The sequence below is a fragment of the Ambystoma mexicanum genome, chromosome 4q (genome assembly GCF_040938575.1).
Source record: "Ambystoma mexicanum isolate Mex_15411 chromosome 4q, UKY_AmexF1_1, whole genome shotgun sequence".
Lineage (NCBI taxonomy): Eukaryota > Metazoa > Chordata > Amphibia > Caudata > Ambystomatidae > Ambystoma > Ambystoma mexicanum.
The window spans coordinates 367,505,422-367,649,600 of NC_090928.1; the positions used below are offsets into that span (position 1 = coordinate 367,505,422).

At 46.2% G+C, this 144,179-nt stretch overlaps 1 protein-coding gene across 2 annotated transcripts; it reads left to right on the forward strand.

Moving 5' to 3' along the window:
• Positions 1-22,790: 22,790 nt before the first annotated feature.
• Positions 22,791-108,845, forward strand: LOC138467731 (cdc42 effector protein 3-like). 2 transcript variants are annotated; one of them, XM_069607936.1, is made up of 2 exons: positions 22,791-22,934; positions 104,246-108,845. In XM_069607936.1, the coding sequence occupies exon 2, from the start codon at positions 104,485-104,487 to the stop codon at positions 105,253-105,255; it is 771 nt and encodes a 256-aa protein (XP_069464037.1). In that variant the 5' UTR covers positions 22,791-22,934; positions 104,246-104,484; the 3' UTR covers positions 105,256-108,845. The 2 variants fall into 2 exon arrangements, with proteins under 2 accessions (XP_069464037.1, XP_069464036.1); XM_069607935.1 differs by lacking the exon at positions 22,791-22,934 and adding an exon at positions 66,929-67,331.
• The last annotated feature ends 35,334 nt before the right edge of the window (positions 108,846-144,179 follow it).

Sequence of the window (144,179 nt, forward strand, 5' to 3'; positions counted from 1 at the left end):
TCACATTTGATTGCATTTCTGAGAACTGTGTGTTTTCCTTCCATTTCCTTGCCTTGCATCAAGGGGGGGAGGGGAGTAGCCAGAGAAAAGTGATTACATTGTTTGGTTGAAATCATATTGCGTATTTTCTGTACTGCATTCATTGAATATTGCATCCATCTGAGCTTACATAAAGCATCCTCTACCACATTATACTTTTGTTCCTATTTACCAGTATGCTACCTTATCCATTTCATGTCAACTCATTACTGATTATAAGAAGTGTGCTAGTGCCAGACTCTCGTTGTTAATATTTACCATATCAGATTAAGTGTGATATTCAATTATTAATTTATTAAAAAGTGTGATATATATTTTAATTTATCAAATAAACCTTTTAAACTTGCAAAACAGAATTACTTCTTGGCTCAGTGGGGTCAGGGGGATTCCAAGAGAGGGGTGTTATACAAGGGTAGTCATCCAGAACGCATGAACTGGACCTAAAGATATATCAAGAAGGGTTTTCATTCAGTATTCTAGACTAGGCGTTAACTTGGCTGTAGTGCTGAATTGAATCCTCTTACAAATTGGGGGCTCGTCCGGGATGTTGGGTTAGATTTACCATTTGTGCAGATTAATACAGTGTGCTAACTGACGGGATACATACATCCAGTCGGATCACCACGCTGCATTACGCTGTGAAGCATTCCTCAAAAGGGACACTCCAAGAAAAGTTCTGTTCTGCAAAAATAAAATACAAACTTCTGTAAGTCAGGACAGAGACCAATCTCTAGAATGACGACCTTAGTAGACATGAAAATAGCCAGAGAGCACCTCTTGCATAAGCTATTTGTGAGAGGTGAATGGACCGAACAGGGCCAGGATGTGTGGTTGCAGGCCATCACACAACAGGTCACTGAAACAGGGTCAGATATATATAGAGATCAGGGTCCCTTACATGTGGCCCTGAGTGAACTATATATGGCTCCTAAAGCCAAAGAGGAACACAATAAGATTGCCAGGATAGCAGCATACCTGTACCTATATATGGGAGACATGCAGGATAGATGTGCTGAAAGCCAAAATCTGGCAAATAGGCAACAGATGGCATTACAGAAGGTCCAATCTGATCTGGACTCTTCTGAGCAGAGGCTGCAGAGGAGCCAGGAGTCAGAAAATGACAGCAGACTGTACATCACTAAAATGAAGGAGGATATGGATGTGCTGCAAAAGGAAAAGTCAGAACAGGATACCAGATTTCTGGCCTTGCAGAAGGAACACCAAGAAGGTTTGGACTCCCTACTGCAAAGCCAGAAAAAGCTGGAGCAACAGTTAGACTTTAACAGGGCATGCACGGAGCAGGTAGCCACCCTGCAAAGTCATCTAGATAGAGTGAAGGTAGAGAGCAACAAGCTGATCTTGAAAGACCTGGATACCCAGGCAGAGTTTGATGAGGAGCGCCAGAAAGCTGGTGCCTTCCAAAGGCAAAGGGACGACCTGGCGGCACAAATGCAGGCTCTTAGTCAGGAAAGAGACGCCTTAGGCCAGGAAGTCTGCCATTTAAAAAGAAAAATGGAAGAAAATCACCTGGCCCACCAGGGGCTGGGTGATCTCCAAAAAGAAAACCAGAACTTGGTAGAGCACACCAGAAGGGTGGAAGATGCTCTAGCAAGAAAGGAGCAGGCCAATAGGGACATTGCCCAGGAGGTAAACCTCCTGCAGCAAAGACTGGCCCAGTTCTCCAGGACCAACCAGGAAGCACAGAGGGAGAATGAGGCCCTCTGTCAACACAATGATAGGCTCCAGCAACAGGTAGCGATGCAGGAGAAACTGATAGAGTCGAGTAAGGCCTTAACAGAGGAACTGAAGGCACAAATGCAGGCTCTTGCATTGCAACAGGGAGCAGGGGCGGATAGAGATGAGGTTCGCTGGGAAATGGAAACTCCGGAGCATAACCTCAGGAGCCCTAGTACCAGAGGCCCTCATACCTCTCAGTCCCTGGACTCTGCCACCCCCATGTCCCCTGGCGCACATGAGCACAGGGCCACAGGGATGGCAGATCACTATCCAGCTAAGAGTATGGGGCTCATAGGCCAGTACCACTCAGGAATGGAGGGGTGGGCATCCGGGTATGGGCACCCAAGTACAGTACAGTTCAATGGGGAACCCCAGGAGAGTAGGCCCATTAAGGGCATCCTGAAAACCTCTGCCCAGTTAGGTCAGTGGAGGGGGTACCCATCAAATCCTGGCAGCAAGGAGGAATCTGAAGACTCCTCTGAACTGCGCAGGACACAGGAGACCAGGTCCCCACATTCTGCCAGCCATTCCCAGGCTCGCAGAATCCGGGAAAACCTGGAAGAACAGACGGGAACCTCTGGGAGCAGTGCCTCTGAGTCCGAGGAAGAATGGACCAGGGTTACCCGAACCAAAAAGGCCAATAAGGCAAAAAGGGCCTTGCTTAAGGACCCCTTAAAGCAGATTAAGGCGATCAGGAGCGTCATCACGCCTTACCATAAGAACGCTAAGTATTCTGTTTGGGAGCACTTAGAGTTGTTTGAACAAATGATGGAGACTTTCCATTTGAAGGACAGCCAAAGCTGTATTCAATATGTAAAGTGGACATTCTCCCCGGAATACTCCAGTTTCTTTGCGGGGCTGGAGGACCAAAATCATTTAAGATGGTCCACATATAAGGCGGCCATCCTGAAACATTTTTCTGTTCACAGAAATCCTCAAGAGGCTCGCAAGGCGGCCTACAATTTGCAATGTGGGGAGGATCAGGCCCCACGAGAATTTTTGCAGGAGTTAAAGCGTGCTTTTGCGCAAACCACCAGAAGGGTGCGCACAGATAGTAGAGAGTTTGTCAATACATTTTTCCATGCCTTGCCCAAATATATCATGACCCAGCTTGTGAGGGATTTTCATGAGAAAAGATCTTTAGACTGGGTCATTGAACAGGCTACCCGGATCTATGAGGTGCAGAAGCCCATAGAAAATAAAAGCAATGCCCAGAAAAACCCCAAAGCCAACAGCACCCCTGCTGCTGTCAAGGTGGCAGAGGTAAAGGTCACCCCCGTTTTGGATTTGGAGATGGGGGGGCCTAAAAACCTACCTGCACCTAATAATGCTAGGCCCAGAAGGTCCTCGGGCCAGTCACAGACAGGGAGCCAGGGAGGCAGCCCCACAAATGGGGTCCCTCGCTCTCCTGATTATGTAAGTCCCCGTTACAAGGGAAATCGACCCATCCTGGGTTATGTGTGGACTCCTCCAGCCCAAGGGGGGGGATCCAGACAAGCACCTAACCCAGGGAACTTCCCTCCAAACTTCCCACAGGAGGGCAGAAATTTACCAAACCCTGGGCAGAACTTTTTCCCCAGATATCCACCCGACTTTCAGCCCCAAAACCATCCATCCTTCTTTCCCCAATTCCCTGAGCCCAGACCACTGAATCCGGGAGAGGGGAGGCCAAGGGTGGAGGGGTACCCAAATCTTCCCAACCCGGGGTATTACCAGAGGAGGGACAGCTACCCTTCCCGGGATCAGCCCAGGGGAGAAAACAGGGCCCCGTATCAGCCTGAGCGGGTTTCCCAGTTAGAGCGCCAGGTTCAAAACATAGCGCGGGATCTGGGTCACATACTGAGGGCTCAGCAGAACCCTCAGATGGGCGTGCCGGCGCAGAACGCACCCAACTCTGGACCTGGTGCTCCAGAACAATGACGGGGGCAGCACCCCGATAACTCACCGGTTCCAGGGAGGAGGCACAAAGGGGAGGGGGGTGTAAAGCCTTGGAGGAAGCTTCCTTCCTCACTTGTAAACAGCCCCTGGAAACCCAGGAACAGGAAACAAAATCTCTTGCCCCTGAAAGTCTGCCTCCTAAGGAGCAGAGGGGGGGTAGGAGAAACAAAAGACCCAAACAGACTCAGTTTGAGGAGGAGGTACAGATCTTCCAATTTGAGGGAGAGGGATCCTCAGAGGATCCTGGGAAAAGGATCTTCTCCTTCAGAGAGGGGGGAACTCCTCCCAAAGAAAAATGGGTCCCTAGGGATGCAAATCCAGACTGGGGAGATGTGGAGACTGAGCTACCGCCGCCCACCATCTCATCCCAGAACCAACAGCAAGAAAATCCCCTGGTTCAAACCCATCCTGGTGACTGCCTCCAAAAAGGGGGGGGCGGCCCAGAACCGGAACCAGGGGAACCCACAATGGCTCTGATCTCCAGTTGCCAACTTTTTCTTTCAGATTCCCAAGGCTCTCCACAGAATTCTGCCCAAAATTCTTCTCTCGCGATGTCCAAAACCAGAAAGTTAGCCCACCAGTTGTCCAAAAATGTGCATTATCTGTGCCCCCTTGAGGAGAAGGAGGGAAGATATTATGCCCCGGTACAAGTACAGGGGCAGGGTACAATCTCGGCACTGGTGGACACTGGATCTCAAGCTACCCTTCTGTCCAGAAGGGCCTTTGATGAACTGAATTCAGGAAGGGGAGAGAATTACCAAATTCCTCTCACCTCTCTTCCTGGACAACTGCAGAACTTTGACGGGAAGGAAATTCCCGTCGAGGGGACGGCAGACTTGGACATTAAGATCGGGCGACATAAGTTGAAACACCCGGTCATAGTTGTGACCCCAGAGGGCACCCCTTGTTTACTAGGGAATGACCTCCTGAGAAGGTTGTCACCCCTAATAGATTGCGTAAACAAGGTCCTCTGGACTCAGACTAGCCGACCCATAAAATTAAAACAGAGTGTCAACCATGTTCGTTTAAACGGCACCTGCCACATGGTTGAACAAAAATCTGACCAAGTAGAATTTCACTTCCAGAACAACCAGATTCCAGACGTGACAGTAATAGCAGTAGGACAACAGACTGGTGATGGGGGGTCCTCTCTATTTCTGAAAATCAACCTTCCTTCCAGTCTAAAGTGGTATTCCACGCTGGAAGGAAACACTCTGAAATTCTATACTAATCCACAATCTGAAACTCCCACTCCTATAGTCCAGAAAGATGTGAAATCAGCTCAAAGCCTGGCTGATATTCAGCAAATTGGAGAGCAGTTGTTCATCCCTGTTCAGTTAAATGATGGGAAGGACTCTGTTCTCGCTCGAGTGTGCGTGAACAATGGTAAGAGCTTCATCAGCGAAGCCATGTTTCGCCAACTCCCAAAAGATCCAGCCATTCCCACCTTCAAACTGATAGACAAATGGGAAATGGACCTGGAAGCACCTAATTCCAAACATCTCCTGCCGAGCAGGTGTATGCTCAAAATCTCCATTGGCAACAAGAGCATAGTCCACAATTGTTGGGTCGTGCGAGACGTCCCTGCCGCCTTTTACTTAGGCAGTGACATTCTCAATCGCTTTGCCATTAGTTTGGACCTAATAAACTTCAAAGCTTGGTCCCGATTAGCGGATAATCCCATGGGCTTTGATGATCCAGAAAAAGCATTTAGGTCAGCTCAATTGCTACCTTATGCAGTTGAAATTCAGATTAAAGAGGAAGTCACCATCCCAGAAAGGACCCGACAATTCTCCCTGGAAGTGAAAGTTAAAAGGGGACAAGAGTTGAAAAACCCTGATGCTTACATACATCTAAATGCTTCTCTCCAACAGCAAGGGTTGGGGGTAAACCCAACACCATTAGTCAACATAGAACATGACACCATTCTAATAGAGGTGGATAACAGCGACTTAAAGAGTATTACTCTAGCCGCAGGCACCGTTATTGGAATGGCGGTTGATGACCGACATTTCTCCATTGATCTTGTAAATGAACTGTTAGGACCAATCCCCAAGGACTGTTTTGACAGTGACAGGGAGGACCATACAACACCAGACAGGATTTTTACCCGGCATGGGGGGAACTTCCTGGTGTACACTTCCTGCCCCTATGGTAAGGAAGATGTGACCTGTGACTTCAGGAGGGATGAGGTGATTTTCCAGGTCCATGAGGGCTGCCTTGCCCACCTGAAGCCTCCGGTCCAAATCAGCACTCTGACCAGGGACTTCTCCACCCAGCTGGAGGAGGCCGCTGAAATAGCCAAACCAGAAGTCTTTCCAGGCTTCAGGCAGATGGTGGAAGAGAGAGTCAACCTAGCTGATGCCTGTGTGACTCTGGAACAAAAGCAAAAGTTGAAACAAGTTTTCTTGGATTTCCAAGATCTCTTTGCGGTAGACTCATATGACTGTGGTCGCACTGACATCCACACAACGACAATCCCCACGGACCCTGGCATGACTCCAGTGTTTGTGAAGCAATATCGCTTGCCTCTCGCATCAATGGAGTCCCTTACTGAAATAATTAAGAACCTTGAGTCCCGGGGAATAATCCGTCCAGTCCACAGCACCTTCAATAATCCGGTGCTGGGAATATTGAAGCCAAACGGCCAGTGGAGACTCTGCGCTGACCTCAGGGAGCTCAACAAACGGGTCCACACTTCCCGATGGCCTCTTCCCTACATTGACCAAGGGCTGGCCCAGATTCAGGGGTCACAGGTATTCACTGCAATAGACCTGACCAATGGATACTGGACCGTGCCTGTCAGTAGGGAGGACCAATACAAGCTGGCTTTTACCTTTGGGGGCCAGCAGTACACATGGACCCGGACTCCCTTCGGATACCTTAACTCCGGTAATGAGTTCAATATTTTCCTACATAAGGCCATGCCCGACTTGGGTGCAAGGGGTAACCTGGCTTATGTAGATGATGTCCTCATCAAAAGTTCATCTGTGGAGGAACACATAGCAGAGATCCGTTATGTTCTGACACAGTTGAGGGCCGCCGGAGCAAAACTTTCCTTTCAGAAAGCACAGTGGTGTAGAACCCGTGTTAATTTCTTGGGGCATGAGATTACTCCTCAGGGTCTCTGTCCCCAGGAAAAGAAAGTGGAAGCACTTCAGAAACTGAAAGACCCCACAACTCTGCGGGAACTAAGGAGCCTCCTTGGACTGACTAATTACAGCAGAAAGTTCATTGAGGGCTACGCAGAGATCACCAGACCCCTGATTCATCTCCTAAAGGGGGGGGTCAAGTGGGAATGGGGTCCAGAACAATCCGAGGCAGTAAGACAACTCAAGAGAAACCTCTCACAAGCGCCTTGTCTAGCTTACCCGGTCAGAAACAAGGAGTTCTTCCTGGAGACAGGGTTCTCTAATACGTGCTTGACGGCAGTATTATATCAAAAGCATGACAAGGTCAATAAAGTAATCTCCTATGCGAGCAAAACTTTATCCTCTGTGGAGGAAAAATTCAACGATTGTGAGAAGGCACTCCTGGCAACGGTGTGGGCATTGAAGAATTACCGCCCGTTTATCCAGGGGGAACACATCATAGTGGAGACTCCACACCAGCCTCTGCAATATCTCCAAAGTGACAGAATCCGGGCCGGAAATGTGAGTAATTCCCGAATTACTTCCTGGATTCTGTCAATGCAAGGCTTTCCTGTGGAGGTCCGATATGGCCAAAACAAGAAGAGTCCCCTCGCGCAAGGTCTGGCTGACTTGCATGATTGTGCCAGAGAAAACTGTCTCGAGGACGAAAGTCTAAAAATAAAGGACAACATGGAGGCATACCTTAATTCCCCACACAAAGTCTTTGAAGAAGACAAGTGTGAGGGAATGCCCACTGTCTATGTGGATGGATGCTCTTACCATGTTGACAACAACGGGGAGAAAGAACTGGTGGCCGGCGTAGGGAATGCATGGGTGAATGAGTCCCCAGAACCCTCCGCTGGATACAAAATTGGTCCCCGAAGTAGTCAGGTGGCAGAATTGATGGCTGTGCATCAGGCCATCCTCACTGCTGTCCAGCATCAACTCCACGAACTGGTCATAATCACAGATTCGGATTATGTACGGAACGGGTTCGTGGAGCACCTGGTTAATTGGAAAACCAGAGGCATGTTATGTGCTAACAACAAACCCTTGAAACATGGGAAGTTGATCCAAAACATTGATGATCTGGTCACATCGAATGGGATGACCATCTACTGGAAAAAGATCAAGGGTCATTCCAAAGTAGAGGGACCAGACAAAACTGGAAATGACTTAGCTGATCAGCTGGCCAAAACCGGGGCCATCCAAGGGGATCTAATTGAGATTGAGTCCCTGTTGGGGGAAATCCAGGTCACCGCTATCACTAGGTCCCAGACAAATGCTCACAACGACCTCTCAATTGCACAATGGAGTAAGGAGACCCCTGATGCTGATTTGATTACTGCTCAGAAGGGGGATCCAATAATTGGTAAATTTTACCAGCACCTTGAGGACCCTGAGAACTTTCCCCTGACGGATACCGATTACATTGGGAAAGAGGACCTAAGAGTGTTGATGAAATGTCCAAAAATGTTCCGGATCCAAGACGGTTTGCTGGTAAGGAAATCCAAAGCTGGCCACGATCAGTGGGTGGTTCCTACCTCATTCCGAAGCCTGATGTTAAGTCACGCCCATGATGCGGCCACCGCCGGTCATAGGGGGTTTCACACAACACTGGAAATCTTAAGAGAGGTTGCATACTGGCCACACATGGGCCAGGACCTCAACCAATATTTGAAGGGTTGTCTTGTGTGTGCACAATTTCAGCCGACATCCCTCACACACCGGGCACCTTTACAAAAGCGGGGAATGACACTGCCATGGTCAGATTTACAAATCGACTTTGTAGGCCCTGTGATTCGCTCGGCTAGGGGGAATAAGTACATGTTGACTGTGACATGCTTGTTTACCAAGTGGGTGGAATGTCTCCCAGCCCCAAATTGCAAGGCAGAAACTGCAGCTGCCTTGATGATTAACCACATCTTTTCCCGTTTTGGTCTACCTCAAAGGATTGAGTCAGACAGAGGTAGCCACTTCACCAGTGAAGTAATGACAAAGATGTGGGAGATACTGGGGGTCAAGAGAAAGTTGCATATTGCTTATCGGCCAGCTTCTTCTGGGGCAGTAGAGAGATATAACCGGACAATTGTGAGCATATTAAAGAAGTTTGTGGCAGATTCTGGGCCAAGTTGGGATATCCGATTACCTCTGGTCCTAATGGCCATCAGATCTACCCCTTCATCTGCAACCAAAATGTCACCATTTGAGTTGATGACTGGGCGCAAGATGGTGCTTCCGCAGCATTTGCTCTACAGGACCCAAGAGCAGACACTGATAAATGCCTCCACTACTCATGAGTATGTAGAGAATTTAAGGAAACACCTCCAACATGCTTTTGCTTATGCTCAGCGGAATCTAGAAAGATCGACTGATAGCATGAAGACCCATTATGACCTGAAAACTTCCAGGAAGGAATATCAGGTGGGAGACCGGGTCTATCTATACAACTTCCAAAGGAACCAGGCCAAGCAGCGCAAATTTTTGCCTACATGGAAGGGACCCTTTGAGATCGTCGATAAGATCTCCCCTGTGGCCTACAAGATCCGCATCCCCAAAGGTGGTTCGGCAGAGGGGGAAGACAAGTGGGTCCACATAAACCAGTTGAAATGTTGCCATCCCAGGCACACTCTGCAACAACTGGAGGAATCCTCTGGAATCCTAGCGGGTACTGTATCAGACTAATTCAGTTCCAATCATAAAACATACCACATCTAGTCTCTAACATACTGTGATTGTATGAAACTGTCTCTTAGTCATACTGTTTTTATTAAAATAAGAATGTAATGTTTCGTTATGATAAAATGCATATGCTGCCCCACTATCTCAACAGTGGTGGAAAAAATCGCCTATGAGTAGATATTGCCGCTTTTGCTTTATCATCCTAGGAGAGATGAAACCATGAAGGATGACCAAGAAGGACGATCCGGAGACCGGGAACGGAGATCCAATGGGCCCAGTGGACCGCCCAATACTCCCATCAGGACCGGCGAGGAGAACCGATCGATCAGTACCGGATGGAGAAGAAGATGCTGAACTGTGCCATCTACAGAAGAGGAAGAAGATTATGCGGACAGACCGGTGCATGGGTCAAAACCCTTGTGCACGCGACTCCCCATCAACTCAAATTCAAAGTGCAGTCGCGTGGGGGGGACTTGTTGGGTGTCCTGACCCATGTTTAAGCTACCCTGCTACAACATTTGGTGCTGTGGGCTTAGGAAATTCAAGATGGCGGAAAACCCACATGTGCGCCGAAATCCAGGAAAGCTGCGCAGTTTGTGCGCCCACCAAAATGGTTGCCTCACTTGCCACCCACCAGTGCGAGAATGAAAGGCCGGGTTGCCATGAGGGAAATGGGTTGCCAAAGGAAAAACAGTAGCGCCGGTTAGCTTCAAAGCGCTTTAAAACCACCATTGGACTACCCGCACAGTAGTCTGAAACCATTGGGAATGGCAATGCTGATTGCCAAATGCAACCTAGAAGTGTGGGGAATTCATTTCTTAAATCCCAAAAATGAGTGCAGTACCAGTACTCACCACTATCCAAAAGCCGGCGTTTTAAAACCACTCTGTGTGTTTCTGAAGGCAAGTCAAAATGCCTATTTCTAACAGTGCAACATGTGCAAAATATTTACTGAACACCAGCAGACATTGGCAGAATGGAGTTTTGTGTGCCTACAGAATCTGGGAAATGAAGATCATAAGACAAGGTTTATAACAAGACTGGCTGAGCTGTGGATTGCAGCAGTTTAAGTTGCACTGGATTTAAAGACACTAAAATCGAAAATGTTTAGATTAAATGAGTGACCTATGTTTGGTGTCACATGCCTTTGTAACTGTTGAAATGTCATAGTTTTGCACTTAGAATCAGCATTCTAGCTGCATGTGTAAAATTGCAAGTTAAGTTAAAAAGCAACAAAAAAACCTGCCAGTTAGCTGAAGGTCTGGCTTAAGGAACTTGATTTTGCCTAGCAACTACCCATCAGGAGTGAAACTTGAGTCACCACTGTGTTCCCAGGCCAACCTTCCTTTTGCTGCCCAAGCTAAGGATATGCCATCTATCTGATAATCGAATTATCTGTGCTCTGCAAGAGAGTGAACAAAGCCCTCTTCACTCAGGCAAAGGTTTTTATTACCGCAGTCGTAAATTGTAGCTTCCTCTTGGCAGGAGCTGGGAGGAGCACTGCCTGTGAGAGCAAGCTGGCTTGGCAGAACTGGAAAGAACCAGAAATTCAACCTTGTGCTGAGGGTAAACCACACCCCTTTGGAGCCAGAACATAACTTTAAAAAGATGAATAACTCATAGAGCGGACATGGGAAAATTTTATAAATGATACCATAATTCTTGTGATTTTTCTGCCCACAGTTTAAGACGTGGTAGGAACCGGTGGTATGTTCAGGGGGGTTTTAGCGGAAAAGTGGATATTACTCTAAATGTGTGCATGTTAAAAATCTGAAACTTCATCAGTTAATGTCCCTACCCCCTGCACACATGTATGTAAAGTTGGGTCCATGTCGGAAATTGAAAAAGCAGTTAAAAAGTCAATTATGTACACTCTTTGAATGCAAGCTCCGAGAATGAGCAGATTTGGACATAGACATGGCTAAATTCAGCCACACCATGTATATGTAATTTCAAACAACTGTGTAACTCTGAAGTATGGATTTTGATCATATATATATTTGGGTGCACAGATGACAAGGGAGGTTGTTTCAAGAGATCATAAAATGACATCAATCTGACTCACAGTTCAGTTTGCCAATCAAGCGGAGGAATGGAAGCCTGACCAATGACGAATGAGAGGGGCCAGTCTAGTGATGCAACACACACACCCATTCTCAAGAAACAGATAAAAGCAGAGAGTCAGGACACATAGAGACATTCAATTTCATCTGCCGCTGGAAGCCCTGCCGGAAAAATCCATACTTACCTCCATCAAACTCCAGAAAGCCAAACTAGAGACTTCAATCTATCCAGAGCAGAGACCAGACCAGAGAGAAAGCAGTGCTGTGCCTAGCAGAGACCAGACCAGAGAGAAAGCAGTGCTGTGCCTAGCAGAGACCAGACCAGAGAGAAAGCAGTGCTGTGCCTAGCCGAGACCAGACCAGGCGCTGTGAGCAGAATCCGGAAAGACCTGACCAGACTGAAGATCGTGACCAAGTCGCTTTCCTGTTCAAAATCTCTTGTGAGTACTTAGCAAAACTCAGAACACATCTCTTAGTTTAAATTCATCTAATTCAATCTATTTAACCTAAGTAGAACTGCCTCCTAGCTGTCACCTGTCAATTCTAGTAAAATTTGTCACTTGTCAAAGTGTGCGTTTAAAATTGGCAAAACCAAAAACGACCTTTACTAAATTACTCATATCTCCGCAACCGTTTGGGCTAGAGACTTGCAATAACTTTCATTTGGAACCTGAGATCCTAGGCTTTCCTAGGACCCCAAAACGGTAGAGATAGTCCTTGCGGTTCCTCTGTAATAGCGCTCGGCGCATCCGCGAATTTTGCCGCGATTTGCAATTTCTTCACATGTAAAAAAACTGCTGCTGCCTGATTTCATTTGCCAGAAATTCGTTTAACCTGCTAACTATCCCTGCATCATTGCTAGTGTGAGCCTGGACTAATATTAACTAGATACCACTCATCCTGAACCTCTAAAAGGGAATTAAGAGCGTTTCCAGCATATTTCTCATTCATTGCTAGCACCTATCAAAGCATTTGCCTGTGTTTTCAAAACTCCTATCTGTTTTCTGTAAGCTTGCTGGGATTGAACTGAATCACATTTGATTGCATTTCTGAGAACTGTGTGTTTTCCTTCCATTTCCTTGCCTTGCATCAAGGGGGGGAGGGGAGTAGCCAGAGAAAAGTGATTACATTGTTTGGTTGAAATCATATTGCGTATTTTCTGTACTGCATTCATTGAATATTGCATCCATCTGAGCTTACATAAAGCATCCTCTACCACATTATACTTTTGTTCCTATTTACCAGTGTGCTACCTTATCCATTTCATGTCAACTCATTACTGATTATAAGAAGTGTGCTAGTGCCAGACTCTCCGTTGTTAATATTTACCATATCAGATTAAGTGTGATATTCAATTATTAATTTATTAAAAAGTGTGATATATATTTTAATTTATCAAATAAACCTTTTAAACTTGCAAAACAGAATTACTTCTTGGCTCAGTGGGGTCAGGGGGATTCCAAGAGAGGGGTGTTATACAAGGGTAGTCATCCAGAACGCATGAACTGGACCTAAAGATATATCAAGAAGGGTTTTCATTCAGTATTCTAGACTAGGCGTTAACTTGGCTGTAGTGCTGAATTGAATCCTCTTACACCACTCCTCCAGGTGCTCTGGTTTCCCTCTTGGGTTCACGCTTGATCCTCTGTCACTCTCGGGGAGCTTTGGCGAGCAGTGCTCGCTCTCTCCTGACCTTCCTGCAGCAGACAGCGGCATCTCTTTGTTCCCCACTCCCAGTGGGGAACACACAGCAATGGGCGCTGCTCGTCTCCAGCCCCTCTTATGGCACGCTCCGGCCTTGGCATTTGTCTGGCTGCTCTGCAGTGGGTGTCCTTTTCACTGGCCCATATTCTGTCTGTTCCCCCGTGGATTGCCATGCTCTCCTGCCCAGCTGTTTCTTCTCTCTGCTGCTTCTTTCTCCTTTTATACAACCTCAACCAGTTAACAGGTTGCTGGTGTGAGTTCTTAACTCTCATTACCTGACCATAGTTATTGGGACATTCCTAACACTCATATCTGTCCTCAGGCCTCTTCCTCGTCTCAGTAACTGTGTGGGTAAATGTCATGTCAGTGTGCACTACTCTTAGTCGCCTAAGGTTGGTTCTCATCAGAAAAGGTGGGATACCATGTCTCGCCTGTGCACCTCCTCTTCTTCGCCCTCTTCTTAGTGTTCCTGTATTGATGATGGCTCCTGATGTTATCCCTGGAAGAGGAGAAAGGGTAGCAATATCCCAAAAATGTGTCTGGGACTGAGGGTTCCTCAGGGAATGCAAATGGGGGATACCGCGTCTCACCCAAGGACATCCCCCTACCATTCCTCAAGTCTCCCCTACCCAGGTGATCCTCCCTCGCATCCCTACCCCCAGGGATGGGATCCAAGAGTGATGGCCCTTTCCTGGCCACCTGAGCAGAGGATGATGGGGAGAAAGAAGTGACGACGTCCTCAGGTTGCTCACACTCCATAAATGCATTTAAGGTAGAGATCCAAGAATTCTCTTCAGCAAACTGATTCGAGTTCTCCCTACCTGTCCCCATCATACTTCTATATTAATGCTATTCATTCCTACCAGATTTAAGCTAAGCTCAGCCAATGGAAGAAGTTTTTATGGTCCATGGCTCAAGGATGAGGAATAAATTGCATGTGTACCATAGAACTAAATCCAACTTGCGCAAATTCAGGAAACCTCTCAAAATGCATCTTTTGCCAATCCCTCTTAGACTACCCAAGTGGCTACGCCCTACTTCCACTGTTCCTATTAACTTTCTAATGCCTTCAGGTTTGAGTGCTCTATAAATGACCAATACCAACCTTGTATGGCCCATTGGGGATTTAGGCTGATGAACTGCAAGTCTGAATATGTGCTTATGCGCTTCCCAGCACATTAAAAGCGTTTTTGGGGTGTTCAACAGAGAGCGCTCCAGCTCCTCTGTGCATGTTGTGATGAATCCAATGGTGTCATCACTCCTTTTCCAGCATTGACCTCTCCCCATGTGGCCAGTGCATGGCAGCTGCTGCCTGATCCTGACCCTGGGGGCGGCTCTATGAGGGAGGATCACATGGGGGGAGGAAACACGCATGGGAGTCACACAACATCATCGGACAAGGCATGGTATCCCCCTTGTAGTTTTAGGGATACTCCCTCCTTTCTCCATACCTTAATGGCATATTGTCATAACTCCCTTCGCCCACACATGGAAGTTACTAAGAATACTTTCCTGTGCACTGTCTATGAGTCACCAAGAACTGACTTCACTTTCCATGAATGTAAAAGTACAGTGACGAGAAAGCAGAGTGGAGTAATGAAGATCGATAAAGGCCAGAAGCACAAGCTGCGCTCTAGTGGTTGCAAACGCATAATTGATGCCGGGACATTTAAAACACTGACATAAAGGAGGCGCTTGCTGGCAGAATCTCATCCTCTCTGTATTGACCGACGGACCCCTGTGCTGCTGGGAAGACTGTGGAGCCAGCTAGCTCACAGAGAAGGCCAAGGAAAGAAGACTGCAGTAGTAGAATAAATGAAGCATATAAGACAGAATGTAAGACTCAATATTTCCAAAAGAGAAATAAAAGAATGAATAAACATAATGTCAATTTTGGAGGTGTGTGAAGTGAAGCACATGAGAAGGTCCTGGCAGGAGAGCATACCAGGGAAAGTGAAGTTGGTAAGTGTGTAAAGTAGATCACATGAGGAAGTCCTGATATGAGGAGACATCAGGTATAGCCAGAGACTGTATTGAAATTACATTAAAGAGGAGAAGAAACCTGGCAAGGGAATACAGCAGGTATCCTATAAATTAAGACTATAAGCCAAGTTGTTCAAAGTACAAACTATTTTTGCTGAACAGAGAAGTCTAAAGAAGGCTCCTATCCTTAGGAGCTTGGACATCTATAAGAGGAAACCCTGGGGAAGGAAACAATCCCCTGGAATTGTGAAAGACATCTAATTGGGAACTTTTCGTGTTAGAACTGCCTCTTTCCTTTTAAACTCAAACATTTTTGTACCCTTTTCACCTTAGAAATTATTTGTAGAATGTGAGGGCCAGATAGAACTTTGGACACAGAACATCTTGCTTTGGACATCTTGACAACGGACAGACACTTAGTTTTGGTTTAGGTAGGAAAAATACCTCTAAGAGTAGGGTCAGTGAGGCCTTTTCCTACCCCCTTTTTGTTTGAAATAAAAGTATATACCCAAAACTATAAACTCTCTGTGCCTGTGTCTCATTCCTGGTTCCTCACAATGTGCTGGAACCAGGAAGTTATCCCCGCTTCTTGGTTCTTGTTTCATGCTGCACAGGACCCAGAGGGCCTTCATGTGAGGCAGCGTGAGAAACAAAGGGCCTGATTCATGGACGTGTTTTATGATGGCACAATCCCATAGGAAAACGTTCCATGAATCTGGCCCAAAGTCCAGACCACGGCTGAAGGTAAAAAGAGTATGATTGTATTTGTCCATGTATGTGTGTACACTCGTGTGAATGTGATTTTGTATGGTGCATAGTTGCACGTGTGAATGAGGGAGTGTTTGGCATATGGGTAAGCATGTGAATGAGCACATTTTTGGGTCATGGGTTTCTGTATGAATGTGCAAGGGTATGTTGTGTAGATGTACATGCGAATGAGTGAGTGAATGCTGTGTGAATGTGTGTATGCTTGTCTTTGTGCCGGGCCCAGGGGCTGCTGATTTACAGTAATTTTCCTTGCTTTAGCATATTATACAAAAAACCTCACATGACAAAACATGACTAAAAATATTTAAACGGTTCATCTATGTGCTTGATTTTTCTTTCATCTAGTCACAATTTTTCAAAAGATATCTTGTCACAAAGTATGTTAGGTGCGAGCAGGTTGTTTCTCAAAGTGATATATCTTTGGGATGTTGTGTCAACGCTTTTCGTCCTATATCCGTAGAATAAACCCCAACATAGAGAAGGTTTTTCCGTAGGCCTTCATCAGGACAGATGATGATCTTTCATTCTGATCATAGATGAGTTTTCTAACCTTTAATTTCTTCCTATTTTAAAAAATATAATCAGACGAGAACACTGAGTCAATAGGGTAAGTAGCATTGGTTAAAAACTGCTATTGTTGGGGTGGGGCTATTCTACTAACCTTTCTTTTAGTAGAATTGGAACAGGTACATCTTTTTATGGGTTCCTTTTCCTGGAGCCTTACAGTTTGTATCTGTTGGATAAGCATACAGAATGTCTGTTATAGAGATTGCCACTTCTTTATAAGAGGTCATTTAATGCCATAAAATGGGTAAGGCTGATGAATAAAACACCTACCTGGCAGAACTACAACGGTGTTAGTTCATATCTCGTGGTGTATCACAGGCTTGTCTCCCGTGTGGTTCCTACAAGTGAGATAAAGAGGGGGGAACCCTATATTATAGTCACACATTGTGGCATGTCTGTGAGACAAAATGTTTGTTATATATAATGCTGGCGAAAAGGCTGCTATATGGCCTTGTGACTAGGTCTCTTATTATGCATACGTTTGGTGTTTGCCTCTGTCTTTGTTTCATGATAGTGCTTAATTGAGAGACTTATTAGTGCATTAATGTAATTGTAGCATCAACTGTTTACTAATTCACTAAGGACAAGCCAAACTGGTTTTATTATGTGTAGCTGAGAGGCTCCCCATCTGGAGGTTAAAAAGCAAGGCGAAGAACTTGATGCCCTAGAAAAGAAAATAGCCTAAGACCTTGTGAATAAAGATGTGAAACATATTTTGGAAAAAATAAATGAAGAAACTGAGAAGTGTCGTCAGTTTAATTTAGACAAAAAAGTTTGGAAACTAAAGAAAGACTTTGAATGGTACAAAGAAGAATGCACATATCCTTACCTCAAGGACAGTTACTACCAAGACCAAAATAAAGGAACATATGCAAAAATTCCCATATAATCACATGAAACAATGTGTGAAGTTCTCCAATACTTCCAATACAACTAGCGGAAGCGAGTCGGAGTTAGGAGGAGATGAAGATCCATCCACCTCCGGAGCTACGAATGCATAGCCTCAGCAGTCTTTTCGGTCACGAGGGGGGCGCTTATGCAGACCAAGAAGAAGCAGACCAACCCAGGAGTATGGAGTCCGTACACGTCAGTGGATAGACCGCCAGGAAGAGATGTGGTAACTCCAAAATTCTATTTAATCGACCATGAGATAACATCAATTGAGGAACAAGTCCTGTCCAGGGGTCTGAGGTTTGTACCTATGAAAAAAATCAGATCGTTTCCAAACAGAGGCAGAACTAAGAAGGTTTTTGTGAACAGTCGGATTAAAATATTTTTTTAGAAATTCGGACAAAACCAATAATGATAGAGACAAAAAAGAAAGTACCACAGGGCTCAAATTACCACTGTCATTCATGCCTCCCCCAGCTACCATCTGCGCAGAAATGAATGCCTTGAAAAACAAGGTGCTCAATGAAGTTAAAAATGCCATTAAGTGCAAAAATTACACCAGAGACAACATGAATAAGGACGAACGAGATACAATCAAAAATCTAGATGCATCTCCTGATTTCTTAATAAAACCAGCCAATAAAGGCAGTGGAATGGTGATCTGGGAAAAGACGATTATTGGAAAGAAGCTATGAAGCTTTTAAACAACGTGAAACACCATAAACAACTTGACGTGAACCCTACCCAAAGACTGCAGGAAGAAATCAATAGTCTTACTCTGCATGCTGCAAGAGAAGGGTGGACAGATGAAGATGAAAGGCATTTTCTAAACAAACCTCATCCTACCCTGGCAGCATTTTACATCCTGCCAAAAATGCATAAAGACGGCAAGCATCCACCTGGGAGACCAATTGTCTCAGCAATCGGGTCAATTCTGGAACCATTGTCCCAGTATGTTGACTTTTTCCTACATCCTTTTGTGGAAATAATGAAATCATACGTCAGAGATAGTACGGTGATTATTAATATACTTAACAATCTCAAGATAGAAGAAAATGACATTCTAGTGACCTTCCACATCAAAGCCCTCTAAACAAGTATACCACATATTGAAAGCTTAAAGGTACTAAAGGAATATCTAGATCAAAGACCGGACCGAGGAGGCTGAGTTCCATCAGCATTCATCTTAGAATGCACGAAGGGGCCTTGACTGTAAACTTCTTCATGTTTGAAACTAAAATATACCAACAGATCCATGGAACCAGCATGGGGGCAACTTTCGCACCTGATATCGTAAATCTGTATATGGAAACTTTTGAAACAACTTTTGTCCTCACCAATCAGAATGTCATGAATCACAGAGTGCGCCCCTTTTGGGCTTCTTGGTCCCTGTCACAGCGGGCTTACACTCAATACTCCCAACATGGCCGTCCAGCGTAATCCCTTCTCGCTCCATGCGCTGGACGTAGCCTTTTCTACTAATAGACCACGGCTTCCGCGGCTCCGTGCATCTGAATGCTATTGCGAAGTAGCGACCAGACTTGTGCTCTGTAGCTCACGGTTCTTCTCCTTTTTCTAAACCCGCTATCCCTTGCTAGTCCTCCCCCTTCTACTTACCTCCGGGATTCCTGGCTATCGTGCTTCCACTGCCATCATATCGGATCGTGGACCTCAATACATCTCACAATTCTGGCAAAGTCTCTGTCAATGCTTAGGAATCCAACGTGCCCTTTCTTCAGGATATCACCCTCAAACCAATCGAGCCACAGAACGTGTCAATCAAACCCTGGAACAGTATCTTCGATGCTTTGCCACTAAGGTTCAGGATGACTGATCCCTCCTGATACCCGTGGCTGAATTTGCCTACAACAATTCCGACCATTCGGCACTTAAGACCAGCCCCTTTTATTGCAGTCAAGGTTTCCATCCATCGGTCCTGCCTTCTGTTCTTCCTCAACCTACACCAGTAACTACAGTTGACTCCTGGATCAAAACCCTTGTCAATATACATAAGGAGGCCAAGGAATTCTTGGAGAAGGCCAGAACACAGACCAAGAAATATGCAAACGGTGACCAGGTCTGGTTGTCCTCAAAATTACTACCCCGACATCTACGGCCGAGTAAATTGGCCCCTCGATACTATGGACCATTTCCCATCAAAAAAGTTATAAATCCCGTTTCTTATCGGATCAAATTGCCAGACTCCTGGAAGAAAATACACCCAGTCTTTCACACATCTTTGCTGAAACCCTACTATCCATCTTCCCGGAAACCCTGCAAACCTCCTCCTATACTGGTCGACAACCAATTGGAATACGAGGTGTCCCGGATATGTGATTACAGGTATAGAAGGGGCCAGCTTCAATATCTGGTTGAATGGAAAGAATATCCACCTAGTGAAAGAACCTGGGAGCCTATGTCAAACATCAAGGCCCCTCGACTGCTCAGAAGATTTCATCTCATTCACCCGGGCAAACCTGGAGGGAAAGGTCTTCGGAGGAGGCATGCTGTCATGAATCACAGAGTGCCCCCCTTTTGGGCTTCTTGGTCCCTGTCACAGCGGGCTTAAACTCATTAATACTCCCAACATGGCTGTCCAGCGTAATCCCTTCTCGCTCCATGTGCTGGACGTAGCCTTTTATACTAATAGACCACGCCTTCCACGGCTCCGCGCGTCTCAATGCTATTGCGAAGTAGCGACCAGACGTGTGCTCCGTAGCTCGCAGTTCTTCTCCTTTTTCTAATCCCGCTATCCCTTCCTAGTCCTCCCCTTTCTACTTACCTCTGAGATTCCTAGCTAGCGTGCTTCCACTGCCTCCTGGATTCCTGGATTCGGCGTCCCGGAAACTGAACGCATTCTGGATTCGGAAGAGAATCGGGCAGCCTTCTTCAAGACCCGGTCCATCCGCAAGAAGGCATCGACCAAGGACACCAGTAAAGAACGGACTCAGGTGAGAAGGGGGGAACTCCTTGACACAGAATCCTTTTCAACATCACATAGAAAATTGGAATTGTTACATTGACGATATTTTCAGAATTTTGACTGGTACAAGACATGAACTAGATCTCTTTAAAGAATGGGTGAACACTCAGGACCCCTTCCTTAAATTTACTATGGTGGCAGACAAACATATGCTTCCTTTCCTTAAGTTAATAATTTAAAAAACAGGGGGAGGCAAGTTAGAAACTACGCTTTTTCGGAAACCAATGGATAAGAATACACTACTTCATTTCGTTAGCTATCACCCAAACATTTTAAAACTCCACTTACTGTTCGGTCAGTTTCTCCGAATAAGAAGGAATTGCTCTGACATCCGACAATTCGATGAACATGCACTCGATCTAACAAATCAATTGAAACAACGAGGTTACCCAAGTAAATGCATAGTGAACCCAAAAAGGAGAGTCAGAAACATCAGACGGGAAACATGCTTGATGAAACAGACAGGAAATATGGAAGAAAGAATTACCTGTGTGACGACATACAGTCCGATAAGCTCAGCGATCAAAAAGAGTGTTTTGAAATACTGTCCGCTGGTAAATACTCCTGATTTCCATCCGTCAAAACCCAGATTTGCCTTTAAAAAACCAACAACCTAAAGCAGATGTTGGTTCATACACACAAAGAGGAACAAAAATAGAAAACAGATCAAACCACACTGTGGGCCTTACCGCCCGTAACGGGCCACCACAAGTGTGGTCAATACTCGGTATGCGATTTAACAACTACCACAAAAACCATCAACCTATACCATATCGAGTGGAAACTAAATGAATTTACAAATTGTAAAACAGCATGGGCCATTTATGGTATAAGATGCCCATGCAATTTATGGTACACAGGCAAAACGAAGCGACCAGTATGGGAACGCATTTGCGAGCATCGTTCCTGTTTGAAAAACAGTGTCCCAGACAAACCTCTTGTAGACCACTACCTACAAAAAAAGCATAAATATACAGAGTTCAGATGGTATGTGATCCAAATTATAAAAGCCAAAGCAAGAGGAGGAGACCGAGGCCTAGAATTAAAGAGACTTGAACAGAAATGGATCCAGAAATTGGATAGTGTGAAGAATGGTTTAAACTCAGCCATAGCATGGAACTTATTCCTTTAGCAGTATCATCAGTGACTAGAAACACCTGCAGATATAAGTATCCTTTCCCATATCCAATACTAAAGAGGCATGTGAAACATGTGATGAAATACAGGTGAAAGAACAAATATTGTAACCCTTGAGGGCATATTGATATGCAATAAACATGAATCATTAATTATATGCATGTAATTAACAACATTTTGGATAGAAAACAAGATGTCATCCTGCCTACGAGAAATACTGTCAATGAACAATAATAACTATTCATGTCGTTTTAGGCACACATCAGAGAATGAATGGTGATAATTTGTATTTGTATTTGTATTTTTATTTATAACGCGCAAACCAACAGGCCCGGAGGCATCAGGGCGCAATTTGTACAAGGTTACAGATATGCAGGTATAACAGATAATCATTAAACATTTACACATGGGATCAGATATGCAGGTATAAAAAAGAAACATTATATACATTTACAAGAGGATCTTATATACATATGTACAGTAGTTTCAGTGCCGATAGGTGATAGTAGCGGTCGGCAAGTCAGGGTAGGTCAGGAAGAAGCGCGAAGCCGGCCTTAAAGCTGGTTGAAAAGCCAAGATCTAGTATTGGCTTTGAAGGTATTGAAAGAGTCTTCCGCTCTAATTGTAACAGGGAGGGAGTTCCATAACTTGGACGCTATGATTAAACATAATATGGTCACATGGCAATAATCATCCTACACGTTTCAACATATGATATATGTAATGGACATAAGCAGGCTGTAAACTGTATGTGGCAGAGATGGTTTTCCAAACTGACATATCAGGGGCAAATATATTGTTTTCCGGTTAACACCTTTATATGAGTGGGTTTCAACAATTGTTGGAACACAATCTTTGTGAAGCACAAAATGTTTTTCATATGCAGAGTCTTTTCTCTATTTTTATTAGCAACCCAGCGCTAGATAATGAGTTTGGCGTTTCAAAATTTTTCTAACATATGTCTTAAACACTCATTAGTCCACACTCGATGGATTATAACTACCCAACAATGAAAAAATGTAAAAATCAACAGGAAACTTTGACAACGTCAGGAGCCTTGGGTCCTCTCTCTACCTCCATGCGCACAGCATCACAATCAGTAATTGACTCTGTAACGCGGCCCCGTGCTAACAGGGCGCAAGTTGGAATCCACTTGGTGAACGCCAGGAGACTATGTCCCCTTTCTATGCCCACAACAGCGCGTCCAGTAATCGAAAAAATAAGATTGAGTGAAAATCCATTCGGCTTTTGAATTGGTCCGAGACACCACGTGTGGACGGGAAAGATACAACCTTTTGAATCAAAAAGAAGGTAAGATGACATTTTGCCTGCGTAAGTCTGTGAGGGAAGGGGTTTCTACCTCAGTACCGGCAGGCTGCGCGACATTGCAAACAAAATTATGTAAAAATAAGATAAAGTCTAAAGCCAAATAAGACAGCAATATATTTGGTGATTTTCTCCAGATAGGGAGCCTCTCAGCTCCACATAATAAAACCCGTTTGCCTTGTCCTTAGTGAATTAGTAAACAGTTGATGCCACAATTACATCAATGCACTAATAAGTTTCTCAATTAAGCGCTATCATGAAACAGAGACAGAGGCAAACGCCAAACGTATGCATAATAAGAGAACCTAATCAGAAGGTCATATAGCAGCATTTTCCTGAGCAATATATATAACAAACGTTTTGTCTCACAGACAGGCCACAATGTGTGACTATAATATGGGGTCCCCCTCCTCTTTATCTCACTTGTAGGAACCACACGGGAGTCAAGCCTGTGATACACCACGAGATATGAACTAACACCGTTGTAGTTCTGCCAGGTATGTGTTTTATTCATCAGCCTTACCCATTTTATGGCATTAAATGACCTCTTATAAAGAAGTGTCAATCTCTATAACAGACATTCTGTATGCTTATCCAACAGATACAAACTGTAAGGCTCCAGGAAAATGAACCCATAAAAAGATGTACCTGTTCCAATTCTACTAAAAGAAAGGTTAGTAGAATAGCCCCACCCCCCACAATAGCAGTTTTTAACCAATGCTACTCACCCTATTGACTCAGTGTTCTCGTCTGATTATATTTTTTTAAAATGGGAAGAAATTAAGGGTTAGAAATCTCATCTATGATCAGAAGAGAAGATCATCATCTGTCCTGATGAAGACCTCTGGAAAAACCTTCTCTAGGATGGGGTTCATTCTACGGATATACGCCAAAACGCATTGACACTACATCCCAAAGATATATCAGTTTGAGAAACAACCTGCTCGCACCTAACAAACTTTGTGACGAGATATTTTTTGAAAACAATGAATACATTTGAACACAATGAAAAAATTGTGACTAGATGAAAGAAAAATGAAGTCCATTGAAATATTTTTTGTCATGTTTTGTCATGTGATGTTTTTTGTACAATATGCTAAAGCAAGGAAAATTACTGTGATGAAATAAATCATGCAATATGTTTATTTGATATTAGTATAAGAATCTTGAGTCGGAGTGTTTATATAAGCAATTTGATATGACCATCTATATGTCATGGAGTGTGTGGCTTGCATATTGCTAGATGAACAGGAGACAGGGGTATTCTATGTTTCATTCTCTGGTCCACCGCGAGTATCCAGATACATATTCCTACTGTGGCATGTTCTTTCTTACTGGCATCACTGGTGAAGCAAACATTATAAGTGTAATTACGTGACTAGACTGGCATAGTTTTGTGTAGCCAGTCTGCATATTTTTTCTTACTGTGGCATGGCATGTATTTTTTACTGTTATAATTGTTCTTTCGTAACGCGCTTAATACCAGCGTGTGGTTTCTAAGTGTGGGGTCAGGATAAGAACCTGTGTTGCTGTGTTGTCTTGTTTCCAAGACAAATGCATTGCCCCTGAGCTATACTTCCTCCCTGTGGGCATCAATCGTACAGCAAACATGGTAAGTATTATTACATGGTTAGACTGCCACACTTCAATTCATTCAGGCTGGTTATATTTTCTCACTGTGGCATGGTATTTTTAACTGGGCATTAATGGTCAAGCAAACATGATAAGCAATATTACCTGGCTAGACCGGAATACTTTGGTGCAGCCAGTCTGGGTATCTTTTATTACTGTGGCATGACATTTATTACTGACCATCTATGGTAAAGCAATCACGATATGTGTATCATGTGGCTAGACTGGCCTACATTGATGCAGACAGTCTGGCTATATTTTCTTACTGTGACACAGCATTTTTACTGGCAATGCCAAAAGGAGTGTTTTTACGTGGGGAAACTGGCATAAGTTGGCAGAGCCAGCATTGACATGTTTTCTTATAGTTTTATAACTGCCATTATGCACATGTTCTTATTTGGGACTAATGGCATATGTTGGTGCAGGCAGAATGGAAATGTATGGGTGCAGCCAGAGTCAAAATGTGTTGGAAAAAGAACTTGTGCACTGTTGGTGACTTGCATTAGTTGGATTTTTTAATGAGTTACCCGACAAAACCAAATGCAAAGTGTGTGGCTTTTTACCTACTTTTACCCAATTTCTCACAGAAAATGTTCTGTAATTCTATCACTTTAACTCTTTATTTTAAAAACAATTCTACAGTGAGGAAGCCCCCCGTTCACTCAAACCAACCTCGGTTGTTTTGTGCTCCCTAGCTATGCCAGGTCACTCCTGCATATTTGTGGGAAACATTTACACCCCACCAAATAAAAAATTCACCAGTTGTAACTGCACTTGCCTTTCCCATCCTCTGGGGAGACCACAAAGCCCATCCTATCCTTCCAAGCCCTTGCCTGCACATCATCCTCTCCTCCTCTTGACCAATACTGCCCATGCAATCCCAACACTGAAAGAAAAGCAAGATTACTGCATTATAAGCAAGGTTTGTAATGCTGCTTCCTTCTCCTCTTCTTTGTTCAACCCCACGTCTCATGGATTGGAAACCTGGTTATCCACATCCTTTGGCATAATAGCTCAATTCAAATGTTAACCCTGTCTGGGAAGAAGAGAAATGCTTAGTGTCTAATTGCTTTCTTTTCTTCTCCTCCTGTATCATTACATCCTGAATACTTCGTTGAAACCAGGGAACCTATCAGTGAATTATGTAAAACCATTTTGGGACAAACCATCCTTGGATCAGATGGGTCCCATCTCTAACAGAGGCATCACTGACAGACACTTTATTGTCAAACTATTAGAAATGACCTCCTGCTTTTAACACCCACATGCCATTGAATGAAACATGTACTTCACTTAGCGGTTCTGGATTTCTGGAGTGGTAAAGGGGCTGCATTGGCCTTAGAATTGTGTCTGGGAGTACCTTAAGCCCCTGGTAGACTCATTCAGAGTGCTGCCTATTATCCCCTGAATATTTCTACTGAGTGCCACGCTCACTTGAGCACTATGGACTATCTCCTCCTAATAAATTGACTGTAACAATTGGGAGTGTAAGTCCTCACCCTGAATTTAATGTTATTTTTCCCCTCCAATAAATTTCAAATCGTTTCCCAACCTAGGTTCTACTCCCAAATCCATGTTTGTCCACCAGCATGCCAGGGGCTCTACTTGTTCTACTCTTCTGTACCATATCTCCTCATTCTCCTTGATCTGCTACTTCTATATCGCATGCTGCAATTAAGCAGATTACAAATAATCCTGAAAATCAACCACTACACCCATCTAAACTGAGATAATGGAGTAGATGTTATCAAGATAGATGGCATTAAAACATCTAATGTTAACCCAGTTTACCCCTGACAACACACAAATCTTGATTTGTGATGCTGACTTCCTCCTACTTATAATAATTCAATAGACACCAGTGAATTTTTCAGTGGAGGGGCATAAATATCTTCACCCGAAATAGCATGAAGTACTGAGCATATAGTGTAAGCCTGAACTAGACAAAAGAGGTTCGCTGGGTGGGGTCCTTGTCCAGAGGCGATTTTCAAAATAATAGGTTGGAATTGAGCATTTCACAGTATCATTTAGGTGAAAAACTGGGCAAAAAGATATACAATTGATAAACATTTCTGTATTTAGAGTAGTACATGGCTAAATCCAACAGATGCCAGTTTACCAACAGCACACAGGATCATTTTCCAACACATTTCCATGATACGTGTGTCCTCAATACATACCAGCACTGACAGTGTGAAACAAACTTTCATGATGCCTCTACTCATAACATATGCCAGCAGTGACACTGTAAAACTGTAAAACCTATGTTCATGATGCCTGCGCCCATAATATTTTTCAACACTGCCACTGTATAAAGTACATGTTCCTGATGATTGTGGCCACAACACATTCCAGCATTCCTTCTCTGAAACACATTCATGCTGCTGTGCCTACAATGTATGGTAACTTTACCAGTATAAAACAGTTTCATGATGTCGTACTCACAGTATATTGCAACAATATCTCTTTAAAAGGCATGTTCATGATGCCTTTGGTCACAGAATATGCCGGCAATGTTGCTGTAAAATGAACTTTGTGATGCTTGTGCCACGAATATATGCCAGCACTGCCATTGTAAAACATATTTATATGATGCAGGTGCCAATAATATAAGCCAGTGGTTCCCTTTTAAAGCACGGTTTTATGATTCATGTGCCCACAATATATGCTCCCTTTGCCGTTATAAAATACACATAATACTGTCCCTACTCACAATATATACCAGCACTGTCACTGCAAAAACACATGATGGCTCCTCTGTCCACAATACGTGCCAAAGCTTCAACTGTAAAGCATATGTTCATGATACATGTGCCCAAAATATATACATGCAATGCTACCATAAGGCACATATTTATCATGCATTTGTGCAATAAGATATGGCAGAAGTGGCCTATAAAACATACTTTCATGATGCCAGTGCCCAATGTATGCATATGTATAGGAGGATCTACGTGCCACTGCAGGAAATCCTGCCCCCCTACTACCTATATGTTGCAAGTCCGAGAGTGTACCATGCATGAAACCTACAGTTGTGTCAATTCCGCAGTGTATATTCGAAAGAGGATATCCATTGAGAAAACCCGATCAAATGTATCCCCGAAGAGATGACAATCTGAGGAAGGAACTACCTGAAGGAATATGAGAAAGAGAGAAAGAAAGAGGAACTAGTGACGTCACGAGAGACGAGTGTGACACCCTGAAGAATACTGGCTGAAGAGAATGCATGGACCTTATAGAAATTGATGATGTAGTAAAGAATCGAGTAAACCTTCATATGCGAATGGAAGATTGCACGTGTGAGAAGCATTACAGAAAATGCAAGCCGTTCAATAATTGTATAGATGCTTTAATGCAAGTAGATTAAGTAATCTTAGATACTGGCCACAAGTAGTGAATAGACTGCAGGCAGAGCCGCCATTGTATAAAAGCTGAATATCAGTGTCACATATTTTAGTAAGCCGGGACCCATGGAGAGAAAAGCTGAGAGCTGTGTCGCAGCAAGAAGTAGCTGAGATCATGAAAGGGTCTAGAAGGGCTGTCTGGCTTGGTGTCAAAGCTGAAGCCTCCAAGACTGGTTTTCTATTCTTAAAGGTGGTGAACAGGAGATGCTGAATCATCCCTTGTTAAGGTACACAGCAACAACACCAAGTGTGCTAACTTTTATTCATTTAAAAAATTTAAATGCTGCAAAATGGACCAGATCGTGGTCTCCTGTCACGTGAGCCAAGGATGGAAAGAGAGCTGAGCTTGGAGTTCGAGTATAACGATGGTGCATGCTCGTACTCCCTTATATTCCCAGAGACAAGGATACTTTGCAAGGCCAAGTTCAAAGACAATCTTCATGGCAGAAGGCATGGGTGGTGAGAGATGATGGGCTAATTGGGTGGCGAGGTACAGTCAAGTCCACCTGCTGCCACCTGGGTTTGAGCTCACGTGCTGTTAAGTGAGCCAAATGTTCCAGAAGGGCACGAGCGTGCCAACCAATTGTAGAGGGATGTATAATTAAGCGCCTTATAGTTTTGAAAGCCAATGATATACTGTGTACTTAATAGTGTTAAAGATGACATGTCTTTAGAGGTAGGCATAATTTGTCCACCTGATATTAGATAACCAATCACAATCCCTCCCTTATAGAAAGTATACTTAGATTTTCCCCTTGAACGTATCACAACCCCTCATAGGTTTTCTCATTTGCCACGTAGTATGATGTCACCTCTGATGAATTTCAAGTATAAAGTGCATGTTTTTTATGAAATGCATTGAGATGAGCTAAACTAAGCTGAGTTGAGCAGAGTTGAGTTGGAAAGAGCTCGAGCGAATGTCCGTTGATGTCGGCGGTAACTCCCTGTTTTAGATAATTGTTGATAAAATAGCACCTTTGCCATCTTCCTGAGTTGGTTCGATTATTTGGTGTCAGAGTTATTCTGCAAACCCATGCATTGCATGCACGGGACCCAAAGGGCCCTACCCTCACATATGTTGCCACAGTTAAAGTTTTTCATGCAAGCTGTGACCAATAGTCTCAGGTGGAGGCTGCATTTTGAAACCTCTCTGCAAATGTGTACACCACTGTTTACAACCATTAAGTCAGAACATTGAAACATATCTCAAAGACTCCCAACTTGCCATTAAAATCTTTGAAAACATGAAATTTGATGAGCACTCAGAATTACTTGTAACTGTGGACATCCAGGCTCAGTACATTAACATCCCTCGACAGGAGGTAACTGACTGCATTCGGGACATTTTGCATACCATGGCCCCAGACAGTAAAACTCCATATCATTTCATTAGTTAAATGATGATATTAGCATTGAGAATACAACTAATGTCAATTCAACAAACAGAATTTCCAAGAAATAAAGAGTACAGCTATGGGGGCAGTTTTTGCTCCCAGCCGTGCAATCCTATATATGTCCCACTATGAACATATGCATGTTCTAAAGCCGACTAATCAATTTTTCGGTCACATTAAATTGTGGGAGAGATATATAGATTATCTGATATTCATCTGGCAGGGCTTTTCAGAAACATATATTAGAAATGAATGGAACAGACTTACCTGTTGTCTATTAAGGAAAAATATGGCCTGCAATACCGTGTTGCTCTATGAGAGCTACCACCGAGGGCATTAAAAGACAATGGGCCTCATTACACGGATGGCGGTAAGGGTTTACCGGTACCAGTATTTTACCGGTACCGGTAAATCCTTACCGCCTTACTACGAGGTCCCTTTGCGGGTTGGGGAATTTAACGCCTGCTTTTTGCAGGCGTTAAAAACCAACCCGCAAAGGGACCAGGGAGCTAATTACGGTACCGCAATTTGCGGTACCATAATTAGCGCTTTCCCCATTCCCATAGAGCCCTATGGGGCAAAAATGGGAATGGGGAAGGGCAATGGTGGAAGGGGGAATTACCGCCCCGCCAACCTTGGAATAGGGCAGTAATTACCGTTTCCACCAAGGCGGTGCTGGTATTTTACCGGCATGAACCATGGCGCTAACAGCGCCATGGTTCACTGCCATCCGTGTAATGAGGCCCAATCTCCCTTAAGAGCAATATTTATGTATCCATAGCAATTGTAGCTCCATCAATCATTATTATGAGCAAGACTCCATATTAGACAAGTGTCTACGAGATTGTGGTTACCCCAAGAAATGTATAATTACATTTAATAAACGGGCCGATAAATACTCTGGGAGACTTTACTTACAACCACATCATGACTGTCAGACAATGAGAAGCTAGTGTGTGTCACAACACATAATCCTCACATCACAAGAATTAAGCAGATCATTGAACGACATTGACCAATAATCTAACTACATCTTGAAGGTGAACAGCCCCCCCCCCCATTCACATTTAGGCGCAACATAGATTTACAGGACCAATTGGTACATTCTAGTTATTCACTGCCCCAGACTCACAGCTGGCAGATGTTAATGTGGAATTTGGGCACACTTATAGGCCATTGCCCACGTGGCTCATACATTGTTTACAAATTAACCAAAAAAGTGGAAGGTTTTGCCATAGGAGATTACACGTGGAAACTCAAACAATTCACTAATTGTAAATCTTCATGAGTGCTACTCTGCATTGAATGCCCATGTGGCCCAGGATATATTTGCCATACCACAAGAACGGCTAACATTCAAATAGGTGAAAACAGATCCCGTATTAATCGTAAAAACCTGAACACACTGTTAGTTAAACACTTTGTAGAGTTTAATCATACAGCGGATGACTTTCTTTGGTGGATACTAGATTATTAATCACCAACACCAGACATGGTGAAACGTCTCCTTCAAAGAATACATGTCTGGATCCATAGGTTGGCTAGCCATCAACAGGATCTCAATGAGGATTTCAACTAGGTCACATTGTGTGATGATCTCTAAATGCCAACTGCCTCCATATTAAACTGTTGAAAATCTACCATTATGCTCTAGTTTGAGCGATCTACATTAAATATCCTGAAAGCTATGCTTCCCCATACCTTTGCACATTAACACATACAGGCTTTTTTAATACAAGTGTCACCATTATGTGACAATATTTCCCAATGTTATGTAATTGTGAGGACACCTGGGCGAGAGACGCCCTTGATCTAATAGTTAAGAGCAGGAAGGAAGAGGCAGGGCTAAGAAGGTGGGTGGTGCTTAGGCCAGGTGACCTAGATCCACTTCCACCTGCTCCCCATCTGCAAAGGAAAAGAGGCTGTAGGGCTCCTTAAGTAGGGAAAAAGTGCGGCAAGCAGGAAGGCACCAGGTGGGCGGGGCTTGCTAAGTGGTGAAAAAGAGCGGCAAGCAGGAAGGCACCAGGTGGGCGGGGCTTGCTAAGTGGTGAAAAAGAGCGGCAAGCAGGAAGGCACCAGGTGGGCAGGGCTTGCTAAGTGGTGAAAAACAGTGGCAGTCAGGAAGGCACCAGGTGGGCGGGACTTAGGCTAGGTGACCTAGATCCACTTGCACCTGCTCCCCATCTGCAAAGGAAAAGAGGCTGGAGGGCTCCTTAAGTAGGGAAAAAGAGCAACAAGCAGGAAGGCACCAGCTGGGCAGGGCTTGCTAAGTGGTGAAAAAGAGCGGCAAGCAGGAAGGCACCAGGTGGGCGGGGCTTGCTAAGTGGTGAAAAAGAGCGGCAGGCAGAAGGCACCAGGTGGGCGGGACTTAGGCCAGGTGACCTAGATCCACTTGCACCTGCTCCCCATCTGCAAAGGGAAAGAGGCTGGAGGGCTCCTTAAGTAGGGAAAAAGAGCAGCAAGCAGGAAGGCACCATGTGGGCGGGACTTGCTAAGTGGTCAAAAAGAGCGGCAAGCAGGAAGGCACCAGGTGGGTGGGGCTTGCTAAGTGGTGAAAAAGAGCGGCAGTCAGGAAGGCACCAGGTGGGCGGGACTTAAATCCACTTGCACCTGCTCCCCATCTGCAAAGGAAAAGAGGCTGGAGGGCTCCTTAAGTAGGGAAAAAGAGCGGCAAGCAGGAAGGCACCAGGTGGGCGGGGCTTGCTAAGTGGTGAAAAAGAGCGGCAAGCAGGAAGGCACCATGTGGGCGGGGCTTGCTAAGTGGTGAAAAAGAGCAGCAAGCAGGAAGGCACCAGATGGGCAGGGCTTGCTAAGTGGTGAAAAAGAGCGGCAAGCAGGAAGGCACCAGGTGGGCGGGGCTTAGGCCAGGTGACCTAGATGCACTTGCACCTGCTCCCCATCTGCAAAGGAAAAGGGGCTGGAGGGCTCCTTAAGTAGGGAAAAAGAGCAGCAAGCGGGAAGGCATCAGGTGGGCGGGGCTTGCTAAGTGGTGAAAAAGAGCGGCAAGCAGGAAGGCACTAGGTGGGCAGGGCTTGCTAAGTGGTGAAAAAGAGCGGCAAGCAGGAAGGCACCAGGTGGGCGGGGCTTGCTAAGTGGTGAAAAAGAGCGGCAAGCGGTAAGGCACCAGGTGGGCGGGGCTTAGGTCAGGTGACCTAGATCTACTTGCACCTGCTCTCCATATGCAAAGGAAAAGAGGCTGGAGGGATCCTCAAGTAGGGAAAAACAGCGTCAAGCAGGAAGGCACCAGATGGGCGGGGCTTGCTAAGTGGTGAAAAAGAGCGGCAAGCAGGGAGGCTCCAGGTGGGCGGGGCTTAGGCCAGGTGACCTAGATCCACTTGCACCTGTTCTCCATATGCAAAGGAAAAAAGGCTGGAGGGCTCCTTAAGTAGGGAAAAAGAGCGTCAAGCAAGAAGGCACCAGGTGGGCGGGGCTTGCTAAGTGGTGAAAAAGAGCGGCAAGCAGGAAGGCACCAGGTGGGCGGGGCTTGCTAAGTGGTGAAAAAGAGCGTACAAGTAATTAATACTGGATCCATATAATCCATAAAATCTATTTGTTTTTTCTAAATGCATCTTTTACCGCTTTACTTGTTTGTTCTACTTGTTTCCAGCATGGGATATATTCATGTGGATATGTTTATATGTTTCACTGAGATTTTGTTAAACCCATCTGAACTTTTGATAACTGTTCTTTAATACATTGTTTTTCTAATGTTTAATTGTTTCCTAACCACACTCCCTGTTTCTCTTTAAGTAAATTCTCTTTATGTAGGTGTGAGAGCAAGTGTATATTTGACTTTCGCTTCTGTCACATGACAGCATTGCCAGTAAATTGTATTATACAAATTATCATTGAAGTGCCTCCGAACAAACCCAGTGGGAGCAATTTCTTGTGTTACACAGCTGTGCCCAACATATGCAAGATTTGAAACCACTAAAATGTGTTTGTGCTGTATTTGCCTAATATATGCACGTTTTACCAATATAAGAACACTCTCATGCTTATGATACCTGTGAGAAACCTGAAGGTGTCTCCCTGACTAGTCCCCGGGGATCTGTCATCCAGGTGGCCAGGACACGGCCATCGTTATTGGATGCAGTTCCTGGGGGTGGACCAGTGAGGGAGGATCAACTGGATGAGGGGGCCTCAGGGAGTGGAAGCGGGACACCGACCAGTGAAACATGGTATCTCCCTTCTTATAACACCTTTTCCCCAGCCTACCACATAGGATACTGAGACACTCTATCCCCCCCTTTTCTGACATGAACACTTTCTTACGCTATGAAATACAACAGACTAACACTAGAGTCGTTTACCTGATATGTCCCAACACAAGGGTCAGGCAGAGTTAGGCAATTGACCAGAACCACACACACCTGATGGCCCTTTCCCTTCCCCACAGGGATAAAAGGTGGAGCACGAGAGCACACTATGAGCATTGCAGACCGCACGACGAGACAGCTATCCAAGCACGGCAGGTCAAGAGGAGGAGAAAGATTTCATGAACCGAAGGGGCGACAAGGAGAGAAGCAGCCTTGCCCTTTCCGACCCAGACCCACAAAGCCTCCATGAAAGGAATCGTAAGACTGCAAACAATAGCCAGCATGTGTTGCAACAGATGTACACTGTACAAGGAGCACGATCTACACTGACAATCAGAACAGAGAGAGATGCTTGCTACCATCATACCGGCCTTGCCACCAGAAACAAGAAAAGCCAAGCGGTTCATCACCGCCAGTGAGTCGAGGGGAGAGCCGATAAGAAACCGAACTGTGTTGATCGAAAGTCACAAAAGGCAAATTAAGGAAAGTTCAAAGAACTGTTAACATTAAGGGAAAACCAGCTGCAGATGGGTCCGGCACCATGTGGGTGCTCATTCGTGAGACTCTGGTTGATCCCACATTTATTGAAACTACTGATACCAGAAGGCCCTAGGAGAGCCGGAAGGAAAGGTCAAAGTGGTCCTACAGGGGTCTAGCAAAGTCTTTGATCTGCATGAAATTGAAAACTAAGGGAGATGAATCTAGCATAGTGAGAAAAGAGAAAGAACTGTGTGTTTGACATTATTTGGCAAGAGTGAACCCGATGTAGGGATGCCGATGGAAAGGGGCGTAGTCTGAAATCCCAATGAACAGTGTGTTTACAGGAGTGAGCCCGACAGAGATACGTCCACAGTGAACTGTTTAAAAAGACATTAAGGCTTGTGAATGCCACAGGTGAAATTGTTTTGAGAAAAGCCATAGTGAACCTAATGGAAGGAGGCTGATATTCGAGAGGGGTCCGAGCCTGGAAGAGGGGGACCCAGTGGTGAAAAGTCATCACCCAACGTACATTTAGAAAGGAACTTTTTGTTTGTTATTTCGAACTGAGAGGGAAGAAACTTTTTACAGAAAAGAAACTTAACCACCGAAGATCCTGATAGCTGAAAACAGAACTGTCATCTCTTGCTGGGAAAGCTCGAGAGTGTGCTGTGCTCAGGAGTCCCACCTTGTCCCGTGCTCAAAACGTGGGGAAGGGAGACCCCCGGCTACCACATCCTCACTTATCATTTGTGAACACTTCTTTCTTTCTTGTGAATCTTATCCCACACTCTTTTAGTATTTACTTGTAAGGATTGGCAATAGATTTATTTTAGTATAGGCCCTTTTTATTTGACAAGATGTCACTAGGACTGCCTTATTATTATTTGATTGTTGTAGCTTGCTCCCATCTTAGATTGAGGTTTAAATTAGGCATTTTTCCAACCTGCACATTCAGTTTAATAAACACCCTTGTACTATGCTCACTTGTGTCTGTCTTTACTGTTGCCACCATGAGTTCCTTACATACCCAAAATAAACATGCGCATGCACAGACACACACACGTCTTATCAGCTGATAAACCGAGGCTAAAACAGTGCCCCAGGTGAGGGCCTGTAGGGCCTCTGTCCCTGTGTACAATGGGAGAACTACATTGTCATGTCATGGAGAGCACTTCTGACTTGGAATGCTCTGTAAGACAGAGAATGTGTGATGGACTGCGAATAATGGGAGGTGCTGTCCCCTAACATCTATTATGCGCTGGCTCACATCAAGTATTTTATTAAAATTCAGATTTCTCCATTAGTGATAAACAACAATAAATATAATACACCCTAACATCATACCATTAAATCATACTCCATGTAAAATAGAAGGCCTGTAACAGTTTATTGAGAAGCCACCCTCAACACAGGGAGTTCCTTCCCTCGTTACTTAAGTGGTTATGCAACAAACTGTTTAACAGACTCCTTTTCTTTAGCCCTATCTTAGCCCCTTGGTTCCCTTTCCCCTGAGCTAACAATGAGCAAAGAACCAGGCCGGTGTACGGGAAATATATTGATATTTATTTAAATTTAAAGTAATAGAAATTAGCACAAAAGTGTCCAAACAACACAATATCCGTGGCACAACACAATCAACTTCTCTCAGTATAAATAAATCACAAAAGTTAGTTAAAACAGTTAGAACACAATCACAAGTCTTACTTTCTGCAAATTTCACTTCATGAAATAATTACACAAGGGCACTTATGTAATGCTGTGCGATTTTGATTTTCTTGCAGGCTTAAAAGGGTAGCAGTAGGATTTCAAGATTGGTACAAATGCATATGTCAATTATAATTTCGCCCACACTTTTGGTTTGAAGTAAACACAGGGTGATTTCTCGCTTTGTTTTTAAGAGCCCCCCCTCGCTTTGGTCTATGTTGGGAAGTCAAACAGAAAAATTGGAATGCTTTGGGTAATTCTAGATTTCAGACCCCCCTTACTGAAAGGCCTGTGTTGGGGAAGCTGGATAAAAAAGTTGGACTGATTTAAGAAAAAAGACACCCCTCTTCCTTAAAGAAGTCAAAGTCAGCTGGACAACAAGGATCACCCAATTAAATTATAGGCTATAGTTTTCAGCACACACTGGGAAGTGAGCTTTGTCCATTTCGAATTTTAACAAAATTCACCCCGTAGTGTTCTGCCAAATGTGGAATTAATTAAGTTCATATTTTTGGTTAAATAGGCTAAGGATCTACACAGTTCTGCCCCCCTGCCCACTATAAAGGGATGGGATTCAATGCAAGCAGACTCATCAACCTTTTCGTTTCCCAGGGCTCAGTTCTACTTACACTTCAGGAAAGCAAGCTGCATCTCAGGACACTCTGGAAAAATAGGGCAGGGTCTGGTCACTCCACTCTCAAAGAAGGCCTCCCGCTCTCCACCACAGGACCCAGTCAACTTTGAGACCTTCCTAGAAATAGACATCTCCACACAGAAGCACTCTCAGCAATCTCCTCTGGTGTCTCCTTACAGCTGTCAGATGGTACGTTTCAACAGCCTTCCTGATGGTCTGTCCCTTCTCTCTGTCCTCCTGTCTTTCTCCTTTTTCTGTCTCCCTGTTTTTTCTGTGTGTCCTCTGTCCTAGTGCAGTCCCCCTTATATAGCAGCGATGACACCACCATTTTTTCAATCTTGAGGAAGTACCCTGAAATAATGCCTGCCACTCCTCCCAAACCCTGCCTCCAAGTCAGGATTCATATAGGGGTCTGGAGCAGCATATTGCAATTCCCATTTGTCATCATCCTTTGTTTTCCTTTCAACTTTTTGGCAAAAACTAGTTATGCATGACAACTTCATAATTTTACTAGCAACTGCCATAATGAACATATTTTCTGTTTTAGCTAATCATTGGGAATTAGATAACCCGACCACCATTAATCTGTATCATGTAGCATGGCCATGTGGCACCTTTCTGCTGTTTCCATAAAAAGCACAATAGTTATGAATATGTAAGTTATTAAGCATATCCCTAATTTCATTTTCACCCACTCACCAACTCTCACATTTGGAACATGTTCAGATCATCCAGAAACCTAGTTTAACTGGCCCTTACAGTTCACAGAGTCGTAGGAAGATGAATTTTATATCCACAAAATCGCCTGGAAATTACAAACAAATGGTACATAGATGAAATCCATCTGCCTTATGATGGTCGTGAAAAAGGCCTAAATGATGATATTTCTATTAAATAAAATTGTTAATCTTCATGTAGGACAAATGGCCCTGCTTCTGACCGTTTGTTTTCATTGGGTCAGCCTATGCCTTTATCAGTCTCCTTTGTGTTGGAAGCTTGCTCTTTGAAGTGGGTGCCCCCCTTTTCACACATATTAGTCATGCTCCAGCCAAGGGTAACTTTTGCTTTCAGAGTCAGCAGGTCTAGAGAACACTGAATTTTGACGCCTTTAGCTGGAACATTGGAGATGTCCTTGTGAAATTTTGCTCACAGTCAGCAAAAGGGTCTGCCATGGGCTGACATTTTCTTCATGAAGACAAAGTGGCTCTTCAAATGTCACTGGAGTTTTGTGGGTGAAACATAATATACTTTGCTCTTTGTCAACCCACACATCATGTTTTGTTTTCCTGACATTTCTCTGTGAGCAATGATATTTTTTTCACTTTTTCTTTTCCAAACCGTTTTTATTTGCACTCACATGTGCAGGCCGTTTTTGTTTTCAATGTTTAAAAATCCTGTTTTCCATGTGACAGGAATCTTGGATTCCTCCTTCTTTTTAAATTAAACTGTTGCTAATCCATTGGTAATGACAGGTAGGCCCTTTTCCACATGGCTCTTTAAATTTAATTGAAAAACAAAAACAAAGGCCAGGCTGTTTTGTTTCAGTGTTTAAAATCCTGTCATTACTGTGCAAAGGACTTCTGTTTGGGGCCGTTAAATGCACCACACATGCCTCCTAATCTAATGCACGCTCGAGGAACATAGTTATGTAGATTTTTTACACATTCTTCATTACAAGACATTATCAAACAAATTGCATCACAATAAAATCGACAATTTATGGATTTAAAATAAGAATTTCAAAAATCTTTGCAAAGATCTAAATAACACGGATAAAGAAGTAGGAAATGCCCCAGGTCCTCTGCCCTGCCCCTATTAAAGTGGCAATTCCTAGATGTTACATTTGTGTCCCACCCCATTCTATCTTTCAATGGTAACAGATTCAGCCTGTTCATAAGCACCAAACTCCTACAGGCCCCAGATTGAATACGACATATATCACCACCCCACTGCGTGGGTTCACCAGAGGAAATAAACAAAGGCAAGCGAAGATAGAGAATGTGCCATCCTCAAATTCCACTCCAGTTCCCCCCACATTGCTTTCTGCTTCAACATAGTCACAATGTTACGCAATGAATAAAAAGAATGGGGCAATCCATGTATGGTAGACTCCATCTTGTCAACAATGTGCATCCCTCATTATACCAAGGATATTTTAACCTGGCAGGAGATCTGATTTCCCCAGCCACCTTCTCTACATTTGGATGCACACCTTTAAAAAGTAATTAACACATCTGATTTGTGCTTGGCCCTCGATTGTTGAGATCCTTAATTCTAAATGCAGGCTACTGTTTGGGGCGCCTTGGGGGAGACCCAATAGTTTCTACAGGATTCTATTCTGAATCGTTTCCTGCGCTGTTCAATCAGCATAGCCCCAAATGTCACTCTCATAAGTCATCAAAGTGTAATATGAATACCCCCAAACATTTGTCCAACATGCAGCCACCATACATATGATAAAATCTGAGGAGGCCACCCAGCCTTGCTGACTTGCTGAGGCCTTCTTACATGCCCTGACCATTTCCCGTTCATGGTGAAATGTAAGCCGACATAGCAATATTTGTTTACTACCTCGATTCTAGATACAACCGATTTGAGACCCTTTGCAAGCCTCAACAGACCATGTACAATCCGGGCCAAGGGTTCAGAGTGGTAAAAATGGCTTTATGTCTGCCCAATCAGAACCTCTGCTCAACATCTAACTCTGAATGGTAGCACCCACTTCACTGGGATGTGTCTAATGTGAAACTCTTTCTCAATGCACCATACAAATCTTCGAACTCATTCAAATTCACCTGCTGCACAGTGAAACACCTCCTTCATAAAAATCCAGTGGCATTGTGTTTCCCAGGAGCTCCCACGGTAGAAGACGGTAGTTTCATACCTACAGAGCCAGGACGCCTCGGGTACTGGAAGCATCACTGGGTTACACCTGGCCCCTGATCAATACCTGACAAACAAGACTGAGCATGCAAGACACCAGGTCTTTCATTGCATGAACTTAATTGCTGCAACCAACAGCACCCACTGTAATACATATACATTTAAAGTGCAATATGACACAATCCAGCAACACGATCCAAGGCCCACCTATGTTTCCTTATGGGAAACAATCTGGCACTACAACACTAATGGAAAGTTACAACTACTTCAGGCTTGCATGAAACCTACTGGTGCAAACAACATTGATCACCCTCTGCCATGGATGCACACTTAAATTATAGAGACATTTGGCCTCGTTCTGAGTCTGGCGAATTTACCAGCAGTAAATCCACCAAAACAGAATTTCTGTTACCGCCGGGATACCACCCGGGAACTGGAGGTAAATCGTCCATATTCCGAGGTGGTATTATTCGTCATTTTGAAATACCAAAGGGACTCCATTGGGGTTCAGTGAAATTACCGCCAGTGGTAATTCCGCCAGTGGTAATTATGTCATTTTTGGAGGTAAACAGCCAGAAATTCCTACAGCCAGCTGCTGGAAGTTTTTCCACCAAAGTCGTAATTTGGAGGTGTGGTAAATGTGACGATAATTCAGCTACTGACACTTTTTTGCCAAAGCACCAAACTCTGAATAACCCTTGTGCGCTCTAGGCCATTGCAGACCTTCACGAATAACACCTTGATATCCTCTGCTGTTGGCCACATTACAAAACACACGTTGAACCCTGACCCAGACTTATAGGGCCTGATTCATGGAATAATTTGTGCTGAAAATCAGGGACTTGCGTGCAAAATCGTGTGCAAGTCCCTGTTCGTCGATTCATGGAACACAATGTGCAGGGCTTACCTGGGACTTGCGAGGAATCTGTGCCGGTCCAACATGTCACTGCGACACCACGAACGCCTTGCACCAGACCCCAATCGAAGGGCCGGCCGGGCCAGCGCAGCCACCTAAAAAGGGGGCAGAACACGTGAAATGAGGAAGAACAAGCGAAAATGTGGGCGTTACGAGGGACATTTCACAGTAAAACAATCGCACCGCCCATACGTGTGCAAAACAGCCGTATTCATGTAATTGAACAGGGATCACCAGCGCATGAAAAAGTATGCACAAATCCCGAAACACCTATGCCATGCGATAGCAGGCATAAACGTCAACGCACACACAAACAAATGCATAAAAAGCACACAGATCAACAAACGCACGTATATAGCCACAATGAATTCACCATTGCAGCAATCATCCTGGGACACCGCAGGAGGAGGAGGATGGCCACGGCCCAGATCTTCCACCCAAGGACCAGCCTTTTTGGGATGCCTGATGACCAGGTCTATGGCAGGTATAGGTTACCCCCCATATCATCCTAGACCTGGTCACGGAGTGAGAAGATGACCTCACATCACCCACCCTGTGCTCCCAAGCACTGAGCACCTTGAAAAAGGTTCTCACTGTACTGCATTTTTTGGCCACTGGCTCATTCCAGTGGACCACCGCCAAAGTTGGTGGCATTTCACAGGCCACGCAGTAACGCTGCCTACACCAGGTGTTGGCAATAATAACTGCACGTCCTTATGTCCGCCGGCATATCTATATGCCCAGAGCACCTGCAGAAAGGCAAGCAGTGGTCTAGGATTTGTATGGGCTAGGTTCCATTGATTGCACCCATGTTGCTCTACGTCCACCTCGAGCAACAGAGCGCATCTACCGCAACCGTGAACACTGGCACTCCATCAATGTTCAGTTTGTCTGTGATGCCAAGGGCATCCTTACTGAAGTCTATGCCAACTATACTGGCAGCACCCATGGTAGTTACATCTTCAGGATGTCCCCCCTACATCGGGCCCTGGAAGCTGGGAAGCATGGCAACATATGGCTTATTTGTGTGTAGGAATGGCCATTCACATGCATGCTTGTTGCATACCGACAAATAGACACTGTCAACAAATGACAATGACAACCATCCTCACCTCTACAGGGGACAGTGCCTACCCTCTGAGCACATACATGATGATGCCAATACACAACCCCAACACACCTGTCAAGGTAAGATACAGCACTGTCCATATTGCAACTGAGGGCATAGTCACGTTTTCTGCTCCCTTGACCACTGTGGTGGTGTGTTGCTATATGCACCACCAGTAGTCTGCAGGATCATTGTTCCAGCATCATGTGTCTTGCACAATGTTGCAACATGGTGTTGTATCCCAGTGGACATGGTTGTGGCACCCCATTCACACCCACAGGCCCACCGCTTGCATATGGCTGGGTAAAGGGCACGTGGAGGGGCTGCACGTACCCAGCTTGTGCATTTGTATTTCACCTAAAATCCATCCCCTGTGGAGTGCACGCGATCCCGCTACATCCTAGGTGCCATTCAATGATGACAATGGGCCAATTCACTGTGCCCACAAAACCACCCTGAGAAAGAGCCCTTTGAAGTGCTAAATTGTGTGCATCCCTTAGAACTAAAAGACATTTCATCTTGTGTTTCCAAAAGAAACACATTGAAGAGGGAGTACGCCACTACCACCATGCCAACCAATCAATAAAATTACCTATGTGTCACCAAAACCATCCCATATGTAATGTAAAAGGATAATTATACTGTCCCCTTCTGCTGTGGTGGATCTGACTAACTAACATATCGATCAAATGTGTAAATCAATAAATCCAGAAACATCATGTCTAAGCTGCAAGCCATACATGGCCTCAGCTATTCACATGTACACAAACCTCAAAAAACACAATTGGAAATATATGCACACATGTCCCAGATTGTGCATGATGGGCACAAACAAGTCCCTATTGTGGGGTGTAGAAAAGAAGTGCAGTATTGACCCACAGGTTCCTCAACATTCCATAACGCTCAATATAAATGAACATCTTGCCTGTCCACTTGGCATGCAGTTGACAGTCAAATTTCATCCCATGAAATAACCATCATTCCCTGATGGCAGGATCTGCAGACAAAGAACACAATGAAACATAGTGCAGCTAACACATACATGCCCCAAAAAAACTGAAGACCCACAGGCACCACTCAGTGACATAGAACACATGCAAACAACAACTCACAAGACAACCATCAACATGTGTCCCAGCACACATGCACAAACACCTGCACAATGCATGCAAATCAAACACACACACTAACAAACAACAACCCCCACACTGCCTGTCCCCCTCAATGACATGCAGCAAATGTGCATGTCACATATCCCCATTCACTAGACAATGGCACAACAACATGCTGCATGAAAATGTGAAGACATCACATATGCAGATAATTGATCCCACAAAAAAGCTGGTACACCCCTGGAAGACTACCAATGACATGATAAGGCATGCCATCACCTGCGTAGCATCAGGACAGTGCACTGCACACAGTCATGGGAGCACATTATTAATAATCTTATGTATTGGTCATTTGATAGCACTTATACAATTACCCCAAATGTTTCTAAGTGCACACAGGGCAACAGAATGGGGACAGGGGAAGGTAGCCTATGAATTACTAACAGAGATAAATAATAGAATCAATATTACAAACAAATCATGACAATAACTGGGAGGAAGACAAACCCACTATGCCTTTTGAGTGTTCCAAATGTGCAAGTGTACAGGGGAGGGTGGTAAGGGGAAAGGTTTGGATTTGTTCATGGAGAACAGCTCAGGGTGAAGTGCTAAGAAAATAAAAGATAAACGTAAGTGCAACCTCCTGTGGTGAGGCTCAGCATGAGCAAGTGCAGTATATACACAGTTACTTCAATGATACATGTGGGGGGTCAGGGCCCGAAGGACACATAAGGGCCCTGCACATCAGGCACGCTACTGTATGATTAGCACGAAAGAGAAGGGAAGAAGGAAGAGCAGAAGAGAAAGGACTTGAGGATTATTGGGAATTTAAGGAGGTCCTGCTCAGGACACAGAGGGAGATGGAGGCTATTACACCGAAGGCAGCACACAGAGGAAATGGATCCACCAACTGCCCTTTCTATACTAAAGTGCTTCACATGCAGGCAGGTGTTGGTAGAGGAATGCAGGAGTCTAGAAGGGGAGTATTTGATCAGGAAGCGTTGAAGATAGGGTGGTACCCGGCCCCGCATAGCCCTGTGGATGATACACAAGGATTACAATGTAATCCATGCTGAGACTGTGAGCCACTGAAGGCTTTGTAGTGCAGGTGAGATGCGGTCCCTGGGCCTGAGGCCAATGATAAGTCTTGCTGCCCTAATCTGGGTAAACTGGAAGGGTGGCAGGGTGGACCAAGGAACAACAAGGAGGAGAATGTTGCAGTAGTGTAGCCTGGAGAGAACTAGAGCACGGGTAACATTGAGTCTCTGGGGGAAGGTGTGGAAGAGTACTGTTACTTTGAGAAGGAAGAGCTGAATGTTATGTCCAGAATATGAGGGATGAATGAAAGGGGGGAGTCGAAGATGACTCCAAGATTCCTGGCTTTGGATGAGGGGGGCAGAGGGTGAGCCCATGAAGGAAGGACAGAGTGAATGGAAGAAATAGGTTACAGGAGATCCAATAGGGAGACTCTCCGTTTGGATGGCCTACAAGCCGAGGTAATTTGCAGTACACCAGGCCAGGATGACAGAGAGGCAGTCAGAGTGAATGAAGGTGCAAGTGTGTCAGTAGGAACTTTGCTGAAGAGTTATGTGTCATCAGTATAGCACTGGAATTTGTGGGAGAATGAGGCAATGAAGCTTTGCAGCAGGGAAATGTATATGTTAAAGATGCATGGCAAAAGAATGGAGACCTGCGGGACGCCATAGGTGGAGGAGGAGGTAGGGTACAGAAAGGGCAGAGAATGGATTTGTAGGAATGGTTGGTTAGGAATGAGCTAAGCCAGTCCACTGCTCGCTCATGGAGCATTTTAATGAGGATGGAATGCTTCACTGTGTCAAATGCAGGTGAGATATCAAGGAGGATGAGCACAGCAGGGGATTAGGAATTGAGGGATACTCAACAGGGATTGTGGGTGTTCAGGAGAGCAGTGTTCATGGCTCAGAAGGTTGGAATCCACACCGGTGTACATGTACACCGCAAACAAGTACGTCATGGGCATCCATTTGGGGAAAGACAAACTTCAAGCAGTTTCCCCAGGAAGGTGGTGATTGAAGTGGGGCGGTAGTTGGCTGGGCAGGAAGGTCTGCAGATGGTATTGTGTTAAACCATAATTATATAGTGCCTCCTTATATTTAATGTTGGCCTAAGCCCAATCGCATTACACGGAAAACCACGTTGCAAAAAGCTCTGATTTTTGAGTTTCTACTTCGCCGCCATTTTAAGATTTGTCCGCCACTTTGATTTTCACTTGTGTTGCATATTCTAAAATGGTGGTCTGTGTTTTCGTCTTGCAAGTCAAGCCGACCGACCTTTGAGTTCTGTTAATATTTAGGTTGTCTGTGAGCCGACTGTTTAAGCAAAGCAAAGAAACCTTGTGCTTTATATGAATTGATATTCGAGTGTTGTCTGCGCTCACAAGCCTCATCCTTGTATAAACACTGAAACAATGAAGAGTAAACGACGATCGCATGTTTTAGCTGAACTACATTGTAAGAGATTCTTGAAACAAGGCTTACCGCAGATCCGAGAACCTATACCACCATTGTATTTTCATGGAAATGTAAATTCATGTAATCCTTTGCATAATATTGTAAAATCTGTCATATGAACTAGGCACGAACTCTAGACATGAATCATTAACATGAAGAGAGGCTGGACAATATTCTAGGAAATGTATAAAATGCCAGTGTTTAGATGTCCAGTACCTCACTCTCCTCACTGTGTCGGCTGGTACACACAGCGAGGTGTTGGGGCCAGATAGCTATCTGTTTTGCTTTGTAAACTGTACAGTAATAAAATATACTTGCATCTTTTCAGCCCGTGATTGATGTATTTCATTTGTGGTACTCAGCCTCGATATTTCTTTGTTCATTCAATTGTAAGGATAGGGCGCACAAGGGAGTGCTTGAGGGAGGATGGAAACGAAACAACAGCAAACGAGTGGTTGCAGAGATCAGCAAGAGCAGTGGCCAGAGAGGAGATGTTGCCCTTGGTGGTTCTGGATGAGCATGGGCCCACCTGTTTGGATGAGACCTTCATGGAGTTGACAACTCTGGTGACTTCTTCAGGGGAGACAGAAGCGAAGGAGGAGAAGGAGGAATGAGGAGGGTGAGTGGTAGGGGGCAGAGTGTTAGAATTCTCCTTCAGAATGTTGATCCCGTAGTGTAGAATAATTCTTCCCACCAATGGATCCCTCTGAATGATCAAATCTACATACAGAGGTGTCAATTAATTGAAAGATAGGATTCAACGAGACACCCAAGGCTGCAAAGGAAGGCAAAACACAATTTACGGTTTTGCAACAGAAAATGAACAACATCACGTCACAAGAACTAGATTAACCTGTGCTAAGTTTCGGTGGACATTATTGAAGGACAGGCGTTCAAGAAAGCACATAAAGGGTGTCATATAGCAGACTGAAAAATATACTTAGGCTTATTAGTGCCAAAAACAATAGGGAACTCAGGAATAAAACAGGGAATGAGTGTTCTTACCAGACGTAACGGATCCTTGAAAGTCCAAAGAATAGTTCTTGAATTAATATTAGTCTGTAACCAAAGCCTCTGCCGACGGCACGAGGATGCCTAATCGCCACATGCAACCTATCCCGACGGTATGCGGACGCCCAATGTTCAAGCACACCAAAGATAATCTCTAGTCTGTGTGCTAATGGTTTATTGAGAGCGTCCTGGATGAACCTGTGTTTCAGCTCGTGGAGATTTGATATAGCGTCTGATGTTATATTGCAAACTGGCTCCGGCAGCGTTTCTGCAGTTTTGGAGCGGGAGTGTTCTGTAGAAAACAATGTTTTTTGCAATGAGCAGCTGCCACGTGCGACGTGAAGAGCACCAGCAGAGGATCTGTGTGATTGCAAAGGAAATCCAATAAACGGTCCGGGCTGTCAGGTAGCGGGCAATGATGAAACAAAACATATACAAGGCAGTCCAGTAACAGTTCCGTTTTTCGGCAGGGATCAGGCGGCGGAGATAACAAAAATGGAAGCAAGGCAATCCAAGTAGCGGTCCAGGTCGTGAAAGGAGCATGAAGGATTCCTTGAGAACACAAAGAATATCGCCAAAGCAGACAAGGGCTAGACAATATGCAAGGTCAAAAACCGACATGAATAGCAACTGGAGAAGCAAAGTACAAAGATATCACGCTAATTCAGAAGCACCAGGATTTGCGTGGGCGGAGTTAATAAACGTTATGTTGCATGACCGTGTCTTCCGCATCACAGACATAACGTTCTACACAGGTGTAAAGGATGCCACCGTTTCCATGGTAGCCTCCAGCTACCACGGGCTTTCACCCTACTGGTTCTCTTACTAGAACAGAAGCCAGCCTTTGCCTAATATTGTAAAATCTGTCATATGAACTAGGCACGAACTCTAGACATGAATCATTAACATGAAGAGAGGCTGGACAATATTCTAGGAAATGTATAAAATGCCAGTGTTTAGATGTCCAGTACCTCACTCTCCTCACTGTGTCGGCTGGTACACACGGCGAGGTGTTGGGGCCAGATAGCTATCTGTTTTGCTTTGTAAACTGTACAGTAATAAAATATATTTGCATCTTTTCAGCCCGTGATTGATGTATTTCATTTGTGGTACTCAGCCTCGATATTTCTTTGTTCATTCAATTGTAAGGATAGGGCGCACAAGGGAGTGCTTGAGGGAGGATGGAAACGAAACAACAGCAAACGAGTGGTTGCAGAGATCAGCAAGAGCAGTGGCCAGAGAGGAGATGTTGCCCTTGGTGGTTCTGGATGAGCATGGGCCCACCTGTTTGGATGAGACCTTCATGGAGTTGACAACTCTGGTGACTTCTTCAGGGGAGACAGAAGCGAAGGAGGAGAAGGAGGAATGAGGAGGGTGAGTGGTAGGGGGCAGAGTGTTAGAATTCTCCTTCAGAATGTTGATCCCGTAGTGTAGAATAATTCTTCCCACCAATGGATCCCTCTGAATGATCAAATCTACATACAGAGGTGTCAATTAATTGAAAGATAGGATTCAACGAGACACCCAAGGCTGCAAAGGAAGGCAAAACACAATTTACGGTTTTGCAACAGAAAATGAACAACATCACGTCACAAGAACTAGATTAACCTGTGCTAAGTTTCGGTGGACATTATTGAAGGACAGGCGTTCAAGAAAGCACATAAAGGGTGTCATATAGCAGACTGAAAAATATACTTAGGCTTATTAGTGCCAAAAACAATAGGGAACTCAGGAATAAAACAGGGAATGAGTGTTCTTACCAGACGTAACGGATCCTTGAAAGTCCAAAGAATAGTTCTTGAATTAATATTAGTCTGTAACCAAAGCCTCTGCCGACGGCACGAGGATGCCTAATCGCCACATGCAACCTATCCCGACGGTATGCGGACGCCCAATGTTCAAGCACACCAAAGATAATCTCTAGTCTGTGTGCTAATGGTTTATTGAGAGCGTCCTGGATGAACCTGTGTTTCAGCTCGTGGAGATTTGATATAGCGTCTGATGTTATATTGCAAACTGGCTCCGGCAGTGTTTCTGCAGTTTTGGAGCGGGAGTGTTCTGTAGAAAACAATGTTTTTTGCAATGAGCAGCTGCCGCGTGCGACGTGAAGAGCACCAGCAGAGGATCTGTGTGATTGCAAAGGAAATCCAATAAACGGTCCGGGCTGTCAGGTAGCGGGCAATGATGAAACAAAACATATACAAGGCAGTCCAGTAACAGTTCCGTTTTTCGGCAGGGATCAGGCAGCGGAGATAACAAAAATGGAAGCAAGGCAATCCAAGTAGCGGTCCAGGTCGTGAAAGGAGCATGAAGGATTCCTTGAGAACACAAAGAATATCGCCAAAGCAGACAAGGGCTAGACAATATGCAAGGTCAAAAACCGACATGAATAGCAACTGGAGAAGCAAAGTACAAAGATATCACGCTAATTCAGAAGCACCAGGATTTGCGTGGGCGGAGTTAATAAACGTTATGTTGCATGACCGTGTCTTCCGCATCACAGACATAACGTTCTACACAGGTGTAAAGGATGCCACCGTTTCCATGGTAGCCTCCAGCTACCACGGGCTTTCACCCTACTGGTTCTCTTACTAGAACAGAAGCCAGTGAATGCTGGCTTGTATAACTTTTGTTGTCAATGACAGCCTGACGTGAGTAGATCAACCCCAGTATTTCTTCCCACGTTTAACACCGGGCAGTTTCTGCCTTGGATCCTGACACAGAGAGAGGGAGGTTGTGTTGGAAGAGCCTGTCACAAGGAGATTTAGTATGTCCTGGCTTTTTGAAAATAAATGAGGTTGAGTGCATTACAAAGGGACTGTGAAGGAGCAGTTGCAGTAGATACAGTGGATGGGTTGGCAAGTAGCAGCACATTTTGTAGAGTGCAGCCATGATGCAAACCATTAGAATGCAAGTACACAAATACTCACCTCTTGAACTCCCGACAGTACCATGCTTGACCCATAAATGCACAGAGGCCGATGTCAGAATGCAATGCTGGCCACCGAGGAACTGCTATGGAAGACAGACGCAAACACAAAGCAATGTGATACAGAAAGTGGGGATAAATACATGCTAAATGTAGGATGCAAACCAAAAGAGCATGGTCAATGCAGACTTCATTAGCAGTGAATTTGGAGCTGCAAACACAATGGTGCAGCATGCGTGGTACATGCATGTGAAAGCACCAACACCACTAACCCTAATTTACTGGTACAAAACATAACATCCCAAAAGAGTGCATAATTACCCACATGGTTGTGGCTTTCAGCTGGTGCTGCACACTGTAATGGTTGATCCATAATCAAGGCAGGCCAAATGTGCCGTCGAACCATAAACCCACAAACATTGCAAGGGATGTGAAGTGTCGCTCATTACACATGATCAAAGTGCCTTGAGACACACACCAGCACAACTAGCAACACCTGTCACAGCCCACAAACAGCCAGCCATGCAACCCACTCCCAAACACCCATGAAAGGCCCACACAGTTGAAAGCCCACAATTTAAAATGTGAAAACAGTGCCCCCCCAATCCATCAAAACGACACCATGCCCAGACCCATCATCAGAAGCACACCCTGTGAAACATGCACCCATAAAGAAGTACTGGTGGTCTACAAGACAAGTCAATCCCAAGTGAATACCCACAGTGCTAGATTTCCATGCAAACACCACACAAGTGTCTGCTAATGCCCTTCACTTACCTGTACATGGTACCCACCTGCCTTGCATACGATGCACACTATCGGGAGATGCTTCCCCTAAATGCAATCACATGCATAGTAACAACAGAAACAACATGCACATCCATGACAACACATGATTGCTACAGAACATATGCACAGCCACCCACTGCAGGAGCAACACAGGGCGCCAGAGGGTGACAGGAAATAGATTGTGAACAGCCCAGGAGTGCAGTGTACCACAACAGAGAGAGGGAGAGAGAGTGACACTGAGAGGGAAGCCCAAGGAAATGCCATATCAAGGAGTACACTGCCTGGATTGGAGATGGACAATGACATGCTCTATAGCACAGTAGGTGTGGCCATAGAGGAATTCACTAAGATAGGTAACACAGTGACATGAGAAGCACTTAAATAACCATACCTACTTGTCAGCATGCAAAGCACATAAACGTTAAGTAAGATATGCAGCAAACATTCCCAACAATGACGCATACTCAACATGCAAGGCAGTGCTCATGCTTACCCGCTAACTGCGCCAGAATGGTATGAATCCCACATCACCTTCACCCGGAACTGTGTCTCCTAATCAGGTACAGGAGGGACATTGTCTGGTGGAGGGCATGGGGAGCATGGACGTCAAAGGGTGCAGGGTGTCTCCCCCGGGACAGCAGTCACTGCCTGTCATGATGCCTACCCCCGGGCATCCGGATCGAGTCCATCAGCCCCGGGAGCAGGCAAGGATACTCATTAAAACCCCAACAGCCCCGGCTGGGGGCTGTTTGGATTCAGTCCTGGCGCCATAGGCGCCAGGCTCATAGACTTTACTTACCTTATGCAGACCATGCTGCAAATGAGTCCAAGCCAACGTGAGGCCTGGATGGGACTATTTTATGACAGGGACTATTTTTTATTCGGGTGTGGTTCTGGGGAACTTCTTACCTGGGACTACTTTGCAGGCTATTTAAACCACGCCCGAACAGCAGCCCATGCTTATCGTTATTCTGCATCCAGCAGCGTGACGCTCACTGTGTCTGCAAGTCAGCATCCAGTCTTCTGCCATGCCCGCCTCGAATTCGGAGCTCCTAGACAAAAGGAAAAGAAAGCAGAAGAGGTTAGATCACGGACATTATTTGATTCCTTACCTGATTCCGGACCCAGCACATCTCCGAGCCTGGAAAGGACATTATTTCAGCACGCGTCGCTTCGCCGAACTCCTCCAGTACCTTCAACCCAGTGAAGTAAGTGGTATCTACGCGCCCCTGCATGCCATGCAGGATGGAGAGCTCATCATTTAAAAACATAAGATGAGGTTACCAAGAGGGGATATCGGAGGTGATTAGTGGGGAGAACGAGAACTGTTGGGGGGCCATCACTAAAGTCCACAGGTGGCTAAATCCCTTTCTCCACTTGCAGGAGAATACTTCTACGAATCCAGCAGACAAGATTAGGCGGGCCAGTCCAGACTGTCATCTCTTCACTACGCATCATGTTGGTGGAGACCGCAGCTGTCCGGGTCCGATCGACGCCCCTGTGGGAACCAGGTGAGCGTAACAGAACGTAAAGCCTATCCACAAATCCCCACCCGGGCATAATGGAGACCTCAGAAACCGACCAACTAGCCCAATTGTTCGGAGAACTTAGGGCAGAAGTGCACTCTGCGCGCCAAGAAACTAATGCCCTCAGGAGAGAACTGATTGTGTCAAAGGAGCGCACTGATGATCTTGCCAGACAACTGCTGCAAAACCAAGCCAGGCAAACACCACTACCTGGACTTGGGTTGAATTCAACCCGGTTTCATCGAGCAGCCCTGTGCAAGTGGTTCTACCAGGGAGCATTCCTTTAGCTCCACCCGAACGCTTTTCTGGGGACCCGAAAAGGTTTGCCGTGTTCATGAAACAATGCCGCTTGCACTTTTTATGCAGACCAGGAGCTTTTCCAAACGACGAAGCCAAAGTAGCCTTTGTACTGTCATACCTTAGTGGCAGCGCAGCGGATTGCTCAATTCCATTAGTCAACCAGGATGACCCTCTTCTTCGGGATTTTAAGGGTTTTCAATTGAGCACGAAAAGATTTTTTGCCAGACATTCACAGGGACAGGCCCTGGATAACGAACTTCTATCCCTACGACAAGGAAACCAGGACCTGCTAACTTATATCGCAACCTTCAATAGGTTGGTGGTGGAAACCAGGTAAAGCGAATTACATTATTTCATCATGGACTTCGGGGTGAACCCACCTCAGGATTGCGCAGAATATATAGACTTAGTGGTCCAGCTAGACAACCGACTTCAGAATAGAAAAGCTGATCGAGCTAAGTTCGAGAATCAGGTATTGATTAAACCCAATGTTACTCCCAAAGGAACAGATGCATCAGAACCAATGCAGATCGGGGGGGGGTTAAGGGACCCTTAACTCAAAAAGAAAGAGAAAGGAGACGACAGATGCAGTTGTGTCTGTACTGTGGGGCCTCAGGACATTTTCTACGGGATTGCCCTATAAAACCATCCAAGAATGTAGTCGGAGTTGCTGACAGAAATCAAACAGAGCCTGATTCGGGAAATGACCACGCCCGACAAGCGTAGAGGTCTGCTTGCCGAGCTTAAAGAAGGACACTCAGACCTTGCACCTAATCGTACCAATGGTCCTTATTGATCCAAGGCAGCCATCACGTATGCACGCAGTTAGGGCATACATTGATAGCGGGCCGTAGGAAACTATGTGGACCACGAATTGGCTTCTAGGGCGAATCTACCTCTCTGCAAAAAGACCACTTCGGATGTTATTACCACAGTCGATGGAACTGAAATTGCCTCTGGGCCTGTAACTCATTCCACCACAGAGGTGACACTGTTGGGTCAAGAAGGGCATCGAGAGAATATTGTGTTTGACTTAATCAAAGCCCTGCAGTTCCAAATAATACTGGGGATACCTTGGTTGGAAACACATAATCCTTGTATTGATTGGCGAGAGAAGAGAGTAACCTTCCCGGATTGTGCACACACCTGTTACCCGGAAAAAACCTTGAAAAAAAAGCCTGACCACACTCGCTAATCCAGTCATGCATTTACCTCAGGAATATCAAGAATTCCAGAATGTTTTCCAAAAAGAACAGGCAAACACCTTACCACCTCATAGATCTTATGATTGTCAAATCGACCTCATACCCGTTGCACAACCTCCATGCAGTAGGATCTATGTCCTTGCGGAACCCGAAAACCGTCACCTACGACAATACTTGGACCAATACCTTGCTAATGGCTTCATTCGTCCATCTAAGTCCCCCGCATCTTCAGCTTTATTCTTCGTGCCCAAAAAGGAAGGTGACCTCAGAACGTGCATAGACTACCCCGCATTAAACCAGATCACGGTGAAGAACCGATATCCATTGCCTCTGATCCCCGAACTACCAGACCAAGTAAATGATGCTTACATCTACACTAAATTAGATCTCCGAGGGGCATATCATCTGGTACGTGTAAAGATGGGCGACAAATGGAAGACCACATTTCGCACCAAGTACGGATTATTCGAATATCAGGTGATTCCCTTCGGGTCGTGCAATGCACCAGCAGCCTTCCAGTATTTTATGAACGATGTCCTTCGTGAACTCATTGACATCTGTGTTGTCGTGTACATAAACACTCATGAACTCATTGACATCTGTGTTGTCTAGTGTACTCCTCCTCAGAATCAGACCATGTTAAGCACGTTCGTGCAGTCCTTGAGAAACTATGCCAGTACAAGTTATATGCAAAATTGGGAACATTTGTTTTTCATGCTACAGAAGTTGAATTCCTTGGATTTATCCTGACTCCAAAAGGAGTCCAAATGGACTCTCGAAAGGTGGACGCAATTCTCAAGTGGCCATCACCCAGTTCAGTTAAAGGGGTGCAAAGCATGCTTGGATTTGCTCATTTCTACCGCAGATTTATTCCTGACTTCTCATATTTTGTACACCCCTTCACAGCACTTTTGTGAAAAAACAAACGCTTCTTGTGGACCGAAGAGGCTGAAAAAGCCTTCCAAGAACTGAAATTGAAATTCACATCAGCACCTGTCTTAAGGCATCCACGCCCGAGCTCCCATACATATTTGAAACCGATGCATCCAGTTTAGCCATGGGGGCTGTCCTGTCCTAGAAGGATCCAGAAACCGGTCAACTTCATCCAGTAGCATTTTGGTCCAGAAAATTCTCTGCCCCCGAATTAAACTATGCGGTTACCGATAAAGAGTTGTTAGCCATCAAATCCGCCTTCAAGGCTTGGCGACATGATCTTCTCTGTGCAAGACATACCATTACTCTAATCACTGATCACAGGAACTTGCAGTATTTAAAAACAGCCAAGGCCCAATCATCATGTCAACTTCGATGGGCCTTATTCCTTGCCGAATTCGATTTCGTGATCACTTATAGACCAGGTTGTAAGAATAGTAAGGCAGACGCTTTATCCCGAATTGGGATCGGAAAAGCATATTCAAACCCAAACCGGTGCCTATAATTCCTGAACAAAGAATTCTTGGGATAACTACTCCACAGACCTTGGAAGATATTCATTTAAAGATCCAACAACTTTTCAATTCAGCAGCCCTGCAGGATTGGGTTAAAAAGGGCCAAGATTATTCAGTTGTCAATGACCTACCTTACTATCAAGGGCATCTATTTCTACCACACAAGGAACTACAAGAACAAGTAATCTCCATGAAGCTCTGACGGAAGGGCACCCAGGTATTGCAAAAACTGAAGCTAAAATGAAAAAAGACAATTCTGGTGGCCCACCTGGCGAAAAGATGTAAAGTCATTTGTACTGTCTTGTGGCATCTGCGCCCAGAACAAAAGTCAAAAGAAGAAACCAGCTGGTCTTTTACAACCTTTAGATATTCCACCCACACCATGGCACACTTTGTCTTTAGACTTTATTACAGATCTACCGCCATGTAATGGATTCAACACCATTGTAGTTATTGTGGATCTTTTTTCCAAGATGGCCCACTTTATTCCTTTAAAAGGATTACCTTCTGCTTCAATCTTGGCCAAGGAATTTCTCTAAAATATTGTTCGAATACATGGATTTCCTTCCGTATTGATCTCTGACCGAGGTATTCAGTTCATTTCGCAATTTTGGCAGAAGTGTTGTCAATTGGCACAAATCGACGTAAGGTTGTCAACCAGTCACCATCCCCAAACCGATGGTCAGATGGAGAGAACCAACCAGACTCTTGAACAATACCTACTTTGTATGCTCCACCAAACCGAAAGTAATTAGAAGGACCTTTTATGGATTTCTGAATACGCATACAACAACTCTGTACATTCAGGAACCGGACAAAGCCCCTTTTATACCATATACGGACATCATCCTCGAACCTCAGAACTCGATTTGCCCCAGCATTTAGAAATGCCGGCAGTAACTCATCTGCATTCTACTATTACACAAGCTTTTAAAGAGGCAATAAAACATTTGAAACAAGCAAATTAGAAATGCAAGAAAAATGCTCATCAACATAGAAGTGGGACCCCACCATATCGAATCGGAGACCAAGTTTGGCTGGCTACAAGACATATACCTCTGAAAGGAACTCAGACTTTTAATCCTATATATTTGGGACCTTACACCATTAAGGCCATTATCAGCCCGGTGGCTGTCAAATTAGAATTACCCTCTAATATGCGGATTCATCCTGTCTTTCATGTTTCACTTCTAAAACCAGTTCAACCTGGGACAAGATTAACCAAACCACCTGACCCCTTCCTAATAGATGGAGAACCTGAATTTGAGGTAAAATACATCCTGGACTTTAAAATGGTTAAATCAAGACTTTTTTATTTAATCGACTGGAAGGGTTACGGACCACAAGAAAGGTCATGGGAACCTAGTGACCACGTTCATGCTCCTCGATTGGTGAAAAAATTCCATCGGGACTTCCCAGACAAGCCAGGGCCAAGGGGAAGAACAACTTTAGGAGGGCCCTTCCTTGGGGAGGGGAGTGCTGTCATGATGTCTACCCCCGGGCATCCGGATCAAGTCCATCAGCCCCGGGAGCAGGCATCCAGATACTCATTTAAACCCCAACGGCCCCAGCTGGGGGCTGTTTGGATTCAGTCTTGGCGCCTTAGGCGCCAGGCTCATCATAGAAATCAGTCCTGGCGCCATAGGCGCCAGGCTCATAGACTTTACTTACCTTATGCAGACCATGCTGCAAATGAGTCCAAGCCAACGTGAGGCCTGGATGGGACTATTTTATTACAGGGTCTATTTTTTATTCGGCTGTGGTTCTCTGGAACTTCTTACCTGGGACTACTTTGCAGGCTATTTAAACCACACCTGAACAGCAGCCCATGCTTTGCGTTATTCTGCATCCAGCAGCGTGACGCTCACCGTGTCTGCAAGTCAGCATCCAGTCTTCTGCCACGCCCGCCTCGAATCCAGAGCTCCTAGACAAAAGGAAAAGAAAGGAGAATAGGTTAGATCACAGACATTATTTGATTCCTTACCTGATTCTGGACCCAGCACATCTCTGAGCCTGGAAAGGACATTATTTCAGCACGCGTCGCTTCGCCAGCAGCAGCGCCGCATTATACTCACCAGTCCACTGCATCTTTCGACTCGGCGCTACCTCCATCATTTTGTTCGTCGAAACCCAGCACCTGGGGGGAAAACAAAAGGAATAACAAGGTGAGCCGAGAAAACCGACAAAGACAATCTCTTTGCCACCATAGGCTTTCCTGCTTTACCACCGGAGGTATTATCCTTTAATTCGCCGCATCTTCCTATGCCGCACCCATAAAGGGAGAGAAAACAGCAAGTTAAGCTCATGCAACTTTTACCAGATAGTGTTTGGTAATACAGACTCTTACCTGAATGCCATCAGCTGCCTCCAGGCAATATTCTTTTGGACCCAGCTGCAACCTAACGAGAGAATGGAACAAGAGTGAACATCGGACATATTGAACTGTTTGAACTTTATAGACACTGGAGTCAATATTCCTCCGGAACTCCTCCAGTACCTTCAACCCAGTGAAGTAACTGGTATTTACGCGCCCCTGCATGCCATGCAGGATGGAGAGCTCATTATTTAAAAACATAAGGTGAGGTTACCAAGAGGGGATATCGGAGGTGATTAGTGGGGAGAACGAGAACTGTTGGGGGGCCATCACTAAAGTCCATGGGTGGCTAAATCCTTTTCTCCACTTGCAGGAGAATTCTTCTACGAGTCGAGCAGACAAGATTAGGCAGGCCAGTCCAGACTGTCATCTCTTCACTACGCATCACGTTGGTGGAGACCGCAGCTGTCAGGGTCCGATCGACGCCCCTCTTGGAACCAGGTGAGCGTAACACTGCCAGACCCCAGATTACTGAAACAACATTGGAGAAGACATTGCAACAGGCATAGTGAAGTACCATTCACACAACACACATGTGTGATGGAACACAGAAACCATTTTACCTGCACATGCCATGCTGTGCACCACCATGCAAGTATGCAAGTTGACCTCACTATGCATGCCTGCATGTCCACCACTGCAAAGGTCAGGACCTTGAGATGTTCACAGCACACTTAAAGGAAAAAATAAGTAAAATAATAAAAAATAAACCAGGAAAGGGCAACTCAAAAATAAATGCCAACATCCGAGCCTGCTGTGAACAAAAGTATCAAAAAAATATACATATATCAAAAATACAAAAATCAAAAATGTCCTTCATGGACCGGGGCAAGGGGCATCTAAGAGGTGTGGGGGGCAGGGTGCATGTCAACTTTCACATGGGTGGATATTTAAAAAAACATTATAAAAAAACCTTGATGGGCTAACGGACCGCATGGCTATGGTGGACCAGGAGGCATGTCTCTGCTGGCACCACCATCCTGGGCTGAATCAGAAGGTGGTAGTGGTGCTTGAGGCTGACCATGCATTGCCCTGGCTTGGTCCTCAGTGGTAGCGGCCGTGCTTTACACTGATGAATGCACCAGCACACTGAGGGCTTGGAGTTCACCATGCACAACATCACGGTATGCACGGAGTTCCGCCAAGATATCCTGCCTCAATGTTTGCATCTCCTATTGGAACAGTCTCCTGGGGGCTGCCTCTGCCTCACGGATTGCAGCTTGATGGGCCAACAACTCTTGCCTCAGGGCTTCCCTGTGTGCCCGCCCCTCTCCAGTTCAGCATCAGAGCTACTGAAGGCTTTGGCTTAAATCTAAATAAACACCTGATCATTCTTCCTAATTTTCCTACCATATTCTCTATGACAAATGCCTATTATCTGCTAAGCGTGCTTACTTCTCTGATCTCCTGCACACTCAATCCATCCACCCCAGGCGTCTCTTCCAAACCCTTGCACGACTTATCTCTCCACCTACCCATGACTATTCTCTCAACTCTACCTTGCCTGCCTCTGACTTCGCTAATTTCTTCTCCTCGAAAGTCCTCTCTCTTCGTCATGATATCGAAGCTTCTCTTCCATCAGGCACATCATCTTCTCCCACACCTGTTCCTCATGCCTACATCTCCCACTTTGCTCCAGTTTCCAATGCTGATGCTCTTCTCCTACTAGCTAAAGCTCACCCTATTGTCTCTCCCACTGACCCAATTCCTTCCACACTTATTCTATCCCAAACAACCCCAAAGCCAATCCCCTGATTGTTTTCAACTTCCATCCCATTTCTCTTCTATCATATCTTTCCAAACTTTTAGAACGTCTTGTTTATTCTCAAATGTCCTTATTTTTTATTGACTCTGCTCTTCTCCCTCAATTTCAATCTGGTTTTCGTCCTTTCCACATGACAGAAACTGCCCTGATCTCTGTCTTAAACACTCTTTTTTCAGCTTGTTACTCTAAGCACTCCTCTTTTCTTATTCTTTTGGATATGTCCACTGCTTTCGACACTGTGGTTCACCCTTTACTCCTGGCATCATTTTCTTCATTTGGCCTTAATGGTCCTGTCCTGGTTCAATTCCTATTTGTCCAACCAAACTTTCTCTGTTTCTTGGGTGGGCAAGACCTCTACGTCTTTCTCGCTTGATCATGGGGTGCCTCAAGGGTCAGTCTTAGGTACTTTTCTTTTCTTCCTATACACATCACAGTTTGCTGCTATTATCTCCTCTTTTGGTCTCTCACATCATTTCTACGCAGAAGACACTCAACTATTCCTATCTTCTTCTTCCTTGTCGCCGGATATTCATCACACTCTTTCAGACTGTCTTGTTGCTATTAAATCCTGGATGTCCTCTCTTTTTCTCACCCTCAATGTAGGGAAGACTGAGATACTGTTCTTCCCCCCAAACACTCTTCCCCCTCATCTTCCACCTCCTTTTATATCGTTCCCATATTTCAAGCTCCCTATTTCAACCCCAGCTCGTAATCTTGGTTTCCACTTTGACTAAAATCTTTCCTTCTCTCATCATATCTCCCTCACTTCTCGCTCCTGTCACTTTCATTTCCACACCATCCGTAAAGCTTGCCTATTTCACACTTTTGAAGTATCTAAACTTTTAATCTCCTCTCTGATCTTTTCTCGACTCTTTTACTGTTCTACCACTCAATTTGGCCTTCCCAGATCTCGTCTTGTGCCTTAAAGATCGGTCTTTAACTCTTCTATATGTCTATTGTGTCTTCTTCCCTATCGGGATTCTATTTCCTCTTCTCTTGTAACACTTGTTTGGCTCCCCTTTCACTCTCAAATTAAATGTAACTCTCTTTGTCTTGTTTTCAAATCTCTCTATGGTCTTCCTATATCTTTCTACATTCCTTCTTGCCCTCTCCGTTCTTCTCACTTTAAACTTTTGGTTCCTCGTCCTCCCTGCGCTCAGTCTCTTTTTTGATCTTTAGAACTCTTTGCTCTTCTCCACGGAATGCTCTGCCTCTTTCTCTTTGTTCTATTACTGTCTATTCCTTCTTTTGTAGTTCTCTAAAAACACATCTACTGCAACATCCCCAATGATTGCTATTTGGAGTGAACTGATTATTCATTTTACTGTATCGTGTTTTAATTTTAAAGTTCAGCGTTTTTGGTTTAAGGTGCTCTATAAAAGACAAATAAAATACAAATACAAATACTGGAGTCCAAACAGTTAGAATTGTGTGCAGAAATGGCCAGGGTGTCTGAAGCACCAGTGGATTCTCACGGCCTGCCACGCCAATTACTCCACTGGTGGTCTGGACCACCACAGACTCCTCTTCATCCTCTTCCTCCTCCTCCTCCTCCTCTGCATCTGGTGCTTCCTCATCTGCACAAGGACAGAAAAAGACATGAGGAGTCATGTGCAACGTGTCAGCAGTAAACCTGTCTATCATATTGCTGTCATGCAACAAACTACAGGGCATGTCACCATGAGAGAAACAGCATCCACACACTATGTACAAGAAGCCATCTGACCATGGCATATGCAGACTGGCAACAACATTCCCTGCTCAGGGCCATGCAGCAAGTGGACACATTGCCAACAAACATGGTTGTTAGCCAGCACATTGGGGCACATGGCACAGCAAACTATTGACTAATTCCAGTGAAATGGGCATGGTCATGTGGCTCTGTGACATGCTATTACATGACATGTCAACAGGTAGACACACAAATTCACATCCAAGTACGCATCCATCACATGCCACACCAGTGCTGACCTGGCACAGGGACTGCACACAATGGGAACATGTCCTAAGTGTGGAAAAAAGGAAACAGTCCCAGTTGAAGTATGACTGTAAGAGTAAAACCTAGCGAAGGTCTGTGAAGTGGAGAGAGTAAGTAAATGCAGTTGGAGATTGGGAGAAAGTACAGTTATCCACAAGACGGATAGGGGCGTGAACCCATGGAGTGTGTGGTGAGTGTAGGAGGGTAACAGGGATCAGTCCTCAGAACGATTTGACTCCAGAGTCATTGCCATAGCAGCAGCGGGGATGTGCACAGTCTAGAAATATGCACACTCACTCATGGCATGCCATGAGGCATGTAGGTAGTCTTCTTGGATGTTCTATGTAGCATGGAAGCACCTATGTACATGTGTGAAAAGAGAATCTACACCCTGCAATGCATGAGGTTTAACTTGTGCTTCAGACACAAGCACATGTCTAGCAGAACCACTGACATCACGGATGAAACTAACAAGATGGAACACTGTGGTAGCATGTTGCAGATGTTGGGTGGGTATGCTAGTGGGCGATGAGTACTGTCACACGGCCATGTGCAACTGATGTAGAACACATGGGTTGTATTCACTCTTGAGTCACTCAAATGCAGGCAGATGTGCAACACAATTATACATCTATGTTTCACTAGACGTACTCAGGATGCACAATCTTGGTCACTCACCGGACGTACCCTCATAATTTGGCCGGCCTCCCATGCATTGCACCTGCTCCATTAGAATGAATTGGCTCATAGTCTCTTCATGCGGGTTGAGCTCCTCCTCCTCTAGTGACCCCCCCTCCAGTTGCCATAGCAGAGGCGAGGTTGGCACCCAGCTTGGACTTGGTGCGACGAGTGATGTCATTCCAGCATTTCAATACCTGAGCAGCAGTGCACCTCTCAGACCCTAAGGCGTTGATCTGATCTGTAACATGCTGCCAATGCACCATACAATGACCAGGTGGATGTGTGCTCCCCGGTTGCAGGCAGATGTCACGGTGGTGCTTGGTCACGTAGTCCATGAGGATATGGTGTTCTTCATCATTGAGTTCCTCTTCCTCAATGTGACAGAGTCTGATGCCGTGCCATAGGGTTAAGCCTGTTCCTGCTGTGCATGCTTTGCCTTCTTGGCATATGGTGTTAGTGTTGACCCTGTGTGGCTGGGACCACTCTGGACTCCATATGCCAGACCACTAGTGGCATCACCCACTGGGGCTGGGACAGCTGCTTCCGCTGCACGTCCCTGCACCCTTGGGGCTGGGACAACTGCTTCTGCTGCACTTCCGTGGACCATTGGGGCTGGGACAGCTGCTTCCACTGCATGTTCCTGGACCCTTGGGGCTGGGACAGCTGCTTCCACTGCACGTCCCTGGAGCCTTGGGGCTGGGGCAGCTGCTTCCGCTGCATGTTCCTGGACCCTTGGGGCTGGGACAGCTCCTTCTGCTGAACGTCCCTGACCCCAGCCACCTCTGCCACCTTTCCCTCTTGGGGTCTTTCCACTCCTGTTCCAAGTGTAAGTGAACAATGGAAAGCACACCAAGCAATTGTCCGGGGCAATTAGAATGAGGGGGCAGTGTATGTGATGGAAAACGTACTTCTGTGGTCCAGCAAGGCGCAAAAGTACCCCAGGTGATGAAAATATGGGATGCTAACGCACAGGCACCCCAAAAAAAGAAAAATTGCATATGCGAGACCTGGATAGCTTCCATAAAAAGAAAAAGCGTTACGCGATATGCAGTGGCACCCAGCAACACTAAAAATGCGTATGCGAACCTCGGAAAGCTACAGTAAAGGTAAGAATATAAGTACATGATACATAGGGGCAGCAAGAGTAGTAAAAATGGTAACGCGACTCACCGGTAGCCTCTGCAAATACAAAAGTAGATGCGCTGATGCGCTGAGGCAAATCCCCCACCAAAATAAGAAGTGTGTACGATGCCTGAAGTGAATGAATTGCGTGGCACCCCAAAATATGCAGTATTCCATTCGTTCATCTACTTCCCTTTGCATGTACGGTCGGAGTTGCTTCTATGCGTACTTATGTATCCTGATTCTGGCATGCTCAATGCCAGCACGCAGCGCTTGTCACATAAATTACGTGCTGAGGGCCTTTCTTTGGATTTCATGTGTCCACGCTCATTTTTTACACGCAAAGTCCTGTCACTCTGTTTCCGGCTGCCACGGATTAATACACGGAAGACCCACGCTCCTGCCTGCAAGCCATTTTACCAGCCTCCTACTGCCCTGAGCTGCCTCCTACCTAGCCATCTGCTGCTGCCTGTCCAGTGTGTGCGCCTGCTGCCCACCTGCACTTCGTTTGGAGTGCCTGCTGTCCAGCTATTACCAGTGTTCCTGTCCTTGGCCCTGTGACCATCTCAGCTGTTTCACTGTGCCATACCACCACCATCGCCCCACAGCCCAGCTCCAGGAACACCTTGCCCACCCACACCTGCCTTGGGGATTGCCATGTCTGCACCGTCATCTTCAGACCAGAGTGGCAACCCCATGGTAGCAAGGCAGAGGGCTGTCAACTTCACTGCAAGGGAAGTTGACATCCTGGTAGAGAAGGTCCTGGAGAATGATGATGCCCTCTTCAACCCAGTGGTGCAACGCGTTAAGGAAGGACGTCAGCAGATCTGGGATGGGATGACGGATGCCATCAACGTGGAGGGGTGGCATCCCAGACCTTCAAGACCGTGCACAAGCACTGGGAGGACCTGAAATCCAGGACCCACAGTAAAGCCCTGTACTACATCCATGCAGGTGCCACCACAGAGGTGCACCATGCACGCAAGTGCCCGCTGTTCAATACCAACATGCGGGTTCTGGAGAAGTTTTACCCGGAGTGACACACCCAGGTCTGCGAGTTGCGTCAATGCCTGGTGTCGACTGTGAGTATCCATGTGTTGCTATGCTCTACGGTGCATGTGCATGTTTGTGTGTCGGTCTGTTTGCTAGTTATATTTTGAGCCAGTGCATCTCTCCATTGCAAGTCATGTGTCTTGTTGCATGCATGCTTGTGTATTGTTGTTGCTGGGATGGTTGCGGATTGCAGGATGCACATGTGCCTGACGTGTGGTGGTGTGTCCATCAGACAAATGGGTGTATATTTGGATTTGCATTGACCTGTGCTGCATCCCTCTGTGTTTGGCATCAGTGTGGTTGGGTTGGAGGGAGGTGGGCTCACTGTGGGAGTGTTGTTTGGTCACGTTCATAGCACATTACTTTGTTATTGCTGTGTAAAACACATGTCATGCATACGCCATCACCAGCATGTGCAGTCACACAAGGCCTTCTCTGATGTGTTGGTCAACCTCTACCACTGGAATGCAGTAATGGAACATATTTGATCTTCCTGAGTGGCTGCACAATTCACCAGTCTCTGTGAGTCATGCTCTCTCTGACTGCCCTACCATCACCCATGCATGGACCGGTCATGTGAAATGTTCCTGACAGGTATTTTGCCACCCAGCTCACTCATGCTCAGGCTGTGACACACCTGGCCACATCTTGCAACAACTTTTGGTATGTGTGCTGCTGTGGTGGGCACACATTCTGTCATTGTGCTTTGATGCCTTGGCAATGTGGCATGGGCAGCATGCACAGATTTGTGCACTCACTTGTCACATGTTGGGGGATGATTGGGGCCTGGAAGGGTGTGTGAGCAGATACTCCACTCATGGATTCCAGTTGTTCAGATTTGCAGGATACATGTTCATGTTGCAATTCATGGTGCTGTCACACCACGGAAATTCAGGTCAGCAACAGACATGTATTCCAGTGGTAATGTGTCAGACTGTCAGGGTGCTGCCTGTGGGGGGTGTCACAGGTGAGAGGGGCTGGCGGCGGTGTCCTGTCTGGAGGGGGCTGCCTGTAGGGGGAGTCCCATCTGGAGGGGGCTGCCAGTGGGGGGTGTCACAGGTAAGGGGAGCTTGGGGTGGTGTCCCGTCTAGAGGGGGCTGCCTTTGGGGGGTGTCACAGGAGAGGGGGGCAAGTGTCCAGTCTAGAGGGGGCTGCCTCTGGGGGGTGTCCCATCTGGAGGGGGCTGCTTGTGGGGGGTGTCACAGGTGAGGGGGCTGGGGGATGGTGTCCCATCTGGAGGAGGCTGCCTGTGGGGGGTATACCATCTGGAGGGGGCTGCCTGAGGGGTGTGTCACAGGTGAGGGGGTGGGGGTGCTGTCCAGTCTGGAGGGGGCTGCCTGTGGGGGTGTCCCATCTGGAGGGGGCTGCCTGTTGGTGGTGTCACAGGTGAGGGGTCTGGGAGGTGGTGTCCCATCTGGAGGGGGCTACCTGCGGGGGTTGTCCCATCAGGAGGGGGTAGTCTGTGGGGGTGTCACAGATGAGGGAACTGGGGGTGGTTTCCCATCTGGAGGAGACTGCCTGTGGGGGGTGTCCCGTCTGGAGGGGGCTGCCTGTGGGGGGTGTCACAGGTGAGGGGGTGGGGGTGGTGTCCAGTCTGGAGGGGGCTGCCTGTGGGGGGGAGTGCAGTCTGGAGGGAGCTGCCTGTGGGGGGTGTGCCTTCTGGAGGAGGCTGCCTGTGGGTGGTATCACAGGTGAGGGGGCTGGGAGGTGGTTTCCCATCGGGAGGGGGCTGCCTGTGGGGAATGTCCCATCTGGAGGGGGTAACCTGTGGGGGTGTGTCACAGGTGAGGGGGGCCAAGGGGTGGTGTATGGACTACAGTGGTTCATGTGCAGTAGGGAGGTATGTTGACAGGATGGGTGCAGAGGGTGTAGGTGGGAATTCATGTTTTTGTAAGGGGTGTAGCCTACACTTACAAGGGGGCGCTCCATTTCGCTGGGGTACGGGCTGGGTTTACGAGCGAGTGCATGCATTTTGTTTGGGGTGCGGCCTGGGATTGGGAGATGAGGCACACAATTTTGCTGCAGTGCGGCCTGGGCTTGTGAGGGATGTCTCTGGGGTACGGCCTCCGATTGCGAGGTGAGGCACGCGATTTCGCTGGGGTACGGGCTGGGCTTACGAGGGAGGGCACACGTTTTCTCTGGGGTGCAGCCTGGGATAGCGAGGTGAGGCATGCGATGTCGGTGAGGTACAGGCTGGGCATGCGAGGGAGGACATGCATTTTCCCTGGAGTGCAGCCTGGGATTGCGAGGTGAGGAGCGCGATTTCGCCTGGGTACTGGCTGGGCTTGCGAGGGAGGGCAAGCATTTTCTCTGGGGTGCAGCCTGGGATTGCGAGGTGAGGCACGCGATTTTACTGGCGTACGGGCTTGTCTTGCAATGGGAGGGCACGTGTTTTCGATGGGGTGCAGCCTGGGATTGCGAGGTGAGGTGCATGAGTTTGCTGGGGTACGGGCTGGGCTTGCGAGGGAGGGCATGAGTTTTCTCTGAAGTGCGCCCTGCGATTGCGAGGTGAGGCACGCAATTTCACTGGGGTACCGGCTGGGCTTGCGAGGTGGGGCACGCGTTTTCTCTGGGTTACAGCCTTAGATTGCGAGGTGAGGCGCGCAATTTCGCTGGGGTATGGGCTGGGCTTGCGAGGGAGGGCACGCGTTTTCTCTGAGGTGCGGACTGGCATTGCGAGGTGAGGCGCGATTTTCACTGGGGTACGGGCTGGTCTTGCGAGGGAAGGCACTTGTTTTCTCTTGGTTGTGGCTTGGGATTGTGAGGTGAGGCACGCAATTTCACTGGGTTACGGGCTGGGCTTGCGAGGGAGAGTACCCGTTTTCTCTGGGGTGCTGCCTGGATTGTGAGGTGAGATGTGCGATTTTGCTGGGGTACGGGCTGGGCTTGCGACGGAAGGCACGTGTTTTCTCAGGGGTCCGGCCTGGGATTGGGAGATGAGGCACGCGATTTTGCTGGGGTACTTGATGCTGGACCAGGGGTGGCGCTGAGGCTTGCGCCGTGTAAGTCCTTTGGCTTGCTTTTTGGTGTGCATGGGGGCGTGTTGTAGGCGTTCCTCGCGCAGCTTGTTGTGACTTGCACAACGGCTAGTAATGTGTCTTGGAAGCCATGAAAACGTGTCGCGCGCAATATTTTTTCTGCGCCACGGCTCACGCAGGGTCCTTCTCGGTGTGAAGCCCTTGCATCAATTCTGCGCCGGATTCCATGTATCCGGCCCATAGTATACTGGAAAACAGTGCAAGATGTGCAGGGCTGAGTTGCCAGGCTCAGGGATGGAACTTTCTGCCTGGCAATATTAATAACATAACATTTATTCAAACTAGAGACCTATTTTCCAGTGTTAAAATGTTCTTATATTTTATTGAGGTTCGGCTCGTGATTTTGCGGGGGGGTGGGGGAATTATTAACCCTTTATATTTCAGAGAGCCATTTCTGGTTAAATTGATAGCTCGTGTAACAGCAACACTGGCTGTAGGGATGGGAGTTGTAGCCAATGGGCTTCAAGTTTGCACCATTGACACCTCAGCCTGCACGCTGGCATGCGGCTGTACCTTGTATGTGCTGCATTTAGCGCACCGCTGGCAGCTCCCGAGCCCACAGCATTTGGCAGGATGATGGCATCAGCAGTACACACGCCGCTCGGTGCCTGCATCCTCCTTTAGAGACAGGGGAGAGACCAGCCGATGCGCACACACACACGTACCCGCGCACTTGAATGTATCTGACTGACGTGTGACCGGGGGTTGTCCTGTGCAGCAAATATAAACCGTATGTTATTTTTCAAAAAGGGAATGGAGCAGAGGACGTTTTCCGGGAGCTCAAGGGTACACACGCCAGAGTCGAATTAGGTGGGGTGTGAGGGATGCTGCGAGCCGGCGTGAGGAGAGAGTGGGAGGCGTCTTGACTGGAGTCACCCCCTCCATTTCCCCTCAGCGAGCTCTCCGCGGAAGGGACGGTCTCCCAGACTGAAGCAACCACCGGTGTGCGGAAGAGGGGGGTCGCCCAGTCTGCGCCACCGCCGGAAATCTCAAATACTCGGGTAGGAAGGTGAAAGGGACAGAGCGGGAGATAACAGCCGAGGGAGGACCGGGCAGCGCTGCGCGGCGCATATCGCACGCTAGAAACTGTAAGTATCCGCGAGGCGCATTGGAGGTGCTCTGCTCAGTGGCAACATGTCCCGTGGGACACCGTGAACAATATCGGGGGTTATTTTCGCCGGTGAGTGTTTGCTTCCTGGAACTCGTAGGTTCGCATTCCTAAGAACATGACCCCTCACGTTCCAGTTTGCAAAAGTAATAGTAGCTGCCGAGGCTAGCTGAAGTTGCCACCACGACAGGGGGTTATCCCCGCTGGGTACTTAATATTAACATGTGTGACACGCCACTGGAGGGCGCGGTGTCAACGCCATGGCCTTTTCACATTATTTAGCAGTCTCCTATGCCCCGCGTATTTCAGCCTAGAGCGGAACGCGCCCCCGTGCTTGATGTGCACCCCTCCTTTCGCTTGGAGGTGCACAGTTGGTGTGTGGGCTCTGCTGCTTCGCCGGTGCTTTTGTTGGAGTTGGATTAGCAATAACCTGCCCGCCCAAACCCCGGATGAATGCTGCGTGATCCCCGGCGTGCCCTGCGCTCGGGGGTGGGCATGGCAGCGCGCGGGCAGGGTTCAGGAAGGAATTGGCTAAAACTTGCGGGTGTGTGGCTGGGGCTTAAAGGTGACTTTGTGGCAGGGCTCATGTGCACGGAGTGGATTCAGGGCGGCGTGCCAAGGCTCCCTGAGCTGGGTGCTATTAACTGCAATACACTTTGATGTTAGGACACATCCCCACACACCGGACACGCTACATGTATTTCTGAGATGATCTGCCAGTCCTGGTTCTATCTTTGTTTTCCGGGACTTGTAGTTTTCTTTTTCCCATTATAAATCCAGGACTGTATGTCCCAGAATGCAAAGAAAATGTATATCATAATAGGATGTAAGATAGCCCTACATTTTACATTTGCCTCCTACACAGCTGGGGTCGTGTCCTTGAAGTCATTGACACAAAGTGTAGTGGCGGCGAATGTGTGACCTCTGTTCGGTATTTGCTGCAGTGTCATGCTTGTGGCTTTTCCTCTTTGTAAAAAAAAAGCTTTTTGCTGCGGTGCGATAGAAATACCACTCTGACAGGCACTTTGCACCTGAAACCTTCTACAAGTGCTTTAAATGTCCTGCACTTTCGCCCAAAGTCTCTTAGGGGGTGTGGCCTGGAAGGAGGCCTGTGCCGCAATTAGGAGGCAACACTTACCTCACCTGAATGCTGCCTGTTAGGCCACGCCCCAGTAAGAGCCCTGGCTCGATTTTGCAAAAGGGCAGGGGCCGTGCCATAACGGGCTCCATTCAGGCCAGATAAGTGTTTCATTGTCTTTTAATTGTGGCAGTGCCCCCCTGCCAGGCACCCCTTTCACTGGAGATGCAGGGAGCATCACCCGGTCACCAAAGAAACTTGAGGCACATCAGCACACTGCCTGTATGGCGCCCCGTCATATTGTGTCATGGCTGTGGGCTGCCCCCAGAAACCATTCCCTGTGGGAGGGGGGGGCGAAGTTCAGGCTTATGACCTTCCATAACACCTAGGTATGTTAGTGTGGTGCTGTGCAGAGTAATGTAGACAATGCTTATCTGAATGTGGCCGCTGCTTTGAGGTGAAGGTTGCGCTGAAACATTTTTCCAACCGGCTGAATTGTGTACAAGCCCCATGTGGGTTTTGAGTATTCTGCACGAGGTTTGTTATCGGGTGCCTTGATGCTTGGTTGCATGTGGTTTGGGTGTTATGTGGTAGGTGTGGCTGCATGCTTGATGGTTGGGTCATATGTGGAGGATTGAATGGGAATGAGGTCTGTAGGGGATTGTCCTGCACGAAAATGTTGGTGTGTGGGAGTGGATTTGAATGTAGGTGGTTTCTGCCAGAGCTGGCCTTGTGCCATTGTAGTGGGTTACACAAGCTCTTCTGGTGCTGATTCCGCTTTCGGATCATGAGGTATGTTGAGCTCACTGTCAGCTCGACATACCTCATGATGCGAAAGTGGAATCAGCACCAGGAGAGCTTATGTCTACTATGACCTCCAGTCAGCTCGACATACCTCATGATCCGAAAGTGGAATCAGCATCAGGAGAGCTTGTGTCTACTATGACATTCAGTCAGCACGACATACCTCATGATCCGAAAGCAGAATCAGCACCAGGAGAGCTTGTGTCTACTATGACCTCCAGTCCGCTCGACATACCTCATGATCCGAAAGCGGAATCAGCAGTAGGAGAGCTTATGTCTACTATGACCTCCAGTCAGCTCGACATACCTCATGATCTGAAAGCAGAATCAGCACCAGGAGAGCTTGTGTCCACTATGACATCCAGTCAGCACGACATACCTCATGATCCGCAAGAAGAATCAGCACCAGGAGAGCTTGTGTCTACTATGACATCCAGTCAGCACGACATACCTCATGATCCGAAAGCAGAATCAGCACCAGGAGAGCTTGTGTCTACTATGACATTCAGTCAGCACGACATACCTCATGATCCGAAAGCGAAATCAGCACCAGTAGAGCTTGTGTAACCCACTAGAATGGCACAAGGCCAGCTCTGCCAGAAACCACCTACATTCAAATCCACTCCCACACACCAACATTGGGTGGGTGCTTTACAATCAACGCTCATGAGCCTACTATAATAGTGGTCCCCAAAAAAGGGCTTTGGTGCTGTGTTCCTTCCCAGCATTCCTAGGCCCGCCACATGCTCCCCACCAGTTTCTATTCCTTCTTTAGGATTGTATCATCGTGACGTTTGTCAAGTGCGCTCCCTTGTTTATCAGGAAGTCACTCGAGGATATCCTTCAGGATGCAGGACAGCATCGTGTTTTTCTCTCACTCAAAAGCATTTCCTGCCCTGGCTCCAGCACAGGGGCGGGGGCCGTGGTGGCAAAGAAGAAGCCCACAACGTCAGATTGTCCAGGAAGGAGGCACAAACACCGCATTCTATTGTCAACACAATCTATTAAACACTGATGCCAGACAGAGGAACACGTGTGATTTTCAACATAAAGTCACCTCCTATAATTTGATCAAATCTACACCATCATTTTAATCTGTTGAGAAAGGCATATGGAATAACACTTCACAAACACTCGTGCCAAACGAAAATCAAGCTTGTTGTTGGATTACTTATATGCGTTTGAGATCCTAATTCTAAGAAGCCCACCTAGTCCTTGGTTTTGAGGGCTCTTTCCTGTGCTGGGAGAAAGCTAGCTTTTGTATCTCTACTGTCTAATGCAGCGCTTAGTTCAAGTGATGCTCGTGCAGCGAGTTATTGGATGTATATGAGTGGGATGGCCAGTGTCCTGGGTAGAATGGCTTGCCTTGTGTGCCTGAGTGGGGAGTTAGACATTCAGAGCAGAGGCTGCAGCCCCACTGCACCCTGTCAACGCAGGGGTGCAGTGGGTGTCGCTTTGGCTTCTGTGTGGTGGTGGAAGATGGCCAGTTGGTGACCAGGGGAAAGACTGACTGTCTTTCGAGGGTCCAGGGTGGTCGGAGTCAGTCCAGGATGTGAGGTGGGCATTCTAGTCAGCATTCTGAGTTTGCAGCATGCCCTTGCATCAGTCATTGGTACGGCTCGTTTTCTGTGTCACGTTTTTTGGGTTGTGGGCTCAAGGGGATGTTGACAGCATTCTAAAGCCTGGTTCATTCAACTCTATGGGACACATTCCAGTGCTTAAAGTCTTCTTGTTATAGTGAATTGCTTCAATGTTTCCATACTGAAGGTTGCCTCATGGTGCAGTTGGGAGGTCCGCCTCTGCGGGGACACTAGTCCAATACACCAGAAGGTCTTGCATAACCCAGGGGATGTTGAATTTAATCCTGGCTCCGCTGGGAGACATTGTGATGCTTTTAAAGCTAGTTGTGTTATTTGGCCAATATCTGGTTGGTAGGTTTAGAGAATGGCATGCCAATTTCAACGCCATGCTGCGAAATGCTGCAGCCGCCACCCAATAGCGTTCCCAGCTGCATTGAGGACGCACACGCTCACAGCAGTCACGGCTCCCCTTGCAGTTGACCAAATCGGTTATGGAACTGAGGAGTGATGTAGAGAGAGGAACCAGAGAATGAAACCATGGGGGAGTATGTACTGACAGAGGACAACGATGTGCAGGGGGCAGGTAGGAGTGGGGGTGGGGTGCGGGGCCTCTGGAGGACCCCCCAATAAAAGTAGCACCTCATGCTTTTTTAAACACTACTAGTCCATGAAAAAAGTTGTGGATGCAACGCGGATCATTTTGGGGGTTGATGAGCAAATGTATTGTGTTGAGCAATTGGTGACGGGCATTTTGCATGGGATGGTCTGATGCTAACGAGAATGACGTCAGGGGCAAACCATTTGAACCATTCGCCAAGGGGACGAAAACATGTTATTGAGAGGTCCTACTTCTGTTTTTGACGCCTTCATTCTGTCTATTAGTTGTGTAGCGAGGCTAGAGTACATTTCGCTTCGGTAGTCCCGGCATTCCCTGATGAAGGATTTCACTAGCCCCATGTGCTAGATGGCTTATATGAGTGGTGAGAGATTTCAGAACGGAATAGCCAGAAGCTGGCACCCATAACCACTGCATTTACTTGGCCTGGCATGATGAAGTGTGTGCAAAGGTTTACAAGCACGTTCTCTTCTTTTTAAATTGGGGCTGTAGGTGGGCCAGGACTTCTGGCCACACAGATAAGATCTTTCATCTACCCACTGTCATTACCAGTATTCCTGGGGCCGGATTATCGAACAGTTGCACCATGGCAAATTCAATGTGTGCATGCGCAATGACACTAACACTTGCAGAACCGCAAACTGCATTTGTGCAGTGCAAATGCACGGTACTCCGGCCACCGGTACAGTGACATTACGTCAGAGCTGCTCTAATGCAGGCAGTCCGTGATGTTGGCCTGGCTTCCATTTTGTTTTCCAGGCATAGATGAATCAGAGTGTTGTCGGTGCACATCTGGAATTTCAGATCTTACCTGTGCATGTGGGTGCATATTTCTGAGCAAGAGAGTGCATGTATATATGTCAGGTAGTACACGTGCAAAAGCGCATGTGGAGTTCTGCATGGAATCCTTAACCTGGACATTTGAGTCACATTCTTATTTGTGGGAGGCGGTTTTGGAGGGGTGATTGAGTGACCTTCGGGTGGGCCCTTCTGCTTTTGTGCAAAGGACCCCAGACCATCGATCCTACAAGAGGACACGGTTCCTTGAAATGCATTGAGATATTGCGTCTGGTTGTGGGGTGCATGCACTGCACTGTCTGCATATGATGGAGACTGCCAAGAATCTCCAAGGAAAGAAGTGCGGTTTATTGGCGTTTACATTATTTTGAATGGACTGCTTAAGATGCAATGGGCTATTTATTCTTGTCCCTTGGAGGGCAAAGCATCCTTACTTATCTCTGATTGGCTTCATGCACTTTTCCCCTTTCAGAACACATTTTCCCTGTCCGTCAAAGTGGACGACAAGTTCACCATGTCATCAAGACCCTGCACTTGTTGATTACCTCCTACTTGTCTGACCGATCGTTCGCTATCTCTTGTGATAGGAATACCTCCAATCGTACACCTCTCCCAGTAGTAGCCCGGGGGGCTCTGTGCAGGGCTGACTACTCTTTACCATCTATACCACCTTCCTTATCAAGCTTATCTTCTTCAATTTCTGCAATCCCTGTTTTGGGGACCACACTAAGTACGTCTTCTCCGTTCCTTCACTTACTCTTGAGTTATCCACGCACAGCTCTGACTGTCTCATTGCTATTCCCTACTGGGTGACACTCTGATATCTCATTCCCAACTCATTTAAGACAACTTCATCCACCACATTGTCTCTTAATGGCCAGCCCCCTTACCTATATCCTATCACCCTGGCCGCCGGAGACCAGCCACCCCATGTCACCTACAGCTCATCTAAAACTCTCATATCTACTCTTGTACTCAGACGGATGTACTATGGGTCCATCGTACTCAGGCGCCGCCCTGTCTACCCCTTCGCCCCCAAAATAACATTCTCATCTTTTTCCAACTCTTTATATCTTACTCGTGTTTCTCCCACCTCTTCCTGGCAGCTCCATGCTGGCTGGCTGTCTATGTACTCTCACCCCCTCTTCAAAGTTCTCATTTTAGTATTCACGTCTTCGAAATTCCCAATACTACCCATGTCTCCCCCCTTTACACCAACGCCGTCAGACATTTGCTCCTCCCCCCTCCTTGCTCCCTACCACGGACCTCCCTGTATATGAAGTTATGGTTTTCAAGAGGGAATTTGCTTGATGCAAGACTTGCTATGGCTTCCAAGGTGTGCTCCCCCTCAGCAGAACCACCTTCTGGAGAACTTTCCACATTGATCTTCATGGCTGCCCGGTGCCATTTCCTGGAAGCTATTATTCCAGGGATTAGGGAGCGCGCGGAGGATCAAGCACAAACCCACTGAAGATAGGACAGGGTATTTTCATTTAGCTAAAGTGAATAGGATGCCCTCTGGGCGAAATGACATTATGAGCAGACGCGGCAGATCCATCTCCACTTGCCACCACAAACCCGGCATTGTGTGTGCAATGTTTCCTTCTACACCCCAATTGGATTTTTTCTGACTTCCTAATCAGCGTGTAATGTATTTAGCAATGATCATTGGCCATAGCTGATAAAGGAAGCATGCAACTCATTGCAATGTTAATGCGATAAAGCTCCTGTTCTTTCTTTCCCCTCCAAATCATGCTTATTTGTTTGCTTGCTGCAAAACTACAATTTAAATGATAAAAGTGGCCCACAAGTGCTGTTACATCATGCTGACATCATCCGCATACTGCCACTCTCCATTGCCATTTTCCACACGCACAAGTACTGCGACATCCGCTCAGCCTTTGGCGTTTCTCCATCACAGCGTCGTTTTGCAGGTTTGCCTTCGTTTATGGGCTCCTCTTTCCGTCTCCATTGCCCCCTGGGCTGTTTGTGAATTAACTTTTCTCTATATCATAATTCGTATAGCTCTTCGATTTATGATCTGAGTGGTATTCTACGCTTTGCAAACACTTATATGGGGAGTTGACGTTTTCCTCTCAGTATCTATATTGAAGAATAGGAATTTTACCCTCCAAAGGGGCGGCTCAAAATGGACTCCTTTAACAAAACAACACATTCAGACTAGTGTGGAAGAGTATTGCAACTTAGCAATACCCATATACGGGCAACTTGGGTATTGCAGCAGTTTTTCCATTTGAAGTGACTTGGGAGGCAGTTGCTCTACTAACAGGAGCCCTACACAGCCGTAGACCCCTTGACCGGTAAGAAGTGGTGCCTTTGAATATTTTGAATTTTTTAAAACTTGAATGCATAGGGAGATTCTCACAATATTAAGTACTTTATTGGCATCTAACCTTTCATTACTTAGAACAGAAGAATTACCCGTTAGGGGCTGAAGATAAGGTTGAAGAGGCATAGGATTTTGCAGAGTTTTCCCTCTACAAGAGAGACATTTAGGTAAGCAGTGGTTACATGATTGGCACATATTTATATATTGCTGTTAGAGAGTGGGAACGGTGCTTATTGCTAAGCTCTGTAATGTGTTGTTTAGGTCAATTACACATGTGAGATATATTTCAAGGGAATCTGACCATGGTCTGGGGCATCTAAAATGTGAAAGCATCGCTGATTGAAGCAGTAGACTGCAAATTACAGAGGTTAGTCACTTCAGAAATATGGTTCTCATTACTTTACATTTCAAGTTAGATAATGTAGTGCTAAACATCACTTTTATTTGCTTTTTCTCTACTATCAGAATCTCATGACATCCAACATATATATATATATACATAGAATATGCTGCTAGGTTGTCTGAATTAGGGTGATATCTATACTTAGGTGGTTTATCGAACTTGAAACATTGTTTTAGAAATGTAATTTTTTTATACAATAGATTTTGTTAATATTGAATAATATTTGAATGTAACATTTCCAAAATTTAAATTCTGTTTGTTTAAATGTTTTGTTTTCAGTTGATGTACATATTAAATGTGTATTTTTTGTAAACACACATACATCCATTGAAGTGCTGTCTTTAATTTGTTAAGCGGTTGTTCTAAATGATTATAATAAACTTGTCCAGAGATTGGTGTTGTGTGTGCGGTAATGTTTACACTTATGGTTTAGTGCAACACAGTTATTAGTATTTGTTTTTGAATTTGTACCTGTATGTATAGAATTTATAAAGCACAAACATAGCTGGCAACCACCAGAGCATTGTGTAAAGGGGTTGCACCCAAGGGTTACAAGTAGGGTGCGGGGGTAGCAGAAGAGCTGGGCCGGGTAAGGGAGCAAAGGACCTAGGGAAAACTCCAGTGAGGGAGAATAGAGTTAAGTGAAGTGATCAGCAATTGGCAATATGTTCTTTGATTAGTAGGGTCTTCATGCCCATCCTGAAGAGTAGGATAGAGGGGGTCAGCCTGATCTTTATCGGTAACTTCATAGAGAGACAGGGTGCATAGCAGGAAAAGGCCTGGTTCATGTATCTTCCGGCTGGAAGTCCATCGTTTCCAGCCTGGAGGTGTTTTGGCTTCTGCCGGTGTGCTGGCCTCCAGAGATGGTGGGCTTCTCAGCCAAGTAGAGTGTTGTTTTGGTTGTGTTTACTTTGTAGGTGATGCAAGCAATATTGAACATGATGCATACTTGAAGGGGTGTGGTTTGGTCCCAGTTTCTTAGTTCTGTAATGAGGCGCGCTGCAGTGTGGTGGAAGGATAGCAGAGGGGCGAAGGTGACATCTGGGACTTCTGCAAGTAGTGCGTTGCCACCTTTCAGGTGAGAGATGACCACAGCTAGGACAAATGTTCTAAAACTTGAGGAAGGGATGAAAGGCTTGCATTTGGGGAGGAGTGCAAGTTGGTGCCATGCTGTTGGGTCTTACTGGTGATGTGTGTTTTGAATGCAAGGTAACAGTCAATCATATAGTCGAGAGCTATCGCGCTGTTGGAGAGTTTAGGCATGAATCTGTCAAGCTTCATGTCAGTCAGCCAATTCTGGACTGGAGCATGTTTGGTTGGGTTTCCCAGGAGAATAAATTCAGATTTTGTTGGGTTGAACTTCAGGTGGGTGCTTGACATCCAGCCTTCAATGAGGGACAGACAATGTTGAGTCGATGGTTGTAGGTGATGTAAATGATCTTGACATAAAGCTGTGTGACCGCTGCGTGTTAGTGTATCTTGATGTCAGTGTGGGCGAGGTGTTCCTCCAAAGGTTCCATATAGAGGCTGAAGATGACAAGGGACAGGATGGGGCCTTCTGGAACTTTGCAGGTTACTTGGTGGTACTAGGAAATCTTTTGGGCCCATCTGGACGAGTTGGTCACTGTTGGATAAGTGTGAGGTGAACCACTGCAGGACTGTTCCGTCATATTGATTCATGGTCAAAGTATCAAAGGCAACAGAAAGGACGAGGACACAGAGAACCCCTCTGTCCAGGATCTGTAGAATGTCATCAGTAACATGGATGGTGGCAGTCTGTGTGCTGTAACGTGATCAAAAAGTGGATTGGTAGTCTTTTGGTGGATTGAGCTGAGTGATCCTTTTATGCAACTTGTAACTGGTTGGCAGTGTTTTTCTCAATCACGTTGCAGAGGAAAGGTAGATCTGTGATGGGGTATAGTTGGCATGGTCAAATGGGTTGAGTGTGGATTTCTCCAGCAGGGAAAGAATTTGTCCATTTTCAGTGTATCTGGTAAAGTGCTTTGTGCGAGGGATGTTTTGATGTTAAGAAGTTGTGTGAGTGCTTCACCTTTGGGGACCTTCACAATGGATGAGAGGAATATGATATCTTAATAGTTGTTAGTTTCGAGAGTTGTGAGAATGCTTTTGTTGTGGCCTTTAGATTGCACATTAAACCAATGGCCGTATTAGACCATTCACTCAGTGAAAGTCTAGCAGAGCTTAAAGCTTACCTCTGATACATAGCAAACAAACATTTGAAGTATTATTCTAATATTTATGAGACCTTGTGCTGCAAAAGATGTTTAGTTCTCCATTGTGAAACTGACAATACAGTCAATTACATCACAAAAGTACTACATAAGAGACTTTTGAACAAAGAAATTACATAATTGAAGAGAATTCATGTGTCCATGTGTGAGTGACTCTGTTTGTGTCTTTATATATTTGTATTGTTGTGTCAATGTGTGCGCGTTTGTCTGGAAAAGTGGGTTATTTGCATGTGTTATTTTGGGTGGGGGACTGTGGGCGGTCATGAATGTCGTTTACAGTAGAATCGCTGGTATATATTGTAAACATAATAACAAAGTTATTTAAAATGGAAAAAGCTGTAATTGTGCGTACAGTATCATAAAAGTGATATACACAGGCAATATTGGCCTATATTGAGAGGTGAGATTCAAAAATAATGTACAGTCGCAACACTGGGATATATTATGGGTGCAATTTCATGAAAGTTCTTTTAAGAGGCTATGCTATCATATATTGGCACAGTTTCATGGAAGTAAATGAAAGTGCCATTGCTGTCTTATATTGTGGCTGCAGCTTCCTGAAGCTGATTTACAGTGGGAATGATGGCATATATTGTGGGTGCAGCTTCATGGACGTGGTATGCAGTTGCAATGCTGGCACACTTTGTGGAGAGATGCATTATGAAACTGTTGTGAAATGCACTTGTTTACTGACAGTGACAAGGCAACTATTGTATTATTTCCTGTGTTATTAGAGAATTAATTGTGAACTATACATCTTTTTGCCCCTCTTTTCCGCAGAAATTGCTTAATTTCAACCCATTCTTTTTTTAAAATTCTTGCAGGAGGAAACACCCTAAATTGCATAGGGCTTCCTTACTACTCTCAGTCACTTGTGCTAATTCGGGGGAGTTATTAGTGGCCTTTCACTGTAAATACTGTGGAAGAAACAGGGACCATGCATATATAAGAGTAGCAAGGAAAAGAGACAGTTTACCACGTTGCAATGAGAAACAAGTAAACAGCATTTCCCCTTCCAACTTTCCAGCATCAGCCTAGGACCCTCCCCAGGTCACACTCTTTTATATGAAAACTATGCAATGACGAAAAAGAAATTTAAGGAAGTTAAGTCCTGAGAAAGGCACCTTTCAGTCTCTTCCGGAATGATTTCTGCTTGCAAATCTCTATAGTCCGTCATTGTTCTCTGATGCACCTGCTTTACCGAAACACCTGACTTAGTCGTTCTGGAATTGCCCAGACTTGGCGATAACCTAGGTGCTATCTACGGCTCCCAATTCCTGCACAGTCCGTATTTTTCAGCTGCGTCACATCCTTAAGCAGTTCCCATTGTGTGTAAACCTGATTCTCATGCATCCTACCAACACCAAGGTCTTATTGCTTAGTCAGCTGTTTATCTTGCCTGCAGCCTAACTTTGCCTAGCCCTAGAGAAATGTACCATCGGCTTTATTAACTGTGGACTCTTGAAAATGTAACAACCATGATATTTTTTAATTAATGGCAGCATAATTCTATGTGTAATGTCCCTGCTGTAAAAGAATTACAAACCTTGGTTATGGAAAAAGAAACATAAAACAATGGAAGGTTTAGGCCTCATTTAGAGGAAACATAATCAAGCATTAGAATTATGCATCCTCAATAGTCACCATCTGTCGTAGACCTTGAATTCTTTACAATGTTGATGTCACCTCAGGGGACACCTGCCTACCCTGCCCCCACATCAAAAGCTGCCTTCGCAACTGAGGGTGCCAGTATATCGGCAGACACAACCCTACATTTCTTCCCCATGGGGAAGGTTGGAGAATACAACCATGATATGATATGATATGATATTTTATTTGTATCGCGCCCATACACAAGTTTTTCAGAGCGCGACGAGGCAAGTGGGGGGGGGAGAAAGGGAAGACAGATACAACGATCTTTCTAGGCCAGTTGACAGTGAGAATGTGCAAGTGCAGGGGAGAGGGAAGGGGGAAACTGCGAGGGGCATGGGGGGGCTGCTGAACACATGATAGAACAACAACAGATAGTGCAGCCAGCAGGTGGTAAGTGTGAGAATAAGGTGTAGCCCACGGGTGTCTGATAAGTGCTGGAAGGGACTATAGGGTTGCAGATACAGACCCAAGTGCAGGGGTTGCCAGCAGGCAGTGCGGGTGAGTGGCTGGGGGGGGGCAGGGATCTGGGTCCAAAATCAGAGGATAACCAGGGGCCCGGTGCCAAAGCAGACAGATTAGCAGGGTAGAGAAAGAGCAAAATGCAAGAGAGGATGAGCGAAAACCTTGCCTCAGATTTAGCAATAGTGCGACGACATAAAGGAACGGCCCATTCATCTTAACATTTTAGTCCCCCTTTGTTTTTTCACTTCAACAAAATAACTTTGTAGGGATGTACATCTATATATGTGTGTATTAAGGGGTAGGGGCACAGGGGGTGGGTATGGTCGGAGGGTGAAAGGTGAAAGGGGGGCATGGGGCATATATCTCATAAAAAAGAAAAAGAAGAAAACCCACAAAGTTATTTTGTTGAAGTGAAGTACCACGAAGTATTGCACTTAGATAAAACAATGCAGAACCTACATTTTCATGTACGCCAGTGACGCAAAGTATTTCTTTGGTAGAACAGATTGTTGAAACAATAGCCCCAGAGAGATGTCATGGGGGTAGCAAATGCTTTGAGTTTAAAAAAAAAGCTGGTCATACCGTCTCTGTGAGGCAAAGTGTTACTCGGGATTCAGAACCAGAACATACATGACAAACCTTCCTTTTGTATAAGAGAATTAAGCAATGTTCTATCCACTTTTCTTTTTTTTATCTCTTTCCCCTTTCTGAAACAGTTTTCATTTCAATGCAAGTTGACTGACCACATTCTCCCCTTTCTTTCATTGTGGATATGTGATGTAATATAGCCTGAGTGGCCGGTGAGGGGGGCGTGCATTGGCTAAAAGGGCACACTAGCCCAATCTGACAGGTCCAAGAATAAGAAGGGCCTTCACTAAAGCTTAGGCCCATTACCAGCCTCCCAAGCCCCCCGGCATGACCACTTTTAGCACCCCAGCATAAAGCACAGGGCGTGAACTGAGATTGTCTGAAAAAAGGTGTATAATTGAACAAAGGGCGTGCACGTTGCGTATCTGTTGATGAAAGTGAAGCTCTGCCCAACTGAATATGGCTGCCATGGAAACATGAGAGGTGCTTGGACCGAGTCCCTTCTTGATTTCATTACAGGGAAGCTGGAGGTGGCATGGTGGAGTCCTGAAATTGCAGAGGATAAGTAGTGGGGCTGTTGAGACTGTGCACAGGAGCAGAGATGGGGGGCAACAGCAGTGGCAAGACATCCGAGTGTGGGAGAGGACTGTAGTGGAGGAGACTACTCACCCAGGTTAATAAAGGGTGTATGTGCGTGGGAGTTACGGTTTGTAGAGTTAGTGTCTGAATTATGTTATGGTGTTCCATTCATTTCGTTATGAAAAAGGAGGAGTGTTGCATGTCACCCCCTGTAGGGAGACATGGTATCTCCCAGTGTGTGTGTGTGTGTGTCTTGGTCACATGGTTCCCCACGTGACCAAGCTAATAAAAAGTACGAGCTGTTTCCGGCTCGTCAGTCTGACCAGTAAAAGGCTCCGGTGTCGTTCTTTTAGCACCATGCTGGTGCCACACTGCATGCGCTGGGCCCAAGGATGGGGCCCAGCTTGAGGACGGTGCCCCTGCTGGGCAACACGGTCCCAGGGTGATCCCAATGCCATGTGACCATGGCTACTGGTGCGACCCCGGCCTGGGTGCCCCCAGAGCCGGGGCCGTTGTGTGCTGGGTGCCCCCAGCCACGTGTGTGCCTCCAGTCATCTGGGGCTAGTGGGGTGACCCCCACTACATTTGCCTGCGGCGTGATCGCTGCCTGGATGGCCCATGTCGGGTGTGCCCGACGGGTGTGCGGGGCCCACCCGGTGGTCCGGTGTGGGCCCCCAACAATGGCAACGAAGGGGAGGGGCCCCACATGCCCCAAAGAAGAAATGGTGAGGCGGGCCCAACTCCAACTGGGCCTGCAAAGGAAACAAGGATGGCGAGCTGCCCGCCCCGTCCCCCGCGGGAGATGGAACAAGTTGGCGGCTGCGCCACAATGAAGAAAGGATGTGGCCCGGCAGGAGGAGCTACTGCCCTCCCCCGTGTGAAGGAGGATCTGCGGCATCGGCCACGTGAGCTCGTGAGCTGCTGCCCCTCTCCGATCTGAGGAGGAGGAATGCTCGGCGGCGTCGGCCGCAGAGACCAGTCGGGTGCGGCGTCAGCCGCAATGAGGTGGAGGCGAACCCCCAGCCGCCCAACAAAAAAAAAAGAAGAAGGAAGAGGTGCTGCGTTCCCCCACCGGGAGATGCCCGGCGGCCAGTAGCCATAACAAGAGGAACGCAGGTCGGGGCCCACGATGCGTAGGGGAGGTGCGCCTCCCCAAGAAGACATGGGGGGGCGGCGGCCGCAATGAAGAGATGGGCCACAGAGAGGAGAAAATGAAGCAGGCCCAACTCCAACTGGTCCCGCAAGAAAATAAAAAGATTGAAAACTGGAGAAAATGGCCCGCGGCGGCCCGGGAACAAACAAAGGCATGGGTCTGGCTAGGCAGCACACCTGCACAAACAAAGCGGGCCGCGGCGGTGAAAAAAAAATGTTTTGCTTCCATGGCGCGAGGGCCTCTTCAAACACGCTGGGCCCCCTGCAGGTGGTGAAGGACTGCTCCGTGCTGGAGCAAGATGGAAGGAGATGCCCGGCGGCGGTCCCACAACTGCAACGAAAAGAACGCAGGACGTCGCCAGCAAAGGGGAAGAGCCCCAAGAGGACATGGAGCGGGTGCAGCCGCAAGGCGGAGGTGAGCTGCCCCTCCCCCACCCGCAGGCCGCAAAGGTGAAGAGCGGCGGCTGTTGCCGCATGTAAGAAACATGTGTGGGCGCGATCGATGCTGGCACCACCCACCTGCCCTGGGTGGTCCCCGTGCCCGGCGGCGAAGAGGCCTGCGGCGCTCCACGTGGGAGCCAAAAGAAATGAAGAGGGGAGCTGCCCCTCCCCACCCGCGGCCCGCACAGCTGAGGCGGCCCCCCTTTTTGTTCAATGGCAGGCCCAACTCCAACTGGGCCCGCAGATGGGAAAAAAAACATGGGGACAATGGGGGGATGCAGCCCCAGAGCAACAAAGAAAGGGGCATAACATAACGATCAACCGTCCTCGCAATAAGGCTGCAGGGACCCAGCCCCTAGTATAAAAGGGAGGGATGGCAGCTTTTTCTGGTGTTCTTTGTGCTCCTCCCCGCCTGGCAGCTCGGGCACCATGCCACTGTTCTCCTCCCATCTGCCCCACGACGGAGAGGGAGTGCAATAAGGGGTCTGCAGCCAGGGTGCCAGGATACCATCACAGGTGCCCCTGGACTATGGACTTGACCGATGTGGCCCCTGGGCCCTCCCAGGTGCGGCTTTGCCAGCCTCTCTTTGTGTGACTCTGTTGTGACGGTCCTAAGCGAACCGGGGAGGGTGCAACCTGGCTTTCCTGCCACTCCACAGGCGCGCAAGATGGACAACACAGAGAGCCCCAGTAAGATTGGGAGCCAGCAGACTTTGGACTTGCGTAAAATGGCCCAGTCAGTAGGAAATGTAACGCAGTGAACATCGGTATATGTCGAATGCTTCATGGGGTGCCAGGAGCCCTTTTTGGTGCTGTTTAGTGATATGAGACCCACTCACCCAGGTTAATAAAGGGTGTATGTGCGTGGGAGTTATGGTTTGTAGAGTTAGTGTCTGAATTATGTTATGGTGTTCCATTCATTTCGTTTTGAAAAAGGAGGAGTGTTGCATGTCACCCCCTGTAGGGAGACATGGTATCTCCCAGTGTGTGTGTGTGTGTGTGTGTGTGTGTGTGTGTGTGTGTGTGTGTGTCTTGGTCACATGGTTCCCCATGTGACCAAGCTAATAAAAAGTACGAGCTGTTTCCGGCTCGTCAGTCTGACCAGCAAAAGGCTCTGGTGTCGTTCTTTTAGCACCATGCTGGTGCCACACTGCATGCGCTGGGCCCAAGGATGGGGCCCAGCTCGATGACGGTGCCCCTGCTGGGCAACACGGCCCCAGGGTGATCCCAAGGCCATGTGACCATGGTTACTGGTGCGACCCCGGCCTGGGTGCCCCCAGAGCCGGGGCCGTTGTGTGCTGGGTGCCCCTAGCCACGTGTGTGCCTCCAGTGATCTGGGGCTAGTGGGGTGACCCCCACTACATTGTCTGCGGCGTGATCGCCGCCTGGATGGCCCATGTCGGGTGTGCCTGACGGGTGTGCGGGGCCCGCGCGGTGGTCTGGGGTATGCCCGCAACAGGGCCCAGCATTGGAGGGTTCTGATTGGTTGGTTCCCCTGCACTGGGTGCTAATCAGTGATGTCTTTTATGATGATTTAGGATTTAATCTGTGATACTATGTGTGGGGTCATGAGCAGCATATAAAAATAAATGTAACTTCACTGCCACATTTCTGCAACTTTTTCGGGTTTTGCTGTGTAACATTAAGGGGCGCCCCCCCCCCCTTTTTGTTCAATGGCAGGCCCAACTCCAACTGGGCCTGCAGATGGGAAAAAAAAACATGGGGACAATGGGGGGATGCAGCCCCAGAGCAACAAAGAAAGGGGCATAACATAACGATCAACCGTCCTCGCAATAAGGCTGCAGGGACCCAGCCCCTCCCTAGAATAAAAGGGAGGGATGGCAGCTTTTTCTGGTGTTCTTTGTGCTCCTCCCCACCTGGCAGCTCGGGCACCATGCCACTGTTCTCCTACCATCTGCCCCACGACGGAGAGGGAGTGCAATAAGGGGTCTGCAGCCAGGGTGCCAGGATACCATCACAGGTGCCCCTGGACTATGGACTTGGCCGATGTGGCCCCAGGGCCCTCCCAGGTGCGGCTTTGCCAGTCTCTCTTTGTGTGACTCTGTTGTGACGGTCCTAAGCGAACCGGGCGAGGGTGCAACCTGGCTTTCCTGCCACTCCACAGGCGCGCAAGATGGACACCACAGAGAGCCCCAGTAAGACTGGGAGCCGGCAGACTTTGGACTTGCGTAAAATGGCCCAGTCAGTAGGAAATGTAACGCGGTGAACATCGGTATATGTGGAATGCTTCATGGGGTGCCAGGAGCTCTTGTTGGTGCCGTTTAGTGGTATGAGACCCACTCACCCAGGTTAATAAAGGGTGTATGTGCGTGGGAGTTATGGTTTGTAGAGTTAGTGTTTGAATTATGTTATGGTGTTCCATTCATTTCGTTATGAAAAAGGAGGAGTGTTGCATGTCACCCCCTGTAGGGAGACATGGTATCTCCCAGTGTGTGTGTGTGTCTTGGTCACATGGTTCCCACGTGACCAAGCTAATAAAAAGTACGAGCTGTTTCCGGCTCGTCACTCTGACCAGTAAAAGGCTCCGGTGTCGTTCTTTTAGCACCATGCTGGTGCCGCACTGCATGCGCTGGGCCCAAGGATGGGGCCCAGCTCGATGACGGTGCCCCTGCTGGGCAACATGGTCCCAGGGTGATCCCAAGGCCATGTGACCATGGCTACTGGTGCGACCCCGGCCTGGGTGCCCCCAGAGCCGAGGCCGTTGTGTGCTGGGTGCCCCTAGCCACGTGTGTGCCTCCAGTGATCTGGGGCTAGTGGGGTGACCCCCACTACATTGTCTGCGGCGTGATCACTGCCTGGATGGCCCATGTCGGGTGTGCCTGACGGGTGTGCGGGGCCCGCACGGTGGTCCGGGGTATGCCCGCAACAGGGCCCAGCATTGGAGGGTTCTGATTGGTTGGTTCCCCTGCACTGGGTGCTAATCAGTGATGTCTTTTATGATGATTTAGGATTTAATCTGTGATACTATGTGTGGGGTCATGAGCAGCATATAAAAATAAATGTAACTTCACTGCCACATTTCTGCAACTTTTTCGGGTTTTGCTGTGTAACATTAAGGTCCTATCAGCTGGATTTTATTTTTCATGGAATATGGACATAAAAGTAATTGTGGAACTGCTGAAGAAGGTCCACTGGATGCAGAAAAGGAGTTCCTAAGGCAAGCCTCAAAATGTGCACTGGCCACTAGCCATTGGCTTGTGGTAATTGACTCTTGGCGAGTAAGAAATGGTGTGCAGTGATTTTGTGGAGAATTGTGGGCGCACGTTATATTTCATAACTGGCAAGTAGGGTACAACTCGCAATTTTTACCGCTGCCTACGGTGCATCCCTCCTGTGGTGGATACCAGCCTCCACACACTCCCACAGTAACCTTCAGCAAGCTACTGAAAACGGATGCGCCTTTGTGGAATTACCACACTGAAAGCATATCACCTAAGGGTGCACTTCTAGAGCCAATAGTTCTGATCACCTAAATATTGTGTCTACTAAGATATCAAGCATAGCCTAACTTAATACGTGTGTCAGCTTCTTATGACATGTATCTATGGAGCCGCATGATTTTAACATGTAAAGTGATCAGTCTTCCTGACATTTGATATTGTCTTGTAGAGAACAAATGCCTTTTTAATACATGTAGTTGGCGGATCTCGGTTTTGCCACTTAACTGTTCATCTGTGGCAAATTAATTGTGCCTACCTCACTATGCTTATATTTGCATGTCTTCCAATATTGGGATCACCTGGAAGGGACAGTGTGCAATACAAAAAAAATCCGAACTCATGTATGGCTTAATGGTGTTTCTCAATCTCTACTAATCATATCGACCATGTAAATATTTCTGGCCACAAATTCAGTTTTATATGTATTCTTACAAATAGGCAGATAGAAATTGTCACTCATTAGTCGGCAGCTGCATAGTTTTATTTGATGTCGCTCTGCTGCCACTTTACAGCGCAGGGTTTCCGGGCCTGGTCGGCTTGGAGTAGCTGAATATTGACTCAGTGTCTTAAGACCTGGGGGGCCGGTTCACAGAAAAGGCCAATTTTTATCCTGGGCGTAGTTCAAGGGCCTGCATCCCTTTTGGAGAGGGCCGTGGGTGGTCGGGATTTCCGCCCTGGTAATATCAAAGGCTTTGTTGAATAGTGGGGTTTTCAGTGCTCTCTTAAATAAGGGCATACTTTGTAGAGCCCTCAGCTGTGGTTTCAGGGTGAATCGGTAGGTGGGAACTGTACTTTCTATGGTATGGCCTCTGTATTTAGTGTTTGGAGTTAGAGCGTGTAATGCTAATGGCGCTGCCTCATTATAGGTTATGACCTGCAGTGTAACAGTGTGCATGTTTGAGAAGGTAGGTTCTCTTCTCAAGAACACCTCTGTGGAAAGAGCAGACTCCCTTAAACTGCTTGCATTATTGCACTGGGAGCCAGTGTAGTGCCTTTAGGCCTGAAATAGTGGGTCAGATTCGATTTTGGGTTCTCTGATTTCTTTGTAACTTCTTCTGTGGGGCTCCGTCATAGAATTTGATGCACAGCCAGTATCAGTGACCTGGCGAGGTGAACACAATAGTTCATTTGTAGAAGTGGGAGAACTCTTCTGAGTATCCTGAGGGGGAAGTTGGTGCTTTCCATTTTATCAGTGAGGGGTGGATCTGGAAAGAACCAGGCCAATTGTTAAGCAGGTGAAGGGGTTGTTCCTAAGGCCAGGGAAACTGAAGCAAGTTCCTTCGAGGGTTTTCTGGACCCAGAATCCAGCTTTTGGATAATTTAGGTATATGAAACTGTCCTTCATTCAATGCTGGGAATGTTTCAGGAATTCTGTAATTCTGGGCTGCAGACTTGGCCCTTTCTCCAGATGAAGGCAATGTTAAGTGTCGGCCACATACATATGGAACTCTGCCTGGTGTTGCGAAATCCCTTCTGCCAGTGGGCGCATACTTGTTAAACAACAGTGGCAGGAATAATTAGCCTTATGGGACCCCTCAAATGAAATTCTTTTAGCTTATGAGGAAGCATTGCTTCATCTGCCTTGATGAGTTTAATCTGATAAGAGAGGGTTGACCCATTACTTGAGCAAATCAAAAATTCCTGCCCTTTTCCACCCCCTCCAGGAAGCTGTTCCTATGATCAGATACGCGTTTGCATGTTATAATTCAAGTAGGATTAGGGTCTCCGATTGTCCCAAATCAAGCAACTTCAGTTAGACAGGATGAGGCTGCCTTTCTCTGCAGGAGAAATGTCAGCCTTACTATTCTGGGCTGGCACTGCATTCTGCTTCTTTTCTTCTTGCTGTCTCTCTGTTTAATTGAGAATGTTGTGGTGGCCGTGCCTTCTCAGTGGTGGGACCCAAACTGTTGACCTCGCTTCCTGTGGCCCTTTGAGGTATTTCTGATTTTAATTAATTCAAAGACCGGCTCAAATCCCATCTGTTTATGCAATCTTGTAGCCTGTCTATAGGTATTCATTTGCCTTTGGTGAAAGCTGTGCAGTATAAATACTAGATAGATAGATAGATAGATAGATAGATAGATAGATAGATAGATAGATAGATAGATAGATAGATGTGCCCATTAGAGGTCTAAACCCTTACTAGTGATAGTGCAGGAGACTATTTGACACTATGAATATTTGGGCTTGGTGGGTATCCTCACTCCAAAATGTTGCTGAGGAGGGAGATTCTTGAGATGGAATAGTAGTTTTGGGGCGTTGCGGGATCTGCTGTTGGTTATTTAAGCAATGGTGTAATTACATACTTTTAAATCCCGTGGGTACTGTGCCCCACTGATGGAGCTTTCAAAGAAGTGTCAGTGCGATCTTTGATGAAGGGCCTACTCCCATAGCAGGTTGGATGCTTTGAATTTTCATGCCAGTTGAAGAATCTAGTAAGGGCCAGAGTTGGGAATGAGGTCACGGATGCTGCAGTTTAATGTGGTTCTGTAGTGCTGGAGAGGGACTTGTCCAAGTAAATGTGAATGTTAAGTGGGATTTTCTATGTGTTCATCTCAATGAAGAACAGAGTACTTTTGCAATGTTGTGTAGGGACCTTCAGGGATTTTGGGGAATTCTCTTGTTTCCTCACTTGCTGGAGTCTGGTGACGTAAAGGTAATTTTTAGCACCACAATCCTCCCTGTGGTAACCTCACATGTGGGCTTTATAGCAAGCTTTGTTGATTTTGTCCGTTGTGTTCATTGTCCAAGGTTTCCCTTAATGTTTATATTGCCCCCGCCCACGCCTGCACACTGGGCCACACCTATTGTTTGTATACAAGGTTTTCCTTGAAGCAGCATTTTAGAATATAATGGCATCTTTCCATGATACTAAGATCCAAGTTGAATAATTTGTCATGGAATTTGGGCACACCTTTTTTGGTTCAGCTTCTGGATTTGGCCTGTCTAGTCATGTCCTTTGGTGATGTTGGTGTGTAATGCTCCCGGCTCCATTTGTGGTTTACCTCTATTAAAGGTGAGATCCAGCGACTGGTAAAGGCATCATAGAATATCTTGGCAAATATATATTTTTAGTCTCTACACATGAGGATTTTTCTGTCCAAATGGGATCCCTTGATCAAATACAGTTGGTGGAGTTGTTTATGTTTAAGGTAATGAGAACGTGAAGTGGGGATTTTTGTGGTTTTGACAAAAAGTGAATTCAAAGTTTCAATAGAACAGGAGGAGACAAGATCAAGGGTGTGACAAGCTTGGTTTTTTTGGTGAGATAGTTGGATGATACCCAACGATGATGTTTTTATTTGATTTTTTTATTGGCATTTAGCTTACAAATTAGAACTTTTTAGCATTATTCACAGAATACAACATACAGAATTAAAAAGAAGAAAAAAACATACATTTCCTTAAGATTATTTCATTGAAATCAGCTCCACAATGCATTAACAATTTTCTTGTTAACAATAAAACCAGCATAACATTTTTTTTCCATTTGTGTTACATACACTCAAAATCTCTCTAGTAGGGTAGGGGTTTATTCAAAATCTCATGTATTGAATATGATAGTTAGTCTGCAAATCTTGCTAGATATTGAGGCAAGCTATTATATCTGCGAGTTTCGGGGACCGATTGCCTATACAGTTTGTAGGACTGTCTTTGCTCCTGGGACTCTATCCAGTCTTTCGACCAAAATGTGACCTTCACAGAGGTCAGATTTGCAACTACAATTTCTTCTGAAATATTCAAATCACTCAATATTACGCTGCAAATCATTGCGTACATGGAAATAAGGCACAGCTCTGTTTTCATCACCTGAATGGGTAAACATTTCAGAAGCGACACCACCCTTTTCCATAATAGATCCTCTAGAGTTGCCCACACTCCAGCTGGAAGCGCGAAAAAAACCTCTGCGCCATAAGTGAGAACAGGGATCACCTTCAGTCGGTAAAAGGATATTACAGAAATTAAAGAGAATCTTCCATATCATTTGAAGATAATCCTCCCATGAGCCACCAAATGCCTTGCCTTTGAACGCAAAGCCTGTTCTCTAGAGGCGTCCCTGATGCTATTGCCCGGATGCATCTCCAGATTTACAAAGGAATTTGCTTCTAGAAATATGTCCTTGCCCAAGACCAAATCATCTGCATATAGTAGTCTATCCAATGAATTACCATCCACCCTATGCAGGAAGCTACGTACATTCTAGTGTCTTACTCAGGTCAGAGATAAAAAGGTTAAAAAGGGCTGGTGCAAGGGGACACCCTTGTTTAAGGCCCTTGTCAGTTGAAATGGTTTCAGAAAGAGACCCACCAAGGTCTAATCTTACCTGTCAGTATATAGACACTTTATTGCCTCCAGAATTAGACTTGGGCACCTCCATGCTTCAGGCTTTCCCCACAATTTCTGCATGTCAACTGTGTCAAAGGCTTGAGCCAGGTCTACACAGGCTAGGTACAATTTGCTTTTTCTTCTAATAGCGCGTGTCTTCAGAATGTTAATCAAGAACACCTTAATTGCGTTACCCACCCCCTTTATAAAACCTGACTGCAAAGGATCCTACTTACCAGAGTGATCGACCCATCCCGATAATGCTCTTAACACCAAAGCTGCATAAACCTTTCTTGTGGTGTCTAGGAGTGCGATAGGCCTACAATTCCTAGGATCAGAACTGTCGCCCTTCTTAAAAATCGGCACCATGACCCAGGTCCCCCAAGACTGTGGGAACATCCCAATCTTTCCTACATGCATAAATAGCTCAAATAAGAACGGTGCCCATTCCACCGTATTCTTCTTGAGCATCACGTTTGTGATGCCATCCGGACCAGGAGCTCGGAAATAGCTGGCTTTTTTGATCAGATCCCAATGTCATCAAGTTCCACTATTCACCCTGAGGGGAAGTTGTTACTGCTGAACCACGCACATTACTTACTGAAAAGAGGCAGGAGAAAAGTTCAACCCACGACTTGGCAGAAACAGCATTAATAGTCCATGCTTCCCTGGGTACATGCATAGAGTTTATCAGTTCCCACATCTCACGCATTTTTTATGTTCTACTTTGCTAAGCATCAGTTATGCATCGTGCCATAGCATTAGTTGTTTTCTCAATTTAAGCCAATTTCGATGTTGTTGTTTTAGCTTTTTGATCTGAGGCTTTTTGACCCCCACTTTGTTACTTTTGAGTCTCCTCAAATCGGCTCTCAAATTTCTTTTGGCCTTGTTCACCTCTAAATCGTATACATGTCAATGGGTAAATCCTGATTCACTGGTTACACGCAATTCACCAAATGTCTAGTGTAGTCCAGAGTCAGGTCAACTCGATCCTGAGGATACTTGGTCACAGAATCGATAAATCTCTCTGTCAGGTCCTCTTTTCCATGTTGATTCATAATCAATCTATTCCTTTCAATCAATACCACGACCTGCATGGGGTATACCTCAACTGCATGACACTCCCAATCTTTACATATCAACTTCATGATGTTATAGTCGCTCTGGTATGTGTGGATTATTTCCAGCTTCAGACATCTCAGGAGCATCTTACCTGAGGAAAAAACATAACCTAATACGCTCATTTCCACACCACTTTTCCAAGCCTGAGCTGGAATATCTCCCCCTTTAAATGCCCATTCAACATGTGTATGTTCCTGTTACTCAATTCCTTACACAGAGTGTGACCTCGCCTTTCAGAGGGTGTAGAGGCCACATTAATCTCAGTTAACAAGACATTAGATCCATCAAAACAGTGTGCATTTAAATTGCTACAAATTATTACAGCTGGGCCAGGCCACATCTCAAATGCTCTGTCCAACAAGCCCATTACTAATGGTTGAAAAGAATGAGAACCCTCTGCATTCATGTTCCAATATAAATTGAACAACAGCAACTACTTATAGCCATCCGAACACACACTTTCCACTCCAAACACTAGCAATTGGATATAGTGGGAAGGGTTAAACATTTTGAACACAGTTAACCCTCTCCCATTTTTAACTGCTATCAACAAACCCGACATTGGTCTCCCTTTTGGGCCTTTTAAGGCATGATTTAAATAAACCGTGGACCCATCCAAGATTGGGGGATTACTTAGCCAGGTCTCTCGCAAACAGACCACATTGTATGAGTGGAACCTCATATCTATCCCCATTGCCAAACAAATGGGTGTGCCCTCTAGTATTCCAGGATCTCAAAGTGAAAGATTTTAGCTTGCCGGGTTGAGGTAGTTATGCTCTTCGTTTATCAGGGTTCAAGGCTTCCAACGGACAAGCCCAACTTTGATGACCCTGCAACTTGGAAGATCCCATTTTAGGTAGCACTCTTCTGATGGATGCATAATTACGGACAGCTGTTACAGAGCGGAAAAATTGGGTTGCATTGTTGTCTGTTAGAGTATTGGAGCGTCTAAAAGGCTTACTCCACCCATGCTGTCGCTCTGATTCTGTAGGATTGGATGCATCCATTAGAACTGTCAAGTCAAAGCCCAATCGTAGTAGAGAAGGTGCCTCTTCCAGTAGAGTTTGTTTTACAAGATTGGATGGCAGATGAATTGCAACCCTGTCCAGCCGTTGTTCATCCAAATATTCAATAATGTATGTCCTTTGTGGAAATCATATGGAATTTAGGGATATGGTGCAACAGTCTGAGTACGTTTACTCGATTTAAAGTTAGGCCGTCATTGGCTTGCAATGTTCTTTCCAATAATAGTCTTTTTGAGGCATAATGGGAGTGCTTAGATTGCGATTTGCAAGAGCTCTTGTTGTTTACAATCTCGTTCACATCCATTGTTAGGAAAGATTTCTATTTATGGGTAATTTTCCCTCCAGTTGTGACCCCCCAACTATTTCATGTTGTCTGACCATCCTCGCCTGAAATTTGCCAGTGGAGCCCAGCCTTCTGCTGTACTCCACTGGACTTTTGCTCATTTTGTTATGGGGAAACTGACAATGCCCTTAAAACTGTCAGTACTGGGAGACTTTGTTTCCCTTAATCTTTCACTTAGTAACATTTTATCAGTGCACAAGTACCTTGCAGTAGATTGCGCCGGGGTCCCTTTTTCATTTTTAAGGCCCAAGACAACCCCACACGGTTTTTGGTGAATGTACAAGTGTGCCTTGGACAGATCTAGTGGCAGTTGTTACTTTTTATGTATTTTCAACTCTTCAATGGTCCATAGCACGTTTACCGTGTTTGGTCGAGGACAGTGGTCAGTGCCTAAAATGGCCATGCCACGAGGTCATTTATTCTTTTCTTTGGCCATCTTGTCCCTTTGCCTTCCCCAGGTCGAGCAGACCTGGGAAATTCCTTATTTGGTCATGGAGACCCCTGTGCAAACAAAGCTTTTGCAGACTTCTGCATGCCTTGTGTGTGTGCTTCGAGGATGTGGGCGGGTGCTGTTTAGTTCCAATACACATCTTGGGTGCCAGGATGTCTGGTGTGCTGGGATGACTGGGACCACCATGGTCTGTGATTGGTCCACATCTGGAATGGCTGTACGTGAGCAGATCTCCTAATGGTTTCTCTTTGTTTTGGCATGAAGGAGATTTTGGATAAGAAAAACATCTTGCACCCATTCCAGGTCGATCTTCTGAGTTTACACCAAACTTAGTAAAGGAGCCAAGTATCCTGAATCAACTAAGCCGATCCGTGGAACCGCTGGTGACCTGCTGGAAGGTTTGGCACCCTGAGCCCACTGTTGTCCCGTCCGATCCCCTCTTTCTGATCGAATCTTTAAGGCCTGCAAGGGCGCTTCGACCCATTGAAATAGTGGGACCAACTATTCTCGGCACCTCCAACTTAACCTGTAAACAAGACTTTTTGGAAGTGTTTCTGGACCGCCAAGTGATCTGACCAGCTCGTACGGGACCTTTGCCTGGAACCGCCGATGCCTCGAGCTGCGTCTTGAGCCTTTGGAGACTGCAAGCTCTGGCTATAAGGCCAGTTTCGTACACCTACCATTTCTAGGTCTGGAATTAGGGGAGTACACCTGAACCCGAGCATACGCGGTCCCTGTGTCGCTCAGCTGTGGTGACAAACTTTGTGGGTACCCTGCTGCTGTGCCTTCAGACTCGCTGCAGCGGAACTGGCTTGATCCCTTCACCAGGAGTGGAGAAATCACCACTGTCCCTTCACAGAATCATTCCTGGAACGCAACCCCTGAAAGCCACAGAGCCAGGCAACTGCAGGATTTGAACATGCGACCAAAGTGGACTCGACTGCCGATGTTTGGTCATGAGTGCGCCACGGGTTGGTGAGTACTTGCAACCCTTACTGGTGGCCCCTGATGCATCCACCCATTTTTACGCATGAGTTTACCATGAGGGCCACTTTTCTTTATCGAGGTAGCCTGCACTACTGAGCTATTCCCAATTCTTGGATCCTGTTCTGACCTTTTGGGGGAGACCCTCCTCGAATAGTGGGAACTTATTCTTCACTGCCTCACCCACCTTCCTGAGTCACTACAGCCCCTTGAAGAGAGCCCGCTTTGACTTAACCGCACAATCGCGTCCGCTAGCACCGAAAGTACTTTTCAGCTCAAGGCTCCACTCATCATAGGAACTGGACTGCCTCTTAGCTAGGGCGTGTATTGTGAAGGTTGCCACGGGGATATTCGCACTGTATAAACCCTTTCCTTGCAGGGTGTGGCACTGTACTGAGTAGTATCCCTGTTGTCCATTGGTTACTGTATATATGTTTGCTAGATTAGTGTTGTGTTGGTTTTGTTAATACTGCTGAATAATTACCTTGTGATTGATTTAAAAGGCCTTTAATAAAAAAAATATATTTTTGATATGCACCTCACTGAGAACAGTTTGTGGTTTTGTTTACTGTGTGTGCTCATTGTGGGCTTTCAATCACCCTCACCCGTCCTGAGACCTAGTCCTGACCGCTGCCAATGCTACTGTGATTGGTCTGGCTTGTCCAGAAGGTTACCCTGTACCAAGAAACTAGGCTGGCCTTCTGAACCTCTGCCCACAAGGCCAGAGTTCAGAAATCCATCTTAACATCTGTATCTCCCCTTCTTCAGCAGGAGCTTGCATTCGTGCCCTTTCGCCGTCCTCCATAGTAAAAAATGGAGAAGGTGGTTCAGTTAGTCTACAGTTTTCTGATTGGTGAGCCGATGTTACAGGAGCGTTAAATGATTTTCCATTCAGGGGCACAACCCCAGATGAACGAAGACTCAGATCACAATCCCCTAGTCTCCTGATCGAGGATATCACCGCCCTTGAGGTTTCCACATTAACCCTTTGCTTAGTAATACCATTCTGCAGGTTACTCATTTGTTCATCCGGGGAGCTTCCTGTGCCTTCTCCTAATGTTCTGAGTGTGAGACGATGCCAGGAAATTTGCCTTTAGTGGGTTTTGGACAACCCCACTTTCTCAAATACAGGACGCTCTAGGTGAACTTGAAGGGGCAAACGTTTGTGCCCTCGGGCCAGGATATTGTCTTTTGTTGACACCATTATCTCCTCCACTTTATCGGATCCACAGCTGCTTTCACTGGTTTGCGAGAACATACGGTCCCGACACAACCGTCTCCTTGTAACCAGGTTATAAACCTTGTTGATCTTCTTGGGAGAATAATGGTCTGATAGTGAATATGTTGAAAGATTCATCAATTCTTCAAATCATTTCGAGAAGGATTTCCCAGTTTGCGCAACATCACAAATGGCCATCAAGTTTTTTTTTTTTTTTAAGGCAGCTTTAGCTTTCAAAGCCTTGCAAGAAGCCGCCATGGTAGAGTTGACCAGAAGAGTCAGATTCCACACAAATTGACAAGCTTCATTTGAACATTGTTTGTACACCACCTGTAGATTTTCTGATTTTCTTCCCTGGTGTGACTTTTGCGTTTTGATTTTGTCAAAAGTTCTTTTCTCTTGAGATCGTTGGTTCTTTTTCCATTTTGTGAAGATGGTATATACTTACGCTGGTGGGGGAGCTGGATTCTCTCGCTCGGCCTCGAACAATGCTTCATTGAGCTTGTTGTCCTCAATAGAGGAACAAATGAGCTGGCCCTCTAGGTTCGAGTAACCCTCCTCCCCAGATTCTGGCAAAGTGATACTCTCAGGATTAGGCCTTGGAGCTTTTCCTTGGATCTCTTGTGGCTCTGAGTACACCTTTGGGGGTTCCCTCCGGGTTAGATGGTGCAGGGGGACAATGTCCTCCTTATGAGTAAATAAATACACCTCGGCCCTCCGGCTTTCTTTAATTATTGTCCTGAATAATCGGATCCAAGATGCTTCCAAGATTGTTTGTAGTCTGCGCAGAGATTTTGCCCAAGCTATCTTGTATAGCTTCTCCAAAGCCCTCCACAAACAGCATTTTAGAGTAGACCATTGCAAGCATTGTGGTGTGATCTTTAAGTTGGTTGTTTAAGCTCTCATATAGCTTGGTGAAAGGGGCTAGTGTTAGTGCCAAGGCTGCCACTGTGGTGGAATTGATCCTAGCTGATTTAGCACCCAGAACCGAAGGTTCGTCCACATGCCTGTTCGTACAATGGTGTCCACAACTAGAGCTTAGGTCACACCTGACCCCAAGTTAAAAGGCACTGGGCTTTCCAAGGAAGTCCTTGCTCTTTTGTTATTATTCTTGGTGAGCCATGTAGGGTAGCAAGCCTTGCTGCTGTAAATTGTCTTAAGCAAGTTCATTTTGTCCCCCGTCACCATGCTAGACAACCCCGAAGTGTGGACTGCAGAGTTAGTTGCGGAAGTGCAAGTCTTTCTCTTCGAGGCGCCAAAGTCTGAAGGGTATTGCACAGTCAACATCTTAGTTGTTTCCATGGCGATACAAACATCAAGGGCCAGGGGTCCACTTATGTGAGAAACCAACAGGTTCCTGTTCAAGGTTATTCCTCTGGGTAGACCGCAGAGATTCCATTGCGTCATCGCAATCGGAGAACGTTTCTGGTTCCTGATTTGTAGATGGTATAACGTGGGGAAAGAAAAGGAGGAAGACTCGACCGATCTGGAGCTTTCCAATAAATCCACATCGCTAATCTCAGATCTAGAGTTCTTATGCTCTGTCCTTTTTCGCCTGAGCTGATGACAGGTCAGAGCTCCCTTCAACAGGTGGTTTTCGATCGAAAAATCTGCAGTTTTTTAATGCCTCTTCAGAGCCCAAAGACGACGGTTGTCAAACAGGTTTTGTTTTGGGCAGGATATTGGACTCTGAAACCTTGGAAGCCGAGCCAGGAACCACAAAGCTTCAGTGGGTTTTTTCCCTTACATAAAATAGTTCAACACCTGTTGTAAAGGCGGGTTCACAACTATTTTGTCCAACACCCTGTTTTTAACATGTGTATTTTGCATCTTAGGCAGGGGAATGTCAGGTCTCTGCACCACCCGATTCACTTTAGATACCACGACCCCTTTATGAGTTACAACCATCGAGCTAAGCTTTGACAGAAACTTGTGGCAAAGCCCCCTCTTCGTGCAAATCCATAAAGGCAGCAGTAGAATCAGTTATCTCAACTGAGCTGTCAAAAGGAGTGGGAGTAGGAGGATGGGTGTCGGAAGTCAGACCGTTGGATACTGTCAGTAATCAACTCAGGCGTTGTTGCTATTTAATCACTCCCACTAGTCTCGCCAACTTCCAGAGTGTCAAAATCAAAAGGGTCAGTTCTTGACACACCCTCATTCTCACATCATTCAACTAAAGACTCATCCATCACTGCTGATCCCATCACGTGGGGAGTGGATGGAACAGATGGAGTGGATGGAACAGGTGGAGTGGATAGAACGACTGGAATGGATGGAACAGGTAGAGTGATGGAACAGATGCAATGGATGGAACAAAGGGAGTGGATAGAACGAATGGAATGGATGGAACAGGTAGAGTGGATGGGACAAGTAGAGCGGATGAAATCAGGTAGAATGATTAAACAGGTAGAGTGGATGAAACATATGGAGGCTACTAAACGGATGGAGGGGGTGGAGTGGATGGAACGGATGGAGTGAATGGAACGGATGGAGTGGATGGAACGGATGGTGTGGATGGAACGGATGGTGTGGATGGAACGGATCGAGTGGATGGAACGGATGTGGATGGAACAGATGGAATAGACTGAACAGATGGAGTGGATCGAACAAATGGAATGGATGGAACAGGTAGAGTGGATGGGACAAGTAGTGTGGTTGGAATCAGGTAGAGTGGATGGATGGAACAGGTAGAGTGGATGGAACAGGTAGAGTGAATGAAACCTATGAAGGCGATGAAATAAATGTAGGCGATGAAACGAATTGAGTGGATGGAACGGATGGAGTGGATGGTACAGATGGAGTGCCCGACCTCAAACGCGTAACTGATAACCGCCATATCACACGACCATGCTTACTCTCTCCTACACACCAACACTCATCTAGAACACAGCGATACTATGACACATTCGATATAGCTGTTCTCATACTAACACCCGCCGCATACTCCCCATCATCCTGACTAAATATCAGCTGAGCACAGCGCTAGCTTAAGCGTCTCCTCAGCCCTAACGCAGCCACAAATCAGTCTGGGCGTCATCCCCCCAGAATGAACACACATGCCTGACCTGCCAACCGCTACACCTAACGCTAAGAAGCAGCTAACACGCAACTGCCACGTCGGCTGCACGCATAGCCGGTGCACATATCCACCTTATGATCCTTTCCCTCTCTAGTGACTTCCGAGGACGTTCAACCTACCAGCGCTTTGAGATCATACCAATGATACATAAGGCGCTATGTAAATGCCAAGTAACATAACATAGCGTGGGTCGACTCACGCTGCTCCCAGGGGAAGTCGGGCAGGGGGTCCACGGTAAGGCTACTTCACCCACAGTCACACTCTGTCTTTCAACTACTAATGGGTTTATTCACCATTAGTAATTCACAGTTATTACAGGTCTTGAATAACGACCAAAAGACACACCAGACCGCTACTATTCACTTTTCACTTTGAGCGTACAAGAATACAGCTTCATTCAGGAGAGTTCAAAGGCACCAGGCCCGCAGTCACTCTACCCGCTGTGGCAAGATGGTTTTAGCAGCTCCCAGCGCACTCTCAGCTGTTTCTATTATTCAAGTCTTACCAGTCACTGTAGTCGCGGAACCACCCGACAGACACAGTGCACGTTTTACCAAGCCTCTCTACATAGGAGTCCCGGTGGAATTTAGCAAGGCTATCAAGATTTCAGGCGTTAGGCGTCCAGTTACAGTAGTCATGGAGAGGCTTGTTTCCGGGCTTTAATCATCTCTCCTCCGAACCCCTCCGGACACCCGCAGAACAGTGCAAATCACTCCTTCCTCACTCCACGTCGCTCTGCGAATGAGAACGGGTTTTAAGAGTTTGCTCCTCCCCACACAGCAAATAGTAAAGAAAGACTCTGCTCTGCTGCTCTGCCAACTCCAACACTGCGAAACACTCCATCCTCACTACGCCCACAGATTATAAATGATCTGCTGCTTCCATGGCTCATCTGTTTTGTGGTTCATCTACCCAGAGGTGGTTCTTCCCCAGCAGAATGAATGATTTTGTATGGTAAGAATCGAGTGGGCACAGCTAAATCAGTGATATCTTCAAGGAAGGTGACACAGTAGCCTGACTAATGACGTATTATTACCAGTACAAAGGAGCTGTTCAGTTCAAGGAGCATCGGGCTGTCATGGGTTGGAAAGAAGGGTATATTGGATTGGTTATTTGGAGATGGTTGGGTGTTCCATGTGGATCATTACCGTTGCCACACCTCTGTCGCTGGATGTGTTTCTGTGTATGATTTTAAAGTAGGGTGGGTTTGTCAAAAAAGTGTGGGAGCTTTTATAGCAAACCACGTCATGTTACATGTAGGACTTGTTTGTTCTCTGTATCCATCCTTTGTGTGGTCTCCCAATGCTGAATATTGGAACTGTCACATGTGTTTACGGGTCTCCTTCCACATAACAGAAAGGTAAAGCTCATTGGGGGTCATTACGAGTTGGGTGGTGTGGGTTAAATGTGTTGGTATTAATATATACCACTGCATTACCGCACCGCCCAACTATGAGTTGAGCTCAGAGTTGTAGGATTCGCCTACAGCTATGAGCTGGAGGTAAAGCCACTGACTTTCAGCCATTTTTGGTAGAATTACCACCACAGAATTACTGCCGCAGTAATTCCACTGAAAAAGCCCCACATGGATTTACTCCGCCACTTGCAATCCGGCAGTAATTTCTGCTGGACCAAGTGGCGGTAACGGTAATTCCGTTGGACAGTGTTCTGGCAGATTTACTGCCGGAATACCGCCCAACTCGTAGTGGCCCCCATTGTTTTCTAAAATGTTCTTGATATTATGAATGACCTGGGTTCCCACCCGTCGGGCCATAGTTTTCAGCAGTTTTTCAAACGTTTTAATTGCATGATACTCACACAGTGCTTTGCAATTCAGGCTGCTTGTGGATTTAAGGTGCACCGCCTGATTTGAAATGCAGTCAAGTTCCTGAAATTCAATAGCAAAACAAAGCTGAATCTGTTTCTGTGAACTGCAGTGTTTTGACAACCCACTGGCAATTTGATAGCTTTTTGCTATAATCTAGTGAGCTCAAGCTGTGTGCCCGTTGTACTTCTCTGGGCTCTGTTCACTTGTGCTGTATGTCCTCATTTAGTCATTTTTAGAAACACCAGGGGGCATCGCTTGGAAAGAAAATATATGGTTGTTTCTGGAACAAAATCAGGATTGGATGAGCTTCTGAGCTCTGCAATGGGGCAGCCAGTGAGCTCGGTGCAACAGGTCAAAGTATTTGGAATATTCAAAAATATTGCTGCATATTGTAAACTTTCTTTGAAGTCTATGGGTGACATCGGTAGACTCAAATAGTGTGATTTTGTGTGGAGAAAGAAACATGTTTGTGCATGCCATTACCAAGCGTACCTGCAATAGGTGAATCCTTTCAGAAACGCGATGAGATCATCTTTTGAAACACACACAATAGTTTTTATTCTCATCACATAGCATTACACCGCTGTATATTTTACATGTATAAACGGTGTGAGCATCCAGTAAGATTTCAGTTTAAGACTCACAGTAAGGTGGTGTTTATATTTTACAGAACAATCTCTTTTATAGCTAATTGGTTACTGCACCTCCCCTCGAGTTGTTTTTTTGTTTCACTTATCTTTAGCACACGATGAGTCGGGCACGTGCTTCATTTATTCAGCATCTCTCGCCTCTTCCCCGGGATGCCTTTTTGACTGGTTTTTGCAGCTGCTAACCTAGACCCCACTTTCCATTGATTGGGAACAGGTGATGGGGAGCCAACAGCGGGTTCTGCTGAAAGTCCATCTAAACCTCCTTCTCAAACATTTCCAAGGGTTGATGTGTGCCTGGCTTGCTAGAATTGTATGTTCTGTCCTTGGGGAGTGGGCCCATGTACTTAACCTGTACCACAATGCCAAGGAAACCCTTAAGAAGGCACATAATTGGCTCTGTCACCTGCGTGGTCAAATATATGTTCATTCGGAGGGGGGTCTGGGAAACTCTCTACCAGCACAAACAAGGCCATTGACTTGTTCTTGGGTGGGTGGCCCCTGGGAGAGTCTCAACCAAGTCTTTAGCTCACTGTTCTTTTCACAGAGAAGAAATGTCCCCGCATATCAGTCTTTGTCCTGCCCAGAGGCAGTCCAGCACCAAAATGCTAGGCAATTTTCCTCTGAACAAGAGTACCACAGCAACCCCATACACGTGTTTCAGCCTAGTTGGGCATCATCAGTGAGGTGAAGCTGTGCCTCTCTAAGAGCAGTGAGCAAGGGATAGAGGGGGGTCTGGGAAACTCTCTACCAGCAGAAACACAGCCCATTGACTTGTTCTTGGGTGGGTGGCCCCTGGGAGAGTCTCAACCAAGTCTTTAGCTCACTGTTCTTTTCACAGAGAAGAAATGTCCCCGCATATCAGTCTTTGTCCTGCCCAGGGCCAGTCCAGCACCGAAATGCTAGGCAATTTTCCTCTGAACAAGAGTAACACAGCAACCCCATACACGTGTTTCAGCCAAGTTGGGCAGCATCAGTGAGGCGAAGCTGTGCCTCTCTAAGAGCAGTGAGCAAGGGGTCCACGTCTGGATTCCCCTGGCAACTTAAACAGAGGGGGTTCTGGGAAACTCTCCCAGCACAAACACAGCCCATTGACTTGTTCTTGGGTGGGCGGCCTCTGGGAGAGTCTCAACCAAGTCTTTAGCTCACTGTTCTTTTCACAGAGAAGAAATGTCCCCGCATATCAGTATTTGTCCTGCCCAGGGGCAGTCCAGCACCGAAATGCTAGGCAATTTTTCTCTGACCAAGAGTAACACAACAACCCCATACACGTGTTTCAGCCAAGTTGGGCATCATCAGTGAGGTGAAGCTGTGCCTCTCTAAGAGCAGTGAGCAAGGGGTCCACGTCTGGATTCCCCAGGCAACTTAAACAGAGGGGAGTCTGCCAAACTCTCTACCAGCATGAACACAGCCCATTGACTTGTTCTCGGGTGGGTGGCCCCTGGGAGAGTCTCAACCAAGTCTTCAGCTCACTGTTCTTTTCACAGAGAAGAAATGTCCCCGCATATCAGCCCAGGGGCAGTCCAGCACCGAAATGCTAGGCAATATTCCTCTGAACAAGAGTACCAGCACGAACACAGCCCATTGACTTGTTCAAGGCTGAAACATGTGTATGGGGTTAGTGTTGGTACTCTTGTTCAGAGGAGAATTGCCTAGCATTTCAGCGCTGGATTGCCCCTGGGCAGGACAAAGGCTGATATGCAGGGAAATTTCTTTTCTGTGAAAGGGACAGTGAGCTAAAGACTTGGTAGAGTCTCGCCTAGTGGTTATTCACCTAAGAACAGGTAATTGGGCTGTGTTCGTGCTGGTAGAGGGATTCCCAGACCCCCCCTTTGTTTTGCATAAATTAACTTTGGGTCTCACCCTACGTTACCAGGGTGATCCAGACGTGGACGCCTTGCTCACTGTTCTTAGAGAGGCACAGTTTCACCTCACTGATGATGCCCATCAAGGCTGAAACACGTGTATGGGGTTACTGTTGGTACTCTTGTTCAGAGTAAAATTGCCTAGCATTTCGGTGCTGGATTGCCCCTGGAAAGGACAAAGGCTGATATGCAGGGACATTTCTTTTCTGTGAAAGGGACAGTGAGCTAAAGACTTGGTAGAGTCTCGCCCAAGGGTTATTCACCCAAGAACAGGTCATTGGGCTGTGTTCGTGCTGGTAGAGAGATTCCCAGACCCCCCTTTGTTTTATATGTTCATTCGGTTCTTTCGACTAATCTTTTTCCCCGTTTCCCTTTTCACACCACCTTGCCTTTGCTGTTTATTCACAACCGACCTTCCCAGACTCCATGGATGATAATTCCAAATGTACCACCTGTGCACAATCTTTTTTTTCACTGATGCCGGCTCTCCATATCCAGCCTATGCGGTCCTTACTAGGGTTTTGCTACTATACTTTAAACACTTCCTCTTTCTCCGCTTGTCCACCTCCCCCCCACACACATGCCCAGTTACTCACAGCTCTCTCTCCCTATTTTCTTTCCTCCTGTTTTTATCATGCGTGAGAGACCCCGACTCCGCATTGTTGCCGGGCCCGATTGCGGTGTCTGTATCTGGCGAAGACACCTGAAGCCCCCTCCCTGCTCCAGCCATAATCTGTCCTACTCTTCTCATATGTCCTCAAAGAGCAACCATTGTGGCAGGTGAGATGCCAGACTGCTTCCAAAGTAAGCCCCTCTCTCAGTATTGGCAGGTGTGGGTAAGTGGCCGTTCATAAAGAAATGAGCAGATGAAATCATTAAAAGTGTATTGAAGGTATTTCTTTCAACTGCTTTGAAGAGCCAGCAAGGGTTAAACTAATACCTTTTCTCCATCACCAGTTTTTCAGAGACTTACCCGGCCAAGTGGAGCTACTCTATTATAAGGTGTCTCTGGGATGCCCTTGCTCCAGTCCTTTCTCTTGTGCTCTGTGGTCCATATTTGTGTATGGGCAAATCATTTGTGTCAGTAACCAAGCAAGCAGTGTTGACTATAGTCGTCGGGGACAGCAGTATTGAGCACATTTGATGCAATGCTAAACCTCCAAACCAGGGATTGATCTGTTCATATGTTTTCCCATCATTCTTTCTAGCTTAGACCCACATGCTTGAAGAATCTCTTTTTTTTGTATTTGTTTTTGTTTATTATTTGTATCGCGCACCAAACCCTGAGGTAACTGGGCACTTGACTTAGAGGTTACATACAGAGTGAGCAAGCGGAGCCGTCTTAATCTTGACGGAATGCGGTGGTTGTCTACCCCACAGGCTACCGATTCCGGATGCTCTTCTCCTCGTCACATTGAAACATGGTCCTATTGCCTGCCTTTAGTTACAAAGAGAAGTAGTCCATGATGAAAAGAAACCTGTGTCTTGTCTGTCGCGCACAACATATTTCAAGATCGTTTTCCAAGATTTGCCAGCATTGAAATCAATGCATGTAAAACCAGTGAATGAAATTGGGAAAGATGAGAAGCTTAAACACAGAATGTTACAATAGGCTGAAAAATATAATGTCAGGCGACGCAATAAACCCATGTTTTGCGTTAACCACTTCATGTTGCTTTCACGAGGGGAGCTGACCTGTGAACTGTACATGCCATTTTTTTTGTTAAAATGAGAATGAGTGCCCCATAACGAGTTTACTAATGATCAAATGTTTTGTTTCCTAAACAGGTGTTCTGGCTGGGGTGGAATTACACTACGTTGTGACTGCTTCTCCCTACTAAACGTAAACACCGCCTTCGGGAGACTGCATTGTGGTGAAGGAAATTCTTTCCGGCCCGTCGGCCTCCAAGGAAGAAGACTCTTCAAAACCAACAACCTACCATCGAAAAATTAGGTGACGCTTTCTTGCCAGGAAGTGGATTTGGGCATTCGCTTTCAGAAAGACATCATCAAGTTCAACTTAGACAATGCCAGCAAAGGCACCAATTTACTTAAAGGCAGGAAACCAGAAGAAAGGGAAGAAATTCAAACTGAGAGACATCTTATCCCCGGATATGATTAGCCCACCGCTCGGAGACTGTCGACATACTAGCCACATTGGAAAAGAAGGACAGCAAGATGTTTTTGGTGACGTCTCCTTTTTGCAGGGAAACTATGAGCTTTTGCCTGGTAATGATGGAACTTCGAACGATGGAGATTTTGAAGGATGTACTGAATTTACCAGGACGAATAGTACCTGTCGATCCATGTTCTCCGAAACACCCTTTCCGGCATTGAAAAACGCGATCTCGCTTCCCACTATTGGCAGCTCCCAGGCTCTTTCGCTGCCCTTGTTATCGCAAGCGACGTTTCACTCCAAGCATGACACTTTTCCAGGTTCCAAGGCCCCAAGGCTTAGTTGCGATCCAGTCGTTGACGAAAAATTGAAGAACAATGCTGTGCTGTTCGATAATGGGACACGGTGCAGTGATAAGAGCTCGCTGAAGTCCAACGGCGACACATCCTCCGGCACAATTGATAGGGTCAGCAACTCATCTAGTCTTTCAGAACAATATGACTGGCAACAGGGTGAATTGTTGGAAAATGGCCCCATTGCATCTGAACAATGTAGAAAAAACGGAAGTAAACCTGAGGAATCCATCCCTGACCTTTCATGCTCCCTTCTCTCCATGCAGCTCGACCTGGGGCCTTCACTTTTGGAGGAAGTCCTCAGCGTAATGGATAGGCACAAGTTTTAGTACTTAGTTATGGTTTCGGCCAAACATGGCCACAGAACTAACGTATGAAGAATGTTAAATGCCAAATGTACACTTTGTTTGGGTTACACAGCCGCACTTAAACCATTTCTATCACCCAACGTGCCCAAAGTTGTTAAGCTAGTAAACCTTCCACAAATCGAGCACACTTTTCTTTGTAAATGTATCCATATTTTAAGTATAACATTGCTTTGTCACTTTCAAACAAGAAGACATGACATCATTGTACAGCAGTTCTATGTTTCTAGCATAATCAGAATCTTGAAAGAGGTACATTATAAACAAATCAAATAGCTCTGGGTGAATAGCACTGTGCACTTTCTCTTTTGGAATATCAGAGCACCCAGCTAGCCATGCTTCACACATGTGTACCACTGCACATCCTCGGCAGAGAAGGCCCAACAGGACTGTGCTCTCTGCCGCTCATTTGTGTCACCCAGGCCTCATCACCTCTGTTTTCCTGCCCATGTTTACCAGTTTTCAAGCTGTGCCCTTTAAAGCATGCTGACCACGTTGGACTGTGGTGTACATAATGGCAATGGGATAATGGGGGACGCACCGTGTGTGTGTTGTGTGTGGTGCTGTATACACACAGCCAGGTGGTGGTGTTTGATTATTTGCTCACCCATTGACTGCCCATGGCCATGCTGATCCATATGGCCCTTCTCACCCAGTTCCTGCCCTCCCCTCGCAAAACTGCTCCTCATGGGAACTCTTTCAGCTCACTTTAATGAAGCCTTATCATCAAACGTTGCACTGAAAGTGCCAGCCCGTGTTTTTTAAAAGCAGTCTTCTGAGGGTTAATGACTAAATTGGAGCTGTAAATGCACTACTGGTGTAATAAAAAATGCCTATACCAGGTCTGCCTTCACTGGCTTGATTTATAAACACTATGCGTGTTACAAACAAGCATTGGCAAAGCCAACAGTTTTGGCTTGTGTATAAGTATTAGGCGGTATCTGGTCTTTCCATCTAATGCCATTGCATCTAATGCCATTCAATCGAATTTTTCCATCTAAAAACTTTGCATCTAATGCATTTTTTGGGGGCTAAAGGGTTCATCTTTGTTTAGGTGCATTATAAAGGGTGAAAAACAGGGGTTGGGGGACCCCCCCAAACAATGCATTAGATGCAAAGTTTTTAGATGGAAAAAATTTGATAGAATGGCATTAGATGCAATGGCATTAGACGGAAAGACCATAAACCGTATTAGGCATTTGCCAAGCACTGCTATCAGATGCCCAGGTACTCACACCATTTTGCATCTGCTACCATCAATGGGCAGTTAATACCACTACGCAGTGCCTGACAAGGGCCTTTCCCATGCCTACGCAAGAACCCAAACTGTTGGCATTGCCAATGCTTGTTTTTATTGTTGCACGGCAAGAAAACAGTGATTATATTTTGTCAAAAGTCATTTCCCACCTGGAACAACCCTTTTTTTTTCACCAAAACAAAAACATTAGTAGCACAGACATTTGGCAACAGACATTTTGAGTGGCAGCCTGTAGCAGAGCAGTTTAGCCACCAATCAAGGTATTTCTTCCTAACTAGAACACTGAACTGTTCAGCTCTCCTTTAGGAACACTAACACATTTTTGGGCCATAATCATTGCTATGTGTCTGTTGCCTTAATGTTCTCAATGTGCATGTCAGTCCAAAAAAAAGCCCTGTTAAAATAGCGTAACATACATGTTTCAGTCGGTGAACCAAAGTGTTTCCATGCCAATGGTAAAGGGGTCAGTGCTGCAGGGCTCACGAACCAGAAGTATTTCCTTTTTTTAGGATACATCACAAGGCTATTATTGCCAATCGATTTATCATTGGTTAAAATATATGCTGCAATGTTAACTTTGTATACCTGTACGCTGAAAGACTGCATCAGATCCATCAGAGTTTGTTATGTATATAATAAATATAAAGGGAAACAGGACAGAGCCCTGGGGCACCCTACAACTCAGGGAAGTCACTGCTGGTACCAATGGCGGGAGGGAGATTACATGCCTTCTGCTAGTGAGAAAGGATTTCAACCATTTGCAAGCAGAATCCTGAATGCCTGACTCATGAAGTTGAGACCAGAAGATTGTGTGGCTAACAATGTCCCTAATAGTTTTCCATCTTTTGGTTTCATTTTCTCACCTGGCTCTGTGCACAATAGGAGAGCGAAAGCCAGTCACTAGAGGAAAGTTAATTCATAAATAAATAATATTTTTTATACTTCGTATACCTGTAACACAATCAGAGGGTGTCAGAGGGTGTCAGGTAATAAAATTGCAGCAAAAATGTCGCTGGTAAAATATAATCACAGGAAAAATGCTGTGGTTTGACCCGGTAAAGGTGTACCCCATTATACCATTTAAGGGGAGCAGGGTTTGCGGGGGTGTTCCCTGCTCCCCTTAAATGGTATAATGGGTCCGGGAGTTGCGGGGGTGTCCCCTGCATCCTTTACATGATTGTAGCGCAAAAACCACAGCATTTTTGACGCAATATTTTGTATTCACTGCCATTTTTGCTGCGATTTTAAGACATGGAACCAATCAGAGCAGTTTATTCTTTTGATGTGATTGTCCTAAGGATCACCACATGCCAGTTTTTCTTTTACATCGCCATACAATTACATCACTTACCGTTTATTCGCTGCGGCTAATTTAACCTTTGGCCTTTTCACTGTGGTGTTTTCATCACGGCCATTTTCACCGCTTTTATTTTAATGTATATTTGTTGTTTGTTGCGGTAGGAGATTGAGGGTGGAGGGGGTGGGTTAGAAGGGGTTGTGGGTAAAAAACACCATAGTGAAAAGCCCAACGGTTAAAATAAAATAGCTGGGGTGAAAACAAATAAAACCCAATTATATTGCAAGGCAGAGGCGTTGTTGGGGATGTGGGGGGGGGGGGGTTGAGAGGGCTATACCCCAAGTCTTTTGGTTGTCCCCCTGGATAGAAGCTCAGGGTTTACAACCAAAAAGGATAGCTAGCCCCCAGTCCCGACAGTCCCAAAATTTGCATAGCCCCGGATCTTTTCTAGACCTAGCAACACCCCTGTTGCAAGGTAAACAGGAGAAATCACCCAACCTACTAGCTTGGCGCCTAATGCTCTGGTCGACAGTTTATCAGCCTCTTAAATGAGATATTTGTATTGTTACAATTGATTCCCATTAAATATATATGGACCAGGTTTTCCTTTCCATTGCGGGCAGCTAGCTTCTCGCTCTGCATCGATCAATGTCGCCAGTGCATCAGCATGTGTTCTCAGTGTCTATTGTGCTAGTCAAATCTAGAGACAGTCCCATTGGTACCTCATCATTTGCTTCCTCTTACAACGGTGGGTCAACTGTATAGCCCTGTCGGTATTGGAGAATGAAAATATTTTAATTTATACCTTTATTTCTTGCAAATTATATTCTCATAACTGCTTAAAAGTGTAGATGTTCATATGCATTTTTATAAATGTGTGTTTATGCATTGCTTAAACAAACACTGTGAGATACATAATGTTATGCACCGCGTTATATGATTTCCATACAGACACTACATGTATCTTCTGTGCAATAAAAACAAAACTTGTTAAGAGATCATCTTTTCAGATCTGTGAATACATTTACATTGTAAGGAACAAGGTTGTACAGTGAAGTTTTTCCATGGCAGGTAAGAAGATAGGACTCTCAAAAGACTGGGCTGTTGACTGTCACCTGCCAATGTAGTCGTTGATTATCTGTCACTGACAATTAAGGTGTACTGATCTTCAGCTGCTGAAAGGTATTCAGACAGACGATGGTTGAAGAAAGGATTTGACTCCTTATAAATAATTTTCTTGCTATTACTTTGTCTTCTCATTTGAAGTGAATGCAACCAAGAAAGAGAGGCAAAGTAGAGTGCAGATGTAAAGTCATTTTTGGTTTTAAAAAAAAGTATTGAGAAATATTGGTACATATAACAGAAGACATCCTTAACAACAGTGGATGAATACAGTTGAGTGCATAAATGGGATGAGTGAAAATAAATACACGTTGAAATAGAGTATATATCTATGTAGTGATCCAAGATTCAATTTGAAAAACAAGAGACAAAACTAGGTACACAAAAGACAGACAGAAATGAGAGAGTGGGGATGGGACAGGATCATATAATAGGAACAGTCTAATATTATGAAATGGGAGCGTTGGTAAGTAGAACATCATGTTCAATTTTAGTTCATGTTTACGAACTAGACCAGGTGATGAGGCAATACAGCCCTCCAACCTATGAATGTTTCATACAGACTTCCACCACATTTTATAATTAAGACGATCAATATTTTTAAAGTTGGCAGTAATAGTTTGAATGGCAATGAGAATAAATAGATCAAACAAAGGACAAGTATTAAACTCTAAAGTATCCTGGAGTACCGAGCTTCCGAAAAAAAGTAATTTAAAATCAAAATCACATTTGTATCTTGAAGATAAGTTTCATGGAGTCCCACACATTTTTCCGAAACCTTTGAAAAAGCTCACCATACATAAACATATGTTTGAATGTACCTTTTGTATTTAGACAACTCCAGCATTTATCATTGTGTGCAATCTTACACTGAAAGAGTTTAGATGGGGTAGTAAAAACTCTGTGATGAAAGAAATGTAAAGTTTGAGTTAAGCTGGCAGATGAAGTCGTCCAAGAGATTTTCCCCCAGATCGAACGCCAGCAATCCTCTTCATTAGTCAAGGCACAATCCTGCCGCCAGGCCACAAGTGATCCCCATTCTGAATCCAAAGTATGTTCAGGGGACAGAGTTTTACAGAACAGTGAAGCAGTAAACTTGAGACTTTGTAAATGTTGAACCCTGTCCTGCTGAGAAAAATGCACATTAGACATTAGGAGTTCTAAACTGTCCATTAATGCATTGATTAAACTGGCATACTGAGGTCAATAAGGTAAAGGGATAGAAAATGGCTCTCTAAAATATTTAAAAGCAACCAGCAACCAGCACCCAGCGGTTCAACAGTTGATGGACATATTTAATACCCTTATGATGCCAGGGTTTCCAAAAGACAGATCTACCCTTTTCTAAGTATCAAATTGTTAAACCAAAGATATTGTGAGATAAATTGAGATGAGGGTGTAGCAGATATATTCAGTCTAATTTCTTTTAATTTATTTATTTTTATTGAAATTTAGTTTCATTAAACTTTTGTCAGTCCTAAGTATTGATCCACAGTGAGTTCCTTGATTTCAAACAAAGTCATCGGTACAGGCACAGAGGTAACTGAAATCCAAAACAAAGTTGAAGCAATAATGTGAAATCAAATTTAGAAAGCAAAAGAGTGGAGAAAAAGACAAGAGGGCAGATGTTTTTCATTCGTCAAGTACTCCTAGTCTTTTCATGATGTTTGCCAAATGTTTTGCAAGGGCCATGTTGAGTGTTGCCCCAGATAGCCCGTATAGAACCTCCCACCAAGACTCTGCATCAATGCCATATATGTCACTCATCAGTTAGTAGAGGAGGATCATTCTTAAAACCCTTAAATTTGAGCAGAAGAGTATTAGATGTTTTAAACTCTCCTGCTCAGTGTTGCAGAGGCGACATCTGTCATCCTTCGCCTCCCTGCCATATCTTAGATGTGTTACCTCTGAGCGTAGTTTGTTGAAGCGGAACCTGAGAAGTAAGGCTCTATGCTTTACAGTATAGGATCTCTTCAGGTAGATAGGTGTCAAGTTCTCTGATGTCGATAAATAATTTGAGAGTGTGTGAGTTTTCGAGTTTGCTCTTCTTTGTTCTGTTTTATCTTCATCATCTCCCCATAGTATTTGTTTTGCCAATAGGGGATTACTGCTCAAGGTTTATCTAGAGATTCCTAGGTTCGTTAGTCATTTGATATTGGTTTAGCCATGCCTGCAATATCGGGTCGTAGTTTCTTGATTGATTTGTCACCAGAGCCTTAAATTGTGGGGGGTAGACAGAAAGCTCTAGTTTTCTGTAAAGGTACAGGGAGTTCCAGACCACTCTTACATAGAGGGAGAGAAGGCCTATTTCGTTTCTGATTACCGCCATGGGCACATATGAAGGAAGTCTTCGAACTTGTTTCCAAAAATGGCCTTCCAGGGCTTCCCATGTTTCCCAGTGCTGTCCTAGACACGCCTCTGCTGCGTAAGTGAGTGATGGAACTACCTTTTGCTTATAAAACTTTATGATGGGTTCAAGTGAAAACGAACAGTACTTTCGCCCGATCACTAAAACTTGTGCAGTCAGGTTTTTTGTTTTTTCAGTTAAGCATTTAACCCATGAAGCATTGCAAGCACTGGCACTTATTGATACTCCTAGGTATTTTGTGTTCAACTGGCCTGATCCAATTTCCATTCAGTGATCAACCTTGCATGGATTTTTTCTTCCATTTCCGATTCTCCAGAATGAAGATTTGTTTGCGTTGATCTTCAGGTCGTATTGACGTACATAGTTATGCAAGAGATCAAGTTTTCTTTGGAGGCCGATTGGTGTTAGGTGTAGCAGTACTAAATCGTCCATGTACAGAAGCCACCCGGCAGCTACACCGTTGATTTTTGGTGAGAAAGTACGGGCCTGTTCTAATACTTTTTCAGGTCTTCGATGAAGAATTTGAACAAGGCTGAAGCCATCGGGCAGCCGTGCTTCAGGCTTTTAGATGTACATATACTTTTGGTTAATGTGCCAGCTTGGTCGTGTCTAATTTGCATAGAAGTGACCATATATAAATCTTTTATTGCTGCTAGCAAATCCATTGGGCACCCTCGTTTTTCCAATTTTGCCCACAATGTTTCTCGGTTTATGCTGTCAAAAGCATGTTCCAAGTCAATAGAGGCTAGGTATATTTTGCTGGATTCTCTAATTGCTCTCATCTTTAGCAGATTGATTAAGAGTATGCTTAGATTAAAACATACCCCTTTCACAAAGCCTGTTTGGCGACAGTCATAGCAACCGGCAAGTATGATCCAGTCGTTCAGATGGTGGAGTAAGAAAGAGGCAAATACTTTCCCCAAAACGTCTGCTAGCACTATGGGCTGGTAGTTTTTTGGGTCTTTTCGGTCACCCTTTTTGTAAATTGTTACCACCACAGCGGTTTTCCATGATGGTGGCACTTGACCTCTTGTTAAGATTCTTTCAAACAAGACCACACAGAAGTCAGGCCAGGCTTCCAGGGCAGCCCTCAGCATCTCATTTGTCAAACCACCCGGACCGGCGGCACAGGACCTGCTGACCTTCTTTATTTGGGCTAGGATTTCCAATCCATCGACTTTGATCCCTATGAAGAGGGAGAAGCCAGCGTGGAAGCTGCAAACCCAGGAAGTTGAAACCTGGGAGTGGAGAGACAAGCTGCAGAGGTTGGTACTTGATGTAGAACACCTTGAGTCCAAGTTGGAGGGGCACTCTGGAGAAGACAGGAGTGTCGAGGCAACCAGCTGCTGGAAGAATGTCGTTGGTGGTGTGACCTTGCTGAGGTGGACCGTTCGGTCCCACAACTGTGCTGGAACTGAAGGACCAAGTACCCCCCAGGGCCAGTGTGGAGCGGCAGGAAGGGGAGAACAGAGACGATGGAACGGTCAAGCAGAGCAGGCAAATCCAAGACTCCAGGAAGAGCAGGCAACATGGTTGCCCCAAGAATCAATCCCCAGGATAATGGACATTTTGCAAATATAGGGACAGTACAGTGGTCTCTGGGTCAACTGGACCAAAGCTATCCTATTGCCAGTACAAAGCGGCACCCTGGTGATCCCCAGTGACTGTCCACTTAAGGTAACGGTTGGTCCATTCAGGTACCTGGGTATACAGGTTTGTCGAGACCCGTCAACGTTTCTGAAATGCAACTTGGCGCCGGTGATAGACCAATTTGTAGCCCATTCTAAGTTTGGGTTGGCCCTGCCCATGTCCTTGATGGGAAGAGCAGACTTGTTTAAAATGATGACACTGCCTCGGTTCCAATACAGTTTCCAGAACACTCCAGTCACTATTTTGGAGAGGGAATTCCTGGTGACCGAAAGAGCTCTGAAGTAGATGAGGTTTAGGGACTCTCAGCCCAGATTCGCACTGCAACACCTGTATGGTTCTGTATGGGAGGGTGGGATAGGGCTCCCAGATCTCCATAAGTACTATTGAGCTTCACAGTTAGCAACGGCTAATGAATGGAATGTAAGGACCCGTTGCAAGAAATACATCGGAAAATCTCAGTGGTCTGTCTACCTCAGACCTTGCGACAGGTTGTGAGGGTCTATAAGACAGTTACAAAAGAGATCTGATTGGGAGGGTGTAGTGACCTTGAAAGCTCCACTTGTGATACACCAGAACTCTTGAAATTGCTCTTTGTGAATCAATGGCAGAGGAAAAATATCAGAATCATGGGAGACGTGCTGGTGGAGGGCAAGATACAGTTATTTCCGTAGTTGCAGCAAAACTCCCACCTGTCGGTTCGGATCATTTTCGAAATATTCAATTCCGACATGCCATGTGGTCACGCGTGTATTATGAGAGCCTAATCTCTCGAGAAAAAGGCAAAAAAAGATGTTATATTGCAGTGGGGACGTTTTACCATGCAATATGGGCATGTCCAAAAATACAGGATTTTTGGTTCAGGGTCCTGTGAAGAATGTCAGCATCAGTCTCTCAACTGATTCAGTGTGATCAGAAATTGATGTTATTGGGACTTTGGGGTGAGACGACATATTTTCCCTATGAAAAGCTATTCATCTCCAATGCGCTGAAAGTGGCAAAAAAAGGAACATCGCCATGCTGTGGGGAGCATGCGAGGTGTCCAGGTTAGTTAAATGGGTACTAGACATGGATCAATGCATGGCGATGGAAGAGCGAACATACAGGTAAAGGGGGTGTCCTTATACATTTGATACGATCTGGGACAAGTGGTATGGCGGTGAATGACCCCGGAAATGATGTCAGATATATGACATTATCCCAACAGGGTTTTGTGATTTTTCTCTGGGGGGGAGATTCAGGAGCTAGTTATCTGATGATCCTGATTGTAGTAATGTATGCAACGCAGGGCACTTGCCCGGATGAGGTGTTTGCCCGACTGCTGGGTAGTGGGTCAATTTACTGTTCATGTGCTTGTACAAAAAGAAAACGAATAAAAAGAGTTATACAAAAAAAATGTCTGGAAAGAAGTTGGTGGTAGAGAGAATCGGCTGCATGCTCCTGAAGGTATTGAAACTGAAGTAGTGCTGCACAGTGGTGGCGACCTGCCTGCCATCAGAACTGTGAAGGATGGAAGTCAGGAAGTAAAGAAGGAAGACGCGGTGACCTCTGGTGAAGATTCATATATAACACGAAAAGAGCGGCAGAAATGGAAAAGAGCAACTACGAGAAAAATAAAGAAGAGTGGCAAAAGTCAATAGAAAGCGGAAAGCACAGGCAAACGAGACTGGGACATTGACTGGTTGGTTAATTAAGCCTGCCAAAGATCTAAATGAGGATATCCAACTTGAAGAGGCCGGACCTGCTCTTTCTGCTCCCTCCCCAATTCGACTTCCTCAGAGGTATACTTCCTCTCCTCTCCTTCCCCCAGAAGCTCACTGTCTCCAGAGTTCTGGTCCTTTCTAGGCTGGACTACTGCAACAGCCTCTTTGTAAATCTGCCTGCTACTACTCTCGCCCTCTGCAACTCACCCAGAACAGGACTGCAAGACTTGTCCTTGGCCTCAAGCCCAGGTATCGTACTCCCCAGCCCTAAAATCTCTTCATTGACTCCCAGTGGCTGCAAGGATTAAGTTCAAGACCCATTGTATTGTCCACAAGGCCTTCTGGGGCATGGGTACGCAATACTTCCAACTCTCCCTTCACAAATACCTTCCTACTCAAGCTCTTTGCTCCTCCACCTCCAACTCACTCAGGTTCAGTCGATTCTCCAAGCAACAACCTGGTGGTAGATCTTTCTTCGGCTGGGGCCTCCCTCTGGAACAGCCTCCCTGCCTCTCTGAAACTTGAGAAGAACCATCTTGGTTCCAGAAGCACCTCAAGACCTTCCTCTCTGCTTCTGCCGTCGCTCTTCCTCTGCCCTGCTGATCTCTCCCTGTTTCTGCACGGGGCATCTGGCTACCCCCTGATTCCGGGCCCAGATCACTGCCCACCCAGCTGCATCCCTGCACTGCCTCCTGGCAACCCTTGCACTTGGGCCTGTATCTGTAACGCTAGAGTACCTTTACCTGCACTTATGGACACCCGTTGTCTGTGCTAAATTCTTGCACTACTACCTGTTGTTGTTTTGATCACGTGTTCAGCCCTTTCCAATCCTTCCCTGCCGCTTGCACTTTCCCCCTTCAGTCACCCCTGCACTTGCACATTCTCAATGTCACTGGGCCTAGTAAGATCATTGTGTTGTCCTCTCTTTTACCCCTCCCTTGCCTCATCATGCCTTGAAAAACGTGTGTATGGGCGCAATATAAATAAAATATCAAATCATATCATATCAAGTGAAGGTGGTGAAGCTGTCTTAGAAAATGAATCGTGTCTGGAGGGCACTTGTGAAATTAGCTGCGAGGGATTAGTATGCGATTCTTGCCAATCTGGTGGGCAAACAACTATGGGGCAAAGAAATGAAAGGTTGATTAATGGGGTAACGGGAGACTCCACAACTGCTGATTTTACAATTGGCAGCTTGTATACGGAAGAAGAAAAAGCACCACTTAATATTGCTAGAATACTACAATAACAACCACAGGGGATGTGACTGGTTTCTTGGGTTTCTATTTCATAAGATACCGTAAATGAACTGTAATACTATAATAGCTGCAACATTTGTACATTTAAAACATGGATTCATAAAATAACAGTACTAGATTGAAAGTGAGGCACACAGGGGGCATGGCCTGGCTCGAGCTCAATGGAGATATTTATCTCCTGCACTCCTGCAGCACTGCGGCATCTATGCATGATTCCTGCCGTCTAATGTACCTTTTGAATCCAGCATGCTGCAGCAGAAGGTTTCTGTCGTCTTGGGTCTTGTTTGGTGAGGAGTCACGGCTAACTTGGTGAAGCTTCACTGGCTGGATTGGGATCGGACTGTGAAACCTTACTCTAATATGGCCGCCGGAGTGGCCCGAGGTGACTCAATTCCACATTGACTGTTCTTTTGCTGGGGACTTCTTTGGTACGGGCTCTTGTGCCGGGGTTTGTGGCCAGTGGCAGGCCTGCCCCCGCTGTGATCCGGCTGTGATTGTTGTGGCGTTCATCACCCCTGCTTGGCACGGTACAGGGAGTGTACTGCATTGGGTGCGGGCGGGGTGGGAGTGTATCTCGCTCAGCAGGACTTTGTCCTCTTCCCTCATGTAGGCCCCCACCAGCCCCCTTGGTCTGTAGCGTGAGACTTCATTGTGGCACTGCCTTTCGTAGAAGAGTCAGGCGACTAAGACCCCCCCCCAACACCCTCCTTTACAACTTGGGGATTCTCTGAGACCCTTGAGGGCGTTATGTGGGACTGGTGATGGAGATTGCTGTAAGGACGTTGATCATGTTTTCGATATATGGGCTGAACTAACCCGAGGATACATTTTACGCTGAACTGCATGGGCGCCTCTAAGGGGTGACCAAGGGGGGCCACAGCCACCCTCATAAAAACACTGGCCCACCCCACCGGCCCATTCAGTTATGTGTGTTTGTTTTGGTGTGCCACCCCAAGATTACAAGTGTGGCCACCCCTATGAAAACTGTCTGGGGGCACCACTGCTGAACTGTTTCCCAGGCTGGCCCAATTTCAAAGGGTGGATACGCTCTTAGGTGGGGATTGAAACGTGGTTCTTGATGGGGATCTTGATAGGTCTTGCAGCAATGTGGTGGGGGGGTTCTAGGTTCTCTGCTTCTTTGTCCCAGACTATGATTGATTTGCAGTTAATAGATGTGTGGAGACATTCCCACCCTATGCAGCAAGAGTTTTCTTTCTTTTCACATGTACATCGTACTTCTTCGAGACTGGATTATTTCTTGCTCTTACAGTCTCTGCTCCCACAAGTCCTGGATACATCAATTGAGTTGCCTACAGTTTCGGATCACTCTCTGGTCTGGGTGTGGATTACCTGGGACCCCCAGCAGCCCTGTAGGCCCTATCAATGTTGGGTGAATGATCCCCTGTTCCGGGACAAGATTTTTAATGAGGCTATTACGACCCACATAACCCAATATTTTGCTGAGAACCGTACTGCAGGCATGTCCTTTGAGATTATTTGGGAGACTTTTAAAGCGACTATTAGGGGGGAACTTATCGCCCAAGCCGCACAGAAAAAAAGGCCCTTATAGCTCATCAGTTGGAGATCGAGGGGAGAATTCGGGCCTTGCATTCCCGGTATAGACAGCATGGTTCAAGGGCAATTTACTGCCAGTTACAGGCAGCCTAATGGAGCTGAAGGCTCTATGGGCTTCCAAGATCTCCTATCAACTGCTTTGGATGAAGCATTATTATTTCAGCACCTCGAATAGGGCTCTGTGTTTTTGACATGTAGGTTGAAAGCCCACCATACTCTCAATGCTATCCGTTCCCTTAGGGACCAGGAGGGGGTATCCCATACATCAGTTTCAAGGAAATGTAATTTCTTACCTCAGTTTTGTTGAGAGTTGTTCCAGGCTGAAAATCTGGAACAAGCCAGCAAGCCTTTTTAGCAGAGGCGGCTCTTCCTCAGGTTTCGGTTCAAGATAGATAGAGGTTGGAATCCCCAATATCTCTAGATGAGGTGTGGCAGGTCATTAAGTTTGTTTATTTATTTATTTATATCGCGCACCAGACCTGAGGGCGCACAAGGCAAAAAGAGGGTTGTTCAGCTTAAGTTACAATACTGTGCATTACATTACAAGAGTTACACTTATGATTTACAATACAATGTTTACAATGTGATTACAATACAATGTTTATAATATGAATTATAATACAATAGAGGACAGTATTAAAAAGAATATCATGCAGATGAACAAGAGGATGCCGGACGGATCACCAAAGTAGTATATACAAAGAGAGGGTCAGTAGTAGGCGCAGGCAAGGTAAGAGAGTTATATATCATGTTCCTTAATCCAGTGGATAAGGTTGGATCTGAAGCGAAGGTAGGGCATGTCTTCCCTAAGAGTAGGAGGGAGAGAGTTCTAATTTTGGACAGCTTTGACCGGGAAGCTTCTGCCACCCATCTTCATGCGTTTGAATCTGGGCACCCGCAATAGGTTGGCAGTAGCTGTTCTGGAGGGGCGATTAGTGGATTGTCTCATGAATCTAGAGGTAAGGTATTGTGGAGCCGCCAGGTGAAGGCATTTGTGTGTCAGGGAAGCTGACTTCAGGAAGATTTTGTCTTTGATGGACAGCCAATTGTTGGATCTTCTTAGGTCAGATATGTGGGCTTTCTTAGGAATGTTGAGAGCAGCTCTCAAAGCATTATTTTGCAGGATCTGGATTGTATTGGTGATATATTTGTCACTCCCAACATATAAGGCATTAAAATAATACAGTTTGGATAGTCCTAATGCTCTTGCTAACGTGATACAGTTGTTGGGTATAAGGAAGGGCTTGGCTGCTCTAATTAGCTTACAGGTGTAAGCAGTCGCTGAAGCTATAGAGTTTACTTGTTTTTTGAAAGTGAGAGTGGAATCTAGATAGAAGCCAAGGGTTTTAACTTTCTTAGCTACTGTGATATTATTATTGTGTATAATAAAGTTGGCATAGGGTAGGCCTAGTTTGTTAAGATTGGCAGTGGTACCCACGATGAGGAGTTCAGTTTTGTCATCATTCAGGCATAGACCATTGCAGGCCATCGATGCCTGGATGATGAGGTACACTCTGTTTACGAAGGCCAAATCCTTGTTATAATCTCCCGTCAGCGGGATGAGGATCTCTGTATCATCCGCATAGTTAATGTAGGTGATACCCAGGCCATCTAGATCATCAAAAGGGGCTTTGTGAAAATATTGTACAGAGTGGGCGAAACGCAAGAACCCTGGGGCACACCGCAAGTGATAGGTATAGGGTCCGCAGCTGCTGAAGGTGAGAAGGAGAAGACCTGCATGGTTCTGTGTTACTCACCACACCAAGGATCGAAAGATTGGAACCGGACCTCGAAGACAGAAGTGGTGGAATTCTTGGTGCAACCAGTCTCGACCTCAGCTACCCTGATTTCAGTGAATCAGGCTTACTCAAGAGAGGGGCTCTTTTCTATGATGTATCCATCTGCTGTGTTGATAAGACAGACAGAGGTATCAATCAAATAAAAGAGCGGGGTAGACACACACACCGCTAGACCAACAGCTGAAAAGAAACCACAGAAAGGGTTATACGCGGCACAGATAAGAATAGCAATTGTAGGAAATCAACAATTCATGAATACCTGAATAACCAGTTGGTTGGAGTAGCAGAGTATGTACAGAGCCTAGAAGAACAATGCAAAAGAAAATAAGGAACTAGCTTAACTGACTTAAGGACTCCCCTTGAACCCTAGAGAATGCGCAACTAACCTGGAAGGAGATGGTTGAGGAGCAAAAGGGAAATCCTGTTGGAAAGGACACAACGACAGGAGAAAATAATAAACAGTGAAGTTAGTGAGGGGGGATACACCCGAACGGCACGAGGGACGCACTAGGTACGGGTTGGTGCAAGTAAATGGAAAGGGTCCTGAACTGCACTTGTAGTATAAATCCAGCACAATGTCCAAGGTAACGTGTAGATTTCTTCACAGCGAGGGTAGGCAGCATTTATCCAAGAACAACAATCACAGGAAGCAATGAGCACAGTTTGAAATGAAGGCACACTTACTGAAGGCAATTATTGCCAGGGGATGATCGCTCCGATACAGCCCTTGTGGAAGGAACCAAAAAGCTACAGAGCGTAGGAAAACGACTTCTGACAGGAAGCCGCCAACAATCCAGGAAACGTTCTGAGTCGTAACAGCGTGTAGAACCAAAGTGAACAGCGCAATCCGTAAACAGTCCGAGTGGAAGTCAAAGTCAAAAACCAGGGAAAATACGTTGGAAGGTTTGAAGAAGGAGGCTAAACACATAAGGGTACGTGTAGACTACAATTAGCAGCACCGAGCCCCGAGAGGAGCCAGGTTAAGAAGGCAAGGTGCGCAGCATCGGTGTTTGCGTTGTGCGTAATGATTGGGTCAGCTGACACGGCCGAGCATCGGTGTACGCATTGTGCGCAATGAGCGTGTCAGCTGACACGGCCGATACCGATGCCGGCGTCCATACAGTCTCCATGGAAACCGATAACGCTGCCACACCGATGTCTTTCCCCGGACTGTGTGAGCCGGTGTAAATGCCGAGGGAGAATGGCGAGAGCAGCGCTGCCGGAGCATAACATTCTGTTGTCTAAGAAGGATTGAATCCATCCTATAGCCTCTTGTGAGAAGTGGGTAGCAGAGTCAAGGTGGCTTCAGAGGATCTTATGGTCGACCAAGTCAAACGCTGCTGAGAGATCGAGCAATAGTTGTAATGTTGTGTTGCAGGTGAGGGGTTAGGGGCACCTATGCATGAGTGGTGCAGGATTGCCAGACAGACTAGGCGCTATCCCAGTTCGCTTTTGCCGGCCATCAAATCCTCATTGAGGATATGGGACGTTGTTAGTAAATAATATATTTTGTACTCAAATTCTTTTACCCTTAACCACGGTTTTATTGAATCCAGCTTTTCCACCTGGTTGGGCTCCAAGGGCCTTTGCCCAGTGGACTATGGGGGGCTTGCGGAGGATTGACCAACTGTTTGTGGATGGGCGGGTGCTTTAGTTCCAAGACTATTGTCAGTCCTTTCTCCTCCCGGAGATCGTAAAGTATGAATATATTCAGCAACGGCATTGGCTTAGTGCACTAAATCTGACAAATGAGGGGAAGAGGGACACCACCAAGTATGGAGATTTGTTTATTGGCATTCTCCAGCATTGGATCTTTCATGGATTCACATGCTTAGAATATTCCCCGTCGTCAGACTGGGACCCCTCGGTACACATATATAGCCTTTTCCTATAGGAAAACTTCCGACACTTTTGTGTCCTATCTACGTCCTTTTAGAACCCACCTACGCATGCTCCGTAGGCCGTCCCAGTATAAGAGGCCCGCCCCCGCGGCTCCCCTTCAGATTTCAACCGTCTCCAAAGAAGTGGGATCTCCTCGCATTGTCTTACTATTTTGTACAAGGTTGCATTACTGGAATTTGAGTAAAGAAAATGTCCTCCGCGTCAGGAAAAGCGCTGTTCCGTCCATGCGCGACGTGCGGCTTGAAAAAAGTTTACGAGGGGGACGGACATATGGATTGTATAAATTGCCTCCACCCTCATCATTCGGCGGATAACTGCGACATATGCAAAGGGTTTTCTCAAAAAATCCTCAAAGACTGGAGTCGATGACTGGTGGCATGGCTGAATGATGTAGCGGGGGCCTACCCCCCTTCGGAGGTAGGCTTCACACAATCGGCGAAAACATCACGCCGCGCTACCTCGTCGGAACCACCGGCGAAGAAATCTCGACCGACGGAAAAAGAGTCGTCTGGAAGTCACTCAACTAGAGACTCCTCGTCAAAGAAATCATCTTCAACAAAAAAGCATGAAAAGGAAAGGAAATCCTCCTCGGGCGATCATCATAGATCGACCACGAGTCGAGAGTCGAGTAAAAGCAAGCCAAGTGTGGAAAATGCGGGACCGCCAAAACCACCTGCTAAGTCACCGTCGTCGATGGCGGTCCAGTCATCGGCCTCCACCCTGCCACTTACGCAGGTGGCATCCACCGTCCCACCGACAACGGCGTCGACGATGGCCTCGTCAACGGGGTTTCTACAGGAGGCCTGGAGGCCTGAAGTTTTTGATCCGATCCCCCCGGATACTTTACTACAAGAACAGGCTGTGTCGCTGTCCTCGGAGGACGAGAACGAGAGAATAGCTGGCCCAGCAGACCTAGGGCTACGAGTGGCTGACAAGTCGTCGACGAGATGATCCGTTATACCCGTATCTGCCCCTCTTCTCAATCCTCAATCTGTTTTGTCGTTGGAAATTCTGTCCACGCTTCACTCTTTGTTACAGTTGTTGGACCAGAGACTACCTCAGGCAAACCTGCCACAGTCACCCGTCGACGAGCCAGGCCCGTCCCGTCAACCGACGCACCTACGCATGCCAATCTCAGCACTGGCACAAGAGGAAGGTGAGCTGCCAGATTCGGAGTCTGACAGGGGAGCCATGTCGGATATCTCATCATCCCCCTCCAGGGATCCAACCTGGGAGTCAGAGGTGGAGTTGGAAACCCCTAGAAGGCCAGCTCACCCGTCTCCTCCGGACGACATTGCGTCATTCCATTCTATGATGGAGAAGGCATGCAAAGAATTTGGTTTGTCCCAGGAAGAACAGAAAAAGGACTGTTTTTTGTTCGACCACATGGGTAAGAGAAGGAGGTCTGTGTTCTCGATACCAATACTAGACCATGTGTGGAAGGAGGGGCTGCAGACAATGCGTCACCCGTTTTCAGAGCCGGCAGTGAAAGGACGCCTGGAAAAAAAGTTTAAGGCTCCAGAGTCTACCCCCAAGTGTTTATCCTCCCAACCAACGCCAGACTCGGTGGTGTTGGCGGCAGCGGCGAGGAAGGCGAAGGCCCAGCACAAGTGCACGACTTGGCAAAAAAGTGCTATCCGTGGGAGCGACCATAGTAAAGGCCGCAAACTCTCTGGCAATTGTAGCCAGATACGAAAAGGAGATGTGGCACAGGCTAGCTCCGTTGCTTGATCATCTTCCGTAAGAGCATAGGAAGGCAGCGATGTTACTTGTCCGAGAGGGTGAGGAAGCCTCAAATCACGCAATAAACATCGCGGTGGACCTCGCTGAGTCAGGCTTCAAGCAAGTCAATAATGGGGTTGTATTACGACGACAGTCATGGCTTAAGTGTACCTACTTCAGGCCAGAAGTACAATACAAAGTTTTAGATATGCCCTTTGAGGGAGACCTTCTTTTCGGTGAGAAGGTGGACGAAGCCCTAAAGGGAATGAAAGAGGACTCGGACACGGCACGTTCATTGGGTGCCCTCCAGAGTGGCCGAAGCTACAAGTCTTTTCGTCCCTTTAGAGGGGCTTCAGGTAATTCAAGATTCTCTGCGTCTGTAGACAGATCCTTTGGCAGATCGGCTTACCCCTCCCAGGGATACAGACGTGCCTCCCAAACGGCAAACCATCGCTGGAACTTCCAGACTTCCAGGAAAAGACCATCATATCCGTCGTCGTCGAGAGACAAGCAAAATAAAGATCAGCAGTGACATACAACACACCGTTCTAGGGGGAAGAGTGTCAGCATATGTCGACGAATGGGAACGAATAACGACGGATCAATGGGTGCTGGATACTATAAGAAACGGACACTCTCTACAATTCAAACACAGCCCTCCGCACGTTCCACCTGCGTTCACCGCTCATTCCCATCTGGAGATACTGCAACAAGAGGTAACACTCATGTTAGCAAAGGGCGTGATAGAATTAGTTCCAACATCACAGAGAGGTCAAGGAGTCTACTCAAGATATTTCATCGTAAAAAAGCCGAACGGCAAATGGCGTCCCATTTTAGACTTACGCGATCTCAACAAGTCTTTAAAGAGCCTAAAATTCAAGATGCTCACTCTGCAGGAAGTGATCCGCGCCGTTCAAGAGGGGGATTTTCTAGCATCCCTGGATTTACAGGTCGTGTATTTCCATATTCCAATGTGTCGGAAACACAGGAAATTCCTAAGATTTGTAATAGGGCGGACTCACTACCAGTTCACGGTTCTTCCTTTTGGGCTCAAGACCTCCCCCAGAAGGTTCACGAAATGCCTGGCTCCAGTAGCGGCCTGGCTAAGGAAGCAAGGCCACCATGTATACCCATACCTTGACGACTGGCTGGTAAGGGGATCCTCCCCAGCGTCGACCAACACAAGTTTACAAGCCACCATGCAGCTTCTACAACAGCTGGGATTCGCCATAAACTTCGAAAAATCCTCTCTACAGCCTTCGAGAACGCTGGTATTCCTGGGGGCACAGTTCGAGACCCAGTTAGGGCTAGTGACATCCTGCATCCATCTGGTGGAAAACTGTCGCCTATTCATGAGGCCAGTCCAGGAATTCCTCGTGGACCGATGGACGCAGGCTCAAGGATCGTGGTCAGACAAGATAACCATCGACGACGACAAGCTGCTTCGGACCCTTCAGTGGTGGCAGAGTTTCCACAATCTGAACAACAGTGTACCCCTACAGGAGCCGGAGTTTCAGCGAACCATAGTCACGGGTGCGTCCCTAACCGGATGGGGAGCTCACATGGGTGCTCTCCAAACGCAAGGTCGCTGGTCTCCAACGGAGTCACTCCTACACATAAACGTGTTAGAGCTCAGAGCAGTACGATGGGCCTTAAAGGCATTCCTACCACACATCAAGGGTTCGCGAGTATGAGTACTGACCGACAATACAACGGCCATGTTTTATTTGAGGAAACAAGGAGGGACGCGATCAAGAACTCTTTCCATAGAAGCCCAGAAAACATGGCATTGGGCATTAAAGCACGAAATTTCCATCGTGGCTCATCACCTCCCAGGAGTGAGGAACTCCCAGGCAGACTCACTCAGCAGAAGCATGGCCCAGATACACGAGTGGGAAATGGACACAGTTCACCTGATGAAAGTGTTCGAGAAATGGGGTCACCCCCCTCTGGACGCCTTCGCGACCAAAGACAACAAGAAATGCGAGCAATTCGCAAGCAGATGGCCTCAAGAGGGTTCCATGGGGGAGACATTCTTCTTCCCATGGACGGACATGTTCCTTTATGCTTTTCCCCCGTTCCCCCTCATACGGAGGACAATACAGTGGATATGCAGATACAAATGCCGGGTAATTCTAGTGACACCATACTGGCCAAGGCAACCGTGGTTCTCCGACCTGCTTCACCTGTCGCTGGAACATCCCATAGCGTTTCCGAAAGTCCCGAACCTACTATCCCGGGACAAAGGCACGGTGTGGCATCACGACCCGGACAGTCTCAACCTTACAGCCTGGCTCCTGGCTTTTCGGAGTTCGGTGCTTTAGACGTTTCGGAGGATTGTCAAAAAATTCTGCAGGCGGCTAGAGCCCCTTCTACAAACAAATCTTACTCCTATAAGTGGCGGAGGTTCTGTGAATGGTGTAGAGGACAACAAGGCCTACAACCGTTGTTGGTGACGCCGGAACAAGTTCTACCTTACCTGCTCCTCTTGGCGGAGAGGGGATTATCCTTCACATCGATAAAGGTGCACCTGGAGGCCATCTCGAGGTTCACAAGGAAGAGGCAGTCGTCTCCTCTATTTAGCGACAGACTTGAGAAACACTTCATGAGGGGTTTATTTAGAGTTTTTCCCCCGGTAAAACGTTTCCCCCCGACTTGGAGTCTCAACACAGTGTTGGCAGGCTTAATGAAACCGCCTTTTGAGCCTATGGCCACGTTCGACATAAAATTCATTTCGTGGAAGTTGGCATTCTTGATTGCTATCACATCAGCTAGGAGAATCTCGGAACTGCAAGCGCTGGTCGTAGACCCGCCATACCTAAGATTCTTTAAGGACAAAGTAGTCCTGGCAACTAATCCTATGTTCGTCCCAAAAGTTCTGACAGTGTATCATAAACACTCGTCCATTGTTCTCCCTACTTTCTTCGCCACACCATCATCGGCAGCAGAAAAAGCTCTTCATACCCTGGACGTTAAGAGGGCTCTGAAATTTTACCTACATCGTACACAGGAACTCAGGTCTACTCGACAACTGTTTGTCGCATATGGTCCGTCGACGAGAGGAAAAGCAATCTCTAAACAAGGATTGGCTCGATGGGTCTCATCGATGATTGCGTTTTGTCACTCTAAGGCCGGAAGGCCACTGCAAGGACATCCTAGAGCCCATTCTACAAGATCGATGTCCTCCTCAACAGCTTTATGGGCAGGAATTCCGCTGACGGACATATGCCAAGCTGCGGCATGGTCAGTGCCCCACACGTTTACCCGCCACTACTGCCTTGCCAGGCAGCATGCGGACGAGGTGCAGATGGGAAGAGCTGTCCTGGGCCATCTGTTTCAGTAAGGTAAGCTCCACGCTGTGGAGAATCTGTTGTCTACCTTTTTAATGACAGTATACTTTATGTGGGTAAGGTTATATGAGTTAACTTATTCCTACTGTACATATGCATTGCGTAGTATGGTGAGGGTATATTGCATTACATTCTCACCGCCGTCTCAAGTGTTACTGCTATACAATCTATTCTAAGCATGTGAATCCATGAAAGATCCAATGCTGGAGAAGTGAATAATTTCTTACCTGTAACTCCATTTCTCCAGCATTGGTATCTTTCATGGATTCACATGCGCCCTCCAACCTCCCCGGAATGTAATGTATTTGATTGATAAGTTTAACCCTTCCTACTTTGGAGGGGCCGAAATCTGAAGGGGAGCCGCGGGGGCGGGCCTCTTATACTGGGACGGCCTACGGAGCATGCGTAGGCGGGTCCTAAAAGGACGTAGATAGGACACAAAAGTGTCGGATGTTTTCCTATAGGAAAAGGCTATATATGTGTACCAAGGGGTCCCAGTCTGACGACGGGGAATATTCTAAGCATGTGAATCCATGAAAGATACCAATGCTGGAGAAATGGAGTTGCAGGTAAGAAACTATTCCCATCCCCCATCCTGCAAAATGTCTACTCTTTATGGGATTCTTAATGGGAAATGGTTTGGCCTCCTGCATGCTTAAATGACCCAGTGGGAGATGTAGATTGGGCATACAATTGACGGTTTTACTTGGTTTCACATTTAGACTAGGGACTCTAAGTCATGCCACTGTGTCCAACTTAGAGAGAATAGTTACAAGCTTTTCACCCGCTGGTATCTTACCCCGAAAGCGTCTCCATTAGATGCACGTTTATGCCTTGCCCACATGCTGGCCTTTCCGGCAGGCAGGCGGCTCTCTCTTCCGTATGTGGTGGTCATGCCATCCTATACAACAATATTGGGAAGAAATCCTGTCCCACATTAAGAGTATAGTGGGGATAGACCTCTCGTTAGATCCTTTGCCTGTGTTATTGGGCGATGTGGTCGCAGGGGGGATTTATAAGATTGATGGTGGCAGCGCCCTACTGATTATGCATCTCTTGGTAGCAGCCTGGATCACATTGGCACATGATTGGAAAGGGACCGGCACCCCGGATGTGCGTGAATGATGGAGTAGGATTTGGTTTTCGTTGGCGATGGACAAAATCGATGCCACTAACAAAGTGGAATTGCTCGACTACCTTACGACCTGGCGTCCTTTTATTGATTTTGTGCGGAACAACAGTTTTCCCATGGTGCATCATAGACCTCAAAGAATGGTGGCATTTATTTTGGTTTAACCTTAAGGGAGGGCTGCTGCATTTCTCTCTTGGGTTGTAAGTGCTCTACAGTGGATGTCCCACTAGTCTTCCCACACCCCAGAATATACTATGCCTTCCGCCCATGTTGGGTGCATGCCCCCGGAGTGGGGCCCGAATGTGATGGAGGGCAGTCGAAGTCTGCTCCCCTTGGTACTGTTGGAGTGGTTTATGCAAACATTATATTATTATTTTTATTTTTCATCTTTTTTTTTGTTTGTTTTGTAATCGATATGGTTTATTCACCGATTATAACTAGGATGAGATGTTTTATGCCGGTTTTATTTTGCCATTGACCTTCATGGCCTTTGATGGGTTTATGCATGTTGTGAAATGCGTTATTTTTAAGGGGTGTGTTTGCTTTGTTAAAATGTAATGAACCTTTCATGTAAAAAAAAAAAAAAAGTGAGGTACACAAGGACGTGAGCACTCTGCCTTAATGGTGATACACTTTGCTACAAAGGAGAACTGACCCTTCACAGTATGTTTTTTTCAATATGCAGGATTTCGTTTACCCCAACCTATGACTAATTCTGAATAATGTTAAAGCTGCCTCATGCAACAAGGCCGCAAATAACACCTCACGTTTATTTTACACTTGGAGCCTGTTAGGATAACCAGGATTACTGTGATAATTGAAGTCTTGCCAAGTGGGTTTCCTGTGAGGCAGCCCTTTCCTGTGCTCTCCTTTGCTCACCTGGCTAGGAGTGGGGCTAAGTGGAGCAGTCTTGCGGATCCTGTGCTTTTGCTGAGTGTTGCTGCATGGACTATTACAGTGTGACACAGTTCCCTTCTTAAGCCGCAGCACGTGTGGGGGGAGGGGGAGCGAGTCGATCCATCATTCATTTTCCACATTTGCTGCTTGAGAGGCAACGTACCTTTTACATTCACCGTTGGATATCTATACAGATGCAGCTTGATCTAAATGATAAATTGACACCAATGTTACTATATTTCACCTCACCATCCTGGTCCTGTCACAATGTGCTTAGAGGAGGCACAGGGCTTGAGTCTTTCCTTAGCTACTCACTACACAAATAACTGTTTACATTTCATATACCACACGCTCTACTAGTCAGTCAGTTTCTCATAAATGTAGGAATCACGCCCCAGTCGGGGGGTGTGAATGCCCGGTCACGAGGGACTCGGTGATGGCTGCGGGCTGTCACGGTCAAGTGTGTACCCCCACCACCCCCGATTGATGTGCGATAGCTATTTGCAGCCCGGGTGCAAATAATTTACATGCAGATGGGCGCCGCGCGTATTATGAGAGCCTAATCTCCCGAGAAAAAGGCAAAAAAAAGATTCCTGCCACCAACTTATTCCCTTTTCCATTTCCATGGCGGCCGATGGCAGGAGGAGTGCCAGGACTGGAACACATAGCTCCGGTCCTGCAGGTAAGTGGGGAGGAAGGGGGTGGGGAAGGGCAAGGTTTGTTTTTGGAGGTGCGGAGGGGAGTTGAGGACGTGGGCAGGCAACAGTGAGATGGTTTCTGTCGCCTCCTCACAATCAAGATGGTGAGCCCGGAGAAGGGCGGGTGGCTGGAAACAGCGGGCAGTACAATGTGTATTCTCGCTTGCTGTTCCAGCCACCTGATTGACTTGAAACAGCAGTCAGTACACTGTGTATTCAGGCTCGCTGCTCCAGCCACCAGATTGGCTGAGCGCCCTTCCACGGTTGCAAATACATAATGACATCCAAAATATGTCCTGGGTGCCTCACCTATACCTAAGTACTTGAGCTATCCCCCCCCCCCCCCCAGGGCATTTGTCATTATGTGTTGATCCATATAATGGCAGCCTTTCTGACATGATCTGTTTGGCTTTTCCTCTCTCCTCCAGGGGAGGAAAGAATCTGTGGAAATCCTAAGTGGTACTCTTTTTACTCAGAGACTCTGTTTACTGTATCTCTCACCTGAAAAGCAGCCTGTTTCCTTTCACTGCCTTACCCACTTTCCACACAGTCAGCCCTTGTGTCCCTTCCCTGTTCAGTCACGCAATTACCAGAAAACTGCTACATCCTTCCATCATTCATACAGACACCATGATGCCACCTACTGCTATACCCCTGCCACCACAGCACAGAGTCATCCAACCATTGAATAACCAGCACATCACTCCAGGACCTACTGATCAGAAGGTTTAACCTCTTAGATCCCAGCCACATTCCACCAAGTTAGTGACCAGGCAAGTAGAAAAAAAACGCATTCTGAGACTATTAAAAGACATGATGGTTGCATCCTCAAGATACCAAACAGAATAAATGTGTTTTATTAAGTTTACCATCTTGTAGCAAGTGGTTGACACGGCATGCAGCTTATTAATGTGCGCAATGCCAAGAAAATGTGAAGTTCCACAAAGAAACAGCCTTTCATGAGTGTGCCAAGCTAGCAGACATCGTTGAAATAAAATAGTTTAAGAAGGGGGGCTTGTTTTGTGCTTTAGCTTTTCTTGAGAGAAGGCAAACATTTAATGGTCTGTGACATTCCCATTCAAATATACCCCATCATAGTTATTACCACCAAACCCCAGACTTATTAGCTCATATTAGAGGAATGTGTTCTGGACAATTGCCACTCCATTTGCATCACTGGCACGATGTACAAAGAAAGACTGAAACGGAACGTTGCAGTTATGGTTGCCTCGTCGTAGCCAAGGCTGCTTTAAATGTATCCATTTTTTTTCTGATTATCCACAATTGTGCTGCTCTCTGCCATAGAGCGGTGACTGGGCGCTAGGCCCTGGCCACTGATGGAAAACGACTTCCCTGAGTACCATGTTGAGGGCCTCTGTGTGCCGCGATTGCAGTACACAGATACAATACGCTTTTGCCACTTCAACAATTCACTCAGGGCTTAAGTAGGCCTGGGCTAGACGGGCTGATCCCTGGCAGTCTACAAAAGGACTCTCGAGCAGGGGGCCTACAGCCACCCCCCTGACTAGCCTCATATACACTGATCCCCACCAGCAGGCAGCCCATTTAACCAAAGAGCTGTGCCTGGTTAAAGGGCTGCCTGCAGGTGTTGCACTTCAGATTAGGAATAAAGGAGAGGCACTGGCGGCTCCTCTGGTGCCCCAGCTCTCCTTCTGTTTCTTAGTGAGAGGCGCTAACCCTGTGCAGGCAGTCCTTTCACTCACAAAGCTGCATGGTTAAAGCCCTGCCAATGGGGATAAGCAAGCCCCGCCGGTACCATTTTAACCACAGGGCTCCTTCAATAAAAGGGCTGCCTTTCAGGGTGTTAGCTACTCTCTTTAAGAAACAAAAGGAGAGCTGCGGTGCACTGGTATCATACCTTTGGTGCTTTCGGACCATCCTTTTATTTGTTGATCACAGGCTCCATCCCTCCACAGGCAGCCTGCCAGCGAGGCTCGGAGCCCGTGATTTGGAACAAAAATGAGTGGTTGGGTGCACTAAAGGTATAATACCAGTGCGCTCCACCTCCCCTGCTCGGTTCCAACGGAGAGCAAAGCATTTGCCTTGCCCCCTAACTAGAGCCCCCAAGCAAGGGGGGGCTCTAGTTAGGGGGCAAGGCCTAAGGACGGATGAGTGTGAAGAGGGAAAATCCGAGTGTCCCTTCCCTCCTGATGGGGCCCCTAACCGGAAGAAGCACTCCCGACAGAACAACTATCGACTATCTGAGATTGCACCCGGTCCCACCGCTCCCAACGTAAGCTCACATCACAACAGACATCCAGCCATCTGCCCACTCAATCCCGCGATGGCAAGAGCCTTAGCCACCACAACCAGCGACAACCAAGACCGAGCTGGAGACGACTACATAGATCAACTCGATTGACGTTCCCTCAAGCCATGCTACAGGTCGTTAGAGGCTCCATGACAACATAGCCGCGTTAGACAGGAAGCACACGTGCATTAGGCACAATCGGGACACTCACACACCAATCCGCACAAAGAACACACATGTACAGTTCTATGAGCTAAAGGACAGTGACACACATCCTGTCTGCACGTGTGTTATTTTTCATATAGGCCACTATCGCACCGCAGAAACGCAAGATGCCAGAAGAGCTTGTGTATATGCTTGTAGATGTTACTTGGTATTCACCCTGTGGATGGACAAGGAGCACTCAAGGGACCTGACTGCTCATTGCATGCTTTTAACCCTTGAACTATCATATTGGACATATAACCAGATCCTAGGTAGGCCTCAGATCAATCCAGCACAATAAAACCCCTTTTACAGAGATCTCGAAGCTGCAAGCTGCTGAGTGAGCAGAATTGCCCTGGCAGGGACCGCCACCGCCAAGGCCACAATGTTGCAAGTGACATTCCTCACCCACGGTACCACAATGAGCCCAGCTACAGGGCAGGATACCTCAAGCTATGATACAAATCAAATCAAGTAATTTGACTTCTCTAGCGGTCTCCTCTCACGTGATCCGGCTGACCTGACACAATGCCAAGACCTGGAAGCTGGGAAGATGCAACCATCTCATGTCTGAGACTGAACCTTGCTACATAATTGCATCAGCGCACCTACAATATGAGCTGGGACTGAACTGCTCTCATGGCATTATCAAATACCTCATTGTTACACACTCACATAATCACATCTTGTTGATACACAGTATACAAGAGCAGGTGTCCCGCGGGCTGGGAACAGCGATGGTCCCAAGCTTGGTGGCCCGCAGCCTGACCAATCAGGACACCGGGGGACAGGGGCTGGCAGCCGGAATCTCCAGCCAATCATCAGCGGTTCTAATGTAACATTTCTTAGGTAGCAAATTTTAGGGATGATCCAAGTACACCACCTGACACCATGAGCACCAATAACAAAACACCCTATTTGTCTCCAAACTGGACCTACCACTCTGGGAGGCAACCCAGAGTGGCGTTAGGTTCGGGGAAGGATTTTGGTAAGTGACGACGATTGTGACATCACAAGTGTACAAAAAGGGCCTGCGAGCCTGAAATTGTGGCAATGTACTCGAATGGAACTTGATGTCTAGTATGTTATCCCTGCTTGTTGGATATAATAAACGGCAGTAACTCTTTGCTCCTTGTGTGGACCTCGACTTTTTTGGGACATTGGACGGAGTTAGGGCCTTCCGTGAGCTGGAGGTCCGCGGACCATAGGTATGGCTCTGCCGACCCCAGAATTTACCCTAACAAGGGAGATCCAGCCACTCCAAATTATGCCATGCCCTGTAACTAGCACCCCCCAAATTCTGAGTCACACCTAAAGCACTGAGTTCAATAATATTTTAAAGGGCCATTAAAATGCCTCTAATTGCAGGACTGCAAGATGCATTGTGCCTGGTAATATTGTTAGAGGCACAGGGCAGCATGAGTACTGTGGCTGCAGTGCAACATATTTTCATGTTGACCAGCATGAAGAAAAGCCCTGAATTACTGCTTACACTTTGGCACTCATAAAAGGTCACGTAGTGTTTGTTTGTGAAAGAAGTGCTGAATTTAAGTTCACGTGTAAGCATTAGTGGAGCACATACATAAGCCTAAATTACATACATATCACATATGATTTATATATGTGATATATGCATATATGATGGGTAATATAGGTCATATACTAAGAATATGTCATGTGCATGCATGAATACAATACATAAGCATGATCAAGAAAGATGTGGAGACCAGTCCCCGGATTCTGGTGTTTTCAAAGTCCAGCCAGAAGCATATGAAATATTCAGTGGCATGAAGGAATGTGTATCAGGGAGGAGCAGGGTCCCAATTTGGGGGGCCTAATTTACATTGGTTGTGGAGCAGTCTAAAGTTAACGACTTGGGGCACTAGACTCCATTTGCAATGAACATGCTCCTCTCGTTCAAAGAGTACTCAAAAAATCTTCTAATCCGTGGTACTCGCCATCATTAATGCCCTTGAAGAAGAAATATCTGCATACGGAATTCTCTTGGAGGAACCATAAAGTGAACACTTCTGGACTAAATGTCAAAACAGCCTTAAAAAACTATAAAGTTGCAATCTTTGAAGCTAAGGCTAAGTTTCTTCAGAATAAAATTAAGACCTCACATAATAGACCATGAGAATTGTTTGCTGTGATTGCCAATTTGTTTCATCCTAGTTGCACTTTAAGGGCTCTTGCACCCTCTGTATTTCAGGCTATTGCCTTTAACACCATTTTTATTAGTATAATCGATTGGATTCAGGAAACAATTGACCAGAACCTGAATCAAGCATCAATTCAGTCCAAGACTACCTTTACATGTAAGGCTCTATCACCCACTCCCTTACTGCCTCCACAATTTGACTTCAACCCTTTCCCTTGGGACATAGTTTTAGACTTACTAAAGGGATTGAAATGTACAAATGATCCACTCCTCAACTTCCCTACTTTTGAAGCCCAGGTTCACGCAGCCGAACTTGCACATTTTATATCCATTTTTATTAACCACTCACTATCACAAGAGCGGAGTTGAAACTCGCTACCGTATCCCCTCTTCTGAAAAAATCCAATCTTGATCCTAATGATCTTCAAAATGACTGCCCTGTCGCAAGTCGGCCTTGGCCAGCGAAGAGACTGGAATAAACAGTGACATCCTAGTTGCAGGATCATGTTGAGAAAATGCCCTCCTGGACACATTTCAATCAGGTTTCCATAAAAGACATGGAATGGAAACTGTGTTAATCATGGTCTGGGATGATATCATAGACTGGTCTGATACTGGTGAACGTGCTCTTTTAGTGATGCTTGACCTGTCGGCGGCATTCGATACGGTGGATCATGGTATCTTACTAGCACACTTAAAAGAAATAGGTGGGCTCTCAGATAAGGCTCTTTTATGGTTCAATTCCTTTTTAACCAATAGTTATCAGAAAATAACCCATGGAAGGTTTTTATCAGACACTCCCATTTGTGTTGTCCCACAGGGCTCTGCCCTTTTGCCATTTCTTTTTAATCTCTATATAAAATCAATGATGAATATCTTCAAGAACCTTAAGCTTAACTTTCATTCCTACGCATACGATACACAGATCTTTCTGAAAGTCACTAATCTCGAGAATTTGATTCAGAGAGAGGGACAATGGACCTCATTACAAGATTGCCAGTCCGGTAACAACGGTGCCGGTAAGATACTGGCACCGTTGTTACCGGACCGGCAAACTACAAGTTCTGCGAGCGAGTGCCTTTCCGCCTGCCAGGTGTGACCTGGCATGTGGAAAGGCACCCGCTCGCAGACCTTGACGGATGCACCGGCACCATTCCTGAATGGTGCCGGTGCATCCGTCATCCCCATTCCCATTGAGTCCAATGGTACTTGTATGGAAATGGGGGGTAATATTTTCCGGCGGCCGGCAATGAGGAATTACCGAGACTGCCGGGGCTTTAATGCCCCGATAAGTCCCCATTGCCGGGCGCTGCAAAAAAAATACTCCGGCGGCAGCTGTGCCGTTTTTACCAGCACGGCTACCGCGGGACTCATAATGAGGCCCAATGTCTTGATGAAGTTGGCCTTTCAATGTCCCATAATCGGATGGAGTTAAATGCTAATACAAATGGAAGTAGTATTGTTGGGACCTAAACAGCTGCTAGCAGACACACTAAAATGTTCCCCTCTTCCTGATTTTCAAGACACAAATTCAACTATGCCTCCAAGTTAAAAAACTTGGGGTGTATTTGGCAAACAAATTTGGGCAGTGATATACAGGTTGGTGCCAAAGTACAGTCTGTTTTTAATTCCCTCCGAATACTGCGCCTTGCCTTCCCTTTCATCTCTCAAAATGACCATCCCATGGTAGTGGGAGCTTGAGCTAATTTTCGTTTGAACTATGGAAATAGCCTTTTGCAGGGGACAAATGATAAGGTTTCAGAAAGACCAGAACGCAGCAATCAGATTCATTTTAAAAGTACCAAAATTTGACTCATCACTACGTAGATCCCTTCACTGGCTTCCTTTAAAGGACAGATTCAAGTTTAAGATGCTCTGCTTGATTTTCCAGTGACTACATGTCCAACACCACCATATCTTGCCCAGAAGCTCAAATGGTACCACCCAAGTCAAACACTTAGGTCTGCAAACACTTAGGTCTGCTGATGAACCTTTGCTGGTGATTAGCCCCCACCCACCCTCCGCTGCGTTTCTAGAGGTGACTGGCGTTTCGCGGTTTATGGTCCTAGACTTTGGAATTCTCTTCCATGGAAACTTCAGAATACCATGGAACTTCTCCAATTTCGCAAAGTGCTAAAAAGCTTCTTGTTCATCTAAGGGCTTTGTTCAGACCTCCTTGGTCCACCCACTCTCAGACCTTAGTGAACGACAGTGATGAGGGATCCTATGCTATTTTATATCACCTCTGTCCAAATGCAGTTGGTCTACCAGGTTCAGCGTATTATAAATGCATCAAATCAAACCCCCAGAAGTTACATCCTATGGCTTTCTAAACAAGCCCCACAATACAAATGATAGATTCCGTTTCAATACATACAGAGCCCGTAAAAAGCTCCTCAACAAGTATGAGGTTATCAGGTCAGTACTTAGCAGTCTGAGCCATGACAATGTTTGGCGGGGCAGTCTTCCACGCAAAGATAATTTTTTTAAAACCTCAGGAATATACACAGAACACGAAGAGCTGAAAGTGGTCCATATTCGCCATCCATGTCTTGAGATTTTCATGTACGGCCTTGTTGGACTTAATCAGTGAGGTGCAGCTCGAGTCCCTAGGCATGACAAGCAAGGCACTATATCTGAGCATATACGTGCCCACTCAGGAAGACAGACTACCACCAACAAACATTGGTAAATGTAACCATTTTGGCTTCTATGTAGCCATTTGTCAGGCACTGCTATAAGGTTAATTCTGAGCTATTAGATTAGAAAAATCATAAAACCCACTCTCACTGCACTCCTTTGAATAGTGTATGCCTCTCTCAGTCAGGGCATCTTCAATTAAAGTCCTGAGCAGATCAGCTTCCATGACCTGCTGCAGGATTAGCAATATAGATTCTGACCCAAATGCAGCAGAGAATCAGCTACTGTCCAGGGGATAGATGATGCTCTCCAGATCATGGACAAAGGGGGCACTTGGCTCCAGCTCCTTCTGGACGTTACCACCGACTACAAAATGGTCGACCACCACTCTCCGAACAGCCCCCTTGTGCAAAGAATGGGCTTCTCAGGGTTAGGTTCCAACTCGTTCTTCTCTTACCTACCAGACATACACCAAGCTGCGCATGTGGGAACCTTCAGGTCTGACCACTGCCCGATTAGCTGCGAAGTTGCACATGGCTCAATACACTATCCAGTGAATTTTAACCTGTACATCGATGATCCAAATTTCACTCTACACCAAAATGCAGGTGATAGCCAGCTGTGGCTCAGAGAGAACATCTTCCACAGCATCAAACGCCTTAGGAAATGGTATGCGTACAAAGTGCACAATACAAAAAAATGTATACAAAATGAAGCCGAATTCCGAAAATATCGAATAAGGGGAGCAGGGGATGCCAGGGTGTACCCCGCTCCTGTTGTTCGATACTAAGGGAATTCAGGGGTTGCGATGGTGTCCCCCGCATCCATAAAAAGGAAAGCAGGAGACAAATAAACTATTTATTTTAAAAGAAGAAAAAAAGGCACCCTATGGCAGAAGTTCTGTCTTTTAGTGGGGAGGCGGAACTCGTGTCGCAGGGAAAGAGCCTGGAGAGAAACAGCAGGTAAGTGAGCCTCAGAGGTAAGTTTAGATGGTAGGGGGTTGGAGGGTAGGGGGATAGGATGCGTTGCTGATGCACGTGATTATTTCGTTACCGACATTCCGAATTCGTCATTTTCGAATTAGAAATTTTTGTCAATGGAATAATGGCGTATATCCTGAGGAAATGCCTTGTCACCTTTCAAATATGGATGACAAGCACATACATAAAGCTAAACACAAAAACATTGGAATATGTTCTCTTCTGTCACCCATCCAAACAAGAAATCATCCAAGGATGCCTGAATGGCATGCACTTGGATGGCTTCACTCCTCAACCAAATTCCTCGGGTTCATTGAAGATAGTTACATCTCCTTCCAGCAGAATATTAACAGTATAGCTTAGACCACCTGGTATCAGCTCACAGTGCAAACGCTTATGAATGCAAACTTTGATGGGGAATGTGCCCATCTTGTTGGGCTCCCTGCAGCACACCTGCCCCTTTACAAGGTGGTCCATCATGCTGTGGCAGCCCACATAATAGGCTCTATGAAATTCACCACATCACTCCTGTTTTGGGTGACACACCCTGGATACCTATCCCCCACCAGGATTCTCTTTGAAATCACCTTTATCAGCTATAAGGCAATGATAGCCTGAGGGCCTCCCAACCATGCTGCCAAGCGTACCACCTCTGGGGGCACATGCTCCTACAGGAGCCAGACTATTGCAAGGCTTGAAATAAAACTGCCACACAAGGAAAAGACTAGGAAACAGTCCCTTTCCTGCTATGGCCCAGCATACTGGAATACCACCCGGGTTGCAATCAGAACTGCTCCAATTCTCCTATAACTCATTTGTTATTTAAGTATCTGTAAGACACCAGATCACTATTGAGTGCCCTTCTTTGCTTTTTAATAGGATTACACTAAGATCCTTCCCACGCCTGGCGTAATACTAGAAATTCGTGCCAGTGGAAATAATTATCCACAGGTAAGCTGGGGCCTCCCAGTATTGGATTTATTCCTTTGTTTAAATGATACACGCTCGAACACACTCCCCTGACGAGTTTTTCCCTTTCCCCTGCATCACCTATTCCACCCCGTGCAGCACTTCGTCCTGATGAAGGCCGTACATATGCTGGGACATAATTGGTCCACCTAAACGGCCGAAACACCTTGGTGTAGACGCACCCCGAACAACAGTGCATTGTCACTGTCCACTACCAATTGTCAATTCACGAACCCCTTTTTTTTTCTGTTGTTGCTTACTTTGTCTAATTGTGTTGTTTTATACTGAAGTATATGAATCACCATAACAAACTATGTATTTTGATTGAGTTTGCGTTACCTACACGACTGTTGTGTCAAACTATGTGACCCCATGTGTTTGTAAATATATCCTATAAGCCTGTACGGTTGGTTTCATTAAACCGTGTGATGTTATGCTGTTTGGAGAACTGTTCACTCTATGTTGATTTTTTCAACTGCATAGATAAACAAACTATTATTTTCTCCAAACAACGAAGAAAGTGAGTTTCTTTCTTTTTCTCCTTTAATGCAGAGGGTAATAAGGTGTGAAACAGTGTGTTTTCATTAGAGCACTCTTCTTTGTACCTATTCAATTGTAATTTTTGTCTTAAAGTAACCCTCCTGGGTAGAATAGGTCCATAACCAGGAGCCCATTTTTTGAATCTGTAAAGAATTTAAGACCTAGTTTTTCAGTGAATTCCTAGGTGTGATGTATGATCCACTGTCCACGGATTAATACAGCTACGGGATTGTTTTGCAAATTGTTCTTTCTAATACATGTACAGCACTGCAATGCTCCCAGGCTAGGCTTGCCCTATATAAAACACAAATAAAAATACAAAAACGAATAAGAGTACAACAGCTGGAAAATGTTTTGAGTACCTGGGTATATGATGTCATTGCCAGGCAATAGCCCGTCTAATGTCTAAGCACACGTTCAAACTGTTGGCTTTGTGAATATTTAGTTTTTAACAGGGCACCAGTGCAAGCAGCAGGTGTGAGGACACATGTTCAGGATTCGAAAGTGAGGGGAGCTGGGAGATATTTAGCTCCTGCTTGTAGCCCGGAAGAGCCTGGTTAGCTTGACACCAACGGCTATCAGGAGCTACCTTTGACTTCCCAGGTCAACTGATGCTGAACAAACATGCCTATTGGACATTAACCTTGTGCATTTGGGACAATCTATGAATAAGCATTGGGACACATCTAATTGGCATATAAAGCATAAGGGGTCAAAACTACCAAAATGTTAAGTTTGCATCTTACATGGAAGTTTGATTTGTGGAAAGCTATGTACTAGTTCCTCATTCCCCAGTGGTAGCTCCTTCTCACTGGATAATGCAGGATGCCCAGGAGCTGTTTTTAGATCCCGCAGGTCCAATCTTACTTTCAATCCCTATGTATTGATTTTAAATCAAGTGGCTGGAGGCCCACTTGGTTAAGACAGTTTAATTACACCAGGAGCTCATTTACAGTGTCAATTAATAGCCACTAGCACTCAGAAGAATGCGTAGAAATAACAATGGCAGGCCCTATACAGCAGAATGTTTGATGTTACTATTTGTTAGAGTTAGCTCAAAGAGATACCGGGAGGGTGTGTTTTGAGCAGAGCGGGTTAGGTAGAGGGCAGGAATTACCACAGGGTTTGCCATGGCCATGAGCAGTTAATGGGTGGTTTGATGATCTTCCAGATGGCGTCACTTCTCCCCTGAGGGGAACCCCTTTCCATGAAACTAGGGAGGTGAGGCCACTAACCATTAGTCCACCTAGGCATGGTAAAATGCGGAAGGACCTCATGGGGAGGAATTCCCCTCCTGGGGATAAGGACGTGAGTCCGGGACACGGCCCCTTTAACTGCCGATCCCACGTGGTAATACCAACACCCAAACCTTCCCTACTTATGATCCAGTCTGAAATCATGTGTTATTGTAAAATGTCAGACAATCTCGTTATAATGAGTTCAGGGATGAAGAGGATCCTAAACATGTTACAATCCAGTAGGAAGAGTGCTCGGCAAGCTGTTGTCAATTGAACTGATGTAATGCGGAGGCAGTCCCCACTATTTAAACTAAACAGCAAAGAAGGACGTGGGTCTGTTTGGAATCGAACAAGAGGGTCCAGAGAAGGAGACCGATGTGAAGGTTCATTGGAACACAAGTTGTGAATGCCGCATGGGTGTCAGCAGTTGTCACAGCGCGACCCTGGACACTGTGGAAAAGATGGAGGCTTACTTAGGCACCTTGCGGTCCTTTACCGTTCTAGTCTTTTCTGATCCTTTTCCTTTAAAAGGTAGCCACGCCCACAACGCTGTGCGTTGCAACTCGCATTGTCAGCCTTTCGATAACTTCGCCTGCAGTGCCGCTTCTTGAGCTTGGTCCTTTGATACTTTTCTTCCTAGTACTCTGCCCGCATCTGCTTTCCCTGTGTCTCAGCTCTTTCCGTCTCACGTCCTTCTGTCCGCTCCCTCGTTTCTGCCCCTCTCCCCTTTTGGCGGGGTTCTGTACTGTAAGCTATCCTTCGCGTCCCTTCGCTATTTCTTTCCGGCTTGCTCTCTCTCTCCCTTGCGCTTGATTCCTGACTCTTGTTCACCCGCTTTCGCTCCTGGCTTGCTCTCTCTCTCCCTTGCGCTTGATTCCTGACTCTTGTTCACCCGCTTTCGCTCCCGCTTGCTCTCTCTATCTCTTTCGCTAGATTCTTTACTCTCGTTCACCCGCTTTCACTCCTGCTCGCTCTCCCTTACTCTTTCCCTCTCTCTCTCCCTTCCTTGCTCTCTCTCGCTTCTATTCGCTCTCTCATTTTCCACTCTCTCTCGCTCTCCTGTACCAGCATTCTCTCTCTCTCTTACCTGCGTTATAGCTTTATTCTCCCTCCTGACTGCTCCTGTGCAGCCTCCGCTTCAGCCTTCCTTGAACGCAGTGGACACTCTTCCAATCCTTTTCGACATCAGCCTACCTCGTCCGGTTATACTTGGATTCAAGTACTGTTTACTGAATTACCATTCATCGGCCTCCTCCACATCCGACACACTCCCAGCCAGCAAGGACTCGCCATCTAACAGGGTTTTTTCTGCCGTCACTGGCTTTTTCCCTGGCGTTAAGGGACTGGCTCCCCTGGGTCCACCTGACAGCTTGTTTTCACCACTGTCAGGGTGGCCTCAAGCGGAGCTCGTCCCTATCTCTACGAGCGCAAGAAGGACAAGAAGGGAAGGAAGAGTACCAAGACGGACGAAGATCCGCAGATCAAGAAAGAGGGGAGAAGAAGACCTAAGACTTCTATCCAGGAGGATTCCTCCAAGGAGTCTGGTGAGGAGTCATCGGGGGGGTAGTTTCCGATTCTGACAGTTTGCAACGCCCACAAGTCAACATGGCCTCCCTAGAACAGATCCAGGAGATGGTAGCTGCTATCCAAGGCCTCCAGACTGAAGTACAGAATCTCCGAACCGAAAATGTCAGTCTTCGACAACAGATCGCAGCACGAGATGATACTCGGGGCGACTTGCCTCCACAGTCGTTCTCTTTTGGAAAATATGATGGCAATCCAAAGCATTTGAAGGAATTCTTGGATGCTTGCATGGTCTATTTCACTTTTAGACCTAAGGCCTACGAACTAGACAGGTCCAAGGTTGGTTTCCTTGTTGCTAATCTCGTCGGAAACGCCTTGGCTTGGGCCACCCCGTTGATATCCCAATCTGATCCAGCTGTCAACGATTATTCCCTGTTTACCCAGCAGATGAGAGCCAGATTCGACAGACCTGAGGTTCAGTTTTCCTCTTATGAAGCCCTCTTGGATATTCGTCAAGGGAATCAAGATGTTCAAACTTTTGCTTCAGCTTTCATCAGACTGGCAAAGGATGCAGGATGGCCTGACTCTGCCCAACAAACCCTCTTTCGTCGGGGACTCCATGACGATCTCAAAGACGAGCTAGCCAGAGTGGCTCGTCCGACCTCCTTCCAAGAACTTGTGACCCTGACTCTTCAGCTGGAATACCGACTTCAAGAGCGAAGACAAGAAAGGAGGAGGTTCCGAAACCTTCCTTCTGCAAGTACTACTCCGGTTCCTCTTCCTACTCGGAGCCAGACTGAAGAACCGATGCAGATCGGAACTACTAGAGGCCCCCTGACTCCAGAGGAGAGAAAGAGACGTAGAGATATGGGTCTCTGCATGTACTGTGGATCTTCTAAGCATTTGCTTCGGAACTGCCCCGAAGTACCTCCAAGACGTTCGGATTACGCTTCTCCTCGGTCTTGAGCAGGGATAAGAACCGGGCAGAGATGATCAATCCCTGCAACCTTACTTGTCAGAAAGCTACAGAAGATGATAACAGACTGTTGGTGTTCACCATTCATCTTACTTTCGAGCCCAATCCCACCGTTGAGGTCTTGGCTATGTTGGACTGTGGTGCTGCGGGTAATTTCATCGATGTCCAATGGGCTCAAGATCAGGGGGTGCCTTTTCTACAAAAGAGCTGTTCCTTACCCGTAGAAGGAGTGGATGGAACTCCACTCTCCTCCGGACCCATTGTACAAGAAACCATACCCGCTACTATGCTTCTTTTTCAACACCAAGAACAGATTGTTTTCGATGTGATAAGAGCCGCACACTTCCCAATAATACTGGGTATCCCATGGCTACGTAAGCATAATCCTACTATAGACTGGTCAGCCAACACTATATGTTTTTCATCTTCTTTCTGTACTACTTCCTGCCTTCTCCAGACCAATCCGGTTCCTGGTAAGGGAATCCCTACTCCTAAGTCTGCCTCAGTGGTACAGATGGTGCCACTCTGCTACCAACAATACGCCGAACTTTTTGAAGACGAATTACCACGCTCCTTACCTCCTCAACGGCCTGAAGACTGCTCCATTGAGTTAAAGCCAGGTGCTTCCGTTCCTTTCGGCCGAATGTACCCCATGTATCTCCCTGAAAGAAGGGCCCTTAAGGAATATCTGGACGCAAACCTTCAGAACGGTCTCATCAGAGAGTCACGCTCCTCTGCCGGAGCATCTATGTTCTTTGTACCCAAGAAAGGGACCTCTGAATTGAGACTGTGTATTGATTATCGAGGTTTGAACTGTATGACTATAAGAGACAGATATCCCATGCCTCTTATAAAGGAAGTACTGGAAGCAGTTGAAGGGGCTAACATTTTCACCAAACTCGACCTACAAGGTGCCTATCATTTGTTGAGAATCAAGGAGGGGGATGAGTGGAAAACCGCCTTCAGAACTCCTCTGGGACACTTTGAATATCGCGTGATGCCCTTCAGACTGGTAAATGCCCTGGCGGTTTTCCAACGGTTTGTGGACAAGATATTCTCAGACCTGCTAGACTCTTTTGTAGTAGTCTATCTTGACGACATTCTTGTCTTCTCTTCTTCTCCGGCCGAACACCACAGACACGTTGAGCAGGTGTTAAGAAGACTACAAGAGAATCATCTATTGTTAAAGCCAGAAAAGTGCATCTTCGAATCCTCATCTGTTCCCTACCTAGGATTTATTCTCTCCAAAGAAGGAGTTCAGATGGATCCCGAGAAGGTGAAGGCGGTACTTCTATGGCCCACTCCCAGCAGCCCTAAGGATATACAGAGGTTCTTGGGTCTCTCAAATTTTTACAGACGCTTTATCCCAAATTTTTCGGAGATCGTGCTACCCATTACCAATCTACTAAAGAAGGGTCAAGAATTTATATGGGACTCGAAGGCCGAACAAGCTTTCCAGGTACTCAAAAAAGCCTTCACCACTGCGCCCATCCTCATTCAACCTAATCAGTCCTTTCCTTTTGTGGTCGAAACGGACGCCTCTGGAGGTGCCATAGGAGCAGCCTTACTACAGTCTGGTAAGGATGGTATCGAACACCCGGTGGCGTACTACTCCCGGACACTCACCCCAAGTGAAAGAAACTACTCGGTATTGG

Bases quoted from the DNA above. Each gene is read 5' to 3' on its own strand.
- LOC138467731 (XM_069607936.1), top strand. From the start codon at position 104,485: ATGCCAGCAAAGGCACCAATTTACTTAAAGGCAGGAAACCAGAAGAAA.